Here is a 144,179-nt window from a genome sequence, read left to right as displayed (position 1 = left end):
AGGCAAAGGCATGTGCTTGAGCACAAGAAGCTCACTAATGCAAGATATAAGTATGCCATTCGCTTCATTTGTAAAAATGAGCAAGCCATGAGGGCTGATTCCATGGCTAACTCATTCAGCGCCATTCACGATGATAGTTGGGTTAACTCGCCATCGCTTGAGCGCCAATCACGAGTATAGTCGGGTTTTTTCTCTTTTAATTTTTTATTATTTTTTTTATTATCTTTTTCCTCCTTTTTTCGATTTTTCTACCATCCCAATGTTATTCGTTATGCCAATTCCCAATCCCCTTCCTGGTCATTGCACACTCTACCCCCTACCGTCGGTCCGGGAGGGCGGAGACTATCACATGCTTCCTCCGACACATGTGTACCCAGCCCACCGCTTTTTTTCACCTGGCAGCGCGGACTCTCACTGGGAGAGTGTAACGTGTGGAAGTATTACACTACCTCTCCCAGATCCTTCCCTTGCTGTGCAGGCGCCCCGACCGAACTGTAGGAGTCGCTGTTTACAACGACCAGGACCCACCATCGCTGGGTTTCCCACCCGCTAACACTGCCAATTGTGTTAGTATGGACGGTCGGCCAACCCGGAAGCACCACAGCTGGATTCGATCCCACTGTCTATGTGGTGGTAGACAGACGCTTAGTCCGCTGCGCTACCCGGCCGCCCGTATAGTCGGGTTTGAATCGTTATTTCTTTTATTAGCGATATCCATTCATTTTCATCCATCCAGCCTGATGTTATCGTTGGGAATGGGTCTGAGCTCGCAAAAGGGCAAATACCGCCGCCTACGCCTTCCAGCTGGTATTGCACTCCATTGGGAATGGGGTAACTGTACATTGGATTATCCACGAAACCTTACTTGGTCACAAGAAGAGGGTCTCGTGTATTATTGGGTTAGGACATTTACTGTACATTGGAGGGGGTTGGGTTAGGACATTTACAGGGGCCAGTTTCGAATTGCAGTCTCCCGTAGGTGCTCTTTGAGAGTGGTTTTGAAAGTGGGTAGTGATTCACATTCTTTTACAGCTGTGGGTAGGGCGTTCCACATTGATGTGGCATAATTGCTAAACGTGTTTTGTCCCTTGTTTGAGCCGAATCTGGGTTTCACATGATTTGTGGAGCTCCCTCTTGTTGTGGTCGTGGTATTCACTGACCTTTGGGAAGTAATTTGACATGTACATGGGTACCTTAGTCATGTAGTGTATCTTATGTAGACCAGGCCCATTGCAAGTTGCTGTACTCTGTCGTCTACTGTAAGCCATCCTAGGTAGTCAAAGTGGGCAGGGGTGAGGTGGGTTCTAGGAGTAAGGTCAAGCAGTAGTCTGACCAGTTTGTTTTGTGATGTTTGTAATTTTGTTTTTAGCGCCTTTGAGGTGCTTTGGTACCATGAGGTGCAAGCATAGTCATAGTACCCTTGAATGAGTGCTCCTGCCAGAGTCTTCAGGGTATTCTTGTTTACCAGAGAGGAGATCCGGTACAAGAATCTAGTTCGTTGGTTGACTTTTTTTTATTACATTGGATGCCATTTTGTCACAGGAAAGATTTGCCTCTAGGATGGAACCTAGGTATGTAATTTAATCTTTCCTTGTGACAATATTGTCACCCACTGTAACTGAGAAGCCGTCGGCCTTGCTGAGTTTGATATTTGAACCGAAGAGAATGGACTCTGTTTTACCCAGGTGTAATGATAGTTTGTTATCAGCGAGCCAGGTGCAGATTTTGCCTAGTTCCGAGCTGAGGGTTTTTTCAACCTGTAACTTGTTCTTGTCAGAGACCAGCAGGGCTTTGCGCTATATAAAATTGCTGCACTTTGTTAAAAATTACATTGATCTGTTGGTCTGTGTAGTAGCTAATACAGGATTTTGCTGCTTAAACGTATGTATAATGTATATTCATTGATTCATTCGTATACCAAAATAAATTTTTATTGAAAAATGTTGCTTTTCGTATCAAATATTGATATGCGATTAAAATGTGATTAATTTAGATTAATTAACTATAAAGTCTCAAATTAATTCGATTACAATTTTTTATCGGGTCCCACCACTAACAGAAATATATACAGATATAGACAATATTTACGGTGTATATAGTTATTGCTCATTACTACCCTACAGTGCTATATGGATAGGCTATACATTTAGTAGCCTAGTTAGGTAGTTTGAGTACAATGAAGTAGGTAGTTATGAGTACAGTGTAAAAAAAAGTATGGATTGAGTATAGGCATCAGAGTTTATACGGTATAGGTTGAGTATAGGCAACAGTTTATAGTATAAAGAGATAGATATCAAATGTATATTTGATCAATATTATTATATTATTACATGTTAGATTTAAAGCATTGCAGTTTCTTATAATATCTGCGTGTGTGTGCAGGTGCATAATTCACCTGTAGGTACATTGCATGGCCACTAGATGGAGGCAGAATCAGCAGTGTTGGGAACGCAGCTACCCTCAAGAGAAATAGGTAGAATTTGTAATGTCGTCAAACAGCGACCTCTAGACAAAACATGACAACTTGGTACTGCGCTTTATTTACATTTTAGTTTTTTTCTGATGTTTGGCTTGGTCGCTTGGATTTCAGTGGGTATAGGGGAGGGGTTGCAAGTAACGGTTGGTCACACCTCAGGCTCTACCAAGACAGGTCTGGAGTAATTCACAGTATCATAAGTACTAAACTCCAACCCATACATCAGACCAAAACAAAAAAGTAAACAAAGCGCAATAGCAAGCAGGACTATTTTGCCTAGATGTTTGATTGATTGATTGAAAACTTTATTAACAGATTGCAGAATGGGTACAGCTCAATACAAACAAACTGCTAAGAGGATGAAGACCAGAAAAATACTTTCATCTTGTTTACATAAGGGTCCTCCGTTTTCAATTCATCAAGACATTAAATGACATACAAGACATACATATATACGGTACTGTGTAAGAAAGAGAGAACATCATAGAAAAATATATATCCGAAGGGGAAGAAACTGTACATTAGAGGAGATTAGGGGAGTGGGGGGGGATTTTGACATTTACAGGGGCCAGTTTCTAATTGCAGCCACCCGTAGGTGCTCTTTGAGAGCGGTTTTGAAGGAGGGTAGGAATTCACATTCCTTTACGGCTGTGGGTAGGGCGTTCCACATAATTTTTTTGTATCTACTTTTTCTCCCATTTTCAATTTTTCTCCCATCCCAATTTCGTATCGTCCAATTCTACCCTCCCCTGTCTCGATGTGGACTAAGCCTTACATCACGTGTCCCCTCCGGTACTCAAGGAAGCAGCAGTTGCATCTTTTCACCTGCACAGCGCGATCTCTCAGCGTCGGGGGTCTGCGTTTGGAGGGCACGCCGCCCCCGTCGCTTCCTGATTCTGCTGCGCAGGCGCACCAACCGACCTGTAGGAGTTGGATCCCCACCCATCAGCTTCCCACCCCCTAATACTGCCAATTGTATGAGTATGAACGACCAGCCAAGCTGATAGCAATGCGGAGATCTGGGCTTGAACCCTGCGTCCCCTGCATTGGTGGTGAGCGCCTTGCCCATGTGCACCACCTAGCCGCCCCGGCGTTCCACATTATTGTGGCATAATTGCTAAACGTGTTTAGTCCCTTGTTTGAGCCGAATCTGAGTTGAACGTGATTTGTGGAACTCCCTCTGGTGTTGTGGTCGTGGACTTTAGGAAGTATTTCGACAGGTACATGGGTATCTTTGTGGTGTAGTGTATCTTGTGGACCAGGCCCATTGCAAGTTGTTGTACTTTGTTGTCTACTCTAAGCCATCCTAGATTGTCAAAATGAGCAGGGGTAAGGTGTGTTTTAGGAGTAAGGCCAAGCAGTAGTCTGACCAGTTTGTTTTGTGATGTTTGGAGCCTTGTTTTTAGGGCCTTTGAGGTGCTTTGGTGCAAGCATAGTCGTAGAAACCTTGAATGAGTGCTCCTGTTAGAGTCTTCAAGGTATTCTTATTTACCAGAGAGGAGATCCTGTACAAAAAGCTTGTTCGTTGTTTGACTTTTTTGATTACATTGGTTGCCATTTTGTCACAGGAAAGATTTGCCTCTAGGATGGAACCCAGGTATGTAATTTCATCTTTCCTTGTGACAATATTGTCACCCACTGTAACTGAGAAGCCGTCGGTCTTGCTGAGTTTGTTATTTGTTCCGAAGAGAATGCACTCTGTTTTACCCAGGTGTAATGATAGTTTGTTATCAGCGAGCCAGGTGCAGATTCTGCCTAGTTCTGAGCTGAGGGTTTTTTCAACCTGTAACTTGTTCTTGTCAGAGACCAGCAGGGCTGAGTCGTCCGCGAACAAGAACAAGTTGCAGTCACAAGCTGATGACATGTCATTTGCATAAATTAGGAACAGTAGCGGTCCTAGTATGCTTCCTTGTGGAACACCACTCTAGGATGGAACCCAGGTAGGTAATTTCATCTTTCCTTGTGTGACCGATCGTATGTTACTCCTTCTGTGTTGTGTTAAATGTCGATGCCCCAAGGGAGTTTCGAACCCGGGTCTCCCACGCCGTGGGCGACAACATAGACCACTGCACTAAGAGGTGAATTCACTTCTGGGTACCGTATCTATGTGTCTTTTAACCCTGTTAAGGGGAAGTGAGTTTAACTCACAGCCCGCTTACTGCCACAGTCACTTCACAACACACGCGTTTATCGTGACTGTGGATATTACACGGACCTCCGTTACACTCACCTCCCTAAACTCACGCCACCTCAGGACATCCGGGTCATACGGCACCAGTGTGACCGATCGTATGTTACTCCTTCTGCGTTGTGTTAAATGTCGATGCCCCGAGGGAGTTTTGAACCTGGGTCTCCCACGCTGCACTAAGAGGTGAATTCACTCCTGGGTACCGTATCTATGTGTCTTTTAACCCTGTTATGGGGAAGTAAGTTTAACTCGCAGCCCGCTTACTGCCACAGTCACTTCACAACACACGTGACTCTACGCAATTATCAGAATTTTTATTTCTGAACATACCTGTAATGCCTTCTGTATTGTTGTTGAATGATGTTTCGCAGTTAGCAGTCTCTATACAGCTAAAGAGACTAATTTTGTCCGGTCTTACGGCTGCTAAAAAGTTGATAGCATCACGATGGATTCAACCGGATAAAATGTGCCGGAAGGTATGGGTTCTTTTTTTTTTAAACTTCATTTTTTAGCGTTTATTGCTTTTCTGGTCAAGCATGACCGACAGATGCAGGGTGAAACGGGAGGGAGAACAGGGGAAGACATTCGGCAAATGACGGCGGGTCCGGGAATCGAACTCGGAGTCAACCAGATCCGTGACGCAGCACGGTATTCCCAGACGCTTTCACGTCGAGGTACATGGTGAGCTACTGGAGCTCCCCCGAAGGTATGGGTTCTTACCTATCTCGAATCTGTGATTTATTTAGAGAGATCTACAGCAAGAATTTTAGGTGTCAATGAAGCCAGCATTGCAATCTGGTTAGAAGTGGTGGAGAGAATAAAGGTTAGCATATGAATTGTAATTCCTGGTTAGAAACTAATAATGGATGGATTATCCAAGGGGGGTCCTGAGGGGGGGGAAGAAGAACGAGCAAGAGCATAATGTACTGTATTGTATTGTGGGGATTATGTATATATCTCGTAACCTACATTTATTGATTCAAATACAGGAATGTATATTCCTGTGATTTATTGGGATATTTACTGTTAATGTTTGTCTTGTAATTTTTTTTTTTAAATGTGTTAAAAAAAACACGTGACTGTGACTGTGGATATTACTCACGGACCTCCGTTACACTTGTGACAATATTTTCACCCACTGTAACAGAGAAGCCCCTGGCCTTGCTGAGTTTGTTATTTGATCCAAAGAGAATGGATTCCGTTTTACCCAGGTGTAATGATAGTTTGTTATCAGCGAACCAGGTGCAGATTCTACCGGGCGAGTTCAGAGCTGAGGGCTTTTTCAACCTGCAACTTGTCCCTGTCAGAGACCAGCAGGGCAGAGTCGTCCATGAACAGGAACAAGTTCAAAAATGTAACATTACTTCCATGTATGACTAAGTTGAAAACGTACACAGATGAGCCATTGGAGTTAATGGGGAAGATAATGGTCACAGTTGAGAGTGGGGAACAGAAGTTGCAGTTAAGATAAGATAAGATAAGATAAGATATTCCTTTATTAATCCCCTTGGGGAAATTCATGACACACACATACAGCTCAACGTCTCATAAATGATATTAACAACAACACAATCATTACATTTTTACAGTAACAATGGCACAGCATAAATTCAACAGACATGTACATTTGTTGACACATGTCAGCATTACAGGAGGCCTGAGACACTGTATGCGATAGTCGGCTGCATTCCACCATGTGAACACAGTGGATCGCGCCTGGTGAACTGGAGGGGGGGCGGAGTGGGGGGGGGGGGGGGGGCATTGGAAATTCGGGTAAGGAATTTGGTTGTGGAGCAGTCAAGGGGGGCCCCCACCGTCGCGCATCAGAGGCAGCCTGCACTTCATACGTATGGCGCCAGATGAGTCACAACAGCAGGTGCGGATGGGGGGGGGGGGGGGGGGGGGGGTGGGTGGGGGGGTGGGGGTAGGGGGGGCCTCATCAATCTTATCGCTTCCAGCTAGTACAGACCGTCTCCTCTTTCCCAGAATCACACATCGCCGGAGAGTCAACTCCTCCGCGTTGACCTTGGCCTCGGTCCGTTCCACAGCAGAAAGGATAAGGAGGGTGTGGGAAGGGGGAGGGGGGGGGGGGGGTGATAACATGCAGCTCGAGGCAGATATGCCGCATATAGTTAAAATCAGGTCAATTTTGTCTAATCATCGTCACCATCGTCGTATCCCCTATTACGGTACGGTGGCATTTTTATTTTCACGTCCCTAATTTCCGACGTGATGTCCAGTATGGCCTGTGACCGCGAAAGTTCCTCCGCATGGTTAGAAGCAAGTCTCTCAAGAGTTACCCTTAGTGGTAGCCAGGGGGCGGGGTCCTGCACTCATGGGTCGTAATTGGATAAGACCATTAAACCTAGACTGGTCTAAGTTCAACAGGATAGGGGATCCGGTGGAGTCCCTGTGTCAGACATATACGCAGGTATTTGGCAATGGTTTGGGTAAAGTGACAGGGGTTAAGGCTAAAATGTATGTGTCCCCACATGCAAAACCTAGGTTTTGCAAAGCCAGGTCTGTTCCTTATGCTTTGAGGGAAGCTGTAAACAAACAGCTAGATGACTTGGAGAAGCAAGGGGTTATTTCTCCAGTGCCACACAGTGAGTGGGCAGTGCCCATAGTGAATATACCAAAGAGAGGGCATGGGCAAAACAGAGTCCATTCTCTTCGATTCAAATAACAAACTCAGCAAGACCGACGGCTTCTCAGTTACAGTGGGTGACAATATTGTCACAAGGAAAGATGAAATTACCTACCTGGGTTCCATCCTAGAGGCTAATCTTTCCTGTGACAAAATGGCATCCAATGTAATAAAGAAAGTCAACCAACGGACTCGATTCTTGTACCGGATCTCCTCTCTGGCAAACAAGAATACCCTGAAGACTAAGAGGAGCACTCATTCAAGGGTACTACGACTATGCTTGCACCTCATGGTACCAAAGCACCTCAAAGGCACTAAAAACTAAATTACAAACATCTCAAAACAAACTGGTCAGACTACTGCTTGACCTGACTCCTAGAACCCACCTCACCCTTGCCCACTTTGACAACCTAGGATGGCTTAGAGTAGACGACAGAGTACAGCAACTTGCAATGGGCCTGGTCTACAAGATACACTACACGACCAAGGTACCCATGTACATGTCAAAATACTTCCCTAAGGTCAGTGAATACCACGATCACAACACCAGAGGGTTTCAAGTTTCAAGTTTCTTTAATAGTTGTCATACAGAAGTACAGAATACTTTTATACAAAATGCTTCTTACTGTTACGCTCCAGAGACTGTGCAAGACAAGATAAGTATGAAATAAAATAACATAGTATAGCATGTAAATTAGAAGTAAAAAAATGAGGTCACAGTGTTCAGTATAGACATATGTACAATGTTCGATGCAGAGTAGACGTAACTGAGTTACCATATAATATACAATACTGTGTAGTGTACAAATATACAATACTATATAGTGCAAGGCAGAAATAGGATGAGGTGCAATTTAGGTACAATTTACAGTAGGTGTACGAGTTGTAGTGCAAATCCTTTATCAATAAATATAAAGTGTGTTTGTGTGATCTAAAGTGTGGAGAGTGGGTGCTGCAGTGTGTTGTTTGTTTAAGTGAGTGTGTGCGTGTGGGTGTGTGTGCTGTGTGCATTTGATGGTTGTTGCATAGTGTTTATTGTTCGTTTAGCAGCCTGATGGCCTGGGGATAGAAGCTTTCTGTGCTTGCCTTAAGACTCCGGTATCGCTTGCCTGACCGCAGCAGTTCAAAGAGGCAGTTGTTCGGGTGGCTCGAGTCCTTAATAATTCTCTTAGCCTTCCCCTTGCACCGCTTGTTGTAAATGTTCTGGAGGGTGGGAAGCCCCCCTCCAATTGTGCGTTCGGCTGAACGTGTCACTCTTTGTAGTCTGCTACGGTCTTGTGCAGTGCTATTCCCAAACCAGGAGGTGATGTTGCCAGTCAGGATGCTCTCTATTGTACATGAGTAGAAGTTCCTAAGGATCTTCTGACTGACTTGGAACTTCCTTAGGCGCCTGAGGAAGTAGAGGCGTTGTCGTGCCTTCTTCACAACACTGTCAATGTGTGTGGTCCATGTCAAATCCTCAGATATGTGGGTTCCGAGGTACTTGAAACTGTTCATTCTCTCAACCGGTGCCCCGTCGATGCTGAGGGGGCTGTAGTCCTTGACCCCCGACCTCCTGAAGTCCACAATCATCTCTTTTGTTTTGCTGACGTTCAGGGAGAGGCAGTTCTCCTGACACCACTGTGACAGGTTCTCTACCTCTTCCAGGTAGGCCCTTTCGTCGTTGGCAGAGATCAGGCCCACCACTACTGTGTCATCAGCAAATTTGATGATGGTGTTGTTGTTCCGCTGTGCTACGCAGTCATGTGTGTACAGGGAGTAGAGGAGGGGGCTCAGAACACAGCCCTGGGGGGCCCCTATGTTGAGCGTGATGGATGAGGAGGTGCAGTTGCCTGCTCTTACCATCTGGGGTCTGCCCGTCAGGAAGTCCAAGACCCACTGGCAGAGGTCATAGTTCAAGCCCAGGTCCCTGAGCTTGGCTATGAGTTTGGAGGGGACTATGGTATTGAATGCTGAGCTGTAGTCGATGACAGCATTCTCACATAGTTCCCCTGCCTCTTGTCCAGGTGTGATGCTGCTGTGTGCAGCACATGGGCTATGGCGTCCTCCGTGGACTTGTTGGGGCGATATGCAAATTGCAGAGGGTCCAGGTTGATGGGGAGGGAGGAACAGATGTAGCCCTTCACTAGCTTCTCAAAGCACTTCATGGCTATGGAGGTGAGGGCTACAGGGCGGTAGTCGTTGAGGCAAGCGGGCGTAGATTTTTTGGGTACAGGGATGATGGTGGACTTCTTCAGACAGGTGGGGATGACAGCCTGTTCCAAGGACAGGTTGAAGATGTCAGTGAATACCGGGGCCAGTTGGTCGGCACAGACTTTTAGGACGCGGCCGGGGATGCCGTCCGGTCCTGCTGCCTTCCTGATATTCACTTTTTTAAAGATCCGTCTCACCTCATGCTCTGTTACCCTGAACACTGAGTCTCCATCAGCAGACCCCCCCCCCCCCCCATTGCCGTGGTTTGTAGGCTGGTGTTTTTATTCACAGCCTCAAACCTCGCATAGAAGGAATTGAGATAATTTGCTAAGGAGATGTCATTGTTCCGTTTGAGGGAGGTGCCTTTGTAATCTGTCATTGTTCTGAGGCCCTGCCACATGCCTCTAGAGTCAGCCTGTTCGAACTGAAGTTCAACTTTATCCCTGTAACGCCGTTTTGCCTCTTTTACTGCTCTCCTGACGTTGTATCTTGCCATCTTGTGTTCTTCCATGTTGCATGTCTCCAGCCCGGTGTTGTATGCTGATGTGCGCACTTTCAGAGCCTCACGGACGGATTTGTCTACCCAGGGCTTTTGATTTGGGTAGATTTTAATTGTGGTGGAGGGGATTGTTTCTTCTACCAGAGTACAGACATAGTCAAGCACCGTTTCAGTGTATTCGTTAATATTGGCTGTGTTATCACGGAATACACTCCAGTCTGTGCATTCAAGTGCAGCTTGGAGTGACTCCTCTGACGTCACGGCCCAACGCTTAACCTCTCGCGAGACCACCGGCGTTCGCTTGAGACTTTGTTTATACTTTGGCAAAAGGAATATGGCGGCGTGATCGGACTTACCGAATGGACTAAGAGCCTGTGACTTATACCCATTCTTAAATTGCGAGTATACATGGTCTAATATGTTCTCGCCTCTGGTGGGACAGGTCACATGCTGATAGAAATTCGGCAACACCTTTTTAAGACGCGCGCTGTTGAAATCACCCAGAACCACAATGGCAGCGTCAACGCTAGCTATCTGTTGTTTGTTTACCTCGTCGTGAAGTTTTGAAAGTGCGACCCCAGTGTTCGCGTGTGGTGGAATGTACACTCCGATGAGGATGATGGACGTTAACTCTCTTGGGAGGAAGAAGGGTCGACATTTTATCGTGATAAACTCCAGGTCTGGGGAGCAGTGGTTAGACAGTTCCTTTGCGTTGCCTAAATCGCACCACTCCTTGTTTATCATGAAGGCAATGCCGCCACCTTTCTTCTTTAGTGACTCTTCTGCCGTCCGGTCCTTGCGGAGGACGAAGAAGTGGTCTGCCGGTTCTATTGCGTGATTCGGGACATCTGGACTCAGCCAAGTTTCTGTGAAACAGAGGACGTTACAATCCCGAATGTCCCTCTGGGAGCTCCACAAATCATGTTAAACCCAGAATCGGCTCAAACAAGGGACTAAACAGGTTTCGCAATTATGCCACAGCAATGTGGAACGCCCTACCCAAAGCTGTAAAGGAATGTGAATCACTACCCACTTTCAAAAACACTCTCAAAGAACACCTACGGGAGACTGCAATTCGAAACTGGCCCCTGCAAATGTCCTAACCCAACCCCCTCCAATGTACAGTAAATGACCAAGTATGGCTTTGTCAATATTCCAATGTACAGTGTACAGTGTCCCCCACCCACCCCCTACCCAATCCCCCCCCACCCCCACCCAACCACCTCCAATGTACAGTTCCCCCCCCCACCCACTCAACCCCACCCCACCTACCCAACCTCCTCCAATGTACAGTTTCTACGTCAAAATGTATATACTCTCTTTTCTGGACTCTTTTTGTATCACAAACAGTACTGTATTTGCAAATCTGGTATGTCATAAATGTATAGATGTAGCAGTACTGTCTATCTGTATGTCGTGTGTGTCATATATGTTATGATGAATTGAAAATGGGGGACCCTGATGTAAACAAGACGAAAGTCTTTCTCTGGTCTGCATCCCCTTAACAATTGTATGTATTGAGCTGTACTGTACTGTACCTGTAACTGAGGGGTACAATTCCCTGACTGTATTGATAAGTATGGTATCATTAAACCACTACCGCTTTATGTACTTTAACTACTGGCCATACAGTACACGATATCTAAATATGATGAACACTTTCCACAATGAAATCGGTTCCAGTCAAAGGTAATAATCAAATATTTAATGGAGCAAAAGGTACATAGAATATTTATCTTACATTTATCATTTGAATGCACTTGTAAGGCAAATGAGTACTCGTAGGCAAATCAACACTGAATGTCCAATCTCTGGTTACGCAGGAAGCAAGTATACAACCTGGCTCTTAGGGAATTATATCTATGGTACACTTAATGATATAGCGGGATATTCTGGAAGGGGTCCTCCCGGTTGTAAGCCGGTAGGGGGGGTAGGAGAGCCGTCGGTAGTAGACCGTCTGGTCAACGATATCTATGGAGACTTCAAGTACAGAAGACAGTGCAATAGACTCTTGATCCGCAGATGAATACACCTTGGTTCTCTTGTAGGCTGTAGCTCCACAATGAAGAAGAAGCTAGGCGACCTCAGTCTCTCTGAGCGCCGACTCAACTTGACTCCTCTCGGGGGTAAATCCAACACTCACAGGCGTCGACGATTATCCGCTCCACAAATCACAGTACCAAAGCGAATATATATTCCAGCCGCATAGGGCTCAGCAGTCGTCGGGTAGGTAATCCAGTGTACATGTCCCTCGGTCCTCGCCTAGATCTCCTCGGATGAAAGCGCCATGTGGTCGGCCCAACCTGGATAAGACTCTAGATAACACGAGGAAGCGTTGGAGATGCTGGTCACTTTAGAACTCTAACTGCACGATGCACCATACACGATAGACTATTATTACTTGATAGAAATACGTCGCACTCGACGGTACAGTGCCAAACTCTGACAATTCAGTTATTAATTCGCACGAGGTCTCAATGCTATTCTAAGGCCAAACAGGCCATACTTCACCGCACGTCGTATCGTGGGTGAGGCTTCACGTTCTGTTACTAAGTTAGGAAGAAGGGTAAGGGACTTCTACATTTACTTGCGCCATATTTATATGCACGTGAACAAATAGTGCCACTCTCATTTCGGTAGCCGTATCCCTGAGCGGAGCCGGGGCTAGTACGGACATGTCTCGTCGGTACCTTTGAACTTGACGCCAGGGGCTGGTCCCCTGGCGCCTGGTCCTTTGTCCAATAAGAGAATGAACTATTATGGGCTATAGTAGGCTAAAGGGATATTCCGTGCATATGTACAAGGAATATACAAGGGATATCAAACGACATACAAATACTATTCAATATATATCCATAAATAAATATATATATTCGGTCTAATCTGATCCTTCGTAACAGCCGCCCCCTAATTAGTCCCACCTAATTAGCTAAGCAGAGACAGATTAACCGCACTGTCCACTACTCAATGTCCGCTGTGAGGGTCAGTCAGTTCACAAAGTCATGGGGTCATGGTCGTCATCGATAGTATCGGGGAGCCTTGGCAGTTCTATTAGCCTCGCCACGGGTCGGGTGTAGGTCCGCCCTTGGACGAGCACTTCAGCTGCTCGGACCTTTCCATCGGCACCGGTGATCACTTTGCTTACGCGGCCAGCCGGCCACATAGCTCGGGTTAGTGACTGGTCGATAATCATGACGACTGTTCCTTCTGTCAAATTGTCTCTCTCTTTCACCCATTTCTGGCGGGTCTGTAGAGACGGTAGGTAGTGGAGTAGGAAGCTGTTCCAAAACTTGTCAGCCAATACTTGACTGTACCTCCACATTCTTCGGCCGTTCGCTTCTTCAGGCCTGTACATTGTCTGTGGTAGCGCGGGGTCCAGCCGCCCCATCAAGAGTGTGTTGGGGGTGACTGGGTCGACATCTGCTACATCACTTGAGACGTAACCGAGGGGCTTTGAGTTCAATACTCCCTCGATCTCCGTGAGGACTGTCATTAAGACTTCTTCCGCCACGGTCTGGGCCCCAAGCACGGCGTACAGGGCTGTCTTTATAGAACGTACTTCTCGTTCCCAAGTTCCACCGAAGTGAGGTGCGTTCGGGGGATTAAACTGGAAGTCAATCTGGGATGGAGCGAGGTGGGTCTTAAGTTCTGGGCCCTCTCTCAGCTCTCTTTCTCCGCCTTTGAAGTTTGTCCCGTGATCAGACAATAATGTAGACGGTTTTCCTTTCCGTGATGTGAATCTTCGGAAGGCCATAAGGAATGAGTCTGTGCTCATGGTTGGAAGGAGTTCGATATGTATCGCTCTGGTGGTCATGCATTTGAATACAATACCCCACCGCTTCTCGGTTCCTCTTCCTTTCTTTATATACAGCGGGCCGAAACAGTCCATACCGGTGGAGTGAAAAGGCTTGTCGCCGAGTCGGAGGCGACAGGGAGGTAGGTCAGCCATCCGGGGTATACTGGGCTGGGCTCGCCACTTACGACAGTCTAGACAGGTTCGCTGGAAGCGCCGCACTGCTTCTCTCCCTTGCAGTATCCAATAACGACGTCTGATCTCCGCGAAGACTCTCTCTGCCCCTGCGTGGTGCACATCCTCGTCGTATTTCTTTATGATCAGCTCTGTGACCTTGTGTCGGCTGTTCAAGACTATCGGGTACTTGACGTCATCCGGTAAGTCTGGGGCTCTCCGCAGACGACCACCCACTCTGATGAGACTATGGGCGTCGCTCTCGGGGGCTAGGTGGAGCAGTCTGCTGTCTGATGGGACGGGCTTTGCTCCCTGTAGACAGTCTAGCTCATCGGGGAACGAGTCTCTCTGGGCTCGTTGTAGTAGAAGAAGTTCTGCTTCTTCGTAGTCAGCTGCTGAAATGTCAGTCGTGGGCTGAACCTCTGGGTGGTGCCACAGAAATGTCTTTAGCTGCGCACTCTGTAGGGTGAGGCAATCGTCTATGTCGGGGTCTGTGGAGACGAGTGTGTTCAATCCACAGAACATAGGTTTCTTGTTTTCGGCCTCCTCTTTACTCGCCTCCCGTGGGGTGGGTGTAGGCCACTCTTCTTCGGGGAGCTTGAGAAACTCTGGTCCGTCACTGTAGAGGTTGTGACGGGTGAGGTCATCCAGGGACATTCCCCGGGTGATGACGTCAGCTGGGTTGTGTTTGGTGTCCACATACCTCCAGCTCGCTACTTCTGTTAACTCTTGAATCTCGGTGACTCTGACTCCCACGAAGACCTTGTATCTGCACGAATCAGACCGGATCCATGTGAGTACTGTCGTGGAGTCTGACCACAAGATTGTTCTTTGCACCGGGATGGTGAGTTCACGTTGGATTAACGTGGCGAGCTGCGCTCCTGCTAGGGCTGCGCAGAGCTCTAGACGCGGGATAGATTGTTGCTTTCGTGGGGCTATTCTTGAGCGAGCCAGGATGAAAGCAGTATGTATTTCTCCTCCCTCCTCTCGGGCACGCAAGTAGGCCACCGAACCGTAGGCTACTTCGGAGGCGTCGCTGAATACGTGCAGGTCCATCTTGCATGTCTCTGGCCTCACTGTGGGTGGGAAGTAGCTGCGGCGTATGTTAACACCTGGGAGTGAACGGAGTTCCGTCTCCCACTCTCTCCATGTGGATGCAAGGTGTTCGGGTATGGGATCGTCCCAGCCCTGGTCCTTGTCCCATAGCGCTCTTACAATCATCTTTGCCCTGGTGGTGTAAGGTAGAATACATCCCAACGGGTCATATTGTCTGGCGAGTGTTCTGTATACACTCCGTCTGGTGGTCGGTATTGCCGTCGACCTTCCCTGCTCCTTGGTCAGGGGTTTGTGTCTATAATGGAGCGAGTCTGTTTTGAAGCGCCAGACTAGTCCTAGTGTCATTTCTTGGGCTTCTCCTGGGATGGTCGCCATCCAGGTCTCGCTGCTCGCTGCCTTGTCCTCGGGGGAGAGGCTGCGCAATACTTGCGGGTCGCTGCTGGCCCACTGCCTGAGATCAAAGCCGCCTTTGATCAGGGAGGCGCGGAGCTTGAGTAGAAGAGCCTCGGCTTCTTCTGGCGTCGAGACGCTTTGTAAACAGTTGTCCACGTAGAAACTATTTGTCACACTTTGTCGGACCTCTTCATCTGCTGCTGGGTCCTCTGCGACGTGTTTTTGTAGTGCAAACGTAGCACAGCATGGGCTGCATGTGGTTCCGAAAGGGAGGACTTCCCATTGATAGATGGCTGGGTGCTCATCTCCGATCCTCTCTCTCCATAGGAACCGCAGCAGGGGCTTGTCCTCCTCCACTAGTCTCACCTGCAGGAACATCCCTTTGATGTCGCCGCTGATAGCCACCTTGTCCTGGCGGAAGCGTAGTAGCACGCCTAGTAGAGAGGGGCCGAGTGTTGGGCCGGGCAAGAGCTCTTTATTCAGATTTTGTGATCCGATCTGGTAGCTGCAGTTAAACACAATACGATCCTTGCCGTTGTGGTGGACCTTGTGGTGCGGCACGTACCATGCTTCGGTCGTCTGATCGGCCTCTTTAATGTCAATTTTCTTTATGTGTCCCGCTGTGATTAGCTTGTTAATCTCAGCGCGGTACACAGTCTCTTGAGCGGGGTCTTTGGCTAGGCGCCGCTCTGTGTTCAATAGATACCGCTCCGTCGCTTCTTTTGTGGCGTGAAAGGTGGGCATTCCCTCTCGCCTCAGGAGTGGAGTTGCGTATCTCATCACTCCGTTGACTGTGACTCTCTTTGTCCCTTGCTCGAGGAGGGCTATAGCGTAAATATCTTCCTTAGAACGAATGTCTTTCTTTTCGTTCTTAAAGGGCATTGTCTCTAGTGTCCATAGCCTCTCGACATGCTGCAGGAGAGTGGTGTCTTCTTCTGTCACTCTGGAGTGGAGGCAGCTAGTGGCTGCTGTTCGGTTAAGAGACTTGGCGAGGGGGCCTTGTAATGTCCATCCTAGGCGGGTCTCGACTGCTGCAGGACAACCTCTGGGTCCTGTATGGACCCGGTCTATCGGGACTATGAGGTCTGCATGGTCGGAGCCTATCAGCAGGGTCGGGGTGGCACCGTCTATGAGCGGGATAGGTAGTTGACGCAGGTGCACATATTTATCCATCAGCTTGGCGATGGGGTAGGTGTACTGCGATAGTCCTATTTCTTGGCTGGTGAAAGCATTAGTAATCCTATACCGTCTCTCTGGCTGCCCGCTTGCTGCGATAGTGAAGGAGACATTCTCGCCCTTTATCGTCTTTAGATCTCTTCTTATTGTCCGAATCGTCATCTGGTTTTCGCTCCCCCGCAGCCCCAGCTGGGCCGCAGCGGACGCGAGGAGAAGGGTCTTCTCTGACCCGTCATCAAGGACGGCGTAAGTGTCCATGACCTTATCTTGGTAACTCAGTGTTACGCGGACCACCTTTAAGAGCACCTGGGCGCCCCCGCTGCTAGCGGGGTCAATGTACATAACACTTGCCTTTGTGCTGCTGGATGGTGCAGGCTTTCTTCTGTTACTGTCGTGTAGGACATCTAGGTGGGCTCCGTCACACCGACTACACCTCTTCTTTAGGCGGCACTCGGCTGCCATGTGACTGCGCGCACATCGGTAACAGCGCCTGTTGGACTTTATCCAGTGACTCACTTCTTCAGCTGTCATCTTCTTGAACAGGTCACATTGTGACAACCAGTGTTCCTTTTCGCAGTACGGGCACACCATCTTCCACTTCTCTTTCATCGAGGGGGTACTGTGGTTCTTGCTGCTCGGTACTGATTCTGATTGGTGCATGACAGTCACCAATCTTCGGCCATCGTTTGCTCTCCTAGGTCCCTCTCTGGAGCTTGGTGTGCTCCGCACGAACGTATCCAACCGTAGGCTGCTGACTTCTCTCGCCAGGAAGTCGGCTAGGTCTAGGAGGGATTGCTCGGGACCGTTAGGATCACGGTGGTCTCTTTGCCGCCTGAAGCGCTCCTGTCGGGCGGGCGGCAGCTTCTCTAAAATCCTCTCGACATTTGAGTTTGCGTATAGTTCGTGCATACCCTTTTCTCGTTGCGCCCCCAGCATCCCTACCAGGGATTGTACTTTGATAGAAAGGTCATCTAGTGAGCGATTGTCTGTTGCTGGGGGTAGGCGGTCAATATGCCTTATCTCTTGTATTACGTAATCCCATATACGTCCATATCTTTGGTCTAGTGCTGCTAGAGCTGCGGTGTATGGGGTCGTAGAGGTGGCATAAGCTAGCGCTATGTTGTGCGCTCTGGGCACTTTCAGGTGCTTCAATAGGATAGCATACTTGTGGCGTTCATCAGCTACATCCACCATCATTGTCTCTAAGCACATCCGTAGCTCCGTGTACTGTGCTCGGTTCTCATGGGTGAAGTCTGGAAACGTCGGTGTGCCAATGTATGACGCCGTGGATGGCTGGCACATCGGTGAGCGTTGGAAGAGAGGCCTCCTAGGCGAGTCTCCTCTTACGCCTCTCGTGGGCTGGTACCGGCAGGGTACCATGGCCCGCTGGTCCAGGTGCTATTCCTCGGGACTGGTCGTGCGTCATGCTCACCCGTGAATAGAGTCGGGGGTCTGTAGCGCAGAGCCGCGGGGGTATAGCCTGGGCTGTACTGGACCTCCTGGTCCTGTGGAGTACTGTGCTGCTGTCGGGCTTGACTCTCCTCCTCTCCCTCTTCTTCCTCTGTCAGGTCATCTAGATCCTGTAGTCGTCTATTTAGCCTCTCCGCGGTGTACGCCGTTCCTTCCTTGTAGCTGGGTCTCACTGGGACCGGTCGGGGAAGGGGTTCGGAGGGGGGTATAGACTTTGCGATCTTCTTTGAGGAAAAAGTGGAGAACATCCGCAGCTCCTTCTCCCAACCCCCACCCATTCCAAACGCTGAATCGAGAACCTCATCCTTCACTCTGTCATCTTTCTCTCCCATTACAGAAGCCGAGACCCTGACACTGGTAACGTCGAACCGTCCGACTACATGCCAGCTGGACCGGCTACCCTCCCCACTCCTCCAGACCATAGCACCGGACATCCTCCCATTCCTAACTGCAACCATCAACTCCTCACTCAACTCGGGGGTGGTCCCCACCTCCCTAAAACAAGCCAGAGTCACGCCCCTCATAAAAAAACCAACCCTGAACCCCACCGTCATAGCCAACTATCGTCCTGTCTCTCTTCTCTCCTTTCTTTCTAAAACACTTGAACGTGCTGTATCCAACCAACTTACTGCTTATCTCTTACAGAATGACCTCCTAGACCCCAATCAGTCTGGCTTCCGGACTGGCCACTCCACAGAAACGGCCCTCATTGCGGTCACAGAGGCACTTCACTTAGCAAAAGCGAAAGGCCTCTCCTCTGTCCTGATTCTCCTAGATCTATCTGCAGCCTTCGACACAGTCAACCATCAGATCCTCCTCGCGGCCCTCGCAGGAATGGGAGTGGCTGGATCTGCGCTGACATGGCTGACATCATACCTCAACGACCGCTCCTACCAAGTGTCATGGAGAGGGACTCTGTCGGCCACCCGCCCCCTCCGGACGGGTGTCCCCCAGGGCTCGGTCCTAGGACCCCTTCTCTTCTCCCTCTACACTAAATCACTGGGTAACATTATCACGTCTCATGGCTTCTCATATCATTGTTATGCCGATGATACTCAACTCTTCCTCTCCTTCCCTCCCTCAGATATCCACGTCTCTGAGCGGATCTCGGCCTGTCTGTCCGACATCTCCGCCTGGATGACGACCAACCACCTCAAACTGAACCTAAGCAAAACAGAATTGCTCCACCTGCCGGCCAAATCCTCCCCCCTGACCGACCTCTCCATCACAGTCGAGAATGCAGCTGTGACCGCGTCCCCGACCGCCAAGAACCTTGGTGTTGTCCTCGACGACCAGTTGAACTTCTCTGCTCACATCGCAGCGACAACCAGAACCTGCAGATTCCTCCTGAGCAACGTCAGAAGGATACGCCCCTTCCTGACAAAAGAAGCCACCCAACTCCTCATCCAATCAACAGTCATCTCCCGCCTCGACTACTGCAACGCACTGCTAGCTGGCCTCCCGGCCACTGCCACCAAGCCTCTTCAACTCATTCAAAACGCAGCGGCCCGCCTGATATCAAACCTACCGAAGTCGGCCCATGTCACCCCACTTCTTAGGGACCTGCACTGGCTCCCCATTGCTGCACGTATCCGCTTCAAGGCCCTCGACCTAGCATACCGTGCAGCAAAGGGAACCGCTCCCGCCTACCTCCGGTCAATGGTCTCTAACTACACACCCTCAAGACCCCTACGCTCTGCATCTTCTGGCCGCCTCAGACCTACTCCTATCCAAGCTCCCGGAGGGTCATCAAAGAGAAGCCGCCTATTCTCAGTCCTTGCCCCACAATGGTGGAATGAACTACCCATCCCAGTTAGGACAGCCGAATCCCGTCCAATCTTTCGCCGTCGACTAAAGACTCACTTCTTCAACCATTATCTGAAATGATTAAAAAAAAAAAAAAAAAAAAAAAAAAAAAAATCTAACCCTGACTAACCTTACTGTCATGCACTTGTCCTAATAAACTAACCTACACTGTAACACGCAACACTTGATGAACATTGTTACTCAGCTGATAGAGTTGTACCCTTCTTGCTGTCTTGTCGTACAGAACTTGTAAGTCGCTTTGGATAAAAGCGTCAGCTAAATGACTAAATGTAAATGTAAATGTAAATGTATAGGCTCTCTCTGGTGGTCGAGTTCAGGGTCGCTTGATCGGTTAGGGGAGGGTGCCCTTGACCCGTGTCTTGACGAGGCCCTGGAACCCCTTGTGGAGGGAGGGGGTGTTGCCCTGGCGATCAGCTGCTCCATTAGCTGCGCTTGTAGTCTGTCGCGCTCGGCTTCGCGCTTGGTGAGATCTGCTTCTCTTTGGGCACCGGCAGCGGCACGCTGGGTGTCGGCCCGGTCTCTTGCCATATTCTCTTCCGTCTGAAGGCGTCTCATCTCCAGATGTATGTGCTCTTCGTCGCTCCGTTGCTGCGCTTGAATGCGTTCTCTTTCCATGGAAGAATGTTCGCGCTCACTAAGCGTCTGTGCTTGGATCCGATCGCGCTCTGTGGAGGCTGCTAGGCTGGCGAGGAACGCCTGTGCCAGCATCTTGTCCGCCTCGCTGGGGGAAGACGCTGGTTGAGGTGATCCGCTCCTGGCAGTACTCGTTGGGGATGCGTTCTCCTGCGGGGAGTCCTGGAGCTCTATCTCCTCGGCGCTCTCCTCATCTTGTTCCGTGCAGAGTTCCATCTCTGGAGGGTTGTCTTCCTCCCGGAGCTCTCCGGGGACTACTTCTTCGGTCTTGGCGGGGGGTAAAGTCGTGTCAGTTCCCTCCTGGTCCCCACCGTGAGCTTGGTCAGTTACATTAGAACCCACTAGGGCCTCTGTGGTCGGGGTATCCTGGTTGATAGGGTCGGACATAATTTTACTTTCTACTTTTACCGCGTTTACCGTTTGTAGAAGGCTAGGTAGTATACTGGCAGCGTAATCCTCTAAGTACTGAGGTGGCTGCCGTCTACGCCGTGGGCGTTCTACTTTAGGAGGACCGTTTCGTGGAGTGTTCATCATAGGCCATTTCAATATTAATACCACTATATTAATATTACACTAATTACCCTCCGGCTCGAAGGACCAATTGTAACTGAGGGGTACAATTCCCTGACTGTATTGATAAGTATGGTATCATTAAACCACTACCGCTTTATGTACTTTAACTACTGGCCATACAGTACACGATATCTAAATATGATGAACACTTTCCACAATGAAATCGGTTCCAGTCAAAGGTAATAATCAAATATTTAATGGAGCAAAAGGTACATAGAATATTTATCTTACATTTATCATTTGAATGCACTTGTAAGGCAAATGAGTACTCGTAGGCAAATCAACACTGAATGTCCAATCTCTGGTTACGCAGGAAGCAAGTATACAACCTGGCTCTTAGGGAATTATATCTATGGTACACTTAATGATATAGCGGGATATTCTGGAAGGGGTCCTCCCGGTTGTAAGCCGGTAGGGGGGGTAGGAGAGCCGTCGGTAGTAGACCGTCTGGTCAACGATATCTATGGAGACTTCAAGTACAGAAGACAGTGCAATAGACTCTTGATCCGCAGATGAATACACCTTGGTTCTCTTGTAGGCTGTAGCTCCACAATGAAGAAGAAGCTAGGCGACCTCAGTCTCTCTGAGCGCCGACTCAACTTGACTCCTCTCGGGGGTAAATCCAACACTCACAGGCGTCAGGCGATTATCCGCTCCACAAATCACAGTACCAAAGCGAATATATATTCCAGCCGCATAGGGCTCAGCAGTCGTCGGGTAGGTAATCCAGTGTACATGTCCCTCGGTCCTCGCCTAGATCTCCTCGGATGAAAGCGCCATGTGGTCGGCCCAACCTGGATAAGACTCTAGATAACACGAGGAAGCGTTGGAGATGCTGGTCACTTTAGAACTCTAACTGCACGATGCACCATACACGATAGACTATTATTACTTGATAGAAATACGTCGCACTCGACGGTACAGTGCCAAACTCTGACAATTCAGTTATTAATTCGCACGAGGTCTCAATGCTATTCTAAGGCCAAACAGGCCATACTTCACTGCACGTCGTATCGTGGGTGAGGCTTCACGTTCTGTTACTAAGTTAGGAAGAAGGGTAAGGGACTTCTACATTTACTTGCGCCATATTTATATGCACGGTGAACAAATAGTGCCACTCTCATTTCGGTAGCCGTATCCCTGAGCGGAGCCGGGGCTAGTACGGACATGTCTCGTCAGTACCTTTGAACTTGACGTCCCCTGGCGCCTGGTCCTTTGTCCAATAAGAGAATGAACTATTATGGGCTATAGTAGGCTAAAGGGATATTCCGTGCATATGTACAAGGAATATACAAGGGATATCAAACGACATACAAATACTATTCAATATATATCCATAAATAAATATATATATTCGGTCTAATCTGATCCTTCGTAACAGTACCCATTCTGCAATCTGTTAATAAAGTTTTCAATCAATCAATCAATCAATCAAGACACCACTATGTGACCAACATATTTATTTAACCACATTTTCGTTATTTAGCAGGCTACCATCAATCTTGGTATCCAAGCTGATAGATGCACTGCATTGATGAAAAGAGCAGGAGCGAAGTCTTATCAGCCACCTTCTCCTAAGCACTACTGGGGATTTGGTGGAGTGAAGTGTTAATAATAAAATAATCCATAGGATTAGTAGATGAATACCAAGTTCTTTATTTGCATACATGCTGGTACATGTCATACAAGTAATATTCATACTGGTTTAAATAAACAAATGGATTTTCCCATCTTTGCTGAGCAAGATCTTTGTGCAAAAGGAATTAGAGGCCTGTCCCATATAGATGCCTCTCCCAAATAAAGGCAGCGTGTGTTCAGTGATTGAAGCAAATAAAAGCCTGTGCTTTTAATGGAAGTTTTACGGTATTTACCAATGTTACCATCCCAATGATCTCACCTATCGGCTAAGAGTAGAATCTCTTCAATTCTCCATGGCAACAAGCCCAATTTAATAATTCATACACGTTATTCCTATATGGTCTAAGACAACTACCAGTGTTTGTTGCGCCTCTTCGTCAGAGAGAGGGCCAACCAACCTTCTCATAAAGGACACAGTGATGAGTGTCATATCTATCATTAGTATTGAATCTGTGGGCAGAGTGAGGGATTTAAGGGTTGAGGTCGCAGCATGCCTATAAAATACATCACCATAGTCCAAGACTGATAAGAAAACTGCTTCGACAACTCTCTTCCTACTAATCAAAGGAAAGCTGTTTCTGTCACCGTCAATCGAGCAGCTACAGACTTAATCCCTGATGACACAAGCGTGACTCTTCCTTCTCTGGTTTCTGGCTTTGAGAGAGTAGCTCATGTTCATGTTCACGCGTATTGACAGTCTAACTTTCCTTGGCCATGAAAACAACATATTGGAATTCTTAATTTGGGTGGTGTTCCGCTTTAAAGAGAGGAGAGGCAGTGGTAAATGTAGTGCGTATGGTTTCCTCTGGATACTCCTGCCCCCCTACACCATAAAAGACATGTTAGATACACACTCCTGCCGTTGCTCTTGACCAAGGCACTGAACTGGAATTGGTCCCCAGATGCTGGACGGTGGCTGCCCACTGCTCCTAAATAGTTAGGGGGATGGGTAAAATGCAGATGGTTCATTCCTGGTATAAATGTTAAGCCAACTTAAGAATGTCCTTCCTCTTTCCTAGTTTAATTGTATTTACTATATTTTGTAGCTGTAAATGGATTGTTTACGTTGGTAAACACTGCAGTAGAACAGACTTATATTCCAGATCAAACTTCTCAATAATGTAGAATAGAAATCCTTAGAATTGTAGTTGTGTGAGTGTGAATATTAGCATTTAAACAAATGTACAGTCTGCTGCCGTAATCTGTGTGCATTGTATTGTGATTAGTCTGTGTTTTTTACTGTATTGATTGATTGTGAAGCACTTTGGTCAACTTTGTTGTTTTTAAACGTGCTATATAAATAAAGTTGGATTGGATTGGATTGAATATGCCTGAATATGGTAAATTAAAATTAAAACGAATCATGGATTCTGGCTTTAATGAAAATGTTGACTACAAGTTCAAGTTTCAAGTTCAAGTTTGTTTTTTAAATATCACAATAAAATACACATACTTTACGGTGAAATACTTGGTTCTGTATGAGCCCCTGAGAGTGTGCTTCATTGATTGATTGAAAACTTTATTAACAGATTGCAGAATGGGTACAATACAGTACGGCTCAATACACACAATTGTTAAGGGGATGCAGACCAGAAAGACTTTTGTCTTGTTTACATCAGGGTCCGCCATTTTCAATTCATAATGACATTTATGACATACGCAACAGATGTATATCTGTATCATGACATACAGATATACAGTTAAAAAAAAGTAAGTAAGAAAGTAAGTAAAAAAAGTAAGTAAAGAGGAATATACACATACACATATACAATATACAATCTAAAGTACAACCTAGGTACAAGGCAGAAAATGAGGTACAACACTTTGAGGTAAGGTGCATTGCAAATGAGGTATGCATGTAGTGCAAATCTCTTTAATAATAGATAAATATAACGTAGTGTGTCTAAAGTGAGTGTTAAGGTGAGTGTTTGTTTAAAAGTGAGTGTGTGTGCATGTGGATGTTTGTGCAATGAGTGTAGAGATGATGGGTTGTTGTTATGTTATGTTATGTATGACGCTATTGGCTAAAATGTCACTAATGGGGTAGTGAAGTTCCTCACATCACATGCAGGTCATCTCAGTTCACCCACTCTCTAGTGACATTTTAGCCAATAGCGTCGGGTTGCTTCACTCACAAATCACACGCCTACACCACGGAGCTGCCTGTAAGCCGCTGCCTGCAATGTTTGACAGTGGGACGTCGTCCAACTTGCCCCTCAAATTGTGTGGCTGCTAGCGGCTGCACCACTTGGGAAATATAACACCGAACGTTTAATTGTTTAGGTCCGTTCGCCGCGAAAGCCCATCATCGATCGCCACAATGGACTACTCTGCAACAGACAAGAAAAAAGTGGTGGCTGTAGTGGGTGGTGGTCTGGTAAGAAGACGAAGATGACAGTATGAATATTTGATAATTTTGTTGCTGACTTTGCATTGGCTACTTTGTTTGGTACGCATTTAACAGTGACACATTCATCCATTCCACCCCCCCTCAGGTTGGTGCACTGAATGCTTGCTTCTTTGCCAAAAGAGGGTTTGAAGTGGAGGTCTTTGAGTCGCGCGAAGGTAAACTAAATCGTGTGCAGCACTTTAATTGCTAATACCACTATTCACTATGAATTGAAAATGGGGGACCCTGATGTAAACAAGACAAACGTCTTTCTCTGGGGTGGGTGGGTGGGGGACACTGTACAAGCAAAACTACATTGGAATATTTACAAAACCATACTTGGTCATTTACTGTACATTGGAGGGGGTTGGGACTTAGGACATTTGTGGCCCAGTTTCGAATAGCTGTCTCCCGTAGGTGTTCTTTGAGAGTGGTTTTGAAAGTGGGTAGTGATTCACAGCAGACTTACCTTACATATTTTACTGTAAAATGTCAACAACATTCAACAAGACATTTTCACCTGGCTTTATTCAATGTTATTCTGATCTGTTGAGCGCATACATAATTTGATTATACACTATTTGCTCATGAAAACAAACAATAGGCAACCGAGCGCTATTGACCAATCGCAATCAAGCATTTTGGCGAATGTTAAAACGCCATGTAATAAGTGTAAGTAATGAACTCGATGGTCATATCTATTGGTTAAAAATGTAACCCTATTCACCCGTGACCCGTATGTTGTATGTTTGTATTTGGGTCATTTTCAAAACTCCTTGGGACTTTTCTTTCCTCACTCAGGACATAAATTATTGATTGAAGATACAAAATCAGTTTGCTTCTTTTGCAATTTGTTTTAGTTTGTGCTCCATTTTTGCATAAAATGCCTGGACTATATTGAATGCATTAGGCTGTGGGTGACAGACTTCCAAACGTTTTTTGTTTGCTTTTCCAATCAACTGTTAGGGGACAGGCCTAGATGTTGGGTCACAGCAAATTATGAATGAATGGATGGATTTCTTCAAACATACCACACTGGTGCAGTCTTTGATTAACTAAAATGACACCCTGTTTGTTGTCATTCAGTGTCTGTAAAGTTCTGAAACAAATGTCCAACAACCAGGAGGGTTGCAAGGCAGGGGGGGCACAGTTAGAGGTTGTGATATTAAATGTGCATGTCGAAAAAGCTTTTTGGGGTGTTTTCCTGTTCTGTCTGGCGCTTTACCTCTTGATCTTTCTCCCTGTCTCTCTCTCTCTCTGTCTCTCTCTCCCTTACTCTCCTTTGCAACTTTGCATACATTCACATAAAATACTATATCCACAATGCTAATTAATTTAGAGAACATCATTATTCCACAATATACGGACACACCGTAAGACCAGTACTTTCCTGAGCATGTGTACACATTCACCTAACATACCTGTGAACTGGTTCTCCAGGGGAGAACATTTTTAAAAGAGGCTCCCCCTCCATTTACACCAACGTGAGCCCCCACTGGGGTTGCAGGGGCGTGCATGCTTACACCAATGTGGTTGCAGGTGCGTGCATGCTTACACTAAGGCCATGGTTAGACTAGTGTTTTTGTGGCTCGTTTTTATACGTTTTTGAATACGTTTGATGTCCCTATTACACAGAAATGCGTTTTTTGGCGTTTTTTTGTGGATACGGCTGAAACGCTAAATTGTGTTTGCGTTTTGGAGAACCCCTAAAAAACGCGCCGACAACAGCCGTGTAGTCTACACGGAGCCGTTGTTGCGAAAACGCCCATGCGCAGTAGATACCATCGCGTGCCCTCCGGTGACAACAGAGTTTGTGTGTGTGGGTGTGTGTTTGGGACATAGCTCCCAGCTCCGTGTCCCTGTGTCCCAAATAGCTGCAGCTACCATGTGTTGTCAAGTTATTGTTATAAGGACCCCAGTCCAAGCTACAACAGTCTGCATTCCCTTAACAATTGTTTGTATTGAGCCGTATTGTATTTGTATTGTACCCATTATGCAATATGTTAAATAAAGTTTACATCCATTCATTCTGCTAGCATTACCGATTGCATGAGCAGCTGGCTAACATTAGCTATCAGGATTCAGACCCTGTTAGCTCAGAGCTCCTCTTTCAACTTAACAAGCATTAAACAAAATGGCCCAGTCATCTATTCACCTTTGTTTAATACACACAGCGTTGTCTCTAATGTTATCTAACTACTGATAGCTCCCGATATCATCAGTTTGGTGCTGGCTAACTAGCGTGAGCTAACGTTAGCTTCTAGCCACAATGCTATACTGTTATAATGGCATACTCCATTGACGTTAGCATGCAGCTAACAATGCTACCGATCTTTTTTTAGACTAAACTATCCGCTCTTGGTGGTCACTTGTGTTGATGTTAGTTTTGTTTCATCAACAAATGACAGGCAGAACACACAGTGAATGTATCCGTTTTGTTTATTGCACTTTTATTAGGCTTTGCTGAAAAATAATTGCTGCATTGAGTAAATAGGCAAGATGGTGGCGCCCATAGGCGCCTGCCTTGTTGACATTTTCTTTGCTGGAGCTTCCAGGAAGTGTATTGGCACATTCAAGTTATGATTGGTTGAAATTGCCTTCATGTTCGCCACCTACTGCCACCTACTGCTTTGGCAGTGTACTACATCAGTGTGCTCAGGTGACAAAAACGAAAGTGTGACTTGAGGCTGCGACGTCGCGGCGAAACGCATATGACAATGAAACGAAAATGAAACGAAAGGTGTAACCGCCGCCTAACTTGAGCCCCCACTGGGGTTGCAGGGGCGTGCATGCATACTGAAATAGCCACCAACCTGGGTTTTCAAGATTCAAGATTCAAGAGTTTTATTCATCACATACATACCAGGGCATACCCGCTTCGATTGTGCATTAAAACAGTAGTAATAGCAATAATAATAAAAGATAACTAGACATGGTAAAATAGACATGTTAATAAATCGCCTAAAGGCACTGGATCCTATGTATTTGTCTTGGTACGTTGGTTGGAAAGTAGAATTGAAAACAAGTAGTACTGCAGGTAAAATAAGGTAATAACTTAAATTTTTATAAAAATTTTCCTTTTTGTATTTTCATTATTTATTGATGTATACTTGTCTCCCACCCCCCCCCCCCCCCCCCACACACACACACACAAATTGATGGACGCAAATGTTTTTATTGATTGATCAGGGAATGTGCAAAGGTTAACAGACAGTTGTGGAGACATGTAGTGTCTATGTGGGGGGGGGGGGGGGGGCAAGGGAGTGTGTCAGGTCCCATGTTACATTGAATTAGGTTATATACACACACACACACACACACACACACACACACACACACACACACACCTGAAGCAAGAGTGTGTGTCTCAGTGGCACAGACTGTCTGATTAAATGTTTTCTTGGCTATAGTGTTGTTACAAGTGTAGCATCTGAGGGCTCACCTATAACTTTAAATACTCTCAGGTATCGGGTAGATATGTAGATATATTATTGACAGCTAGTTAAAGAGAGTCTTGTGTGTAGCTACTAGCTGGCTGGCTCTTAAAGGGGAATGGCGCAGATTTTCAACATTGAAATATGTCTTTTATATAATTTCAGGAAGTACTAGGACGATAAGCAGAAAGGTTGACTCTGTCCCAGGGCCAGGATACATACGTAGGCTGTGTCTGCTCCAGGGATGTTCATTTGGCATGCCACCTCCCCTCCCCTCCCTGAAATGCAAAGTCAATGGGAGTTTAGAATCCAAGATGTGAGCTGTGTGATTTGAGCGTAAACTGAGAGCTTATTATAGTCATTCCAACTGAATAAGCCACAGAAATCCAAATGACCTGCTTTGCAAAAGAAAATCGAGTCTGACAGAAGATCCACCTATATTGTCAGTCTTTCCAATTATTTCACTACGACTATGCTTGCACCTCATGGTACCAAAGCACCTCAAAGGCGCTAAAAACAAAATTACAAACATCTCAAAACTAACTGGTCAGACTACTGCTTGATCTTACTCCTAGAACCCACCTCACCCCTGCCCACTTTGACAACCTAGGATGGCTTAGAGTAGAGAGTACAGCAACTTGCAATGGGCCTGGTCTACAAGATACCCATGTACATGTCAAAATACTTCCCAAAGGTCAGTGAATACCACGATCACAACACCAGAGGGAGCTCCACAAATCATGTTAAACCCAGATTCGGCTGAAATAAGGGACTAAACACGTTTCGCAATTATGCCACATCAATGTGGAATGCCCTACCCAAAGCTGTAAAGGAATGTGAATCACTACCCACTTTCAAAACCACTCTCAAAGAACACCTACGGGAGACTGCAATTAGAAACTGGTCCCTGCAAATGTCCTAACCCAACCCCCTCCAATGTACAGTAAAGGAGCAAGTATGGCTTTGTCAATATTCCAATGTACAGTTTTGCTTGTACAGTGTCCCCCACCCAACCCCCCCCCCAACCCCCCCCACCCAACCACCTCCAATGTACAGTTCCCCCCCCCACCCACCAAACCCCACCCCACCTACCCAACCTCCTCCAATGTACAGTTTCTACGTCAAATGTATACTCTCTTTTCTGGACTCTTTTTGTATGACAAACAGTACTGTATTTGCAAATCTGGTGTGTCATAAGTGTATAGATGTAGCAGTACTGTCTATCTGTATGTTATGTATGTCATATATGTTATGATGAATTGAAAATGGGGGACCCTGAAGTAAACAAGACGAAAGTCTTTCTCTGGTCTGCATCCCCTTAACAATTGTATGTATTGAGCTGTACTGTACTGTACCCATTCTGCAATCTGTTAATAAAGTTTTCAATCAATAAATCACTGCTGCGACTAGACTGGGGCTGACGCATGCCCAATTGTAAGGTGGAACTGTGGAGGAAATACAGAGCTCATCTCCCCCTCCCCTCTTCAACCCCTCCCCTCCATTCGTCCGCTCTCCTGTGTTCCCCCCCCCCATTTAACCCATCTTATGGGGTTCCCCCTCCCCCTCCTGACTATAAAGGGGTCCTCCCCATGTCATTCTGGTCTTCTCATCCAGGGTCTCGTCCAGCCATTCAGTCATATTCTCTCCTTGTTGTAACACTTGATCTTCTCTGGTTAATAAAGCCATTTATTAACTGGACCCACTTGACTGAGTAAGTTATTCCTATCAATTATATCTCCTACAGAACTATATATATATGGTCCATGGAAACAAATATACACAAACAACATAGAACAAACAAGAACCAAACAGTGAAGCGATATATGATTGTATAATTAGAAATAAAAGAAACAAAAGAAGGAACGTAAAATGTAACAAATGTAATATACTAGCAAAGAAATCAAATATAATCCTAATTGCATATTTTGTCTGATTCTGATCAGATATACGTCAAGCAAAAGTTGTGAAGGGGAGAAGCATCAACCTGGCCCTGTCCCATAGGGGCCGACAAGCCCTGAAGCAGGTCGGCATGGAAGAGAAGGTATGTTGGCTTGTTTATGCTCCCTCATGCTTCCACTGTGAGAGTATCTGTGGTACACCCTTGTCTCAAGCAGTCAAGTCAAGTCAACTTTATTTTTATAGCACGTTTACAAATGACTAAAGCCAAACCAAAGTGCTTCACAGGTACATGATAAAAACATATACAATGCAGTAATAAGTAAAAAAAAAAATAAAAAATACACTAAAATAACAGAAAATGGTATTGTACAATTAGGAAAACAAGAGCAAGGTGCAATATAAAAGATACAAATCAAATCAAATTTATTTGTAAGGCCCGACAACAGACGTTAATGTCCCCAACGGCCGGACACGTCTTCTTTAAACAAGTCCAGAAGAAACATCACAATAAGTCAAGAACAAAACAAGAACACCATAAAGTCAAAAAAATATTAAATAAATAAAATAAATGCAACACTTCCAGACATACCACACGCGAAGGTAAGGAAAAACTCACTAAAACCTAGCAATAGGAAAAAATGCACCACAGGCAATGTGGAGGAGAGAAACCTTAGAAGGGCCATTCAAGGCGGGATCTAGATGTCGGTGATAGTAGTGTTGCAGTAAAACAGGCGAACAGTTGGTAAGCATGCACTCATGTGTGTAGTGAAACACAGATAAGTGCATGCGATAGCAACTGAACATTTTGAAAGATTAAAAATAGAGCTGATAGCGATAGCAACTGAACATTTTGAAAGATTAAAAATAGAGCTGATAGCGGATCTATTTGAGGCAAAGGGGCGGCGCAGAGAAATTTAACAAGAAATTTGATTAAAAAAATAAAAGTCCAGAGTAACATCAAACGTTGTGTGCAAGTGGCAGGCTAACTCTGGTCAAAGGCCAGGCTGTGCGTTTTGAGCAGGGATTTAAAAGCCTCTAGGCTCTGGGCAGATCTTATGTGGGGGAGGCTGTTCCAGAGCCGAGGGGCAGCAGCAGCGAAGGCTCTGTCTCCCCTGGTTATGAGCCTGGTTCTAGGCACCTCCAGCAGCAGCTGGTCAGCAGACCTTAGGGCTCTGGATGGGGTGTGGTGGTGCAGGAGCTCAGCCAGGTACAGTGGAGCCAGCCCGTGTAGTGCTTTAAAAACAGTCAGTAATAATTTTAAATCGATGCGGAAACGGACGGGGAGCCAGTGGAGTGAAGCCAGCCAGGACTGGTGTAATGTGGTCATGTTTCCTAGTACCAGTGAGAAGACGGGCAGCCGCATTTTGAACTAGCGACTGGTCAATGCCAACATACAGCGCATTACAGTAATCCAGCCGAGTCGAAATGAAGGCATGGATCACCCTCTCCAGATCCTTCTGAGAGAGGTATGCTTTGGTCTTTGCCAGGAGTCTGAGGTGGAAAAAACTGGTTTTAACCACCGAGCTTACCTGCTTATCGAATTTAAAAACACTGTCAAAGATTACTCCAAGGTCTCTGACAGAGGAGCGGATATTTGAGCCCAGAGGGCCTAGGGCATTGACAATAGGGTCAACCGTAGCGTTTCCAAATACAATTATTTCTGTTTTGTGCTCATTTAGGTTGAGAAAATGTGCACTCATCCATGTTTTTATGTCGGCCAGACAATCTAACAGTGGCTGTAGTGTAACCTTGCCTTTTGCTTTTAAGGGTAGATAGATCTGCACATCGTCGGCAAAGCAGTGGAAGGACATGTTGTGCTTTGCAAGGATTGAGCCTGCCTAAGGGCAACATATATAATAGAAAAAGGAAAAGCAGCACACCTGAGACTGAAATGGAAACAAGCAGATGAGGATTCATAATGAGGACCATATTCAAAGTGTACCCAAGCCCAGGGCTTTCCCCAGGACCTTCAAACAACATGGTGCTGAGTGGCAACTGGTGGTCCGGAGGTGCAACATTTGCAATAAAGAAAGGAATTTTCTGTAATTTCCTGCAACTTAAAAACATAATTTCAATAAAATACTGTAAGTTCCAAATAAGTTATTTATTTAAGTACAGTGTATACGGTATAAGCTGGCCCTAAGCTGTCATAGTGGTGCTGCGTCCCTATTCCATTGTTTAGTGAAAGCCCGGAAGCCCCCCGGGGGTCATACCCTCTTTGCTTGTAGTTCAGTCAAATCAGTCATCTCCAAAGAGTAGCTCCATGCCTGCTTCTGAGTAGCTTACAGTATCAAGCATTCTCTGAAATTCTACCTTCACATCTTCACAAGTTGGAAGGTAGAAATCAAGCTGTGTGATAGGTTGTAATTTGTAAAGTTTGCCCATTCAAAAGAATGCCCATTTTACTACCAGGAGTGCAGTGCCCTATAAAGTGTGAGTTGCGTCACTCTTTGATCTCTGCGCCACTCTTTGATCTCTGCACCACGCGATCACGCGGTTCATGTAGCTCCCAGTAGTTCCAAACAGATCTGCGCTGTTGAACTGTTTGAATGGTTTCAGCGGGAGATACAGCAGCAGTGGCTATATTTACAGACGTTTTCGGTACATGTTAATGCATAATGTGCATTGATTACTGCTGTGTAATCAATTATATGTCTGCTACTTTATTATTATTATTATTTACATGTATTTATATGACTTACTTTATATCACTAGGTGGCAATAGCCTATCCTATGTATATTTTTTTTCTCCCACCCGGCACCCGCCCACCCCCTCCTATTGTACAGTCTCCTCCCCATCATATGTATATAATCTCTGTTAGGATATATGGGTAACACAGTACTGTATATTTGCATATCGTATATGTCACAATTGTAACAGTACTATATACCTGTATGTCCCTATGCCATAAATGTCATGATGTCATGTATGTTGTGCATGTCATAAATGTCACTATGAATTGAAAATGGGGGACCCTGATGTAAACAAGAGAAACGTCTTTCTCTGGTCTGCATCCCCTTAACAATTGTGTGTATTGAGCCGTACTGTATTGTACCCATTCTGCAATCTGTTAAATAAAGTTTTCATTCATTCATTCATTCATTCATTCATTCATTCATTCATCCTAGAGCAGAGCTAGAGGTGGCTGAGTTATGTTAGCTACTGAGGACTAGTATAGAGGTGGCTATGAGTTATGCTAGCTACTGAGGACTAGTATTGTTTTACTTCAGCCTGTTGAAGTAAACAGCAGTTGTTATTCATCAGCCCACATCCCATAACGCGGGGAACAGTCACGAAAAATATGAATGCATACATACTGTAAATGTAAATATCTTTCTCATGTTTCTACGGTCATACATACTCACATCCTAATGTTATCTTATGTTAAAACATTCACATACAGTATGCACACAAAGTGAACATGGCAATGCAGTGAATGTTATCATACCTCCCAATGCCTCATTCAACAATACTCTCTTATTATTTTTCATATATTCTTGCTTACCTGTCTGTTAAGAGAACAATAAGAAAAGCCATCGCCAGGGCGGCTATGTGGCGTAGTGGGCAAGGCGCTCGCCACGAATGACTGAGACGCTGGGCTTGCCTGTTCGAGCCCAGCGCTCCACATTTGCTTTCAGTTTAGCTGGTCGTCCGCACTAATACACATTGGCCGTATTAGGGGGTGGGAAACTGATGGGTGGGGATCGGGTGTTGTGGACAGCGACTCCTACAGGTCGGTTGGTGCGCCTGCGCAGTAGAATCAGGAAGTGTCGGGGGCAGCGTGAGCCTCCCACGCATTACTCCTCGCCACTGAGAGATCGTGCTGCGCAGGTGAAAAGATGCGACTGCTGTTACCTCAAGTACCGGAGGGGACTTGTGCTATGTATGACTTAGTCCACATTGCAGCCGGCTTGTGGGAGGCAAGAAACAGCGTTCGTGACAGGGGAGGGTTGAATTGGATGATATGAAATTGGGATGAGAGAAAATATAGAAAATGGGAGAAAAAGTGGATAAAAAAAAAAGAAAAGCCATCGCCACATTCATCACGCCGTTCTTAACGTCGAAATCTGTGCGTACCCAGGAGATTTGCATGATGAATCCCACTCATTCTTAAACTCAAAAGCGCGTTCGCGCTAAAATCATTTGCATACAGACACACCCACCATCTCCTTATAAGGCGAATGAGGCGGGTGTAAAACAGCCGAGTTTCGCCATCTGATCCCTGTCTGATATATTCAACAGAAAGTGCTTTGCTATCTCAAAATGACACACACACACGTCTCACGACTTGCGACTCAGTGCATGTGTGTGTGTTCCTGTGGGTCGCTCATCGCATGTGTGTGTGTGTTAATCTGATGACAAATAAAGACTTATACTTGTACTTATACGTATACATACTGTATAGTGCGAAATAAATCGGTCAAAAGTAGGCTTTGTCAATACTGAACGACTGGCTGCATGCTTGTCAAGAACCAATCGCGGCGCGCAGTATACCGATATATATATGCCGCTGATCCATATGCTCTCTCCTTTCAGTCTGAAATGTCCGTGGAGAGATGTCATCTCTCTGAAATGTCCGTGGCTAAAACTCCGAGTGCGCTCAGATCTTTAGGTGTGGAGCAGAGTTTTGATTGATTGAACATTTTATTAACAGATTGCAGAATTGGTACAGTACAGCTCAATACACACAATTGTTAAGGAGATGCAGACCAGAGAAAGACTTTCGTCTTGTTTACATCAGGGTCCCCCATTTTCAATTCATAATGACATATATGACATACAGATAGACAGTACTGCTACATCTTCATCTATACAGAGAAGAGAAGAGAGGAGAGGTTGTAAATATGCGTTATATGCGTACGGCCTGGCAGCCAGCATACTATAACAGCAATATATAATCCATTTCAGAAGCAGAACGTACGCAATAAGTTATAATAATAATAATTATTATTGAAAAGTTCTGCATGGGTTTATAAAGTCGTATTTGGGCGTACTGTATTTGGGGGCAATTGACCAATGGTTTGCTTTCAACCCATGAACTCCTTCCTCTCTCACCATTTTATATATATATTTTTATTTTATCTACTAAAACTGTATTGTATTATATTATATTGTTTGTTTTGTAAAGTGTCTTTGAGAATTAGGAAAAGCGCTATATAAATCTTATGTATTATTATTATTATGAATGGTAGGCTTTTTTTAAATGTTTCTCATCTGGGTAAGAATTTCTTATTTCGGTAAGAGTGCTCTCGACCACTCTTATAATTTGTTCTTGCCTGAGAAAAAAGCAACAATAAGAAAACTTTGCTGAATCCCAGGTAAGAACAAAGTAAGAGGAAATGCTAGTTAAGAACAAAATCTGTTCTTATATCGCTTCATGCATGAGGCCCATTGTTAATACTCCTAGTGTTTAAATTTCACACTGTAACCATATCCATACCACTTGTTTCATGCTGTTCATTCAGTTAATAATGATCATACTGTATATATCCTAGCACATTCATACATTTACATTTTGTCATTTAGCTGACGCTTTTATCCAAAGTTCTGTAAGTCAGCAGGAAGGGTACAACTCCTTCAGCTGAGTAACAATGTTTATCAAACAGTGCTGAAACTTGGGTGCTGCAGTGTTGAGTGCATAGTAGTAAAGACATTAGTATAGTAGGAATAGTGCATGATAGTATAAGACAGTGAGAAGGTTATTATTATTTCTTTTAATATATATTTTTTATTTCAGATATTGATTGAAGAAGTGTGTTTTTAGTCGACAGCGAAAGATTGGTCAGGTTTTGGCTGTCCTTTGTGGAGCGTCCTCTTAACAATTGTATGTATTGAGCTGTACTGTACTGTACCCATTCTGCAATCTGTTAATAAACTTTTCAATCAATCAATCAATCAGCGATGAGTGTGAATAGGCGGCGTCTTTTTTTAAATGACCCTCCCGGAACTCTGATAGGAGTGGGTCTGAGGCGGCCAGAGGATGTAGAGCGGAGGGGTCTTGAGGGTGTGTAGTTAGTTAGAGACCATTGACGGGAGGTAGGCGGGAGCCGTTCCCTTCGCTGCGCGATATACCAGGTTGAGGGTCTTGAAGCGGATTCGTGCGGCGATGGGGAGCCAGTTCAGGTCCCTAAGAAGTGTGGTAACATGGGCTGACTTTGGTAGGTTGGTGATCAGATGGGCAGCTGCGTTCTGGATGAGTTGAAGAGGCTTGGTGGCGGTGGTCGGTAGACCAGCGAGCAATGCATTGCAGTAGTCGAGGCAAGACATGACTGTAAGGGCAACCTAACAAGAAAAGATGCCAGTGAGGGAATACTGGGTGAAGCTCTTTCCAACGCGTGATGCTTGTTGATAATAAAAAGATGTCTTCTCCTTGAGTACTTTTGAGAGTTTTTATTCTTACTTGCAGTGTGGATAAATATAAGCGTACTGTAAACTCTGTGTTTAAACTGGACTTTAAACACAGGATAGTTGCTACAAAGTAAACCCAAAAAGTGACTCAATATAACTGAAAACAAAACAAACGAGCACGGTAAAAAGATAGTGTGGCTTCCCTGTGATAATTACCCAATTCCCTGCCGCTGCACACCTGTGAACCCATACATATAGACTGCACCTAAGCGCACATGAGCCCCGCCTCCTGTGCCCACTGCCTGCTAATTGGTCAACACTTTCATGGTGACACGGTGCCTTCATACAATAACATAACGGCATAAAATCATTAAATTGGCTACAACAATGACTGTTGATTGGACAAGGAGTTGAGTGGCTTCTTTTGTCAGGAAGGGGCGGATCCTCCATACATTACTCAGGAGGAATCTGCAGGTTCTGGTCGTTGCGGCGATGTGAGAAGTCTATAGAAGTGGAGAAGTTCAGAGATAGTCAAGGACTACCCCAAGGTTCTTGGCGGTGGGAGACGAGGCCACGGCTACATTTTCCACTGTAATGGAAAGGTCGATCAGCGGGGAGGTAGGACAGAGGAGAGGCCCTTTGCTTTTGTTAAGTGAAGAGCCTCTGTGACCAATATGAGGGCCGTCTCTGTGGAGTGACCAGTTCTGAAGCCTGACTGATTAGGGTCTAGGACAGGGGTGGCCTGGGCAAATGTTCGACTTGCATCAAGGAACCCGGACCATCAACAAATCAATCTTAACTATATTCATAGGACATACTTTCCTATAAGACTGAACAGAATGGGTCTTAAACAAGACTCCAAATGCTCCTTATGTACAAATGGGCGCGAGGGGACATTTATGCACATGTACTGGGACTGCCCACGGTCCACCAGTTAAGATATTCTGGAAAGAAGTGACCCAGCAATTATCAAATCTCTTAATTCTGAATATACCTGTACTCTGTATTACTGCTGAATGATGTTTTTGAGTATGCAGTACCTATACAGCTAAAGAGATTGGTTTTATCTGGTATTACAGTGGCTAAAAAACTGATAGCATCATGATGGATTCAACCGGAAAAAATTTGCCGAAAGGTCTGGATTCTTACATATCTCGATGTGATTTATCTAGAAATATCTACAGCAAGAATTTTGGGTCTCAATGAATCCAAATTGACAATGTGGTTAGAAGTGGTGGAGAGAATAAAAGCTAGCATATAATGGTAGTGTCTGGTTAGGAGCGAATGATAATGGATGGATTATCCATTGGGGGGTCCAGGGTGGGGGGTGCGAGCAAGAGCATATGTGTGTAGGGGAATAGATGGCAGGTATTAGGGGCATATCTTGTATAAGACATTTATCTAAACGGTGATTTAATTTGATGTGCACTGTTAACAATGCTTGTATATCTAATCGTGTGTTGTCATGTTTGCTTATGTGTTTGTTTAAAAAATAATAATAATAAAAAAAAAAAAATAGTCACTCATTCCATAAGGACATAGAATAAACATTTAATTTTTTTTTAATGGTCCATTTGCATGTTCTTGGTATCTGAATCTAGGGACATATATGGATCAGTGTCAGAAATAGTGTGTCTGTTACTAGGCTTGAGTAAATTGTAATGAACCAAAGGAGAATATCAATTATATTTAAAAAAATATATATTATCTTTGACTGTGAATAACACCATGCTAAAATTGACCAGACCTGAACAATCTAAGCAAATGAATAAAGGGAAGATGATTAAACAGAAGGTTTTGTAGATACAGTACTGAATTCTGCCATCTTTTTTATAATGTAAATTTCTCCACCATTTTTCATCGTATTGCAACACCGTTTTTTGCAAGACGTTCACAGAAAGGTAGAGAAACTAACTGCGTTCTGTTTTAAGGAAATAACGTTCAGGTTTGTGGGAGATAATCCCAACGAAATAAGAGAAATAAAAAAGTTAATCCAGAAGATGATTGACAGGGGCTGGTGTGAGCTGGGTAGGGTAGTTTTTCTAAATTCGAAAGCCCTGAGTCTCTTCCTTCAAAAGACTACACTCACTTTTGGCTGTGCCACTTCCTCCTGTCAATATGTGCCGGTTTCCGACTCAATGCCCTGAGATTTCTATAATCTTATATTTCACTAATAACAGTTAAAATAATTGGTAAACAAACGTAATGCTGAAAATATACACATATATCTCGGGCTTAAGAGGTTAACCCTGTGAGGCCCAAATTAAAAAGACATTAGCAACTTCAGAGGCCAGAGGGTGGGACATATAAACACATTTACTATCAAATAGCATTGTGAGGCTGAACAACAGGACCAATTGACTATACATGTGCTTACATTTTTTTAAATAAACATTATTTTTTTTAAATGGCTAAAAGTGATTTTGTAATTTTGCAACCGTGGGTCTCACAGGGTACTTTTAACCCTGTGAGGCCCAAATCAAAAATACATTAGCAACTTCAGAGGCCAGAGGGTAGGACCTATAAACACATGAAGGGTGCCGTGACTGAAAAAAAAGGTTGAGAAACGCTGGTATATGGTGTGGCTCTTTGTGGTACCACAGTAATTTTTGTGGCTCTTAGTCTCTGACTGGTTGGCCACCCCTGGTCTAGGAGGTAATTCTGTAAGAGATAATCAGTAAATCGGTTGGATACAGCACGTTCAGGGCTCGGTCCTTGGAACTCCTCCTCAGTCTGGAAAGGCCTCAAAACCATCACTAACTACAAGTCAAAATCCCAACAGACGTCTGACAACCTTCTCCTTGCTAATGAGCTAAATGAATTCTACTGCAGGTTTGACAAGGAACCCCCGGCCCCCTTTCCTCACACCCCCAGACCACAATCACCCCCCCCCGGTCCCCAGTGGTAACCCTGTCTCCCCTACCACGCCCCCCCCCCCCCCACCCCCCCTTCCCCTTCCCCTCTCCCGCCACCCCTCCCCCTCTCTGTCACAGAAAGAGAGGTGAACCGCCTGTTCAAGAGTCAAAACCCCCGGAAGGCAGCCGGTCCTGACTCTATTTCACCTGCCACCTTGAAGCACTGCGCTGACCAGCTGTCCCCAGTGTTTACTAAAATGTTTAACACCTCACTGGAGCTGTGTCGGGTCCCAGTGTGTTTTAAGGCCTCGACCATCATCCCCGTCCCCAAGAAGGCCAAGGTCACAGGCCTTAATGACTACAGACCGGTCGCCCTGACGTCTGTGGTCATGAAGGTCTTTGAGCGCCTTGTCCTGGCCCACCTGAAGTCCACCACAGTCCCTCTTCTAGACCCCCTGCAGTTTGCATACAGAGCCAACCGTTCCACAGACAATGCTGTGAATATGGCTCTGCATTACGTCCTGGAACACCTGGACACTGCAGGGACCTACGCTAGGATTCGATTGGTGGACTTCAGCTCGGCCTTCAACACCATCCTCCCGCACATCAGATGTCCATGCTGCAGGTGCTGGATTACGGACTTCCTGACTTAACAGGTCACAGCGGGTGAAGTTGGGAATCAACATCTCCGATCCCAAGTCCATCGATCCTGGCTCCCCACAGGGCTGCGTTCTGTCCCCACTACTATTCTCCCTGTACACCAACAGCTGCGTCTCTCTGCACCCCTCGGTCAAACTCCTGAAGTTTGCGGGGGGATGGGATGTGTCTGCCTACAGGAGGGAGATCGAGAGGCTGCAGAGCTGGTGCAGCTGCAACAACCTGGACCTCAACACCCAGAAAACAGTGGAGATGGTAGTGGACTTCAGGCGGAAGGCAGCCCCCCCCCACCCGATCATTCTGGGAGGCACCCCGGTGGCCTCTGTGGAGTCCTGCCGCTTCCTCGGCATGACACTCTCCCGGGACCTGAAATGGGAGCTGAACACCATCGCTCTCAACAAAAAGGCCCGGAAGAGGATGTTCTTCCTACGTCAGCTGAGGAAGTTCAGGCTGCCGAGGACTATGATGGTCCAGTTTTACACCGCCATCATCCATAAACTAAAAAAAAAAGTATACAAATTATCATTATAGTGGTTGAAATGCTAAATATTCAGGTCCTGCACTTCATATCATAGAAAACAAAACAGAGATATGTATTTATTCAACCTACCAGCGAGTATGCCTTGGAAACACTGAAAATGAATGGGGTTCAGCCCTGGAACCATCAGTGTTTGGAACTATTGTTCAGCCCACGACATGCTTGACTTCCGCATTCCACGGTTACAATAGAAGTCTATGGGTCGCAACTCACTTTATAGGGTGCTGCAGGACTGCTTAGTAGGTATTCACCTAATTCCACCAACCAAATTGTCAGAGAGCACCTTCAAACTAGTCGCACAACCGGTGGCAAAATAAGTATGAATAAGCCATACTACAGTCTGCTGAAATAATTTTTTTTATTAATCATATATTAGTTATGTAAGTAGTGTGAAAGCTCGAGACAACTGTTCCTTCAGCAGAATCCATGCAATGTTTGCATAAAAAAGGAGAATATAATAAGATGTTAAAGTCAGGTTAAGACTTTTATTGTCACATCATTGAGTGTAGAGGCATGAATACATTTTGTTCTTGCCTGCTCTGCCTAGCAGCAGCAGCATCATAAATAAAGTATGACGTAAAAAAAAGCAATAAGAATGGATAAAAAATAGCAGCATAAGCAACGATAAAATAGCACAATAATCACAGTGTGAGTGTAGTGGGTGCTCAGTGGCAGTAGAATCAATGATAAAATAGCTCTAGACATAATAAAACATAACAATCACCTCAGGGGTGTAGTGTGTGCAAATCAGCATCAGAAGCAGCGATTTAAAATAGCACTAGACTACAATACCGCAGTCGCCGTTAAGTGTTATTTCATTAATGAGTCTTACCGCCTGGGGGACGAAACAAGACCGAAAGTAGCTCTCGTTAACAAAAAGGTCAGAGATTCCTGAGTCTGATGTTTTATTCTGGCATCTGTGGTCTGCAATTACTCCTGCTGTGGGCCGACAATTCATTCACAGAACATGTTATGCATGCATTGCTACTCCCTGCGTCGGATGCTTGTTTTACACTTGCATGACTTTTCAGCATGACAGAACTGGGCCTGCTTTGCTAGTCTTTCCAAATAAATCTTCAAGGGCGGCTATAATGGAGAAAATGGACCATCTCCATGACGAAGGTCATGACAGCCCTGCGTCAAACACACAGCCTTTACAGACTAGCTGTTCCTGTTGAAGTTACTGCAAACTAAAGTGTAATATTATGAACGATGAAATTACCAATATCAATTTCTAAATAATATTTTCTTTCATTTCTTCCTCAAGATTGTCAACAAAGGAATCCCCATGCTGGCCAGAATGATCCATTCTCTAAATGGGAAACAGTCCCCAATCCCCTACGGCAAGAAAGGCCAGGTAATTCTTCCATTTGCTGACTGCCACCATTCATTTAACATAAAACACATTAGAGTTCAACATATGGGTAATGCTGGTTGTGGAAGTGGACCCTGCAGCACGTCATCTACAGTAAGGCCTAACAAAAATAATGGTTGGTTTCAGGTTGCCGACCGACCCTGCCGATTTATGTGCGACCCAATATATTTTATGAGTTTAAAAAAAAAATTATATATTAAAAAAAATCTGTTTTTTTTTTTTTTTTTTTTTAGAATAAAGTTTCATAGAAATCTTAGTCAAACATTTAGTATTATGGATATTAAACATGCTGGCAGAGTACATGCATCCATGTTGTTGTGAACATTTTAACCCTTTCACTGCCACACGACAGCCGGTTAACCCTTTCACTGTGACAATACAGAAGGTTAGCCCTTTACTATCACACAACCGACGGCGATGCTCCATCATTAGCATCATTAGCTCCGCATCCGCGGAGCTAATGATGCTAATGATGGAGCATCGCCGTCGGTTGTGTGATAGTAAAGGGCTAACCTTCTGTCGTGTGGCAGTGAAAGGGTTAATTAAATAAAGAAATTCCCTATCCATAGTCGCCGTGGGAAAGAATAAAAAAAAAAAAAAAAAAAAAAAAAAAAAATTCCCTACCTACCCATGGCCAAACTGACAACCAACCTGAAACCAACTATTATTTTTGTTAGGCCTAAGTGGCTCTTTACGGGGCTCTCCGACACAGGAACACGGGCGAAAGGAGGGTGAAGACAAACCAGTTTTATTAGAGTGTGGCAAGATGTAACAAGCCATGGGGCAGATGGAACGCTGTCATGACGAAGGCTCTCCCCACGTGTGTGTATGTGTGTGTGTGTGTGTGTGTGTGTGTGTGCGTACAAATTTACTACATTTCTCATGGTAGTTTACTACATGTAATGCAGGTCGATGTCAACCAACATGCCAAGCACCCTTTTGTGGGACACCTGTGCGCAACGACTAGGGATGGGTACCTTTCACATTTTAACCGATACGGTACCGGTACCTGTGAATCGATACCGGTACCCAACGGTACCTTTTTTCTGTACTTTAGTCTCAAGAAATTTTATTTACCTACCTCAGTCGTAAAAAAAAATCCAAACTTCAAATAACTACAATTTCGACCGTTTTCGGCTTGCCATTACACACATTAGAGTTCAACATATGGGTAATGCTGGTTGTGGAAGTGGACCCTGCAGCACGTCATCTACAGTAAGGCCTAACAAAAATAATGGTTGGTTTCAGGTTGCCGACCGACCCTGCCGATTTATTTATTTATTTATTTATTTGGTCTCTGACAAGAACAAATTGCAGGTTGAAAAAACCCTCAGCACGGAACTAGGCAAAATCTGCATATGGCTCGCTGATAACAAACTATCATTACACATGGGCAAAACAGAGTCCATTCTCTTCGGTTCAAATAACAAACTCAGCAAGACCGACGGCTTCTCAGTTACAGTGGGTGACAATATTGTCACAAGGAAAGACGAAATTACCTACCTGGGTTCCATCCTAGAGGCAAATCTTTCCTGTGACAAAATGGCATCCAATGTAATAAAAAAAGTCAACCAACGAACTAGATTCTTGTACCGGATCTCCTCTCTGGTAAACAAGAATACCCTGAGGACTCTGGCAGGAGCACTCATTCAAGGGTACTATGACTATGACTATGCGTGCACCTCATGGTACCAAAGCACCTCAAAGGCGCTTAAAACAAAATTACAAACATCACAAAACAAACTGGTCAGACTACTACTTGACCTGAACCCCAGAACCCACCTCACCCCTGCCCACTTTGCCAACCTAGGATGGCTTAGAGTAGACGACAGAGTACAGCAACTTGCAATGGGCCTGGTCTACAAGATACACTATACGACCGGGGTGCCCATGTACATGTCAAAATACTTCCCAAAGGTCAGTGAATACCACAACCACTACACCAGAGGAAGCTCAACAAATCATGTTAAACCCAGATTCGGCTCAAACAAGGGACTAAACACGTTTCGCAATTATGCCACAACAATGTGGAACGCCCTACCCAAAGCTGTAAAAGAATGTGAATCCCTGCCCACATTCAAAACCGCCCTTAAAGAGCACCTACGGGAGGCTGCAATTCGAAACTGGCCACCGTAAATGCCCAAAACCCCCACCACCTCCTAATAGACAGTCTCCTCCCCACCGCATGTATATATTCCCTCCCCGCCGTATGTATATTCCCCTCCCACCCACCCACCCCCTCCTAATGTACAGTCCCCTCCCCATCATATGTATATACTCTGTCAGGATCTAGGGGTAACAGTACTGTATATTTGAATACCGCCTATGTCACAAATGTATCAGTACTAAATACCTATATGTCCCTATGCCATAAATGTCATGTATGTTATGTATGTCATAAATGTCTATATGAATTGAAAATGGGGGACCCTGATGGAAACAAGACAAACGTCTTTCTCAGGTCTGCATCCCCTTAACAATTGTATGTATTGAGCCGTACTGTATTGTACCCATTCTGCAATCTGTTAAATAAAGTTTTCATTCATTCATTCATTCAAAGACTACTTCTCTAAAATCATTACAGAAAATGCTGGAAACTCCAGAATCCTTTTTTCCCACTATTAATCTACTACTCAACACTGCCCCTACACCTCCTCAGTCATCAACGGTTAAGTGTGAATAACTTGCACTATTCTTTAACAACAAAATAACCTTGATCAGGGCCAGCATTACTCATGATGGAAATAAAGCTGATTGCAGCAAACCGTGCAATGTAACCATGAGAAGTTTCACATGCATCACATTAGATGTACTCTGCAAAACTGTCTCAGAATGTAACTCCTCCACCTCAGACATTGACCCTATACCTACAGCTTTCTTCAAACGGGTGTTTAATAGTGTTTCAAGCCCTGTGCTAGATATCATAAACACTTCCCTTAGAACTGGTATTTTCCCAGATGCCTTTAAAACAGCAGTTGTAAAGCCATTACTAAAAAAACCTAACTTGGATAGTAATGAAATGGCAAATTATCGTCCAATATCCAACCTACCTTCATTAGCAAAGTACTTGAAAAGATAGTTTCAGTTCAAATAAATTCCTTTCTTGAAGAAAACAACATCTTAGAAGAATTTCAGTCGGGATTCAGAAAATATCATAGCACTGAAACTGCCCTCACCAAAATAATCAGTGACCTCAGGCTAAACTCTGACGAGAATAAGATCTCCATCCTTGTCCTGCTAGATCTCAGTGCAGCATTTGATACAATCGATCACGATATTCTAATCGATCGTCTTGAAAACCTTGTCGTTTCTCAGAACATGTGCTAAGCTGGTTCAAAACATACATCATAGGGAGGAAATTCTATGTTAGACTAGGAGAGCACATGTCTGATATATACGACAACAACTATGGAGTTGCACAAGGGAGTTGCTTAGGTCCTTTACTCTTCTCCCTTTACATGTTACCGCTGGGTGATATCATCAGAGAACATAATGTAGATTTCCATAGCTATGCGGATGATACACAACTGTACATATCTGCTGAACCAAATGATACAGCGATTAGCTCCATTACAGACTGCTTACTGGCAATAAATAAATGGATGAGTAAGAACTTCTTGAAACTAAATGAGAACAAAACTGAAATTCTAATTATCGGCCCCAAAACTAAAAAAGAAACGTTAATAAAGAACCTAGGAGGACTAACCCCTTGGATCAAATCTGAGGTCACTAGTCTCGGGGTTATCATAGATTCAGAACTGAACTTCAATTCTCATATTAGCAAAGTAACGAAAACATCGTTCTTCCATCTCAGAAATATAGCAAAAGTACGACCATTTATTAATCAGAACGATGCTGAGAAGCTAATTCATGGATTCATATCTAGCCGGTTAGACTACTGTAATGCACTTTTCACAGGTCTCCCTAAGAAAACCACAGAGAGGCTTCAGCTAATCCAAAACTCTGCAGCCCGACTGCTAACTAGAACCAAAAGGAGAGAGCACATTAGTCCAGTCTTAGCTGCTTTACACTGGCTTCCTGTAACATTTAGAATTGACTTTAAGGTCCTTCTCCTTACATACAAAGCTCTAAATGGACAGGGACCTAGCTACATCACCAACACTCTAATAAATTACACGCCAGCAAGAACACTGCGATCATCAGCTGCTGGACTACTAGAGGCTCCCAGAAACAGTCAAAAGAGGATCGGTAATGCAGCCTTTATCAACTATGCCCCAAAACTGTGGAACAAACTACCCCAAAACATCAGGGAAGCCAACTCGCTAGACATCTTCAAAAGACAGCTTAAAACTCTTAAATCTCTTTGCTCAGGCATTTCAATGACTTACCTGCACTATTCTTACCCTGCCTACTTTTCTATGCTAATTTTATCTTATTTTACACTGCCTATCAAATTCATGTGTCGGTTATCACACTTTTTACTTCTTACTGATGACTATTTTTAAACTGAATCTGTAACCTTACTATTTACATTTTTTACTGTTGTATGTCCGTTCTATTTTATAAATTTTAGACTTTTTAAACTTAATCATTTTAAACTACTTTATTATTTGTATGTGAAACACTGTGATTTACCATACCCTGCTATGCTCACCCATGCCTGTATTTTTACTGTTGTGAAGCACTTTGAACTGCAACCTCTGTATGAAAAGTGCTATACAAATAAAGTTATTATTATAACAGTCAAATTGCAGTTAAAAGGCTGGGTGACAGTTGCCTGCAGTGTTGTAGTACTCGAGTCCAGGACTCAGACTCGACTTAGACTTGAGCACTGATTACTTGGACTTGGACTTGGACTCGAGCATTGACTGCATTCGGACTCGGAAGGTGCAGACGAGGAATCAGACTTGTTAATTGATAAATAGTTATTTTATTTTTGTAATATGCCCTAATCATTTGCCATTTATGTTTAATGTAGATCTGTTTTTATTTGTATGTCAGCTCTTTGACTGCCAGGGTTAGGGTCAGATTAGGGTAATGGGGACTTGACTCGGACTTGACTCTGGCTCTTCTTTGGTGACTCAGACTTGGACTTGGACTTGAACACTGGGGACTCGAGATTTAGTGACTCGACTACAACACTGGTTGCCTGTGATAGAGTTCAGGTCATATTGCTTCAGTTAACACTGAAGCTACATCACAAAGGCACATGTTAATCATTACTATTGTAACCTGCGGTCTTTGCCCCGGGACACTCTCTTGTTCCACTGCCTCAGGAGGGCTCATACATCTGCCTTTTTTAGAAGTGACTCAGAAGTGAAATTTCAAGAGAGTAGAGCTCCTTAAGGGAGCCCTTTCAGAATCAGAAAGGTCTTTGCCAAGTATACCCTACACCAGGGGTCAGCAACCTTTTTGACATGGAGGCAAATCACAGTGTTTCACATTAGGATCTAGCATCCTAATAGGCTCTCTATTCAGTAATACAAATAATCAGTGTTTCACATTTGGATCTAGCAAATAATAAAAATAGTTTAAAATGATTCAGTTTAAAAATAGTCATCAGTAAGAAGTAAAAAGTGCAATAACCGACACATGAATTTGATAGGCAGTGTATAAGAGTAGGCAGGGTAAGAATAGTGCAGGTAAATAGTCAAGTCAAGTCAAGTCAAGAGTTTTAATTGTCACGGCATACAGGTATACAATGAAATGCGGGTGGTCTTGCCCGCAACGATGTGCAATACAGTGGTACATATAATAGAATCAAAAGAAGGAAACAACATTGTGCAGTAGCAGGTAACATGGAGTGACATCTCGGTAACTGTACATAGTTATTTACAGAGCATGTGGGACATGCTAGTTAGCTTTGGTAGTGCAATACACTGTTCCTGTTATTCTAATTTAAAGTGTCCTTTCCTTTGGCCATAAGTGTGCGTGTGTGCGACATGAGTGTGTGCCCGCTCATGTTAAAGTGTTAAGTGGCTGCTCGTGTGTGAGCGTGCACAGTGTGCGTGTCGTGTCCTGACACAACAATACAAGTTGTGTCAGGATATCCCTGATGTTTAATGATAATCTTTACATTATTACATCATTATTGTTATTGTTATTATTAACAATATTATTATGATGGTTGTATCAACCCTAAATCTGAGTTGGGGGGGGGGGGGGGGGGAGAATGCAATGCAGACAAACAGTTTTCAGTTTTCAATCCATAATAAGTTAACAGAAAAATAAGTACACAACCACATTATTTCAACCTAATAAAACTATGTTTATTGTCATTGTTTTAAGAACACAAGTTGACTTGGTAATACTCACATTTGAGTAAAAAAAATGGCTTAACATGTGCAATGTTCAATGAAATAGAAAAATAAATAATAAAATTTGTTTATTAATCCAATTAACAATGGTGACCGTAATAATGTTTTTGTTATAAGGCTCTGCAAATGTTACTGAATGATGTAGCAATGTATTTCCAGCTAAATTGAAATAATAAACAAATAAAGGGTCTTGATTAAATATGTGGTAGTAAAAAGAACCTGTGGGAGGATTTCAACAAGATAAATGCGACAACAGTGCAAAATATTTCGCTATAATATTTCAAAGCAAACATTTTTTTTCTTCATTTTTTCTTAATGCTGCCCCCTGTGCCTATGAAAATGCCCCTGCGTGCCTATGCAGGCACGCGGGCCTAGGGTTGCCTACCCCTGCCCTACACATACAAGGAATTTGCCCTGGACGTTATTGGTGCGACATTAGCGGACAGACATCAACAGACAGACAATACAACAAAGTGGTGGGTAAAGTAATATGAGTTAAGTCAAGCACAATAGAATAATATATTTATGAAACAAAATATAGGCCAGGGCTGCATGACTGTACAAGAGGCCGAATAAAATCACATGGGATACAAACTAAGTCAAACATAGTAGTTGGGGGCCTTAGGGCTATATGAGGCTAAGTTCGTGCAAATTTGTGCAAAAGCACCAAATTTGGCCCAGATGTAGCTCATACTATGTTCTAATGATTCAGCCAGGGCGCCCGAGCCAGCCCTGGTGGCCAAATCAATATGGCCGCCCTCCGAAAAAGGTTTTGGCTAAAACTTTTGAACCAAATGAGCTTCAAATAAAAACTTGGTGTCTATATTATGTTTCTTGGCCATTAGAAACACATTGGAATGCTTATATTTATAATTGGGTGTGTCTGAACCCCTAATTTGCATATTTCCAAGATGGCGGTTCCCTGAAAATGAGTTTTACCTTAACTTTTACGTTTCTGTTTCAATATTGACCCATTTCGCATTTGTGTCTTGATTATGAACTCCACACAACAAGATTCAAGCTACAGCTCCTCAAATATCTGCCTGAATGGAGTGAACACCAGAAAGGGAGGGACACATACATCACAAACAAGGAACAAGTGGCTAAGAGAGTAGTCATGATTCCAACCAGATTGATCAGAATGAGGCGATTATGTTGATGAGGGCCGCCTTTGTATTGCACAACCAGGCCACACATTTGACGGCTCCTTCCCATCGACGCTCTCCAGGTGGCTAAGCTGGTCACCAATGCCAAGGCCTCCACCTGCTCCCTTGACCCCTTACCCACAGTCCTGGTCAAAGCTGGCCTACCTGCCGTGTGCCCTACCATCGTGGGAATAATTAATTCCTCCCTGGAATCGGGCAGGGTACCCTCTAGCTTCAAGACAGCATCAGTCACGCCCATCCTGAAGAAGCCTGGTCTGGACCCAGATGACCTTGGGAATTACCGACCGATCTCCAACCTTCCTTTCCTAAGCAAGATCCTGCAAAGAGCAGTGGCCGCCCAACTGCACCAACACCTGTCCAACCATGAGCTCTATGAACCCTTCCAATGTGGCTTCAGGAAACACCACAGCACCGAGACTGCCCTCACCAAGGCCACCAACGACCTTCTCATTGCCACCGATTCCGGTCACATCAGCCTCCTCATCCTCCTGGATCTATCTGCGGCCTTTGACATGGTCTCCCATTCCATTCTCCTTAACCACCTCACTGACCACCTGGGTGTTACTGGGACTACTCTCACCTGGTTTGAGTCCTACCTCACTGACCGAAAACAGTTCATCTCCATCTGCAACTCCACCTCCACCCCTGCCCCAGTCAACCAAGGTGTGCCGCAGGGCTCCAGTCTTGGTCTACTCCTCTTCACAATCGACATGCTCCCCCTTGGTCACATCATCCGGAAACATGGTCTCAATTTGGCTGCCTAATCCACCCTTCCCCAGAAGTTCGCAACCTGGGCGTCATACTGGACTCCACCCTCTTCTTTCATTCCCACATAAAAACAATAACTAAATCAGCTTTTTTTCATCTCAGGAACATTTCCAGACTCCGGCCATCTCTCCCCGACTCTGTAGCAGAGACTCTCATTCACGCTTTCGTCACCTCCCTTCTTGACTATGCAAACTCTGTCCTAATAGGGCTACCCAGCAATGCCCTGAACAGGTTACAATATGTGCAAAATTCTGCTGCCAGGGTTCTCACCCGCACCAAGTCCTGGCACCACATAACCCCCACCCTCATCCACCTCCACTGGCTTCCAATCAAGTCCTCCATCAATTTCAAGATCCTCCTCATCACCTACAAAGCCCTTCACTCCCTTGCCCCCTGGTACCTAGCTGACCTCCTCCATCCCGCCCCGGAGGCTGCGGTCCTCTGACTCCGGTCTCCTCTCCATCCCCACCACCAACATGCAGACTGTTGGTCCCAGAGCCTTCTCTGTGGCCGCACCCACCCTCTGGAACTCACTCCCTCCAAACATCTGTAATACTACATCCCTGCACTCCTTCAAATCCCAACTCAAAACCCACCTCTTCACCAAATTTGTAAATGACTCTGCCTGATTTCCTTTTTTTCATTTTCTTTCTTTCCTTTTGATTATTATTTTGTTGTTACATTGTTTCCTGTTCCCTCCCTTAGCTGCCCCCTCCTGTTAAGCGCCTTGGGTCTCCTGAAAGGTGCTATATCAATTTTAAGATATTATTATTATTATTAACTGTCTCACAACATCTGGTTGTGAGACGATGACAGACTACAAAGGCGCCTCCCTCAAACTGAACAATGACATCTCCTTAGCAAACGACCTCAATACCTTCTATGCGAGGTTTGATGCTGGTAATAACAACACCAGCTCACAAGCCTCGGCAATGGGGGGGGGGGGGTCGGCTGCTGATGGAGGCGCAGTGTTCAGGGTAACAGAGCATGAGGTGAGGCGGACCTTTAAAAAAGTGAATATCAGGAAGGCAGCAGGTCCGGACGGCATCCCCGGCCGCGTCCTAAAAGTCTGTGCCGACCAACTGGCCCCAGTATTCACTGACATATTTAACCTGTCCTTAGAACAGGCTGTCATCCCCACCTGCCTGAAGAAGTCCACTATTATCCCTGTACCCAAAAAATCCAAGCCTGCTTGCCTCAACGACTACCGCCCTGTAGCTCTCACCTCCATAGCCATGAAGTGCTTTGAGAAGCTAGTAAAGGGCTACATCTGCTCCTCCCTCCCCATCAACATGGACCCCCTGCAATTTGCATACCGCCCCAACAGGTCCACGGAGGACGCCATATCCCATGTGCTGCACACAGCAGCATCACACCTGGACAAGAGGCAGGGGAACTATGTGAGAATGCTATTCATCGACTACAGCTCGGCATTCAATACCATAGTCCCCTCCATACTCATAGCCAAGCTCAGGGACCTGGGCTTGGGCTATGACCTCTGCCAGTGGGTCTTGGACTTCCTGACTGGCAGACCCCAGGTGGTGAGAGCAGGCAACTGCACCTCCTCATCCATCACCCTCAACATAGGGGCCCCCCAGGGCTGTGTTCTGAGTCCCCTCCTCTACTCCCTGTACACACACGACTGTGTGGCTCAGCGGAGTAGCAATACAATCGTCAAATTTGCTGACGACACAGTGGTGGTGGGCCTGATCTCTGCCAACGACGAGAGGGCCTACCTGGAAGAGGTCAAGGTCCTGGCGGGATGGTGCCAGGAAAACAGCCTCTCCCTGAACGTCAGCAAAACAAAAGAGATGATTGTGGACTTCAGGAGGTCGGGGGTCAAGGACTACAGCCCCCTCAGCATCGACGGGGCACCGGTTGAGAGAGTCAACAGCTTCAAGTACCTCGGAGCCCACATATCCGAGGACTTGAAATGGACCATACACATTAACAGTGTGGTGAAGAAGGCACGACAACGCCTCTACTTCCTCAGGCGCCTAAGGAAGTTCCAAGTCAGCCAGAAGATCCTTAAGAACTTCTACTCATGTACAATAGAGAGCATCTTGACCGGCAACATCACCTCCTGGTTTGGGAATAGCACTGCAAAAGACCAAAGCAGACTACAAAGAGTGACACGTTCAGCCGAACGCACAATTGGAGGGGGGCTCCCCACTCTCCAGAACATTTACAACAAGCGTTGCAAGGGGAAGGCTAAGAGAATTATTAAGGACTCGAGCCACCCGAACAACTGCCTCTTTGAACTGCTGCCGTCAGGCAAGCGACACAGGAGTCTCAAGGCGAGCACAGAAAGACTCAGAAGTAGCTTCTATCCCCAGGCCATCAGGCTGCTAAACGAACAATGAATGAACACTACACAACAACAACCACCAAACACACATAGCACACACATCCACACGCACACACTCACTTTAAACAAACACACTGTAGCACCCACTACACACACTTTATAGCACACACCCACTTTAAACAAACACACTGTAGCACCCACTCCCCACACTTTATATTTATGGATGAAGGATTGCACTACAACTCGTACACCTTACTGTAAATTGTACCTAAAATTGTACCTCATCCCACTTCTGCTTTGCACTAGATAGTACTGTACATTAGTACACTGCATAGTATTGTGTATTGTATATTATATGGTAACTCAGAACATTGTACATATGTCTATACCGAACAACTGTGACCTCATTCTTCTTCTAAATTCATGCTATATTATGTTATTATGTTATTTGATACTATCTTGTCTAGCACAGTCTCTGGAGCGTAACAGTAAGAAGCATTTTGTATGAAAGTATTCTGTACTTCTGTATGACAACTATTAAAGAACTTGAACTCTGTTGCCGAACCCTTACAAGTGTTCAATGATATTGTCCTCCAGGGTCCAGCACTCCTCAAACCCTGTGTAGCTAATACAGAAGATGCCAACCTGAAACCGAGAATGAAAATAGCAAGTCTCATCACCCAATGTCAGAAGTACAAGGCATTGTTCTTCTTACTAATCTTCGTCAGGATGTCTTCACCTATGATGTTGACAATCTAGATGGGTAGAGCAAAGGGAACTACTCACAGAACGAGTTCCATGGAACTGCACTGAGTGGTACAAATCATCTCTCATGACCATCTAGGACTTGAGCGTCCTCCTATAAAAGTGAGAAGTGGCAGTGATCCTGTGCAACCATTGCATGATCTTGTGTTGGTCGTAATGATGGGAGCATTGCATATCGAAGACAAAGCTCACCTTATGGCGGGCAAGCTGCTCTGCGATTCAGGTTGGACCACCGCCCTTACCCAGGCACAGGTCTTGACTACAGGACGAGCTCAGTCTGCCCTCAATGAGCACCATATCAAACGCACACGTTATGTCCATCAAATCACACTCATGTCCCTTCATATTCTCAAGCAGAAGGCATACTCTGCTTATTGTGTTGATGTTCTGGGCCCATCTGAAACATTCAAAAGGTGGGACAAACCATCTCAAGCGGAGTTTCCACAGTTCAAGTACTGGTCTACCATCATGGAGCTAGAGTTACTGTTCTGTCGATTCGTTCGGTCACTCCGAGAAGGACACTTCAAGCTGTACATTCAAGTGTGTGATGAGCTCTGTGCTTGGTTTCACGTGATGGATCACACAAACTACGCTCGCTGGTTACCTGTCCATGTTCGAGACATGGTTGAGCTGCCTGAAAAAAATCCTGCCATTTATGAAGAGTTCATGAAGGGGAAATTCATAGTGCAGCGGTCAGAACGTAAGTTCAGCTTGATTGCAAAAGATCAATCCCATGAGCAATCAAACAAAATCCTGCAGTCCTGTGGTGGAGCAGCTGGACTCTATGAAAGCCCCTGAAGCCCTCACACTCTTCATGCTTGCAGGGCCTGACTGTGCCAGGTTGGTGCAAGAGTTTGAAGCTGTGTATAACAGCAGCACATCATCGTCAACATCTCATCACAAAGAGGCAAATAGCTTGCAGGTCATGTTCAGGAAAGATGTCAAATCCTTCAGAGGTTATGGAAACCCACAGAAATCCATTTCTACCAAATAATGACCTTGTAGCACTCGACACACAAGACATTATGGAAAGCCCTTTAGCCCTTTTACTGGAACCAGGTGACCTCTGTCCAGCAAAATATCCCAGAGTTCAGTACATGGTGGTACAGAGCTGGTACTAGGACTCCACGACCAAGACTTGGGAACCTTACTGGACTCATCTTGCAGATGCCAGTAAAGCCTGCACCATTCTCCTCCACTGCGGCTGCAAAAAGTCATATAGAGGGCGCTGCAAATGCTTTAAAACTGGAGTCCATTGCACCTCAATATGTGGCTGTGAGGGTGCCTGTACCAACAATGAGGGTCGATACTACAATGAGACGACAATAAGTAATCTGGTTGTGTGATTATGATATAAAAATCGTCACCTACAGCTTCTATCCACAATCACTCACCCTGGTAAATAAAAAGGACTGAGCACATCCATCCCCATAAACTTATATCTATAGACTGAGCACCTTGATGTGGTATGTGGATTGTCATTTTGGGCTAATGTAGGGTATGAATCTGTATTGTTTGTGTATTGTGCAGTATTTATTGTTCTGTCATGTTTTCGCCGTTGTTGTTGTTACGCCTGACAACCAATTGTTGTTTAGGTTTATTTCACATTATAAATATTGCCTGGCAATCAACGTGTCTGATTCGGATTCTGATATAATTATATGTTATATAGAATTTCACTTTTATAGACAGAAAAAAACGAAAGTTCTGGTAAAACTCACTTTCGGGTAGTCGCCATTTTGGAAATATGCAAATTAGGGGTCCAGACACACCCAATTGTAAAGATAAGCATTCCAATGTGTTTCTAATAGTCAAAAGACCTAAAATAGACACCAAGTTTGTATTTCTAGTTAATTTGGTTCAAAAGTTATAGCCAAGACCTTTTTCCGGACAGCGGCCATATTGATTTGGCCACCAGGGTGGCCCCGGGGGTCGCCGGCTCGGGCGCCCTGGCTGAATCAATTGAGCATACTCTGGGCTACATCTGGGCCAAATTTGGTGCTTTTGCACAAATTTGCACGAAAATATCCCTAAGGCCCCCAACTTATAGCCCAATAGATGGATATCGTACAATTTTAAGTAAAAATAAAGTAGGAATAGGCCAGGGCTGCGCAACTGGGCAGATGTGGCCAATCATACAATTATATACACTAATTAAAATGAGGCAACAATAGGCAAGTACATAGTTCAGTAGGGTGTGTTAATGTAACACAGTGGGGGGGTGTCAGTGAGGGTCCCGAGCCTTGTTGATGAGGCTAACTGCAGAGGGGATGAAACTGTTCTTGTGTCGTGAGGTTTTGGCCCTGATGGACCGCAGTCTCCTGCCAGAGGGGAGTGACTCAAACAGGTTGTGGTAGGGGTCGGCCACAATCTTACCTGCACGCTTCAGAGTTCTGGAGGCGTACAGGTCCTGGCGGCCTCTATGCCTTCTACAACGGCGCTCAGTTTCCGGGTTCCTCTGATTGGCCACTAAGCCCACGTGACCGTGCGCTAGCACGCCCCCCTTATCGCCCACTGCCGCGCTGTGAAGCGGAGCATAGAGGCAGCGGGGCGAGCTGGTGGTTTCTCCCCGGCTACGTGCGCCGCTGACTCGGTCCGGCTCCGTGCGCCGCTGACTCGGTCCAGCTCCAGCGGCTCCGAGGCGGCTCGTTCTTATCGCACAAACACCCGTTGGAGGAGTAGTGGGGGAGAAATGAATGAATGAATGAAAACTTTATTTAACAGATTGCAGAATGGGTACAATACAGTACGGCGCAATACACACAATTGTTAAGGGGATGCAGACCAGAGAAAGACGTTTGTCTTGTTTACATCAGGGTCGCGTCTATGCCTTCTACAACGCCGCTCGGTTTCCCATATCGACATTTATGACATACACAACATAGGAGTAGTGGGGGAGAAGAAGAGGAATATTTTTAAATAGCAAGAATTATCGACTGGCAACTCTGTGCTCGTCAGACATGTTAATGTTATGTATGTTGTGTATGTCATAAATGTCGATATGAATTGAAAATGGGGGACCCTGATGTTTTCAATTCATATCGACATTTATGACATACACAACATACATGACATTAACATGTTTGACGAGCACAGAGTTGCCAGTCGAAAATTCTTGCTATTTAAAAATATTCCTCTTCTTCTCCCCCACTACTCCTATGTTGTGTATGTCACAAATGTCAATGAATTGAAAATGGGGGACCCTGATGTAAACAAGACAAACGTCTTTCTCTGGTCTGCATCCCCTTAACAATTGTGTGTATTGCGCCGTGATGTATTGTACCCATTCTACAATCTGTTAAATAAAGTTTTCATGGGGCGCCCCAGTGGCGAACCACATAGCGCGCTCAGCCGCGTCACGGCCGACCCGGGTTCGACTCCCGAACCCGTCGTTATTTGCAGAATGTCTTCCCCCCACTCTGTCTCCCATTCCTCCTCTGTCTCTCCCTACTGGACTGCCCAGTAGAAATAAAGCGATAAAAACGCAAAAAAAAAAAAGATACATTTTCATTCATTCATTTCTCCCCCACTACTCCTCCAACGGGTGTTTGTGCGACCATGTCGACCTGAACAATGGGGGATTAATAAGAACGAGCCGCCTCGGAGCCGCTGGAGCTGGACCGATTCAGCGGCGCACGGAGCCGGGGAGAAACCATCACCGAGCCGGGGAGAAACCACCGCCTCGCCCCGCTGCCTCTATGCTCCGCTTCACAGCGCGGCAGTGGGCGATAAGGGGGGCGTGCTAGCGCGCGGTCACGTGGGCTTAGTGGCCAATCAGAGGAACCCGGAAACTGAGCGCCGTTGTAGAAGGCATAGAGGCGTCCTGCCTGGATGGCAGATTGCAGCCAATCACCTTCTCAGCAGTGGATGACACACTGCAGCCTGCCTTTGTCCTTGATGATATAGACGCTCACCGTCTAACACAGCATTAATGTAAAACTGCTGTAGGTCTACAGCTTCCTCTAACTGTCCACATGTTTTCCATTTAGACCCATAGACATTCACAACTAGCTACTTTGTGAAACACCCTTGGGTTTTAACACATCAAGTGCCGTTCAGCAGGGGGCACTGTGGGCAGTGAGTGCCAGCGCTGTGTTCAATGGGGATAAATGCCGGTTTTTGCAGTGCTAAACCTATATTAAATATTATAGCTATGGATCTAATAACGGCATCGATTGTCAGTGAGTTTCTTCTGGTCAACATGCAATACATTACATTTTCATCCATACATTTCCGTTTCATACCGTGGTGAATATGAGTATAGTTTTAGAGTGATCCTGTGTAATCCCAGGGAACTCCGGCAAACAGCCCTTTAGTGCATTTCATTATAAATCTTGCCATTTCTCGCCTGATTATTGAATCAATCTGAAATCAACGCTAGATTATCGGTATTATGTTTCATCATGCATGCACCAAAGGGTGGAGGGGGAGATAGTTTTTCTATGCTTCGAGCGCCACCAACGGCATACACTACACAGTACATATTAGGGCTAGGGGTGTAACGGTACACAGAAGTCACGGTTCGGTACGTACCTCGGTATTGGGGTCACGGGTACGAGTTCGGTACAACAGAATTTTTTTTTTTTTATAATTATTATTAAATGTATATATTATATTTATGATGATAATTATTATTATTAAATAGAATAATTTTCTATAGGCTTGCCGTGGTAGTCAGTGATACTGGTGTCATTGTGTTCAGGCATCCACTTGCCTACTGCCCCTTAACAACTTATCCTTGCTAAGTTTCACTTTCACTTCTAGAGAGAATTTAACTTCACGACGAGACTGAATACTAGAGAACAGATGACATATTACAACAATGGCAGAGGATTATTTGGATTTAAACACAGTGGAGCTCAGATGATCTGTCCGGAAAAGTATGTTTATTTTTTTTATTTTTTGATGAGCTGTGTCTGTGAGTCCGGTGGGGGAGAATGTTGATGTGTTTGTTGGCGCATGTGTGTGTGTGTCGGCGACGCGTGTGTTTCTTTCCATTGGTTTCATTTGGTTAACGTTATTGGGCGAACAAGAAAACGAAAAAACTGTAATGACCCTGCAGCTGTTCCAATGTATGTGCCTTTCTCCGTGCACTTTCGCCGCTCTGAACTGAAGTCGGGGACTCTGTGTGCCCGGCCACGCGCGCTGTTCTTGCACGGAACATCCTTGGGCCAGCCGGCATACTAACTCAATTGGCAGAGTTAGCGGGTGGAAGTCGATGGGTGGTAATCTGGACGTTGTGGACAGCGACTCCTACAGGTCGGTTGGGGACGCCTGCACAGCAGAGACGGGGCATGGCGGGGGTAGTGTGAGCCTCCCACACGTTACACCTCGCCAATGAGAGTCCGTGCTGGCAGGTGAAAAGATGTGACAGGCTGCCTGCTCGTGTATCGGAGGGGACACGTGATGCAAGGCTTCTATCCTTCCTACAACCGGCCAGTGGGGGGCATATGCGAGCAACGTTCAAGACAGGGGAGGGAAGAATTGGCACAGTGGAATTGGGATGGGAGAAACATTTTAAAAGAGAAAAAGTGGATAAAAAAAAAAAGATTGATAACATTGACAACAGAGATTACCTTGTCTCTGATGTACTGCAAAAAGAATAATCCAATTATCTGATCGCCATTCCAAATATCCACAGCGATCCTGTGTCCAACGTTATCCAGCATTGGACATGAACGGGCGGGTGGGGACAGTTGTCGATGACATCCCTATAAGCTTGTTTTGCCGGAGTGTTTAGAACCCGCCCCCACGCCGCAGCTCGGCCGAGAAAACAAACCACATTGCTTCCAATGGAGTGCAATAGCGGCCGCAAGGTGTTAGGCGGCGGTATCGGACCGTTGCGGTCTCAGACAGAGTGCCATTCAGTCCTACAGCATAGCAGGATAAATTATGAATGGAAATTGCGAATAAAAGAAATAACAACACAGAAACGTTGATCTACGTTTCCGGCACTCAACCGCTGGGCCACAGAAACGTAGATCTACGTTTTGGCAATCAAAGGGTTAATGTTAGGGATGCTCGATATTGGCTTTTTTACCGATACTGATATACCGATATTGTCCAACTCTTAATTTCCGATACCGATATCAACCGATACCGATATATGCAGGGTTTCCCCCCCCAAAAAATGGAATAATTTCAGTTAATTAACATTACATATCTCTTGTTGTGGAATTAACACAACATATTATGCATACTTTTGACAATAAATAAAATCTGAATTTGTTCTTACTTGCTTGCCTGGGTAAATAAAGGTTATATTTTCAGATATCACATTTTAATGCCGATATCGGCCAATAATATCGGTAGGCCGATAATATCGGACATCCCTAGTTAATGTAATATTATTGTTCAATATGAGGGACTGAAACGGAGAATAATAAGTCACATTGTGTAAAAAAGTGCTGACGAGTGCTGACGTCACATACATTTAATAGTAAAAAAATATAATAGCTGTAAGTGATTGGAGAGTCGACATAATGCCTCGCTTGTATTCTACTGACTAAAAGTCTCCCCTATATACATATATACGATGGTTAAGCTTGATCCTCCACTTTGCATATTCACGTCCATCCGACGGCCGTTTAGATACACCCCTCGTTCCTAAACGGAGCTCTAATAAAGCCCTCATATGGTGCTCTTTCACATCGTATTCAATCGAAGCTATTTTTGACAATCTCGCGTTTTGACAGTCACGATTGAAACGAATACAGCTGACATACACGGTTACTGATATTTGCAACGGCCTTACAATCAACTTCCTCAGAAACCGGTCCACTCCCCCTTTTCCTGACACAACTGCTTACACTGCAGGAATACAAAAAAGGGGCAGGGCCTCAGGGGGGGGGGGGGGGGGGACAAACACGGGAGAGCCAATCAGAGAATTTACAGCTATTCTTTTTTTACTATTAAATGTATGTGATGTCAGCACTCGTCAGCACTTTTTGACACAATGTGACTTATTATTCTCTCTTGAAACTGGTCCGATCAAATTACAAAAGCATTCATTCCACTCCATGTTCTCATCTTATTGACCGCTAATATACATACATACATACATACATAAGCCGTTTCGCAAACACCGCCATCTTTATTTGATCACATGGTGTGCGCAATGCATTGTGGGATTGTTTGGGAGCATCGTCCAATTCCAGCATCGCTGAAGGATTACAGAGTACAGTATTCAGAGCTGATCACGTCACAGATACATAGTGTTTTTCACTGCCGTGCCTAGGGCTGTGCCAGCGGAATGGAACAAGCATGAAAACGTGCAGTGTGCACTCACCGTGAGTGAGTGGGTGAATGGGTGAGTGGGTGGTTGGGTGGGTTGGTTGGGTGAGTGGGTGGGTAAGTGAGTGAGTGATCCCAATTTGCCACACATCGCACCCAGTGGCAACCCTGAACTCCGTGGGGAAAAACAGAGTTTTTTTTATATCCTCAGATGTAGCTTGGAAGACACACCAACTACTGCTAAAATATTACCAGAATCACTTGTATTCACCGACGTATATAGATACAAAGTATGTAGATGTTCAGACACAGTGTGACCCCCTCCATCCAGCTACTCGAGGTTGCAGACAGCACCGCGGTAATGGCCCTCATCACCAACAATGATGAGTCTATCTACAGGAGAGAGGAGGCCCAGCTGGCATCTGGGTACTCTGCCAACAACCTGGAGCTCAATGTAAAAAAGAAAATAGATTTCTGCAAGAAACAGCCTTGAGTGAATGAGTTGCTGTTATGTCCCTGACAGATACATCAAATGTTGGTGTACCATAAAACTTCAATTAATATCCCAGGCTTTTATTTCCTTCAATCACTGAACTCAACCGGCCTATATTTGGGACGGGTGTCTATACGGGACAGGCCTTTAATTCCTTTCACACAGAATTCCTGCACAGCAAAGATGGGACATAATACCAAATTGTTTATTTAAACCAGTATTTACTTGTGTAAAAATTAAGCTATTGAATAATGTATCAATTATGAATTAATCTGATAGAGAGACAGCGCTAGTGAATGTAAGAGAGTCAGGCCTTCAGCTCTGGACAGCGCCCAGCCCACACACACTCAGCAGTTCTCTCTGCAGAGAGTCAGGCTTTCCGCACTGGACAGCGCCCAGCACACACACACTCAGCAGCTCTTTCTGCAGAGAGTCAGACCTTCAGCACTGGACAGCGCTCAGCTCACACACACTCAGCAGCTCTCTCTGCAGAGAGTCAGGCCTTCAGCACTGGACAGCGCCCAGCACACACACACTCGGCAGCTCTTTCTGCAGAGAGTCAGACCTTCAGCACTGGACAGCGCTCAGCCCACACACACTCAGCAGCTCTCTCTGCAGAGAGTCAGGCCTTCAGCACTGGACAGCGCTCAGCACACACACACTCAGCAGCTCTTTCTGCAGAGAGTCAGACCTTCAGCACTGGACAGCGCTCAGCCCACACACACTCAGCAGCTCTCTCTGCAGAGAGTCAGGCCTTCAGCACTGGACAGCGCTCAGCACACACACACTCAGCAGCTCTTTCTGCAGAGAGTCAGACCTTCAGCACTGGACAGCGCCCAGCCCACACACACTCAGCAGCTCTCTCTGCAGAGAGTCAGGCCTTCAGCACTGGACAGCGCCCAGCACACACACACTCAGCAGCTCTTTCTGCAGAGAGTCAGACCTTCAGCACTGGACAGCGCCCAGCCCACACACACTCAGCAGCTCTCTCTGCAGAGAGTCAGGCCTTCAACACTGGACAGCGCCCAATCCACACACACTCAGCAGTTCTCTCTGCAGAGAGTCAGGCCTTCCGCACTGGACAGCGCCCAGCCCACACACGTGAATGCCTTCTACAACGCTGTTTCAGTTCCCGTTGCCATTTTGCGCTCTGATTGGCCGAGCGCGCGCATGAGCCGCGACGCGGCCCTCAGCCAGGCAGCAATACTACGCTCCAGTTAACCTAATTTATACAAATGGAGTATTTTCTTTTAAACAATATGTTTATTGGTATTTTCTTTTTTTTCCAGTTTTACAGCATCAGTTCAACAGTTCAACAGTTCAACAACCATACAAAAGGAAATGCTGCCAACTGCCCCTCCTCCCAGAGTTACAGAAAAATAGATACAAAATCAAAAAAAAAAAAAACTAAAAGAAAACTCTAGGCCAGACCCCCCCTCCCCTCCCCCAGACTAGGACCTCAACAAATTCATTTTTTTTCTTTTTTTTTACACATTTTGAGAATTTAGTAAACCCAGTTACACCCGTCTAACAGGTGCCCATACTTCTACACCAAACAAATAAATATCTACCGTTACATCTTTTCTCTTCAAAGAGCAACTAATAACATTTACAGTATCATTCATTGCAATATATACCCATCAGAAAGACAAAAGGGAGCTTCAATAATAGCCTACATCGTCAACCTACTATGTAATCTGTTCTAAGTATTGCCTAAACCCAGCCCAGCATTTATCAAAGAGATGTGGTTTTTTCTTAAGATTGAACATTATTTTCTCTGATGCCATGTACGAAGAGATTTCACTAAGCCACATAGACATGGGGGGGACTCAGCACTCTTCCACAGCATGGCAATACACTTGTTCCCTGCAATCATGGCCAATTTAATGATCCGCACCTTGCCTCTCTTATCTGGAGAAATGTCAGACATGTCTCCTAATAATGCTAATCTAGGTGTACATGGGATCTCAAACCCTGTGACCTCTTCGAGAATCTCCCAAATTGAGCCCCAGTAAGGTCTCAGTTTGTTACATTCCCAGAACATGTGGAGCAGGCTACCTGTTTCCGTTGAGCACCTAGGGCAAAGGTCAGAGATAGCATCATTCATCCTGTGAAGTCTTTCCGGCGTAAAATAGGTTCTATGGAGAATGTTAAATTGCATAAGTTTATGTCGAGTGTTATATGAAAAAGATAGTGCAGACTCACATAGTGATTCCCATTCATCTTCATCAAAGGTACAGTCCAGGTCCCGCTCCCATTTGTTCTTGGCGTTTAGGGGTATAATTTCTGTACTGGTCAGAATTCTATCATATGTTAATGATAGGATGCCTCTAGTGTGAATAACTCCTTTTTAGAATATCATCTATGAGGAGGTGTTTTGGAAGAGTGGAGTTTCCTCCCTGACCTGTACCTATGAAGTGTCTGACCTGTAGGTATTTGAAGAAATTAGTAGGTGGAAGGCGGCGCGTAACTGTTCAAAGGACATAAGTATGTTATTATCATATTATTATTAGGTCCCCAAAAGTTTTAATTCCCTGAGTGTACCACTTCTTGGTGATGCCATCTCTAAGTGATTCTGGCAAAGCTGGATTGTTGTGGAAGGGAGTCTTCCTGTGAAATGCAATAAAGCTACCAAGATGTGTCTGAATCTCAAACCATGTTCTTGCTGTGTGTTTAATAAATGGGTTATCTGAACTATTCTTCAGGGTGTGGTACTTCCTGATAAAAGGAATTCCGGCCAGCGGTACGTCCATCATATGGCATTGTTCTATTTGTCTCCAGGCAGGGGAATTAATCGACTCATTCTGCCAAATCCACAGAGCCCTTGTCTGTGCAGCCCAGTAATAGCGTTGGAAGTCCGGGAGTTTCAGTCCACCACACTGGGGGGAATTATATAGGATTTTAATTCTAGGGACCTTCCTTCTCCATATGAATGCAGATATTATCCTTTGTAATTTCTTGAAGAAGTTCTTATGTATAGATATAGGGAGGGTTTGAAAAAGGTAGAGAAATTTAGGTAGGATGTTCATCTTAATGCAGTTCACACTTCCGATTAGCGAAAGAGGCAGCTGCATCCATCTATCTAGGTCCTTCTCCACCTTTTTAAGTAGTGGGTCATGATTTAGTAAGAAAATTGTATCTATTTGGTTTGGGATTTTTAGACCCAAATATGTTACAAATTGTAAGTTCCACTGGAAGGGGAAATTGGACCTTGGTATTTTTTCGGCTAGTGAGTTAAAGGGGAACTCCAACATTTTGGGAAATTAGCTTATTTAACATCTTCCCTGGAGTTAGACAAGAAGATACATACCTTTTTTGTCTCGGTGCGTGCATTTTAGCTTTGGGAATAGACGCTCTGTTAGCATAGCTTAGCTTCATCACTGGAAGTGAGGCAGGACAGTAGCCTTACAGTGCCTTACAGTGTATTGCAAGGTCTGACATTGACCAAACTTGATATGCATGACCTTGGTGGGCTCTAGGTCAACTCCTGAAAAGGGGGTCAATGTCAGACTTTGCAATCAAAAGTTAGGGGGCTAATAACCCTTGCCATAATTTCAGTGCGCCCCCTAACTTTTGATTGCAAGGTCTGACATTGACCCCCTTTTCAGGAGTTGACCTAGAGCCCACCAAGGTCATGCATATCAAATTTGGTCAATGTCAGACCTTGCAATACACTGTAAGGCACTGTAAGGCTACTGTCCTGCCTCACTTCCAGTGATGAAGCTAAGCTATGCTAACGGAGCGTCTGTTCCCAAAGCTAAAATGCACGCACAGAGACAAAAAAGGTATGTATCTTCTTGTCTAACTCCAGGGAAGATGTTAAATAAGCTAATTTCCCAAAATGTTGGAGTTCCCCTTTAAGTGGCACGGCCACGCTTTTTTGTGCATTAATCTTGTAGCCTGAGATTACATTATACTTTGACAGTAGTTCCATAAGGGCAGGCATGGATGAGTCAAGATTGGTTAGAAACAGGACTATGTCGTCCGCGTATAAAGAGATGACATGGCTCTCAGGACCCACCTTGATCCCACTAATAGCTTTATGTGACCTTATTGCTATAGCCAGGGGTTCGATTACCAGCGCAAAAAGTGTCTGGGAAAGAGGGCAACCCTGCCTAGTACCGCGCCTTAGAGGGAAAGAAGGTGAAATCTCGGAGTTGGTCTGTATCCTGGCTGTAGGGTTAAGGTACAGCATATGGATCATTCTTAGCATATTTGGGCCAAAGTGCATTTTCTGTAGAACAGCGAAGAGAAAGTGCCACTACTCGGTCAAATGCCTTCTCCGCGTCCAACGAGATCGCTATAGACGTGCTACAGACGGCTCTATGTGAGGTCGATTCCATCCTCAACGATAGACCCATCACGACTGTATCAACGGATCCAAATGATCTAGAGCCCTTAACGCCAAACCACCTGCTACAGTTAAAAACCAAACCCCTCTTGCCAACTGGGCTCTTTCGTAAAGATGAACTCTATGCCAGAAGGAGATGGAAACAGGTGCAATACCTTGCAGACCTATTCTGGAGAAGGTGGACCAAAGAATATTTATCACTCATGCAACAAAGACAAAAGTGGTTCAAGACAAGAAAGAACTTCAATGTCAATGATGTAGTCGTCATAGTAGACGAAACTGCACCAAGGCATTCATGGCCCCTAGCCCGTGTGGTCAAGACCTTGCTGGACTCTAAAGGACATGTTCGGAGTGTGTTAGTTCGAACCAAGACAAACACACTCCAAAGGCCCATCGATAAGCTCTGCTTGCTGCTGGAAGCTGATGATTGAGCTGAAAATGTAAAATTTCCCCTGCCCCCTGCCCACTTTGCCCATGCCACTGCACACACACTACCCTCTCGCACTTCTTTACACCGATGAACTGTTCTATCTTACACCACATCTACTCCCATGGGACTTTGCCCTATCCAATGGCTGGCGTATCGTGGTTGTCATACCATCAAGAACACTTATGCCACTGGGACTTTGTGGGTGGTGGTTAAGTTGGGGCATGATGAAGATGGACTGGTATGGATTTTGGGACTGGGGGGGGATACATTTTGAACATTATGAAATTAGAAAAGATAATGACTGTATTGAACATTACTAATGTAATGAATTGCTTTCTGGTATTTCATGTTTATATTTTTACGTGTGCACTCTGGCTCCATTTAATGTTATTGATAACTATACTGTTTTTGCTATAGCGTCTCCAATTAGGGGCCGGTATGTTGGAGCCATATTGACCCAATTTGAGTTTAATGGGAAACATGTAACATAATATATATTTTGATTTATGGATTATATTAATAATTGATATGAAATTGTATTTACCTGTATGATTTAAATTAATCTTGAACTAGATATTACCTGGACGCTTATCTGTTGATGACTGTGGGGGCGTGGCATAGATTCACTCATAGATGCACCCCCCCCCCTTTGGGAGTCTTCAAATCAGTGAATGAACTGTCTGACAGCTGAGTTAGACAGCGGCGTTTGGTGTGTAATCGTTTTTCGACCGCATCAAGCCAGACCAATTATATCATTTACTTTGTCAAGATCCTGTTAGATATTATTTTATTTAGTTTAGCAAAGTCAACCGGAGTTTATGTTTAATAAATGTCAATCTACTTACATCCTCTCTGAGTGCTTTATGATGAATGTGCGTCGGCCAAATCTGCAACTAACTCCAGTGGCTAAATGGAAATTTATGAAGGATTAGCCACTTCAGACTGGGTCTTCTATGGATTTGGCACAGTGCGTCAAGTTAAGAAATCTTCTCACGTTGTCTATTAATGAGCGATTCTGTATGAAACCGGTCTGGTCCGTATTAATAAGTGAGGAGGTTACTCTCAAGTCGAGTGGCTATGATTTTAGTAAAAAATTTATATTCGTTGGAAAGGATCGAAATTGGTCTGTACGACTCGCATAAGGTAGGGTCCTTCCCTGGTTTTGGCAGGACTATAATAAGAGCTTGCTCAAGGGTATCCGGTAGTTGGTCATTCTCAATGGAGTAGTTGAACATTTCTAGGAGAGGGTCTATCAATTTGCTAATAAATGCCTTGTAGAAGTCTATAGAGAAGCCGTCCGGCCCTGGAGCTTTCCCTGGCGTCAGTTTTGATAAGGCATCTAGTATTTCTTGCTTAGTTATCGCCTCGTCAAGGACCCCCCTTGTACCTTTTGTTATCGTAGGTATATCTAGGTTGTCCAAGAACTCACACATCTCCTGTCTCTTCTCCCCCTGCGAGGAGTAGAGAGACTTGTAGAAGTCTGAGAAGGCCCGATTTATGAGTAGTGGGTTCCGGGTCAACTCCCCTTTGTCGCTTACCCTGATGGCCGGTATACACCTAGCGGCATCCTCCCTTCTAATTTGCCACGCTAGTAGTTTCCCTGCCTTGTCACCCTGCTCATAGTAGCGATGTTTCAACCTTGACATAGCGCTTTCTACCTCTCGCGAGGTGATAGTGTTATATTCTGCCTTTTTTGCCGTTATCTGATCCAATAAGGTCCGTGATTGTAATAGGGAGTGTTGATTTTCAAGCGCTTTTATATCAGACTCTAGTGAGCGTAATTTGGTTTGATATTGTTTCTTTTTCCAGGAAGAGTAACTAATAATGGAGCCTCTTATGTAAGCTTTAAGGGTCTCCCAACAAATGGAGTATTGATTTTGCCGTAACTAATCATTAAAAAAAATATACCGTTAACAGGAATATGTTGTTCCTTTACACATATGTTGGATTATGTAATTGGTTTTTCATGACAAACCAATAAAAAATCGCGCGACTCTGGCTGGTCCACGACCCTCCGTGCTCCGATCGCCAGCGGGGAGAATATGCTGCTGCGAGCGGCATCGCTGAGCTCTGGTGTCCGCTGGACGAAGCCAGAGACGGGCGTATTATGGGGCTTATGCCGAGAAGCAGTAACACAACATGCATCTGTCAGTCGTACTTAACTATGTGTTCACTGTTGTACGACTGACGGATGCATGTTGTGTTACTGCTTCTCGGCATGAGCCCCATAATACGCCCCATAACGGCAACGCGGAACTGGAACAGCGTTGTAGAAGGCATTCACGCAGCCCACACACACTGTCTTGAGACGGACAAGCAAACTCTGCTACTATGTTCGGACCACTCTGGAATTATTTTCACCAGACATTGTGACCCTGCAATATAGTTTACTTCAAAACGTGTAGCCACACTTGGCCAGTAAAAATATACTTTATATCGATATACTGTACACTGGAGAATAAACGTGATTCTGATTCTGACTAAATTTTGCAGTAGTTGGTGTGTCTTCCCAGCCACATTTGAGGGTATCAGGTCAGGGAGGCTTTTTATCCTACCATCAGAAACAAGCTTGGATAACCTCTGTTTTTCTGTTACAATGTTGCAGTCTTGCTGGTGCAGCCCAACGCTTAAGTGTTACAATATGAAAGTGAGAAACCTAGACTTCTTTTTGTGTATCTGTGATGAGGACATCACAATCTAATAAATACTAATACTTTCATTCAAGCCCTTCAGTCCTCAGCTCAAATTAACATTTTTAAGACTTCGTCATTGCAAGGGTCACTTTGTGCGAGGGAGCAGGGTTAGCCGTGACAGCGTCCCAGCTGTGTGCAAGCATGCAGAAGATAATGTCAACTCAATGTCACTCACTCACTCACTGTTAGCCACTCTGCCCCTAGTGGCGGCTCTCATGCATGGCACTTTGCTTCGCATCTATGACCCTTTGTGTCATTTTGTGAAATTCTACCATGATGACTATGGTTATGTAGAGTGATATGGCAGGAGTCAGTCGAGGCATAACATAACCAGGTGTTCTCGTGTTAGGCAGCTTTAGATAAACTCAATATTTATTCTGTATAAGAAGTTATTTATCACTGACAGTAATATCTCACAACTTGCGATGAACACACACATTCTGATATACCAAGAAAACAAGAAATGCTGACATAGGGTCAGTTTTCCCATTTCAGCAGTGAACCCATTTCCCATTTCATTAAGGTAGATGAGCTGATCCAAAGTCAGCCTTATGTGCAAGTCACTCCACTTCCTCTCTCTATATGCAAACCACTTCCTTGAACCTATGCCATGGCACGATTTAACCAGATAATGTGCAGATAAAGTTTTGTTTAGAATTAGGTTAGAATTACCACGTATAAACAAACAGAGGACTCCTGGCGGCGGACGTGTGGTTTTTAGAGGCATGTTTATGTAAGCTAGCAGCAGTGATGTACCTGAACACGTTCGTATTTTGGGAGAACGTGAACTGAACGGATGTTTCCCCCCCTAAATGAACGTAATTGAGAACGCGTTAATTCTCAGCGCTGTATAACGGCGTTCAAAAGTGTGTTCATTCTCAGCACTATATTATAATGGCGTTCAAAAGTGTGCCAGATTTCATATGCCTTTCAGCCGAAAACCCAGTTAAAACACACCGTAAAGCTTTAAAATAATGCTGAAAACCACACAATCTGGCAACCGCTCTGGGCGGGGCTTCGTGGAGTCTGGTAGTAGAGCAGCAGCACTCGCACTTTTAGAAGGCGCTGCACTCGCTCAGAGTCAGACTCTACGACGTCGGTGTATGAGCATTTAAAAGAGTTTTAGTTAAAGAAGTCGGTAAATGTTTTGCACTTTGAATATTGAACTTTGAGGTACAACCTTAGTTTCATACCTCAGCCTGGTTCCTACCTCTTGTTGTGTTAGTACAGAGTTATGTTGCGATTGTCGGCACATGTTTATATGTTTGCACAATGACTACTTTCACTTTTGGTACTTTAAGTATATTTAGATTATTATACTTAATAAAGACCATTCAAGCAGCAGGTTTTTCCTCATGTTTTTGAAAATATACTGTAGAGATGAAAGCTGCAGCTGCTACTAGTGTGGACTGAATGGGCGACAGCAAAGCGTTATGGAAATGCCAGTATTCTGTGGTTCTATTATGGGTTGTGGCAATACATTTGAAAAATAATAGCTTGCAGCAACGTATTGAAAAAAAGAACTATAAACTATAAATTAGTTCATTTTTGAAACCATGAACTTTAGTTCAAATTTTTTTATTTTGAACTATGAACTGAACTAGTTCATTTTAAAATTTGTGAACTGTGAACTGAACTAGTTCATGTAGAAAGTGAACTTTCCCAACACTGGCTAGCAGCAAGCTAACAGGCTAACATGATGAATTGAGGAAGATGCTTTATCATGGCCACATGCGCCTTTGAATCATTGGTTTTAAGAGTCGTCTTTTTCAAAAGATAAGAGTAACAACTGTCATAAATCATTTATCAACATTCTGTTCATCAGTGTAATATTTAGATGATCCATTGTCATTTTGGAGGTCTTTAGGATCAGTTGATCCGGATTTTACGTATGAATTTTGAGTTTCATTACTGCCTCACAAAGTAGGCTACATCATATCACATCATTTTGAAAATCATGACACAATGGAATCACAACCCCAGATTAGAAAATGGAACTGCTGGAAGTAGCATGTATAACATCATTATCGGTACAGTATGTATGTATATTCAAACCATGTCCAGACTAGTGAAAGCTGCGTTCAAATGGATCCACTACCTTCTGTAGTGAAATGGATGTTGAGGTATCCTGGTAGCTCAGAAGACCACGTTGTGGGTTTTAATCCAATTTAAGGCTTTTGTCAAATGTCCCCCCCCCCCATCCCCATCCCCCCCACCCTGTGCTGAGCATTTGGTGCTGTAGGTGCAGTGATAATGAAGAAGAAAAACTAAATAATTCCTTCACACACTATCAGTTTGCAAATTAAACATTTAGTGATGCATTTTGTGGGTCTCTCACACACACACACACACACACACACACACACACACACACACACACACACACACACACACACACACACACACACACACACACACACACACACACACACAGAGACAGAGACAGAGAGAGAGGCAGGTAACTTAAGCTTAAGTGACTGAAGGGAGCACTGAAGGATGACTGACAACATGGCAAACAGACTATTCCTCTCGTTGTGATGAATGGAGCTACTTTTAGGTCAGAGAGGAGCCTTCACCACACTAACTACTCCTCTCGTCACCAGGAGAGGGCAGAGGGGTGATGAGAGGAGCTACTTTTAGGTCAGAGCCTTCACCACACTACTCCTCGTCACCAGGAGAGGGCAGAGGGGTGATGAGAGGAGGTAGAAAAGGGATAAGGTTTGGTGCTGCCCACTCACAGTCGATTAACCGGTCGGTTTGGTCTTAGTCGAATAAGACATTTTAGCTGTTTAGTAGATTTGTTATGCTTTTTCACATGCTGAATGTGTTATTTCCTGAAAGATTTGAAGTCCTTCTGCATTATTGTACGTGGAAAACTAAAACTTTACACATTTGTCAATGAAATCAACTATTCGGAAAAAAATCTTTGACTATTAGTCGACTAAGAATGAGTACGGCCCTAGAGAAAGTGGAATAAAGGGCGGCTATGTGGTGCAGTGGGCAAGGCGCTCACCACCAATGCAGGAGACGCTGGGTTCGAGCCCAGCTCTCCGCATTGCTATCAGCTTGGCTGGTCGTTCATACTAATACAATTGGCAGTATTAGGGAAGCTGATGGTGGGGATCGGACGTTGTGGACAGCGACTCCTACAGGTCGGTTGGTGCGCCTGCACAGCAGAATCAGGAAGCGACGGTGGCGGCGTGCCCTCCAAACGCAGACCCCCGACGCTGAGAGATCGCGCTGTACAGGTGAAAAGATGCGACTGCTGCTTCCTCGAGTACCGGAGGGGACACGTGATGTAAGACTTAGTCCACATTGCAGCCGGCTTGTGGGAGGCATGGCCTAACAGCGTTCGAGACAGGGGAGGAGAATTGGACAATACGAAATTGGGATGGGAGAAAAATAGAAAATGGGAGAAAAAGTAGATTAAAAAAAAAGAGAAAGTGGAATAAAATTAATAAATAAAAAAAGTTCTGTAATAGAGTGTGGTGGATAGAGAGAGACCACATTTTAAATCCTTGAGGCGTCTCATTCCTTAATTCAGCACATATATTTAATTTCCAGAGATGTGTAGTATTTCCAGTGTTGACTGAGCCTGAGCCAACGGTTTGTTCTCATTTCAGTACATCCTCTCAGTAGACAGAGCCAACCTCAACAAGGAACTGCTAACAGGTAGGATCAGTACAAACATGACACTCTTAACACACATTTAAAGGGGAATGGAAACACTAGAAATTAATGGGATCATTTTAAATGAATTATATTTGCCAGTCAAATAATCATATCACCTTTGATAAAACAGTTTTATACAAACCAATTTTTTTTATTTTGAAGTAGCCTAATTTGCCTTTGTCATCGGTATGCAGCCTTTCTCATGGGTAGACGCAGCCTTTGTCATGGGTATGTATGACCGGTTGGAATTGACATGCCCCGAGGGAGTTTCGAACCCGGGTCGGCCGCACCACGGGCGACATCACAGACCACTATACCAAGAGGTGAATTCACTTCTTGGTAACATGTCTGTGTCTTTTAAGGGGGAGTGAGTTTAACTTGCAGTACCGCTACATGCCACAGTCACTTCACAACACTTGAAGTCCATCGATTTGTGACGGTGGATATACTCACGGACCTCTGTTACATATGCAGCCTTTGTCATAGGTATGCTGCCTTTGTCATAGGTATGCAGCCTTTGTCATAGGTATGCAGCCTTTGTCATAGGTATGCAGCCTTTGTCATAGGTATGCAGCCTTTGTCATGGGTATGCAGCCTTTGTCATGGGTATGCAGCCTTTGTCATAGGTATGCAGCCTTTGTCATGGGTATGCAGCCTTTGTCATGGGTATGCATCCTTTGTCATGGGTATGCATCCTTTGTCATGGGTATGCTGCCTTTGTCATGGGTATGCATCCTTTGTCATGGGTATGCTGCCTTTGTCATGGGTATGCTGCCTTTGTCATGGGTATGCTGCCTTTGTCATGGGTATGCTGCCTTTGTCATGGGTATGCAGCCTTTGTCATGGGTATGCAGCCTTTGTCATGGGTATGCAGCCTTTGTCATAGGTATGCAGCCTTTGTCATGGGTATGCAGCCTTTGTCATAGGTATGCAGCCTTTGTCATAGGTATGCAGCCTTTGTCATAGGTATGCAGCCTTTGTCATGGGTATGCAGCCTTTCTCATGGGTATGCAGCCTTTGTCATGGGTATGCATCCTTTGTCATGGGTATGCATCCTTTGTCATGGGTATGCTGCCTTTGTCATGGGTATGCTGCCTTTGTCATGGGTATGCAGCCTTTGTCATGGGTATGCAGCCTTTGTCATAGGTATGCAGCCTTTCTCATGGGTATGCATCCTTTGTCATGGGTATGCATCCTTTGTCATGGGTATGCATCCTTTGTCATAGGTATGCAGCCTTTCTCATGGGTATGCAGCCTTTGTCATGGGTATGCAGCCTTTGTCATAGGTATGCAGCCTTTGTCATGGGTATGCAGCCTTTGTCATGGGTATGCAGCCTTTGTCATGGGTATGCAGCCTTTGTCATGGGTATGCAGCCTTTGTCATGGGTATGCAGCCTTTGTCATGGGTATGCAGCCTTTGTCATAGGTATGCAGCCTTTGTCATAGGTATGCAGCCTTTGTCATAGGTATGCAGCCTTTGTCATAGGTATGCAGCCTTTGTCATGGGTATGCAGCCTTTGTCATGGGTATGCAGCCTTTGTCATAGGTATGCAGCCTTTGTCATGGGTATGCAGCCTTTGTCATGGGTATGCATCCTTTGTCATGGGTATGCATCCTTTGTCATGGGTATGCTGCCTTTGTCATGGGTATGCATCCTTTGTCATGGGTATGCTGCCTTTGTCATGGGTATGCTGCCTTTGTCATGGGTATGCTGCCTTTGTCATGGGTATGCTGCCTTTGTCATGGGTATGCAGCCTTTGTCATGGGTATGCAGCCTTTGTCATGGGTATGCAGCCTTTGTCATAGGTATGCAGCCTTTGTCATGGGTATGCAGCCTTTGTCATAGGTATGCAGCCTTTGTCATAGGTATGCAGCCTTTGTCATAGGTATGCAGCCTTTGTCATGGGTATGCAGCCTTTCTCATGGGTATGCAGCCTTTGTCATGGGTATGCATCCTTTGTCATGGGTATGCATCCTTTGTCATGGGTATGCTGCCTTTGTCATGGGTATGCTGCCTTTGTCATGGGTATGCAGCCTTTGTCATGGGTATGCAGCCTTTGTCATAGGTATGCAGCCTTTCTCATGGGTATGCATCCTTTGTCATGGGTATGCATCCTTTGTCATGGGTATGCATCCTTTGTCATAGGTATGCAGCCTTTCTCATGGGTATGCAGCCTTTGTCATGGGTATGCAGCCTTTGTCATAGGTATGCAGCCTTTGTCATGGGTATGCAGCCTTTGTCATGGGTATGCAGCCTTTGTCATGGGTATGCAGCCTTTGTCATGGGTATGCAGCCTTTGTCATGGGTATGCAGCCTTTGTCATGGGTATGCAGCCTTTGTCATAGGTATGCAGCCTTTGTCATGGGTATGCAGCCTTTGTCATAGGTATGCAGCCTTTCTCATGGGTATGCATCCTTTGTCATGGGTATGCATCCTTTGTCATGGGTATGCATCCTTTGTCATGGGTATGCAGCCTTTGTCATAGGTATGCAGCCTTTGTCATGGGTATGCAGCCTTTCTCATGGGTATGCAGCCTTTCTCATGGGTATGCAGTGTCACTGGTTAGGGCCATTATCATGTGTGTAGCCAGAGCCTAGACTTTTGGGGGCCTCAGGCAAAAAATCAAACAAACAACTGTTTGTTTTAAGGCAATCAAGGCACACATTATGCCCAGCAGAGTTTTAAGTCTGTTATTTGGGCGCATTACAGATAATTTATTTTCTACGATAGAGATGGATTAAACAGCGACTGAGTTTGAGAATTGTGCCACACAAGGCGTATACTAGCGTCAGTGTTACAGTATATGCCAGTTCACATCGCCCTGGTCCATTACAGCAAGTATTTACACAAAACAACATCTGCATTTAGATTCTGACAAAGTCCATAATCAAATCCTTCATTTGCAAACTATGCAGCTCAATGCAGTCGCGGGTAGTTAGATATTTCAGTGCATAACGTCAACCCACAAGGTTAATATTTCCTCTCATAGTCACTTCAGCAACAGGTAATTTCCAAACTGGGAATAGACACAAGGCAGATTCAACACGTCCACTATATAGGCCTACAAAGAGGGATGGACTTCCAGACAGGACCGGACTGAGAAAATCATTCAGGCTGGGAAATATAGCACGAAATATAGCCCCAGTCAGGCCACTTTTTAAGTGGGGGAAGAAAGGTTTTTTCTGCAGGCCATTTAGCAGACCAGGCCATCTGGGCCTGTTGAGAGGTCCGCCAACTCATCTTTGCTATCACGCCATCATAACTAGAAACATTGTAGACATGTAGGGGCATGTAGGCCACTTAGCAGGCCAGGCCACCAGGGAAATTGCACAAAGTTACCAGACTGCCCACAACTCTTTGATTTGACTTCAGACACGCCCCCTTATGAGAGCCACCTATAATTAACTAATTGTTAACTAAATTAACAACAAAGAAATTGCCTGATAACAAGTATGTGTTCCTTATGCTTTCAGCTAATGCAAAACATTATTATTATTTTAATTTTATTTAATTAGAAATAGATTTGTTTATCAAAACCATGATATGAACCAAACGGAACCCCTAGAAAGTACATTATAACGGTTAATGTGTGAGAACTTTACTCTCAAAGATATGGAGAAAGAGAGGACAGAAGAGATGTATTCTTTTCAAGGGTAAGGAGACAGGAATGCTCAGCAAATTACTAAACTGGAACAAGTTTAAAGGTTGTGTAACAAAAACATGGCAACCCCAAAATAATGTTTTCGTTTGTAAACTGTTTTATCAAATGTGACATTGTTATTCGACTTGCAAATGTAAACACATTTAGAATTATCCAATGAATGAATATTCACAATGTCAATCACAAATATTTTAATTATATTCTTAGCAATATACTGTAGGCTGATTATAATATGTGTAATACATGTTTATTCATGTAAATACTATGTGCTGCTGAGACCAATACTTTTTTGTGCTATCCTTGATAATTTTAGGATGTATGACTTGTTGTAACATGTAATGTATTTTAATAATTGTCAAATAAACTAAACTAAACCCATTTGGCGACCGCGGTTGTAAGTTTGCGGCTTGTAACACTGTCCCGCTTTCTCCCCTGCAAATTATCCAGCGTGGTTTGCATCGGCAGTGTGATTGGCCGACAAAAGTAGTATTTGAAACTAGATGTACTCCGGTGGTAACTAAATTCACATCGACAGTAAATACAAATTACTTTTGTCCTGTTGAGAGAGTCATCAGGCATGGCTTTGAAGCTGAACTTGCCATTCAAAATAGTATCATACTAGTGCTCACAGGGGCTTGTTTAATTGCGGCATCGACGTCAGTGCATTGCTTCCTGGTTTCCCAAACTACGGAGTGGCCCGAGGTTCAAACATCACAGCCCATTAATCTCACGTCCAATTAATGCCATTAATGTCACAAACAGGTGGACAAATAGGGAGTCCACACGTGATACCAAGTTAACAAAATAATTTATTTAATCCTATGTAAACAAACAATAATTGATTAAACAACAAATGTAGGTATCAGAATTGTCAAGGGATTCCCAGTTGAGTGTTGTTGATATAACCTGTCCTGGGAGATGGGAAAGCAGACATAAGGGATTAGACAGGGGAACATATATAATGGTGCTGCAGGCAGCTCTCTGCACTGCACAGGTGCTTCAAATTGGGGTAACTCTCACTTTGAGTCAGAAGAGGTAAAGTGGGGGTCGTCACATTAAAATAATTTTGCGTTAACTCATTAATAACGCAATAACTTTGACAGCCTTAATACTATTTATTACATGGCGTTTTAAAATTCGCCAAAATGCTTGATTGTGATTGGTCAATAGCGCTCTGTTGCCCCTTGATTGCCCCTAGCCCCTATTTCTCTATAATTCACTGCTGCTAGGGGCAACGCGCAATAATGACCGCTGTTAGGGGCAACGGGGAAAGATAGCCTCGCAGCCGGACTCTCGCAGCGTTATACCATGCATAGCTGCACTGCATCAGGTGCAATCAAGCCCACACACACACGCCAGAGGAGCAACAGAACCGCGTCTGCATTTGATCTCGTCTTGTCAATGGTGTAAAAGGAATTATGTATATTGTTAGTAAGCAGTGTTGCGATGCTCATATCAACACTGGTTGCACGCACGCTAATGACGCCACGTGCACGCACGCTCCCAGGCGCATGCGCGCGCTCCCGTGCATGCGCATAAATGTTCCCTCGCATAAGGACAGACTAAAAACAGTGCCTAATTGCCTCTACGAATGGAATGTAACACCTGACGACCGGCGCTATTGATATGCAAAGTAGCCAGGTGGGTACTGCGAGTTGGCGCATCAGTCGAGTGCAGCGCATTCCTGTGTGCACGCGCGTGCACATCCGTGCGTGTGCGTGCACGCGCGTTCTGCTCACAAAACTTTGTTTGCACGGAGTGCAACCTCGTCCCATGAGCAACGCATCACTGTTAGTAAGTTAGCCCTGTAATAAGCGGGATCATGTATAGCTATACTCGGTCATTGACCTCGTAGCTATACATTATCCCTTAGCTACATTACTTCACATAATAATTAATTCAGCTCTAAGTTTACTGAAATAACTTTGTAATAGGCAAGTCCACACTACTTTGCACATTGTACAGTTAGCATTAATCTGCCTCTTTTGAATGATAAATATGGTTTGCATTGTTTTTTTTCTAACTTGTATCTACCATTTCAGTTTAGTAGCTGCACTTTCATTGTAACCTGGTTTATATATTTATTACCCAAACTAACTAGAGCTTAATAAAGGCTACATGGCACAATCATGACATGGCATTAAGTTTAGTCAGCTTTTATAAGATAAGACTTAGGTAATGTCTGTATCACGTGGTGTCTGTCTTGATGTGACATGAAGGCCTTACATGTCTACATTTACATTTACTCATTTAGCTGACGCTTTTATCCAAAGTGACTTACAAGTTCTGTACGACAAGTCATCAGGAAGGGCACAAATCTTATCAGCTAAGTAACAATGTCTAGATGTTACATGAAGACCTTACACGTCTAGATGTTACATGAAGTACTGAGTACATGAACTGCATGAACTCTACAGTTTGAAGTTGAAGCATAAGGTTGAAGTGGAGACATGCCAGTAAACCTATTCATTTCCACATGGTTTAGCAGACGACATTTCCCTCCTGAAATCGAATGCAAATGTCCCCAGTGTTCTACAGAACTTTCCGTGCAAGTCTTTTAAAGTGTGTGACACATTAGCTGAAGTGGGAGTCTTTCTGGACTTAAAAATATTTGGTCTAATATTTAATGAAGCTCTACATGAAGACCTCACATGTCTAGATGTTACATGAAGACCTCACATGTCTAGATGTTACATAAAGACCTCACATGTCTAGATGTTACATGAAGACCTTACATGTCTAGATGTTACATGAAGACCTTACATGTCTAGATGTTACATGAAGACCTCACATGTCTAGATGTTACATGAAGACCTCACATGTCTAGATGTTACATGAAGACCTCACATGTCTAGATGTTACATGAAGACCTCACATGTCTAGATGTTACATGAAGACCTTACTGTCTAGATGTTACATGAAGACCTCACATGTCTAGATGTTACATGAAGACCTCACATGTCTAGATGTTACATGAAGACCTCATATGTCTAGATGTTACATGAAGACCTCACATGTCTAGATGTTACATGAAGACCTTACTGTCTAGATGTTACATGAAGACCTTACGGTCTAGATGTTACATGAAGACCTCACATGTCTAGATGTTACATGAAGACCTCACATGTCTAGATGTTACATGAAGACCTCACATGTCTAGATGTTACATGAAGACCTCACATGTCTAGATGTTACATGAAGACCCCACACATCTAGATGTTACATGAAGACCATACATGTCTAGATGTTACATGAAGACCTCACATGTCTAGATGTTACATGAAGACCTCACATGTCTAGATGTTACATGAAGACCTTACTTTCTAGATGTTACATGAAGACCTCACATGTCTAGATGTTACATGAAGACCTCACATGTCTAGATGTTACATGAAGACCTCACATGTCTAGATGTTACATAAAGACCTCACATGTCTAGATGTTACATGAAGACCTCACATGTCTAGATGTTACATGAAGACCTCACATGTCTAGATGTTACATGAAGACCTCACATGTCTAGATGTTACATGAAAACCTCACATGTCTAGATGTTACATGAAGACCTCACATGTCTAGATGTTACATGAAGACCTTACATGTCTAGATGAAGACATTACATGTCTAGATGAAGACCTTACATGTCTAGATGTTACATGAAGACCTTACATGTCTAGATGAAGACCTTACATGTCTAGATGTTACATGAAGACCTTACATGTCTAGATGAAGACCTTACATGTCTAGATGAAGACCTTGCATGTCTAGATGAAGACCGTACATGTCTAGATGAAGACCTTACATGTCTAGATGAAGACCTTACATGTCTAGATGTTACATGAAGACCTTACATGTCTAGATGTTACATGAAGACCTTACTGTCTAGATGTTACATGAAGACCTTACATGTCTAGATGAAGACCTTACATGTCTAGATGTTACATGAAGACCTTACTGTCTAGATGTTACATGAAGACCTTACATGTCTAGATGTTACATGAAGACCTTACATGTCTAGATGAAGACCTTACATGTCTAGATGTTACATGAAGACCTTACATGTCTAGATGAAGACCTTACATGTCTAGATGTTACATGAAGACCTTACATGTCTAGATGAAGACCTTACATGTCTAGATGTTACATGAAGACCTTACATGTCTAGATGTTACATGAAGACCTTACTGTCTAGATGTTACATGAAGACCTTACATGTCTAGATGAAGACCTTACATGTCTAGATGTTACATGAAGACCTCACATGTCTAGATGAAGACCTTACATGTCTAGATGTTACATGAAGACCTCACATGTCTAGATGAAGACCTTACATGTCTAGATGTTACATGAAGACCTCACATGTCTAGATGAAGACCTTACATGTCTAGATGTTACATGAAGACCTTACATGTCTAGATGAAGACCTTACATGTCTAGATGTTACATGAAGACCTCACATGTCTAGATGTTACATGAAGACCTTACATGTCTACAAACCGTCTCACTCAGACGCAACCTGCCCTCCCTATCCCCCTCCACCCTCTCCTCTGACATAATATCCGCTCTACCTTTGAGTGACACCTTCTCTGCTCTCCCCACAGAGATGGCAGCCTCCACCCTCCTCTCAGCCCTTGCAACCTCCTTCGACAAGCTCTGTCCCCTCGTTGAGAAACCTGCCCGCCGTTCCCCACCCAGTCCATGGCTGACGGATGCAGTGAGAGAACAAAGACAGGTCCTGAGAGCGGCTGAGAGGAAGTATAGAAAGTCACGCCTCACTGCTGACATTGACACATATCACAACCTCTTGTTAACATTCTCCAAAACCATTACTAATGCCAAAGCTTCTTTCTTTCACCATAGGATCGAGGCCTCTGCCAAGAATCTTCGCAAACTGCATGCTACCATGTCCTCCCTCCTCACTCCCCCCCCCACCTCCTCCTCCCTCATCTTTTTCTGCCGAAGACTTTGCGATCTTCTTTGAGGAAAAAGTGGAGAACATCCGCAGCTCCTTCTCCCAACCCCCACCCATTCCAAACGCTGAATCGAGAACCTCATCCTTCACTCTGTCATCTTTCTCTCCCATTACAGAAGCCGAGACCCTGACACTGGTAACGTCGAACCGTCCGACTACATGCCAGCTGGACCAGCTACCCTCCCCACTCCTCCAGACCATAGCACCGGACATCCTCCCATTCCTAACTGCAACCATCAATTCCTCACTCAACTCGGGGGTGGTCCCCACCTCCCTAAAACAAGCCAGAGTCACGCCCCTCATAAAAAAACCAACCCTGAACCCCACCGTCATAGCCAACTATCGTCCTGTCTCTCTTCTCTCCTTCCTTTCTAAAACACTTGAACGTGCTGTATCCAACCAACTTACTGCTTATCTCTTACAGAATGACCTCCTAGACCCTAATCAGTCTGGCTTCCGGACAGGCCACTCCACAGAAACGGCCCTCATTGCGGTCACAGAGGCACTTCACTTAGCAAAAGCGAAAGGCCTCTCCTCTGTCCTGATTCTCCTAGATCTATCTGCAGCCTTCGACACAGTCAACCATCAGATCCTCCTCGCGGCCCTCGCAGGAATGGGAGTGGCTGGATCTGCGCTGACATGGCTGACATCATACCTCAATGACCGCTCCTACCAAGTGTCATGGAGAGGGACTCTGTCGGCCACCCGCCCCCTCCGGACGGGTGTCCCCCAGGGCTCGGTCCTAGGACCCCTTCTCTTCTCCCTCTACACTAAATCACTGGGTAACATTATCACGTCTCATGGCTTCTCATATCATTGTTATGCCGATGATACTCAACTCTTCCTCTCCTTCCCTCCCTCAGATATCCACGTCTCTGAGCGGATCTCTGCCTGTCTGTCCGACATCTCCGCCTGGATGACGACCAACCACCTCAAACTGAACCTAAGCAAAACAGAATTGCTCCACCTGCCGGCCAAATCCTCCCCCCTGACCGACCTCTCCATCACAGTCGAGAATGCAGCTGTGACCGCGTCGCCGACCGCCAAGAACCTTGGTGTTGTCCTCGACGACCAGTTGAACTTCTCTGCTCACATCGCAGCGACAACCAGAACCTGCAGATTCCTCCTGAGCAACGTCAGAAGGATACGCCCCTTCCTGACAAAAGAAGCCACCCAACTCCTCGTCCAATCAACAGTCATCTCCCGCCTCGACTACTGCAACGCACTGCTAGCTGGCCTCCCGGCCACTGCCACCAAGCCTCTTCAACTCATTCAAAACGCAGCGGCCCGCCTGATCTCAAACCTACCGAAGTCGGCCCATGTCACCCCACTTCTTAGGGACCTGCACTGGCTCCCCATTGCTGCACGTATCCGCTTCAAGGCCCTCGACCTAGCATACCGTGCGGCAAAGGGAACCGCTCCCGCCTACCTCCGGTCAATGGTCTCTAACTACACACCCTCAAGACCCCTACGCTCTGCATCTTCTGGCCGCCTCAGATCTACTCCTATCCAAGCTCCCGGAGGGTCATCAAAGAGAAGCCGCCTATTCTCAGTCCTTGCCCCACAATGGTGGAATGAACTACCCATCCCAGTTAGGACAGCCGAATCCCGTCCAATCTTTCGCCGTCGACTAAAGACTCACTTCTTCAACCATTATCTGAAATGATAAAAAAAAAAAAAAAAAAATCTAACCCCGACTAACCTTACTGTCATGCACTTGTCCTAATAAACTAACCTACACTGTAACACGCAACACTTTGATGAACATTGTTACTCAGCTGATAGAGTTATACCCTTCTTGCTGTCTTGTCGCACAGAACTTGTAAGTCGCTTTGGATAAAAGCGTCAGCTAAATGACTAAATGTAAATGTAAAATGTAAATGTCTAGATGTTACATGAAGACCTCACATGTCTAGATGAAGACCTTACATGTCTAGATGTTACATGAAGACCTCACATGTCTAGATGTTACATGAAGACCTCACATGTCTAGATGTTACATGAAGACCTCACATGTCTAGATGTTACATGAAGACCTCACATGTCTAGATGTTACATGAAGACCTCACATGTCTAGATGTTACATGAAGACCTCACACATCTAGTTGTTACATGAAGACCTTACATGTCTAGATGTTACATGAAGGTCTAATTAAAGCAGAGTTGATTAACCAGGTTTCAAGTGAAGTGTTTCCATTGGTTCTCCCCTTAAAAGTACTGAGTACATGAACTGCATGAACTCTGCAGTTTGAAGTTGAAGCTTAAGGTTGAAGTGAAGACATGCCGTAGTACCTGACAGCCAATAAACCTCTTAATTTCCACATGGTTTAGCAGACGACATTTCCCTCCTGAAATCCAATGTAAATGTCCCCAGTGTTCTACAGAACTTTCCGTGTGAGCCTTTTAAAGTGTGTGACGCGTTAGCTGAAGTGGGAGTCTGTCTGGACTTAAAAATATTATTTTTAATATTTAATGAAGCTCTGCAGCCTCGGGTTACAGATAATGGCTGAGAGCCAGGTTCCGTCTTGACCCACAGGGCTCTACTTAGTGTTAACATTAACATCAATATTCACAGAACTACATGCAGTCATTGGTGTGTTGTGTTTTTCCATTATCTTAAATTTTTTGTATATATATATATTTTTTTAAAGGAACACGCCAACACTTTTGGGAAATTAGCTCTCCAGAGAGAGACAAGAAGATAGATACCAGTTTCCTCTCTGTGCGTTCAGTATAAAGCTATCTGGCTGCATGTTAGCCTAGCTTAGCACAATGAATGGAAGCTGACATGTACGGCTAGCCTTCGGGAGAGGTGTTAGTTGGACAATGCGTAGGCTACCCGTATATGTCCGCTTCCATTCATTGTTCTAAGATAAGATAAGATAAGATATTCCTTTATTGATCCCCTTGGGGAAATTCAGGCATCATAGCAGCATGGGAGAGGGGGAGGTACAGTACAGTACAGGTAGTAAAAACAAGCAGTGTAAACAATATATAAGCTAGGCTAACATGCAGCCAGATAGCTTTCTACTGAACGCACAGAGAGGAAACTGGTATCTATCTTCTTGTCTTGTTGTATCACTGTTTTGTCCTGTTTTGTACTTTATCTGTGAAAAAAGTCTATGCACTGTATATTGTGATATTGCCAAAAAATATCGCGATATCCTTTAGAGGCCATATCCAACCCTAATTCCTATGTGTTTTTTTTGTAAACAAAATGGCGATTAAAAGTAATCTGAATCCTGAATCTCTCTCTGGAGAAGACCGTAAGCTAATTTCCCAAAATGTTGGCATGTTTCTTTAAGTCAGTCAGGGCTTAATGTGTTTTTCTTCCAGAGACAATTACATGTGATGATTATGACCATAGTCGGTGTTGCCAAATATCAATGGGTCTCATTCACCAACGGACTTAGGACAAAAGGTCTGACACATTTTTGTCTTAGCGCCACTTAAGACATTTTCGGGCCGATTTTGGGATTCACCAAAGGTCCCTTCTCCTGGATTTGGTCCTAACTAAGAGCAGGATTTAGGAGCGCGTAAGTCGACAGACTGGTGTGCGCCGTGGGATTTATTTTGGAGGAATCATGGTGATTTCGTTCACGTCAACTCTACAGGCCTCCTTGGAATTAATTAATCATAATTTAAATAAATATGACAATATTTGTATGCTAAAAAAATTACGTTTTACATTTACAGTCATGCCTCAACGACTCATGTGATGTCCAAAAATAAATAATAGCACTACACCAACACTGCAAATGACAGTGGATAAGAACTAAAGCTAATCACGTGGATATATCTATATAGTGGAATAGACTGTATTAATATTACATATTTATACCGTCTTGTGCGCTCCGGGCCACCTGTTCAGCACACACACACGCACACTGTATAGCCTACGTGTCTAATGAATGAACAGTAGGCTTATATTATTCGAATTACTTGTTTCATTAGGATTTAGTAGATACTATAATGCTCTGCCCTATACGTACAGTAAGTACAGTACACATCTTAAGGCCGCCACAGAGTCGGGGCGTACTGTGAGTGGACCGGACTCTGTGGAGATGTAACGCTAAGATGTGTACTGTACTGTAGTTGAACTGTGATGTAGTAGAAATTACTACTATGGCAGCGCAGTATGTGATCTCCTAATGAAACAAGTCATTAGAATAATATAAGGCTACTGTTCATTCATTAGACACGTAGGCAGGGGTGCAGTGCTCATGCCACGTGGTACCACGCCCAAGGCCAGATTAAGACTTCAGAGGCCCCTGGGCCAGATTCTTGTGGAGCCCCCCCCCCCACACACGTGCACGCACGCACAGTGGCGTTTTTATATGTCACTTTAAAAAATATATAGAATACCGTAATTCCTCTAATAGTAACCCCGGCTTGTATTTGTTTCAACTGTAGTGGATACCAGGCTTGTATTAGGAGGAGGCATGTATAAGAGAGAGAGACCTATATTTCTAATTTTTAAACGGATCATAATGAATAAATAAATAATTTGCAATACAAAAAATTTAATAAAAATAGATAGAGAAGAGATGACTGAGATGATACTAGTAGTCACTATAGATGCTGTGAAAGTAAATGCTGGATGAGGATCTGATTATATATATTTTTTTTTCGTATCTTTATTTTTTTTACTGAATGAATGAATGAATGAAAACTTTATTTAACAGATTGCAGAATGGGTACAATACAGTACGGCTCAATACACACAATTGTTAAGGGGATGCAGACCTGAGAAAGACGTTTGTCTTGTTTACATCAGGGTCCCCCATTTTCAATTCATATAGACATTTATGACATACACAACATACATGACATTTATGGCATAGGGACATATAGGTATTTAGTAGTAATACTAGTGTGGAGGCCCCTAGTCACATTATTTCTAAACCTAGCCGCATTTCTGGCAAAACGCCTGTTTCTACACTGGTTAAGCTTAGGCACTCTTTCGAAGTTGGTTAAGGTTAGAGTTTGTCTTAGAGCGTGACGGGCTGACGGCAAGTTCTTTCGACGGTTAAGCTTAGGCACTCTTTCGAAGTTGGTTAAGGTTAGAGTTTGTCTTAGAGCAGTGGTCACCAACCTTTTTAAGCCCAAGATCACCTTTTTTTTTTTGGTGAAGGCAAGATCTACCTATTGAAGCGTTGAGAGAAAAAGACAGCCAAGATTGTACTTTAAACTAAATTACTTTTATTTGCCTGTATTCTAATTACATGCAATGCTTTGGTCCAACATTAAAACGTCAAAGTAGAACTATTATGTACTTTCTCAGTCAGTGCTAAGTGCAGTCATCTTATGCAGCATCACTTTTCACATCAAAACAAAAGTAGAACTGTAATGTGGACTTTCTCATATTATTAACATTGACAAACATATTTACAATTAGCATTTTATAAAGTAGAACTGTAATGTGTACTTTCTCAGTCAGTGCTAAGTGCAGTCAGTGCTAAGTGCAGCATCACTTTTCACATCAGAACAAAAGTAGAACTGTAATGTGGACTCTCATATTATTAACATTGACAAATTTACAATTAGCATTTTATAAAGTAGAACTGTAATGTGTACTTTCTCAGTCAGTGCTAAGTGCAGCATCACTTTTCACATCAAAACAAAAGTAGAACTGTAATGTGTACTTTCTCAGTCAGTGCTAAGTGCAGTCAGTGCTAAGTGCAGTCAGTGCTAAGTGCAGTATCATTTTCACATCAAAACAAAAGTAGAACTGTATGTGTACTTTCTCAGTCAGTGCTAAGTGCAGCATCACTTTTCACATCAAAACAAAGGTAGAACTGTAATGTGGACTCTCAGGGTAAGATCCAAAAAAAAAAAAAAAACACGTTTTTTTTTTTTTTTTAATTTTCATGGAAAGATCTACAGGGACAGTCTCAAAGATCGACCAGTCGATCAAGATCAAGATCCACTGTCTTAGAGCATGGCGATAGAACGGCAGGTAGTTTGCAGGCTGTTTGACGAGGAAATGGGCAAAGACACAGCTCGTCACGCGATTGGGCAAACATGTCAGTGGCCAATCAGAGAGCGTCAGTCAGTGCCAATCAGAGAGCGTCTGCCAGAAATGCGGCTAGGTAATAACGCCCCCTAGGGCCCTAGTCACTAGGGGGAGCTCGATGATATCCGCTATCAGCACTCTAGTGACGAGGGGCCTCCAAAAGGCCTTGTGATCAGGGGCCTCCAAAAGGCCTCTAGTGACGAGTGGCCTCAAAAAATAAAAAATGTAAGTTTAAAAAAAAATGTAAAAAAATGTTGGGGCCTCTAGTGACGAGGGGCCTCAATTTTTTTTTTTCTTTTTTTTTTTTTTAGGCCCCTCATCACTCGAGGCCCACGGGCCGCGGCCCAGTCGGCCCGGTCGTTAATCCGGCCCTGACCACGCCGTTCCACCTCCTTTCTGAGCAGAAGCACGCACGTGCACACAAAAATGCGTTCACAACTTTCACTCGACTCATCGTGTCATGCACCAAGTACCGGTACTCACCTGGCTACTTGTATTTGCATAACAATAGCATAACAAAGAACGAGAAGAGCAAAACCAAAATACAAGCCCTGTACCAATTGGTGGGGGGTTGCTTGAGCTGCGGAACCTCTCACTATGTGACAAATGGTCCCGACTGGAAGGATGAGACATTTCTTAAGTTGTGCTTCAGAAGGAAACTGTCCTTCTGTAAACTGTAAGTTACATTGTTAATTTAGTTTGTATTTACTTAATTCAATTAAAGAAATTGTAACTACAATGTATCTACAATTACATTTAAAACATTGTTTGTTTTTCAACCATATCTGTTGACAATATAATTTCTTTATATATTGAATGCTACATCTGGCTACCTTTTTCAGCTTCTCTATTTCAAGGCAATATTTACAAAAACTAAACTAAAACTAGTTATTTCCTATACAAACATGTTTCCTACTATTTATTTATGCATAATAATCATTCTAATCATAAAGCTGTTCTGTGCGCACGCGTGCACGTGACGTCATTAAAACACAGTGCAACCACTTATGAAATCACCACTGCACCACTGCACGTAGGCTATACAGTGTGTGTGTCTGTGTGTGTGTGTGCATGCTGAATAGGTGGCCAGGAGCGTGCAACAAGATGGTATAAATATGGAATATTAATACAGTCTATTCCACTATAGATGTATCCACGCAATTAGCTTTAGTTTATCCACTGTCATTTGCAGTGTTGGTGTAGTGCTATTATTTATTTCCGGACATCAAATGCGTCGTTGAGGCATGACTTTAAATATAAAACATAATTGTTTATCATACAAATATTTTCATATTTATTTTAATTATGATTAATTAATTCCAAGGAGGCCTGTAGAGTTGACATGAATGAAATCACTATGATTCCTCCCAAATAAAGCCCTTAAGAACACGGTGCACACCAGTCTGTCAACTTACGACTGCTATTCAGCGATCCTAAATCCTGCTCTTAGTTAGGACAGAATCCAGGAGAAGGGACCGTTCGTGAATCCCAAAAATCGTCCCGAAAATGTCTTAAGTGGCACTAAGACCAAAATTTGTCAGATATTTTGTCCTAAGTCCATTGGTGAATGAGACCCAATACAATGGGTCTCATTCTCCAACGGACTTAAGACAAGAAATTTGCTCTTAGGGCCATTTAAGACATCTTAGGGCCGATTTTGGGATTCCCCAACCGTCCCTACTATACACAACAGTAAATATAAGGTTTAAATAAATATAACACATTGTCATATTTATTTAAATTATGATTAATTAATTCCAAGGAGGCCTGTATGAATTGACATGACGGAATCACTATGATTCCTCCCAAATAAAGCCCTTAACACATCTAGCGCCAAAAACGCTGTCCAGCATTATTGCTCGCCATGCGTTGACTGCCAACATCGCTGTACAGTGTTTTTGAGATCAATATTTCATTTTTTCGCCATGGCATTCATAATTCATCCACCCAACCTCCGGACTCCAGCGGGACCCTAAATGGGACTGCAATGCCTCAATAGTCAATACCGCCGCCTGGTGGATGGTCGGGCGAGTTACACACTCAAAAACCGGAAAGTGTCATCGGTTCGTCGAGGAAATTCCTCCGGCAGTCACATCTCGCTACGGGACTACAGACAAACACTATAGTGCATATGGGTCGCTGCCATAACGCAATAATCTATATGATTTCGGCGTTTATTGCGCCATACAAACCGGAAATGGATCTAGGTGATCGGCGTCGAATAATTGGGATCTTTCTCCGCCAGTCTCATCGGCGCACGGTAAGAGGGCAGTAACGTTATTTTCAACCCGATTGTGCATTTCCTTGTTTGCAAACAGTCTGATCAATATATCAACCCATAGTAAATAAAGCTGTTACTGACGATCAAGGAATTATAAACGACCCCCCTTTCCTCCACGCATGATGTAGCATAATGTATACCGATCATATACATTTGAATTTTTTAATATAGCGTGTATGGGAAAGAAACGCCAATCGATAATCTATTATGCTTCAGGGCCTATAACTACTGTTTTTGGAATTACAGCAGAAAAGATTAAAAACATACTTATATTCTCAAAGGTATTAACACAACAATGTATGAATGAAAAAATATAACGTTCCCACATCCTGAACGATAGATAATCGATGTTGAATGGGCCATAGTAATGTCAATATAACAATACAATTTAAAGAAGGTAAACATCTCCATAGGCTTTCAACGGTGGCAGAGAGTGGTATAAGATGGGCACAACCCCCGGCGCCCAATGTGTTAAGAACACGGAGCACAACAGTCTGTCAAGTTAAAGGATAACTCCACTATTTTGGGAAATTAGCTTATTTAACATCTTCCCTGGAGTTAGACAAGAAGATGCATACCTTTTTTGTCTCTGTGCGTGCATTTTAGCTTTGGGAATAGATGCTCCGTTAGCATAGCTTAGCTTCATCACTGGAAGTGAGGCAGGACAGTAGCCTTACAGTGCCTTACAGTGTATTGCAAGGTCTGACATTGACCAAACTTGATATGCATGACCTTGGTGGGCTCTAGGTCAACTCCTGAAAAGGGGGTCAATGTCAGACTTTGCAATCAAAAGTTAGGGGGCTAATAACCCTTGCCATAATTTCAGTGCGCCCCTAACTTTTGATTGCAAGGTCTGACATTGACCCCCTTTTCAGGAGTTGACCTAGAGCCCACCAAGGTCATGCATATCAAGTTTGGTCAATGTCAGACCTTGCAATACACTGTAAGGCACTGTAAGGCTACTGTCCTGCCTCACTTCCAGTGATGAAGCTAAGCTATGCTAACGGAGCATCTATTCCCAAAGCTAAAATGCACGCACAGAGACAAAAAAGGTATGCATCTTCTTGTCTAACTCCAGGGAAGCTGTTAAATAAGCTAATTTCCCAAAATAGTGGAGTTATCCTTTAAGACTGCTCCTAAATCCTGCTCTTAGTCAGGGCCGAATCCAAGCTTAGGGACGGTTGGGGAATCCCAAAATCGGCCCTAAGATGTCTTAAATGGCCCTAAGAGCAAATTTTTTTGTCTTAAGTCCGTTGGAGAATGAGACCCAATGTCCATAGTCACTGTTCCAGATTCATAGAGTTAGGATTTTCCCTGTTTTAACAGTATTCTTTTTATTTCTTATTGCATGTCACAAGGTGCGTTGTTATGTCACAAGGTGCGTTGTTATGTCACAAGGTGCGTTGTTATGTCATGCTTGTCATGAGGTGCTTTTGTAACCCCTTCTCTCTGTAACTACAGAGGCTGAGACGTATTCCAACACAAAGCTGAACTTTAACCACAAACTCCATGACTGGAGCACTGAAACGGGGGCGATGACCTTTGTCAGGTAAATAGTACCTGACACACACACACATACACACACACACACACACATCGTTCTTTCTCCTGTGTTATCATACAAAATTGTGCAAGAAGGACGTTATAAACTTCCAGCCCTTTGGGATCCTTTCTCTTAAATCTCTTATCTTTCTCTGTATTGATTATGCCAGGTCTCTGTGTTCCTGCATGTAATTGCATGCGGCCCTGTGTGAATGTGTTTACTAGCGTGAGTCAGGGAGCAGCGTTAAACATGTAGCCTTTAAGCCTCCGTGCATGACTTTTTACCACATCTATAATTGGTTGTCCTTGAGGTAAATGTGACACATGATTTACGGTCAAATTAGCAGGGACCCCTGCCGTTGTTGTTTATGCTCTGGGAATTAGCATAGCCACACAGTGAATCATTAACACTGTTTGCTAAAGGAGAAGGTCTGTTTAATTATATTAACCTCTAATGAGTTGCGCACACCTTTTGTGTTGGCTGGTCAAATTTGACCAATGTTTTATTTCGGCATAAAACGCTCAGAAAACAATGATTATCATCCAATATTGTTTTTGCAATACAGGCTACCACCAGAAAAAAACGAAGAAAAAAGTCTAACTTCACTCATTATATTTCCTATAGTGAAGACAAGGGGTAATTATGTTATCTGACTATAATAGACTAATATTAGAACACACTTTTCTAGAATTGATTTCTTTTTATATTATTAACCCTTTCACTGCCACATGACAGAAGGTTAACGCTTTACTATCACACAACCGACGGTCGCCGTTGGTATAAGTAATTTCCTCCCCTAAAACCAAACTTTATTTTGTTCAAAATAACAGATTCAAACAACTCGAGGGGTAATAGACTTTATGTCTTTGACATCTAGTGGCCCTGGGGTCATTCTCATCATGTTCTCAGTTTGTGTTCTTGCCTTGGGTTTCATAAGGGGTCGAGGACCATGATATAGCATATTTCTGACATGTGAAGACCTCTCATTGAGCTTCTGTCTCATTAGGGCCCACCTCCTTATCAGATGTGTCTTAATCATGATCAGGATCATACTCCACATCATCCTCATCCTCAAGACACTTCAGTTTCAGCTGTTCTCTCCTTCATATCATTGTCATGATCAGAGATTTGATCAATAGCCTCACAGACAAAGTGCATCTTTTGTTCATGTTTGAATAGACAGATGCTGCTGCAGAATGAAATTGACAACAACTCAAACAAACCTTATTTATAGAAAACCAATGTTGAGAAATCTGTGTAATAATAATAATAATAATAATACATCAGTGTGTGTGTGTGTGTGTGTGTGTGTGTGTGTCTTAATGTCCATATTCTGCGAGAAATGTTTAGTTCCCATGGGGGATGGAGGCCAGAGGGATTGAGAGTTCATACTGTGAGAAGATAATTGTTCCCAGGAGGAAGGGGAGGTGTGGGGTGTCTAGACTCGGATATCAATCTTATTTGAGTCAAATTTGATCCACAGAACTACCCACAACCTTTCAATGTTGCATCATACCATACTATCAACAGCCAATATTCTCTGCCGCATCAAATTTGACCCATAAGACCACAGTAAAAACATTTTTAGAGACCTTCAGAATTGAATAAAATGGTGACCATTGGTTTTATTGTGTTTATATAGCTGTTTTTTGAGGATATCATAAAGCCTTGTTCCAATAAAAAAAAGAAAATAGCTATTTATTACATATCTTAACTTGAAAACAGGTAGAATTTGACCCTATTTTGACCCTATGCCAGACTGAGGCATCGAACATGGCATCTTGATCTTTACTGTTTTTTGCTTTATTGTCAGATTTTGTGTTAAATCTTTTTTGCCCTGTTAAGCACTTTGAGCTGCATTCTATGTGTGAAAGGTGCTATATAAATAAAAATTATTATTATTATTATTATTATTATTATTATTATTATTATTATTATTATTATTATTATTATTATTATTATTATTATTATTATTATTATTATTATTATTATCAGTTTAAACATGCAAAAGGATGATGTAGCCTACCACCCAGAATGAGTATTTTATTTATCAGTTATACACAGTGATTTATAAATAGCCTATATAGACTTTAATAATGTAACCTACATGTCCTACAGTATGAATCTGGATTTCTACATCAAACAACGAGGCAGTTCTCTTTTTTATTTTTCGATTCAGAAACAAATGGTACCACCAACAGCCTATTCTGTGTAGCACAGCTTATGGTGAATCATATTATCCATAAAATAAATTAGCCTAAGTGATAATGTCATGCACACTTCAGAGATTGCTTTGAGCAATTACGCTGTCACACACGCTGTCCTGTCCACATTATTATTTATAAGAATCAATTACATGCAAGAGTAGGCCATAGGTGAGTACGTTTTTCTATAACTCAAGTTCAGACCTACTTAGTTACTCTATTTCATTAGCACTAAAAGTGAATTATCTTTATTGTATCAGAAAATTCAGAATGTCATCTTTCAAAAGAGATCAGGTTTGCAAAAAAAGTATGCAGTCCTCAAGTTCAAGTAAAAAAAATTCCACTTTTAGGGGCGCCTGTTAAGAGGTTAATAAATCCCAAGGTTTGCTCAGGAGTGGCATACGCATAATTTTGTGCATACCCAAGCTTTATAAATGAGACCCCTGGTAAGAAGATCTCATTACGATGTGGTGTGTGCAGGTAGAACCCAAAATGCAGGACGGTAGAGGCAGGAGAAATTTCTAAAGGAGTTTAATTAAAGAAGCAAAAATGTCAAAACACATAAAATGTCCACTCAATTAACTGGAGAGACGTTTCTGATGTCCAAGGTTATATAAAAAAAAAAAGATAATAATAAATACCTAAGTAATAGCCTACACTACAGTATAGCACTGGTGAGCTTAAACATGAGAAAAACAAACACTAGCTTCCGTGGCTAACAAAAGCTAAGAACAAGCTATGAACATACATGAGACATCTAACAGCAGACATCTAACAAGAGACACTGAACATAGACGTCTAACATGAGACGATGGACCAGCACAGAGGTGAAGGGGAGGGGGAACTCAAATACATGAGGAGAAAATGGGAACATGAGAAACACTTCTGATTACAAATTGAGACACCTGGGAGGGAAACAGACTAGCAAAGAACTACAGGAAACAAGACAAGGAACTACAACTAAGGCAACAATACAGGGGAATACATAGAGACAAGAGAAAGACGATACAAAGAAATACTAAGCACTAAACAAACAGGGGAACATGAATAGACAAGAAAATACCATGACTAAACAACTAGACTAGGATGAAAGAGAGAGAGAGCGGAGACACGGAGAGAAAAAGAGAGAGATACAGACAAGTAGAGAGAAGAGGGACAGAGAAAACAATGTCCATAGCACAGACGAGGGTGAACTCAGAGCAAGAGAGAACAGTCCATGGCCTGGCAGGAGGGGCAGAACATTACAGACCTGACCAGTACCCAAACCACACTTGTGATATGTATTGTCAAAGCTAGGGCTGACCTTCAAAGCTTTTTTTGGCAATCGAAGCTTCGGGGCCGAGCTTCGATTTTAATTCGAAGCTTAAAAAAATAATAATAAAAAGAAATATTAATTATAATATATATATATATTTTTTTTTATCTTATGTTGTGGGACTTGTACAGCACTTTGGTAAACGTTGTTGTTTTTAAATGTGCTCTATAAATAAAGTGGATTGGATTAATTAAGTAGCCCCTTTTGTGACTGTGACGCAGCCAACAAGGTTTCACTCTGCTGCGCTGCCTGGGTGCTCTCATAGTAGGGCTGCAACTAATGACTATTTTGGTAGTCGACTAATCTGTCGAATATTTTTTCGATTAGTCGACTAATCGAAAAACAATTATATTTAAAAAAACGACCTATCTTTGTGAAAGTGGCTTCTCAGCTCTGGTCCAGCTGAAGACAGAGCAGAGGAACAGATTGGACATTGAGCATGACCTCAGAGTTGCTTTGAGACTCTTGTCAGGTCCAAACAACATCCCCAGTTATCCCATTAGTTCCCCCAAACTTACTGTCGGTCTGTTATGTTAAGCTAAGAAGTCTTCAGCTGGCTGGACCAGAGCTGAGAAGCCACTTTCACAAAGATAGGTAGTGAAAAAAAATAAAATAAAAAATTATAATTTTTTTTAATGACTAATCGACGCAACAATATCTCGTCGACGATTTTTCATAATCGACGACGATCATTGCAGCCCTATCTCACAGCCAACGACATGACATTACATAATTATGTTGCAACCTTCGTCTATCAAGCAAACAATTATATTATATTTAATTTATAATATCAGACAATGCACCTACAAAATCTGATGATTACAATTAAATTAGCCAACTTGGTAACACATTAGTCATAGCAGCATAGGCAAGATGCCTATCCAGCTACCTTATTATCCTTGATCAGAGCTTCAGGCAACTGCGTCTCTTGAGTATATCGGAAACCAAATAGCACCAAGTACCAGGGGAGTACATCCTCTTTTTCTTTTCATTTCAGCACTCTCAACCTTGACATATTTTATCGTAGCGGCGTGTGAGCAGTATCTATTTGTGAAGAAGATTATTATTTACATTTAGTCATTTAGCTGACACTTTTATCGAAAACAGCAACAGCTAGAGGGGTCAACAACAAGTCACCAGGAGGGGTACATCTCTGGCAGCTAAGGGTCAGTGGTCATTGTTCGTCAAATAGTATCGAGCTTGAGTGTTACACTCTTGAGTGCATAGTAGTGTATACATAATTAGCATGATAAGTAGTAGTATAAGTATAGTAGTAGGTGAAAGATAATGGCTGGTTTTAGTTGATTATGACAGAATAAGTACTATATAACTATAGTATAGTGCTATAAAAACTATTTTTTATATATATATATAAACATCCTTCTGATGAAATGAAATGACGACTCAACTTACGTTCTTTTCCGGATGCAACGGGGGAGAAGAGATGGTGTTTTAGCCAATCAGCGCGTGGGAGTGAGAATTCCACCAAACGATTTCCGCCATGAACCACAAACAATACACAACGCAGAGATGGCCCGGAGATGCTGATAACAATCAACAACAGGCTGAAAACACCGTAATCTAACATAGGGTACATAGTAGTAAAAAGACGGTTAGTTATTTTATTATATATATATATTATATATTTTTTGTATTACAGATATTGTTTGATATTGTTTTATCATTTTCTGGTGTGTTTCTCAGGGATGATGGGACCATGGAGGAGATCCAGGCCGACCTGATCGTGGGCTGTGACGGAGCCTTCTCTGCCACCCGCAAGCAGTTCCTCCGCCGCAGCCGCTTCAACTTCAGCCAGACCTACATCCCCCACGGCTACCTGGAGCTCACCATGCCCCCTAGAGACGGAGAGGTCAGTTTTCTATAGGTGCCTGTGACCTCGCCTCAGGGCCCTGATGGCTCGGGAAGAAATACATATATAACAATATCGGGATATGGAAAATCACATGTCAGATGGTTATCAAATCGGACTGCAGGGTCATGGGAGGTGTCATACAGTGTCAAACCGAAACTGTACTTTTCAGCGGACATTCTCAAATATAATTTTGTGAAAAATGTCACTTGATATTTGCAGAAATTCCCATTGTACAATAACACGGATGGACAATTAACACTAGTACTGAAAGCCTGTACCGCCGTTCCCTAAAACCACCGGGAACCATTCATTCATGCTAATCATGACACGCTGCTGGTGCTTTAACACCGGTTGTTTCATCCTGTCCCAGTTTGCCATGAAGCCTAATTACCTGCACATCTGGCCGCGGAACACCTTCATGATGATCGCTCTGCCAAACCAGGTGAGTGTGAAACTTCTCCTGTCCATCACAGCATCAACAGCCATTTAAAAACAGTTAATAAAAACAGTTAATAAAAACAGTTAATACATAACATACAATTAGTTAGTACGTGTTAAAAACAGAGATGGACAAATACGTAGGGCTAAAAAGAGAGCTAAAAGTGGTGAATGAAGAAGAGTCACAGTCCACAACCCAGCTCCTCCAGTCCACGGCAGTTAGCCCATCCTGGCCCTGCCTGGTTGTGGAGCCTGATTGCCACTGGCACAAAGGACTGCCCGAAGCACTTTGTGGTATGTCGGGGGGGGGGGGGGGGGAGAGATAAGTCTGTGGCTAAACGTGGACAGCACTTCTCACTTTCCTTCTTCTGTCACTGCTGACATGACATGTAATAACGTAAACACTTAATTAATAGGCTTTTATTTGCTTCAATCACTGAATTCACTCCACCTTTATTTGAGACAGGCCTCTAATTCCTTTTGCACAAAATGTCTTGCTCGGTAAAGATGGTGAAATATCAAATTGTTTATTTAAACCAGTATGCATATTACTTGTATAACATGTACTGTACCAGCATGTACACATCAAAATGAAACAAATACAAAACTTGGTTTTCATCTGCTAATCCGATGGATTATTTAATTATTAACACTTCACTGCACCAGATCCCCAGTGGTGCGTAGGAAAAGTTGGCTGATAACACGTTCCATTAATGCAGTGATTCTATTTGCTTACCAAGATTGATGGTAACCTGCTAAATGACCAACATGTGATTAAATAAAGATGTTGGTGACGTAGTGGTGACTCCGAAGGTGAAGCATCTACTGCTTAATATCCATAGGCTTTCTCCTCTTAGGGCCCGCGTCCACCTAGCGCATATTTAGGACCGCACGCGTCTGTTTTCAATGTATTACAATGGGGAGGGAGCGCATGCGGCCCCATGCGGCCGCCTCTAGGAAGTGCGCTGCCGTCGGCTTCTTTTTTCAGCGCCTTTATGCGGCCGCAGCACAAGCCAGAGAGTTGAAACTGGCTGAACTTTTCTAGAGCGGTGCGCCGAGCGCATATTCAAACAACCAATCACAGCCAGTCATCTACCACTCTGCTTGTAACCTGACACCGGACTCCACACAGACCATTGAGATTCGCGACAAAACTAATAATAATAACTACACGAATACACTACTAAAAAGCTAATAAAAAGCAAAGGGCGAACTGTGGTGTCAGGCAATAACTATATATATAATTAATATACAATAAAGTTATTCAAATATGCTATAATATGTGCAAAACCGCGGCATGGCTGTAGATTTCTTTCTGTCATCTACAAGATGCGCGTCAAGCCAGCTCTGCCGGCGCACTCCCAGCATGTTTCACGGAGAAATATGCGCTAGGTGGACGCGGGCCCTTAGTCAATTAGTAAATTTTATATCCATGGGCTTTCTCTTCTTAGTCAATTGACCTATCACGCCCATATAAAGCCACATAACAAAGTATCATAAAAAAAATACTTTATTTGTTAAAATGCGTTCATGCTCTGCCTGTATAAAAGCCTCACAGCATGGGCTGAATCTCTCATAAGGACTATTTGTCTATTTGGGATGTTTGTTTTATATTACTTGGAGTACCAGAAGGGTGGGGTTTGCCACATAGGACAATACAGTACCTAGAAAAGGTTTAGTTAATTTTAGTAATACTTTTTCCAACTTACCTGAATCTCATAGGTCCTGGCGCGGTGAACCCCACCCGCCTGAGACACAAAACAGGTTAAAACAAACGCCAAGAATGAGCAGATACCGGTATTATTGGGCCGTGGTCTGATAATCAAGCCAGGTAGATCTCAGGGGGTGAATGAATGACAGCGGGCGATATTTCTCCCTCATCCGCAATAAAACCAGTCACTGGACTGTGGCTTTAGTACTTCACTTCAAAGAACTACCTGAAGCCATCAGAGGCTTGACTCATCAGAATCCTCAGCTCCCACAGGTCCAGCCCTACTTTTCACACATCGCCGTCATTAACCGGTATTTACAACTGTTTGGGGAAAATGGGATTTTAATCACACTGTGCTCTCTCTGTTTCACTCTCTGTCTCATTCTCTATCTCACTCTCTGTCTCACTACAGTATGTCTCTCTGTCTCCATCTGTCTCTCTCCCTCTCTCTCTCTTGTCTCACTCTGTCTCTCTCTCTGTCTCACTCTTGTCTTTCTGTCAGTCTTATCTCACGCTCATCTGTTTCCATAGCTCACTCTCTTTCACTCTCTCACTCCCCTTCTCTCTTAGCCTTAATGGATTACAGTAGATTTCTTTTAAATTAGAGTTTTCACTGAACTAAAACTAATGTTTTGAGTTTAAGTCATGCACAATAAATCTTGTTAAACTCAAACCCCCCCCCCCTCTCTCTCTCTCTCTCTCTCTCTCTCTCTCTCTCTCTCTCTCTCTCTCTCTCTCTCTCTCTCTCTCTCTCTCTCTCTCTCTCTCCTCTCTCTCTCTCTCTCTCTGTCTCTCTGTCTCTCTGTGCGCATGCGTGTGGATGGTGGGAGCGTGTGGTGCGAGAGTCTGAGGAAGTGCGCGTGAGTCTTTCTAAACTTTTTCTATCTTTATGTTGTTTGTCAAATTGTGAATTAGACTGTGGTTTGTTTGACTGGTTGTGTGTTGATGGTGGGCTGGTAGCGTTGTCAGTGTTCGCTTGGGCAGCTGTCTGCTGTCGCGGTGGCATGGACTTTGCGAGGTTGACCAGGAGACATGGTTTTTAAAGTCGCGCCGGCATTTCCGTGTTCAGTGGAGGACTGTAGTCTCGCTGTTGCGAGAGTAGTAGGCGCTCCGGCCGTTAAGTCTGCGGCAAGGATGAACGGGGGAGTCGTTTTCTTTGTGGATGATTTGATTAAAGTAAATCAACTGATAACGGACGGTTTGGTCATAAATGATACTTTTGTGTCTGTGATGCCGCTCACAACACCGGCAAAAAAGGTGACGTTGGCAAATGTCCCCCCGTTGGTGGGCGACGATCTTATATTGAGGGAACTCGCCAGGTTTGGGAAAATTGTATCTCCCTTAAAAAAGATGTCTTTGGGGTTTAAAGCACCTGAATTACAGCATGTGGTTTCTCACAGAAGGCAGACGTTCATTATAATGAACAAACGTGATGACGAGTTGGATCTTAATTTTAAAGTAATAATAGACAGGTTTGGTTTGAGTTTATTATTTATGCGACGACACAAAACATGCAATGTTTTGGTTGTGGAAGGGAGGGGCATCAAAGACTAGCGTGCCCTGAGGAGGGGCAAAGCAGGGGGGCAAATGATGGGAAGGGTGCAATGAAGAAAGGAAGAGCAGCTTGGGGTGTGACTCAAGGGGTTGAGGGGGGGGGGGGCCAGGGGAAGAGGGGTGGTGGGGAGACTGCTGAGAAGGTAATGGTACCAGATAGAAGTGATAAGGAGAGGGAAGAGTAGGTACGGCTGGATATGCAGTACAAGGAAAGGATGGTGGGGATGGAAATGTGGGGGGGGGGGGGGGGGGGGGGGGGGGGGGGTGGTAGAAGGAGCTTGTGTCAGCCAGGACGCGTTAAATAGCCAGGTGAAGAGTGGAACTGTTGAAATACAAGGGACAGTTGGTGGGGATGAAAATGTGTGGGGGGGGGGGGGGGGGGAAGGATTACAGAGGTGGCAAGTGGACCTGTTGAAATACAAGGGACAGCTGTTGGGGATGAAAATGAGGGGGGGGGGGGGTCGTGGTGGGAAGGATTACAGAGGTGGCAAGTGGACCTGTTGAAATACAAGGGACAGATGTTGGGGATGAAAATGAGGGGGGGGGGGTCGTGGTGGTGGGAAGTAGAGGATATTGACATGGAAGAGGGGGACGACGGGATGAAGGTTGTTAGGCAGAAGAGGAAGATTGAAGTAGTTGGGTTGTCAAGCTCTCAAGCTAAGAAGACAGGTGTGACGGAAGAACTCAGCAGTACACAGAGTACACAAGACAGTTCATGGGCGGGGATGTGTATTGATGATGATGAGGAATATGAGAGTGATGCTTCTGCAACTTCAGAAAATGAGGGCTATTCATTGAGGTCAATGAAAATGTTTTTACAGATGACAAAAAACAGGAAAGGGGTGGAGATAACTAATTTCTTTCCAGATAAGGAGTTGTTTATTTTGGCAGCAAGGAAACATATGAGGTTTCAAGGAGATGGTCGTTTTGTTGACACAGAGATATACAGGATGAGAAAGATTGTGCAGAAGGTACTGCGGGACCTCAGTAAGGTGGAGGACGGAGTGGAATCGGTGTAGTTTTTTGTTTTTTTGTTTTACCTTTTTATTTCTAAATGAGAGTTTTTTTTTATTGACGGGACTGGTGTGTTGTCACTTAGGGCTGGACATTTCAAGGTGTCCTGCTACCGGGGCCAGGAGGCTGAGACGTTTTTTGATCATCTCATGTACTCTTATACATTTGTGGAACTTTGTAAAGACTGGGATTATGGAGGATTCAGAGACAGGAGCGGAGCGTATCGTTTTAATGCCCGATGGGAAGGCCACGCCATACTCCTTCAGCAAACATTTCATCAGAGTCGTCATGGGGGATGTTGTCTCTGCCGTCTTTTTATGTTACCGGCACCGTTACCTTGATAAAGGGTTGGAAGGTATGACTGTGGGGCTCGACACGTTCTACGCCGGAATAAACGGTTTCCAGATTCAGCCTCGGAGGATGATGGTAAAGCGGACTTTGCTGGTTAATTTGTACCCTATGTTCGGAATGGGTTTCATCAGGGCTTGGAGCTCTCGAATCAGTCTGCTCGATGGGAAGTCACTGGGGGCTGCTAGTCTCCGCACGGGGGAGTGGGAGGTGATGTTGGAGCGGCATCTGAACCAGGAAGGTAAAGGCGGCCTCGGACGGGGTGGCGAGGGTAACAAACTGTCTAATGAGGATGTCGGTCCAGAGTGCATCTCGGTCCCCCTGCTCTGTTTTCGGCCCCTGACATCATCGATGCCATGTGATATACAACTGGTGGACGGTAGGAGCATACATGATAAGGCTGAAGGAGGAAGGTCAGCTGACGAGGCGGCCCTGTTTATCCACGGGATAGGCTTTGACTGGAGTCTGTCGGACACGCACAAAGGCCTGTTGTGTTGTACCACACGGGGAAAGGTGAAGCTAGATACGCTCTTCTCAGGACTACGGTTTCTACAGTGCCTCTCCGGTGTCTCGCTCTCTGATGCACCCAGAACTTTAGATCATTTAGAGTATTTTTTTTTCCCATGGGGGAAATTTTCAAATGACAATTTGGTTCGTTTTCAGCATCGTTGTCCCTAATTTGGTTTTTTTTGGTTTGTTTTTGTGTTTTGTTTTTGTTTTGTGTTTTTTGTTGTTTGTTTTTGTTTTGTTTTTTGTTGAGTTGTAGAGTATTTAAATTTTTGAACGGTTTGTTGTATCAATTGTGTTTTTAGTAAAACATTTAGTTTTTTATAAAATCTCTCTCTCTCTCTCTCTCTCTCTCTCTCTCTCTCTCTCAGGGATATTTCATTTTAGTAGAACATGTCAAAAATCTGTAGTCTTACCTTATCTAAAGTAATCTAAGTAAGCTAGTGACCAGTACTGCCATGGTCAGTGGCTTTGACCTGGCTTCACCACAGACCACTGTGAGAGATGTGTTGTTGTTGTTAAGCTGAGTCAGCCAGCTAGAAATATCAGTGTGGTGTTAAAGGGATATTTCACTTAGAACATGTCAAAAATCAGCAGTCTTACCCCCATCTAAAGTCATTTACAAATAAACTAGTGACCACTAGTTGTTCGCTGTCAACACCACCATTCCTCCCAGGTGTCAGGATCCTCATTCACTTCCATTCACTTTGAGGAGCAAGTGAATAATACTACTATAACATTCCATGCAAGGCAAAGATACACAGCACACTTCTCAAAGATCATAAATCTGTAAAGACACATCCAATGCCACAACAAAAATGTACCTGTTGACAGATGTTGGCTATGGGGCGACAATAACTTATCATGACGACAAGGTCCTCTCACTTCAGCCTTTAATCGGCATAGTTTATTATCACATTGGTACACAGTACATGAGACCTTCTCTCTGTGGGAGGTAGGTGGGAAGAGACAGAGAGGGAGGGAACAATCCCTTAAATACCCTCTTAACTGGCGCCAGCGTCAATAGCTCCGCCTATAGCGCCCTCTTGTGGAAACAGTTAGACAGTTACATGCAATCGTATACATCACATAACTTTAACACTCCCACTTATGGCTGTCTTGTATACTGTACAACTTTTTCAAAAACAATCTTCAAAGAAATAGTACAGCTCAGAGCATCAAAAAGAATATGGCAGTCAACACTACAGATACAGCACTCAAAACTCAAACCTCTCATGCCTCTCTACCACTCTCTACCACTCCTCTATTGTTCTTGACCGGGCCAGATTTCACACCTCCACTTCCTCCCACAGGCTGGGCAGATTTTCATCTTAAATTTTTATTCGTCCCAAATGTCCCAGCCCCATCAGATTTCTTAGCTTTTTTCACTGTTTACTTATCATGCATTGCAACACTAATATATGGTCAGTACCCCAAGTCAGACTGCCCATATAAAAATTATTTTGGGGGTCTGAGGGCAGTAGCCCCCGACCCCCTCCCTGGGGAAGCACTTAAGTTAACTACCCTCCCTTTGTTCCCCCAGCCAACACCCCCGGAAAATTAACACCTGAGTAGACTTAAGTGGCACACAAGCAGCAACAAGCAGCAGACAAGCAGCAGAATTGGTTTGATTTTTGAGCGCTGCGTCTGTACATAACAGGCAATATTTACACACCAAACATGACCTCTGCAAATCTTCTCAATTTCAGTTTGGAAACAGGCTTCGTCATAGCGTCTGCTACCATGTCGTCTGTCGGACAATAATAGTGTCATCCTTTCTTCCCTGATGACAGATCTGATGAAATTATATTTTATATCCACATGTTTACACCTCTGTCGGCACACAGGGTTTCTAGCAATTGCAATGGTTCCCTGGTTGTCTTCATAAACAACAGTTTTCTTATATACATAGGTATCCATTCCTTCGAGCAGTTCTAGATAAATACATTCATGTATTGTCATAGCTAGAGCCATGTATTCGGCTTCACAAGTTGATAGTGCCACTGTGGGATGCTTCTTTGTTTTCCACCAAACCAGTGAGCTGTTTGTGTTCAAACTCACACAATACCCTGTGGTACTTCTTCTGTCTGTGGTGTCTGCCGCCCAATCTGCATCACTGTAGGCTTTAAGCCCTAAGCCCTTGCTGCTCTTTCTGAAACAAAGCTGTTTATCTGCTGTACCTTTGAGATAACGAAAAACATGTTTTGCTGTAATCCAGTGCTCCTCTGTGGGGTCAGCAAAATGCTGTGACAATTTACTCACTACAAAACATAGGTCAGGGCGAGTACATGTTGTCAAATAGATGATGCTACCTACAGCTTCTCTGTACATTTTTACATCTGTCAATTTCTGAGCATCCTCTTGGTAGTCTAGCTTTTGATCACATGGTGTTTCCCTTGTCCTACATTCTTGCATGTCAAAACGTTTCAGGATCTTTTCCACATATCTCTTCTGGGATATTTTTACACAACTGGCAGACTGTTCGAAGTCCATGCCTAGAAAATGCTTTAACCTGCCTAGGTCTTTCATTTTGAATCTGGTGGAGAGCATACTTTTCACCTGCTCTAGGTTTCTAGTGTTGTCCGCTGCGATGATCAAATCATCCACTTCTGTATTTAAACATAGAATCCACTTCTGCATTTAAACATGGAGTACCCTCCTTCTGTATTTAAACATGTAGCTACCCTCCTTCTGTATTTAAACATGGAGTACCCTCCTTCTGTATTTAAACATTTAGCTACAAACCTGGCTTTGTACTTTGTCGTGGCCTTCAATACCCTCCTTGATTGAGTACACCTATTTTCCTCCCACTTTCTGTCTGCCCTCTGGTAACTTGGTTAGAGTAAAGGTGTGGTTGTCCTCTAGGGACCTCATCTCCTCATCCATTGCTCTCTCCCATTTCCTTGATTCAGGGGACACCATCGCCTCTTTAAAGGTCTGAGGTACTCCACTCACTACTCTGTAGCAGTAATCAATGCTGGTAAGTGTACTGTCATCCTCGTCACTTTCTCTCCGGGCATAGTCTTTCAGATACTTTGGGGGTTTGTGTTCCCGTGAGGGATACCTCCCACTGCATGAGGCACGTGACGTCACCCTCGGGTGCTCCTCGTCATCATCCTCTGGGGGTTGCTGACTGTCTGTCTGCACGACTGTGCTGAGTACACTAGGTTGAGGTGTCTTTGTTTCTTCACACCTTACTCTGGAGTCCAGCTCTGGCTCCTCTGTCTGTGTCTCGTTCTCACATGTTGTCTTTGTGACAAATTTGACTAGCCTGTGTTTTTGCACTTTCCCTTTACCGGGATAATAGACTAGGAAAGCGGGGCTTCCTTTGTCGTGCCCTACAAAGAGTCCGTTTTCACATCTGGACTCGAGCTTTCCTCTGTCCTGCTGGTAAGCATAACACACTGATCCAAATTCGTGCATTCTAGCTAGATTACATTTTTTTCCCGTCAGTGCTGTATACGGGGTGGTGCCAGTGTGCTTATTAAAACATCTGTTTCTGGTGTAAGCGGCTTCTTGTACCGCATAATGCCATAGGCTCTTAGGTAAGTTACCAGCTATTAGCTTACACCTAGCCATTTCGAAAAGAGTACGTCCTTCCCTCTCTGCCACCCCGTTCTGGTGTGGGGAGTCTTTGTGCAGTTATCTTTCCGATGCCCTTTTTCTCCGCATCGCCAACACACCAGCTCCGTCGTGGGCCTGGTTTTCTCTCTCGGTTCCGCCCGGGCTTTCAGCACCCTCTCTCCCGCCTCCGCGGCGACTGGGTGTGTGTCTTCTGAGGCCTCAAAGTTCCGCAACTTGGCCTTGAACTCTCCCAGCGACATGTCCGCTGAACCGTGTGTCACCAGTAGTGTGAACGGTTTGTACAGCTCCGGTAGTCCTCTCATAACCATCGCCATCATTAGTCCATCGCTTGGTGCTTCTCCTGCACTTTTCCCCCCTCCTTTTTCCGATTTTTCTCCCATCCCACTGTTAGTCGTTATGCCAATTCCCAACCCCCTTCCTGGTTGTCGCGCACCCCCCACTACTGTTGGTCCGGGAGGCCCGGAGACTGTCACATGCTTTCCTCCGACACATGTGCAGCCAGCCGGCAGCCAGCCTGGCAGCGCAGATTCTCACCGGGAGAGTGTAACGTGTGGAAGGTCACACTACCTTTCTCCAGATCCTACCCTCGCTGTGCAGGCGCCCCGACCGAACTGTAGGGGTCGCTGTCCACAACGCCCAGGACCCACCCACGGCTTCCCTCCCCCTAACTCAGCCAAACGAGTTAGTATAGCGATCAGCCCAAGCCAAGGCAATGCTGACTCTCCGGGAGTCTATTCTCCTGCACTCTTAAGCGCCGTAATCATCTGCTCAGCTCTGATGACGTATTCGGTCACAGTCTCGGTGTGCGCCTTCTTCAGCGCGGTTAGTGTTATGTAGAGGGATACGATTTGGGGTCTTCCCCGTCCGATATAATGTTCTCTCAACACTTTCAGGCTCTCTCTGCCTTTGTCCTTAGTGTCGCGGAATATCAGCCCCAAGCTTGTGTCGTCTAGCAGTGGTGCTAACTCACAGTATGCGTCTGCATTTTTCTTGGTGTCCAAGGCTTGCGCGGCCGCCGTTACTTCTCCCGTGGGGGCCGTCAAGATCGTTATCTTCAGTCCCACACTGTGCATGCAGCACAACATTCGCTCTTCCCAGAGCTCATAGTCCTCTGCTCTTCCATTGAACGAGGGCCATTTGCTCTTTCTTTTGGTCGCCATCCCTTTTTGATGGTAGGTGTAGCTTTAGCTCCCGTTAGCTTAGCTTTAGCCATGCGGTGCTCCCGGTGCTAAACTAGCCTATACTTTAGCTAAACTTGTTAACCTTATTATTTCGCCCCTGCGTGATCTGGGCCCATAACCTGTTGACAGATGTTGGCTATGGGGCGACAATAACTTATCATGACGACAAGGTCCTCTCACTTCAGCCTTTAATCGGCGTAGTTTATTATCACATTGGTACACAGTACATGAGACCTTCTCTCTGTGGGAGGTAGGTGGGAAGAGACAGAGGGAGGGAACAATCCCTTAAATACCCTCTTACCTGGCGCCAGCGTCAATAGCTCCGCCTATAGCGCCCTCTTGTGGAAACAGTTAGACAGTTACATGCAATCGTATACATCACATAACTTTAACAGTACCCTTGACTCAGAATTCAAGTCAAGTCAAGTCAAGAGTTTTATTTGTCACGGCATACAAGTATACAATGAAATGCGGGTGGTCTTGCCCGCAACGATGTGCAATACAGTAGTACAACATATAATAGAATCCAATAGACAACATTGTGCAATAAACAGGTAACATAGTGGGACATCACGGTATTTGTACATAGTTATTTACAGAGCATGAAGGACATGCTAGGTCCCTAGGTAGGATGGGTACCTTTCACATTTGAACCGGTACCGGTACCCGTGAATCGATACCGGTACCCAACGGTACCTTTTTTCGGTACTTTAGTCTCAAGAAATTAAATTTACCTACCTCAGTCGTAAAAAAAACTTCAAATAACTACAATTTCGACAGTTTTCGGCTTGTCATTGCTCCGACTGCTTTGTTGTTGAATCAAGTCAAATCCTAGGTAAGCATATATTGTGCGTGTGAACGTTGACATGAATTTTTTTTTTTTTTTTTTTCGGTTTCTCACTTGATTCGATACTCGGTAGTACCGACGTGTTTCGGTTCGGTACCTCAAAAGTACCGAATTACCCATCCCTACTAGGTAGTGCAATACACTGTTACTATACTATTTTTAAAGTGACCTTTCTTTGTGTCCATAAGTGTGGGCGTGTGCAGCATGAGTGAGTGCTTTCTCATGTTAAAGTGGCTGCTAGTGTGCGAGTGTGCACAGCGTGTGTGTCGTGTGTGTGCTAATGTGTGCTTGTGTGTGTAGGGTTCAGTGTTCTGTGACCCTCAGTGTTTATTGTTCAAGGCTCTGATGGCCTGGGGGAAGAAGCTGAGCCAAAGCCTCTCTGTCCTAGTAGCTGTAGAATTGTCTGCTTTATTGAAATATCTACAGCAGTAGTTTGTTTAAATGGTAAGCGGTGCATTTATATATCGCTTTTATCTAAAGCGCTTTACAATTCACACGCTGACGGCGGAGGCAACCATGCAAGGTGCCAACCTGCTCATCGGGAGCAGTTAGGGGTTAAGTGTCTTGCTCAAGGACACTTCGAAGCGCTGCCCGGGAGGAGCGAGAATCGAACCGGGAACCTTCGACTGCTATACCTCCCAAGCCACATCACTGTTTATACTTCACATGTTCTGATATTTCTGGCTGGCTGAGTCAACATAACAACAACAACACCAAATCTTTCACAGTGGTCTGTGGTGAGGCCAGGTCAAAGCCGCTGACCATGGCAGTACATCGGTCACCGCCACACTGACCAAGGGTGCATTAAGGGAAAAAGAAATACCCCTGTTGCTACGGAGATGCCATGGTAACGGTGAGACTCCCTAAATGGTTCTCAGAGAGCACTTCCTGGTGGTGATGGATAACACCAGCTGACTGGGCAGATAATGGGATGCCCACACCACTCTTCTTCTCTCATCCATCACCTGGCACTGGAGAGCTCAGGTTGTGATATGTCCAGATGAATCTCGCCCCATTTGTCACCACCGGATAAGAGGACACAGTATGCCCTCTTTCTCTTAACTTAAATCAACCTACAGTACATGGAGAAAGCCTGAATGCATTATGAATATTTGCATGCATACTGCATGATACTGTGCTCACGTTTTTTTTTATTCCCCGTTGTCAGTCCAGATGTGAATTGATATTCGGGACTGAATTAGCATTTGACACTTTTGAAATAAGAGGATATCTGTTGATGGATTACTGAGTTCTGTGTGTGTGTGTGTGTGTGTGTGTGTGTGTGTGTGTGTGTGTGTGTGTGTGTGTGTGTGTGTGTGTGTGTGTGTGTGTGTGTGTGTGTGTGTGTGTGTGTGTGTGTGTGTGTGTGTGTGTGTGTGTGTGTGTGTGTGTGTGTGTGTGTGTGTGTGTGTGTGTGTGTGTGTGTGTGTGTGTGTGTGTGTGTGTGTGTGTGTGTGTGCGCGCTCTTTCCTGTCCAGGATAAGACATTCACATGCACCCTCTTCATGCCCTTTGAGGAATTTGAGAAGGTCACCACGGGAGATGAGGTCATCGAATTCTTCGAAACATACTTCCCAGATGCCATCCCGCTAATAGGAGTGTAGGTGACATTCTTGGCGTCTGTCTGTCTGTCTGTCTGTCTGTCACACACACACACTCCATCCTTTCATCTCTCTGCTCATTCCTGCTTCATCTTCCCCTTTTCCCTGTAGCCCCACTTACCTCTGCCTAACCGCCTGGCCCGGCCCCTCCTCTCTTCACCTCATCTCCTCTTCTTCCTCCTCCTCCCTCCTCTCTGCCAGTCTACCTTCCAATCCACACGCATATAATTTCCCCATACTGTGGAGTGGCTCCAGACAACATCCATAGCTGTGGTCTGTGAAGTGTGAAATTACAGACCTGCAGTTACATGGTTTGTGGCGACGGGATGGTTTTTTAATTTCAGGTGGCCAGTGTGTCGCAGGTGACGGTGGAGATAGGAGGAGGGATGTTGTGTATGGGGCGATGAGCTGTGTAATTCATTTACTTCCTCCCAGAGGGTTCAGTTCATTTGGAATGCTCGGGTAAAAAAAAAAGAAGCTGAGCGAACGGTTGTTTACTTTCAAAAGGCTGTCTAGGTTCTTCAGTTCATATGCGCCCGGGTCATTTATAAAAGCCAGACATGTTCCGATTCTGATCTTTCCCTGTTGCGCAAATACCAATTGGTGAATTTTTTTTTCTTTCTCCCATTTTCAATTTTTCTCCCATCCCAATTTTCATATCGTCCAATTCAACCCTCCCCTGTCTTTTGAACGTTGTTTCTTGCCTCCCACAAGCCGGCTGCAATGTGGACTAAGTCATACATAGCACGAGTCCCCTCCGATACTCGAGGTAACAGCCATCGCATCTTTTCACCTGCGCGGCTCGATCTTTCAGCGTCGGGGGTCTGGGCTTTGGAGGGGCCCTGCCCCCGTCGCTTCTTGATTCTACTGCGCAGGCGCACCAACCGACCTGTAGGAGTCGCTGTCCACAACGCCCGATCCCCACCCTTCAGTTTCCCTCCCCGTAATACGGCCAATGTGTATTACTGTGGACGACCAGCTAAACTGAAAGCAACGTGGAGAGCGGGGCTCGAACCAATTGGTGAATTGTTGACAATATCACATACTTTAGTTACTTTAGTTATAAACAATATTCCTCTTGCTTATTCTGTGTGTCCCGTCAGCACGTCCCACCCACTTATCCTTTGTGTTTCTGTGATTTGAAGTGATTCTCTCAAGAGGGACTATTTCCGCCTCCCTGCCCAGGCCATGGTGTCCGTGAAGTGCTCCCCTTACCACATCGGTGACAAGTGTGTCCTCATGGGCGACGCAGCCCACGCTGTGGTGCCTTTCTACGGGCAGGGCATGAACGCGGTGAGTCTCAGAAACGTATGACTTATATCACGCCAGTTAGGGTACCTTGTGTATACTGCACCTGTGTATGCTGTTACTGTTACTCTTATCACTATTCTAATTTATTCATATTTGTATATAGGGGTGCACGATATTGATATTTTTTTTGATCAACTTTTTTTCTCCCATTTTCTATTTTTCTCTCATCCCAATTTCGTATCGTCCAATTCTACCCTCCCCTGTCTGGAACGCTGTTAGGCCATGCCTCCCACAAGCCGGCTGCAATGTGGACGAAGCCTTGCATCACGTGTCCCCTCCGGTACTCGAGGAAGCAGCCGTCGCATCTTTTCACCTGCACAGCGCGATCTCTCAGCGGCGGGGGTCTGCGTGGGAGGGACACGCCGCCCCCGTCGCTTCCTGATTCTGCTGCGCAGGCGCACCAACCGACCTGTAGGAGTCGCTGTCCACAACGTCCGATCCCCACCCATCAGCTTTCCCACCCCTAACACTGCCAATTGTGTTAGTATGAACGAACAGCCAAGCTGATAGCAATGCGGAGAGCTGGGCTCGAACCCAGCGTCTCCTGCATTGGTGGCGAGCGCCTTGCCCACTACACCACCTAGCCGCCCACGATATTGATTTTTTTTGCCCCCGATACCGATAACTTTCTGCTCCTCATGGTCGATACCGATACGATAACCGATAATATATATATATTTATTGTATTATATATATATATTGTTTATGTATATTCCTGTAGTTTTGACCTAATCAGATTTATCATGACATGAGCGTTACTACTATGAACAAAACAAAGCCAAGAGAACAGTTTTGACTCTTCAAATAAAGTGACTATATTTATTTTTCCAAATAAATATAATTTGAGTCAATCACAAAATTCACAATCCGACAATGTCATTAACAATGTGTTTCCCTGAACAATGAGTGAACTAAAAACCAACAGGTATTGTGCTTTATAAACATTTGACGCTATAGGAGAGGAGACTGTTGTGGTCTTGGTCCATGAAACAACTATTACTTGGCATTTATAGGACAGCACGGCTCAAAAAGAATTAAATAAACCAAACAAATCATCTCTGTCAAACGTCTTTAATTTTGCAAACGCCTCGTCAAACGTATCTTAGCCTTTAGCTGCTCGTCGTCGGATTTTAATACACCATCGTAGCGGTGGTGATGTTTCAGGTGACTTATTATGTTGGATGTGTTATAGCTTGTTGCCCCTTTCCCTCCTCGTGGAACTTCTGCATTTGTTACAAATAGCAAGCGAACTGTTTTCCTCTGAAACTTTGAAAAAGTCAGACGACGCCATCTTTGTTTACTATCCGCACTGCTTCTGAATGTTACTTGACTGTCACAGCCAGGCATGAGAAAGGGAGCACTGGATTTGTGAAAAACTCCCTCTTCCAAGGGGATCAAAAAAGGAATATCTTATCTTATCTTCTATATGAGGCGAGGAACAAAAGGGACAAGGAGATAAACAATTGCGCTCATCTCTTATCTCTGTCCTGCAGGGGTTTGAGGACTGCCTCGTCTTCAATGAAATAATGGAACAGTTCAACGAGGACTTCAGTGAGTCGCACACGATACTCGGCCAAGTGTACAAAACATAAGCAACACCCACTCTTTTCATGACAAAAGCAAAAAGGCTTCTGACCGTAGGAGAATTTGGAATACTGGTTATTCTGCCCTTCCTTACAATGTAAACTATGCCTTCGTAGACTGGCATTACACAAGTAACTTTTACATACTGTATAACTTGAGTACATCTTAATTGCATATAACACATCATGCAACTACCAAGAAATCTATCTGCAACTAAACTGCATGCGGTTGTGTCTGCTATGTAAGGAACCCATATTAGATATTACGTTCGTATTGTAGGACCTAGGTTCATTCAATATTGCAAACACATTACAATTTTGGGTCCCAACTCACAGTTTAACTTTTTCACTACCACACCACAAAGGGTTAACGCGTTCACTACCACACTACAAAGGGTTAACACTTTCACTACCACACTACAGAAGGTTAACCATTTCACTACCACACTACAAAGGGTTAACTTTGGTAGTGTAATGGTTAACCTATAGTGTGGTAGTGAAAGGGTTAAGAGACCAGGATGCAAAGGATTTCACGCCAGGTTTAAAGTGTGTATATGAATATTTGCAGTTTTTTATGAAATACACTGAACAAAAACAACAATCCTTCTTTATTGATTTGACCCATTAAAGCCACTTCAAGTGTGAAGGGGAAATGTACGTAGATGACTAAGAGGAAACAAGTTAAAAGATAGATTCTTTGAGCCTTGAGACATGGAAAAGGTCTGTGGAAAAGAGGTTGTGACCCAATACCCAAGGAATACGTTCCTAACATCTGCACTCTGAGTATGAGCACGTCACAGAGAGGTCGGTACAGGAAATGGACTTGGGACAAGTCAAGAGAAACAAGGTGTCACAAATCCATTCCATGTGGCATAAGAAAAAAAAGTGCTTTGGCAAATTGGTTTATGTGTTAAATGGAGCCATTTCTCTCGCCGCCCACTCACAGGCGCCGTGTTGCCTGAATACACCAGAGTGCGGGTTCCAGACGACCACGCCATCGCAGACCTGGCCATGTACAACTATGTCGAAGTAACGCACATCTATTACTTATCAGCACTTTGTGAAATGTGTTAAATTTCACCTTGTTCTGCATTCCTGGATTTGAGTGCTACTGCGTCTGCAATGGGAGCTATTCTATATACTGTACATAAATCCTGGGCCCCATAATCCTGAACTTTCAGAGGCAGTGACATTGAATAAGTAATGGTTGAGGTCTGTGATGAGCAATCTTTTTTTATTTTTTATATATATATATTTTTTACAACAGTCCACATTCCGCTGTGTTTTACTTTGTGATTTACTTTGCGTTTTACTTTCATCAACCTTTATTTATTCTCGAAATTACAATTGAGGTCACACTCATTTTCAATGTAGTCGAGATTTTACAGACATTTCAATGCACACATTTCTACACTATAACAATAATAAATATTAATAGCTATCTACATAGTACTCTCAGTCCAGAGTGCACCACAGCAATTAGTATAATTTTTTTTAAAGAAAATAAAAATGTACATGGGCATAAAATCAGCACACAAATTGACAAAATAAAAAATTGCATAAACTTCAGACATAAGAATAGGTATAAAAGACAATAAAAGTAGTGTAATGTAGACGTGCAGATTTAAGAATAGGCATAAAATAAGTACAATAGTATAATGTCGCTCGAAGGCATGTGAACCCCCCCGGAACAGTCAGTCCCCCAAACACCTCACACATCAATCCCTACCATATCCCCATCCAAGACACACCCCCGATAAAGCACGCCATGACCGAAGGAAAACACAAACAGCCCGCGCGCCACTCACACCGCCATGCACGGCGATGGGAATGCCAACCCCACGGGCCGCACCATCTACCCCACTTTGTGCCAGTCAGTCCCAATCAGTCAACTTAATGATTAATTAACAGTGAATGCACTAAGACACTAAGAACATAGTGTGAATGTACTAAAGGCATAGTCATTTCAAAGGGAACAAGATGCAAAAAAAAAAATGCAGACATCACAAAGCTGCACTTGACGTCATCTTCTGCAAGACCTGTCAGTAATCATTAGCTCATTAACACACGGGAGCATTTATTATTCAAACAGCTTTTAGTCCTCTGTCTACAAGAGCCATATTACTGTATATATATTTATAGAGGCTCTACAGTCTACACACAAACCGATGGGGGACCAAACATAGATGCAGGGTATAGCTGGTATGGGATGGATCGTGGGGAACATGCCAGCCTGTGCTCTCCATCTCCATCACTACGGCGACAGGCGGACATGCTCCCCATTCATCTGTCCATTAAACACATCTACACTAGAAAAGCGGCCGTGTTTGATCTCACCCCACCGACTGTTGATGCTAGCAATGGCAGAAGAAAAAGCAAGTGTCACATCTGCTGCTTATACTAACTCATTGTTAGATGAGGTCAAGTGTTTAAATAATGCAGTGTTTATAAGGAAGGAATGTTTTAAAGGAACACGCCAACATTATAGGAAATTATCTTGAAATACTCTTCTCCAGAGTCAGACAAGAAGATGGATACTAATTTCCTCTCTGTGCATTCAATAGAAAGCTATTTGGCTGTACGCTAGCCCAGTTTAGCACAATGAATAGAAACAGCCTGTACTGGTAGCCTAGCTTAAACTCCGGGAGAGGTGTTAGTTGGCCAATCCCTAGGTTAACCAGTACTGTCCGCTTCCATTCATTGTGGTAAACTGGGTTAACATGCTGCCGGATAGCTTTCTACTGAAGACTGAGAGGAAACTGGTATCTATCTAAGACAGTAAGCAAGTTTCCCATAATGTTGTTGTGCTCCTTTAATTACTTGGAATTGTTCTGTCTATACTATACTATACTGTAGATGTTTTATGACATATATTCCATTATTTTCTATACTGTATATAGATGTTTTATATACTGTACATACATACGTATGTATGTATACATATATTCTAGGGGTGTAACAGTACACAAAAACCACGGTTTGGTACGTACCTCGGTTTTGAAGTCACGGTTCAGTACGGGTTTTTCAGTACAGTGGGGGAAAGTTTGGTTTTCCATGTTCCACTCAGGAGTGATCTAGTGTGCAGTTACTGTTAACTCATTCTGCGCCAAACCCGAACTTTCTTGGGTTTCAAATCCAAGCGTTGAGCGTCAAACCCGAGATAGTTTGGGTTTAGATCCTTTTTTCTTTTTTCCGATTTCCCCACTGTTTTCCCAACACCCTGGCACCGCTGCCTACATTATAATTGCAATGACGATCGAATCCCGACAGGTGGCAGTATCACTTCCTTTTAAACTGGGTCTCTCAGTTGTCTTTCAGTGCCTCAGTACCTCCGGCTGCAGGAATCCCCTCCCCCTCAAAGTGAATCAGAACACAGCCATCTGCCGCAGATTTGCTCGCCTGAAACCTATTGTTTCCCGTATTATAGCCAGGCCCAATGCACACAAGTAATGACGATTGCGATGGAACTACTGGGATTATTCATTTTGGAGTACCTTTAAGGTAAGGTCTATTTTAGGTCTATTTTACCGAACCTAAAACATGCTTTTGTATTGATCACAGCGTCGTATTTTACCGAACCTAAAACATGCTTTTGGTAACGATCGCAGCTTTGTAAAACGACCCCCCCCCCCCCCCTTGATGACTTTGTGATGGGAAACATCTATATGGTATATACCTTTGATTTGGAAGTAATATAGGTTTCAGGCGAGCAACCCGAACGATTTGCGCATATGCATATAACACGTCATATCTCACAATCTAGAAAACAAGACTGGATTATTTTGAAATGGGGCGATGTTTAGCATGGAATAGCGCACAAACAAAAGTATGTAGAAATTAACTGGTTTGTCCCTGTTGGACTATAAATAGTGCCTGTCAAATGAGCCATACTATTGTCTCCATAGCTATAATATAGAATATACAATGGGTCCGCAAACATTGTGAAAATTGGCAATAACGCTGGCCCCAGGGAGTAAAGATGGAAAAACAGCGTGGCAGTCAATGAGTTAAGTAGGGCTGTCAACGAATATTCTATATTCAAATTAATAATCGACTTGTAAAGAAATATATATATATATATATTAGATTGTAAAGAAAACTGCCTCCAGTGGGCGTGGGCCTGAATGCGCTGCATGAAGGATAGGAGACACGCAACGTCACTTTCATTGAATGTGTAGTAACAAATAGACAACAACAGCAACATCGCGAAGACAGTGATTTGCACTCCGAGCAATCTCAAGCCCTGGTTGGAAATACTTCGGATTTTGTAGAACCTCGAGACAAAGTTGTATGCAAGCTATGTAAACTACAGCTGGCCTACCTTCTTTTTTATGCAAATGCTATTTGGGAAGTTCTAGTGTCAAGAATGTAAGTAGGGCGGCTGGGTGGCGCAGCGGACTAAGCGCTCGTCACCAACGCAAGAGACACTGGTATCGAATCCGGCTGTCAGCGTTGCCTCCGGCTTGGCCGGCCGTCATACTGGCTCGATTGGCATAGTCAGCGGGAGGGAAGCCGGTGGGTGGGTCCGGGTCGTTGTAAACAGCGACTCCTACAGTTCGGTTGGGGCGCCTGCACAGCGAGCGAAGGATCTGGAGGGAGGTAGTGTGACCTTCCACACGTTACACTCTCCCAGTGAGAGTCCATTGGTGGGCTGGGTACACATGTGTCGGAGGAAGCATGTGATAGTCTCCACCCTCCCAGACCGACGGTAGGGGGTAGAGTGCGCAACGACCAGGAAGGGGATTGGGAATTGGCATAACGACTAACATTGGGAGGGGAGAAAAACGGAAAAAGAAGGGGTGGGGGAAAGATAATAAAAAAAAATTTAAGTAGCCTACTTTTCAGTTTTTAGCACTTTATTGTAAATCATCCCTCAGGTCTAGCTCTGGCTTGTTGTTTTGCATTCGCCATACTATGAGGCTATGCTAAATTACAGGTAATCTCTCATTGGTGTGCGTGGGCTGAACCAACAACATCTGGCCCTTTGCACAAGTTATATTTTGGGGGTGAACTTGGAGTTTTGAATGAAGTTCCGCACATGCATTTCGTTAGTGGTTAAAGTAACGTTGTATTTGTTTGGTACACAGCGTGTACTGAACCGAAGGTCCCTTACTGAAACGGTTCGAATATGTGTACCGTTACACCCCTAATATACTCCATATATATGTTCTATGCCTTACACCACCACCCATTTCATGTATGCTTCCAACAACATATGACATGCCTTGAAAGGATTCACCATTCAAAACCAGGCTTGTGATATATGATTTACAGTTATCATATTATAATGCATACAAGAATACTACTGGAATGGATTTCTTCTAAAACCTTTCTGAATGAGACATCAGGGATACATAGTTCACTCACATATGTACTCTTTTCATGTTTGTTTAGATGCGAGCACATGTCAACTCCAAATGGTTCATTTTCCGGAAAAAGGTTGATAACATCCTCCACCTCATCCTGCCAAGAACGATAATTCCCTTGTACACAATGGCAAGTTTCTCCTAATGAATATTTGAAAGGTTATGTGGTTATGGTAAGAGAGCTACACAATCATAACACCAGAGCTAGAATTATGTCTTGCAGTGTTCCTAAGGTTAAGAGTAAGATAGCAAGAAGCTCCTTTTTTACACAGGAATTAACTACTTCTGCCTACCAAGCAAAGTCAAACCAAAAGCATTTTTAAAACAAAGGTAAAGGCTAAATTATGGGAAGAGCAACTGGCTCAGCAGCCATGATAGGGCAGAAAATCAGATTCCAGGGCTAGAGTAGAGTAGGCTATAGGTGCTCTGTTTTTCTGTTTTTAATTTTGTATTGTACTCTTCCATCGAGGACCACCTTGGAAATAAGTGTTTTAATTCATTTAATTAATGCTTTTAGGTGATATTCTCAGGAATACAAATTGGTCATGATCATTTGTTTTTATGATGCGTTTGTAATTTCCAAATAAAAATCAATCAATCAATTTCAATACTCATTTCATATTGTCTCAAATTACAGCATATTCTCAAGTCGGTCTGATATTCACTGTCCCACAGGTCACTTTCACCCGTACAAGGTATCACGAAGCAGTGAAACACTGGCACTGGCAAGACAAGGTAAGACACTCATTTTCAAATTTGTTTTAGTTTTTTCTTATAATTAAACTTTATTCATACCTCGGAACTCCTGGAATGACCTTTGACCGCCACCGTCCTATTGTTGTAATCCCTCCACACCTTCGAAGCCGCAGTATTAATATCAGCCCCTGAGCCCTCCCAGAGAGTGCGTTCTCTCTGTCAGGGAACACTGTTACTTAACCACACCGCCACCCCATAACTCCATGGGGTGAGAAGAGTGAGAGGGAGAGAGAGAGAAATTGAGAGAATTCTACACATCTGACAATATCATATGTTTTTTTAATATTATATCCATAATCATTTATACATTGTGTTTCATGCCTTTTTCACGCATTTAGTTGATTTTGCATTTGCTTAATCTCTGAGGTATCTTAATTTGTAAACAGTCTCCTCCCGCAGGAAGGTTAAAAGGTCTGAGTTTCCCATCCAATATAATTGCCAGGCTGTCACGTGTGGTATGAATTGAAAATGGGGGACCCTGATGTGAACAAGACAAACGTCTTTCTCTGGTCTGCATCCCCTTAACACATTGATCGCCAAAATCGCTTTCCAGCGTTATTGGCCGCCATGTGTTGTCTGCCAAGATCGCTGTCCAGCGTTATTGAGATCAATATTTAATTTTTTCGCCATGGCATTCATAATTCATATATACACCCGCGGTGCTGCAGCTGGACCCTATAGGTGACTGCAACGACGGCTCAATACCGCTGCCTGGTGGATGGTCGGGCGAGTTACACTCGCCAACAGGATGTGCCCATCAGTGCATCGATGAAACTCATCCGGCAGTCACATCTCGTTGCGGGACTCCCGACAGACACTATGTACATAATGGATCGCTTTCTAAACTTAATAATCTATATGATTTCGGCGTTTATTGCGACATACAAACCGGAAATGGACCGATCGGCGTCGTATACTTGGGATCTTTCACCGCCAGTCTCATTGACCCACGGTAAGAGGAATATAACATTATTTTCAACCCGATTGTGCGTTTCCTTGTTTGCAAACCATCTGATCAATATATCCAACCAACCTACATAAAGCATTTACTGATGATCGGGGAATCCCTTTCCTCCGTGCATGATGAGGCATAATGTATACCGATCATATACATTTGAGTTTTTTGGTGTAGCGTGTATTGGGGGGAAACAGCAATCGATAATCTATATAATGCGTTTGGGCCTATAACTAGCGTTTTTGGAATTACAGCAGAAAAGATTAAAAACACTTATATTCTAGAAGGTATTAACACAACAATGTATGAATGAAAAAGTATAATGTTCCCACATCCTGAACAATAGATAATCGATGTTGAATGGGCCATAGTAATGTCAATATAGCAATCAAATTAAAAAAGTTATAGCCCTGCAAAGAAGGTAAACATATCCATAGACTTACAGCGCTGGCAGAGAGGGTACTTTGATGGGTACAATGGCTGGCACAGAAAGTGTTAACAATTGTGTGTATTGAGCCGTACTGTATTGTACCCATTCTGCAATCTGTTAAATAAAATGTTAATTCATTCATTCATTCATTCATTCATTCATTCATTCATTCATTCATTCATTCATTCATTCATTCATGCATGCATGCATGCATGCATTCATTCATTCATTGAGAGCAGGACCCAAATGCAGACAAGGGCTTTAAGTCCAAGGGGTATTTAATTACAAAACAAGGAATAAAACAACACAAAACCTCTCAGTCAAAACTGGAAGAGGGGGAAAATGTAACACAAAACACTAACTCTAAACTAACACGGGGAACACTTACTAAACACGAGGAATCTGGAGACATGGAACGACAGTGTGGTACAAACAGGAAAAGACTGAACCCACACAGAGAACAGACAAGGAACTTACATACACATGAACAAATGACAAACGAGACACACCTGGGCTGATTATAACAGGAGACACCTGGGAGGGGAAACAGACTGACAAAGAACTACAAGGAACTACAACTATGGATGACAAGACAAACACCATACACTGGGACAAAACAAGCAGACTACCAAGACTAAGACTAAACAGATAACATAATACAAGACAAGAGTAACACTAAACTAACAGGGGAACATTAAGGGCAAGAGAGAGAGAGCATGAGAGAGAGAAGGGGGAGAACACTAAGGAACAGGGACACCAGGAACAAACATACAGGGACGGGGAGAGGTAGAGCAGGGGAGAATATTCCAGTAACAGGTGGGGCATGACAGTACCTCCCCCTCAAGGGACAGATTCCAGATGTTCCATATGACCGCCCGGGGATGAGCAGGGTGGGTGGGTGTGATCCAGAGTGGGTGGGTGGGAACTGAGGCAACCCACCAGGGAGGAGGGGACTAGAGCAAAACTGGGGAAAGAGGCCAGGTAGAAGGGGATAAGGGGCAGAAGGCTGTGGAAAGGGGCCAGGAAACTGAAACAGGGGGAGATGGGTCCTGTTGGGGAGATGCGCCTGGAGTAGGGATCTCCTGGGCAGGGACCTCTTCGGGCCAGAAGCAGGGAGCTCCACAGGGAGAGGAGCTGTAGAGGCTTTGCTAGCTGAAGAGGCAGTCCTAGCAGTCGAGACCATTCTAGCATTTGAGGCAGTCCTAGCAGTAGGGGCCATGCTAGCCGAAGAGGCGGTCATAGCAGCAGAGACCATGCTAGCATTTGAGGCTGTGCTAGCAGTCGAGACCATGCTATCTGAAGAGGCAGTCCTAGCAGTAGGGGCCATGCTAGCCAAAGAGGCGGTCCTAGCAGTAGGGACCATGCTAGCTGAAGGGGCGGTCCTAGCAGTAGGGGCTATGCTAGCAGTAGAGGCTTTGCTAGCTGCAGGAACTGTGCTAGCAGTAGAGGCTATGCTAGCTGTAGGGGCTGTGCTAGCTGTAGGGGCTGCTCTAGCTGTAGGGCCTGTGCTAGCAGTAGAGGCTTTGCTAGCTGTAGGGGCTATGCTAGCAGTAGAGACAATGCTAGCTGAAGAGGCAGTCCTAGAAGCAGGGACCATGCTAGCTGAAGGGGCGGTCCTAGCAGTAGGGGCTATGCTAGCAGTAGAGGCTTTGCTAGCTGCAGGGACTGTGCTAGCAGAAGAGGCTGTGCTAGCTGTAGAGGCTTTGCTAACAGCCGAGGCCGTGCTAGCAGTAGAGGCTTGGGAGGGGACTGGAGGTCAGAGATCCTGGAACAGCGCCTTGATCATGGCCCTGCCAAGCTCCTCCATCTGTGGGGCCAGCTCGGGGATCCACTCCATTACAGAGTAGAACAACCGCAGGACGGTTCACCCTTCAAAAAGTCATTTATGACTTGCAATGCCTCACCCGTCCTGTCTGCTGGGTCCTGGGTTGGTGGGTTCATACTGTCACGTGTGGTGGTGAGAGCAGGACCCAAATGCAGACAAGGGGATGTGGCTTTAAGTCCAAGGGGTATTTAATCACAAAACAAGGAATAAAACAGAACACAAAACAAAACCTCTCAGTCAAAACTGGAAGAGGGGGAAAACATAACACAAACTCTAAACTAACACGGGGAACACTTACTAAACACGAGGAACCTGGACACATGGAACGACAGCGTGGTACAAACAGGAAAAGACTATGAACCCACACGGAAACAAGTTCATACACATGAACAAATTACAAACGAGACACACCTGGGCTGATTATAACAGGAGACACCTGGGAGGGAAAACAGACTTGACAAAGATCTACAAGGAACTACAACTATGGATGACAAGACAAACACCATACACTGGGACAAAACGAGCAGACTACCAAGACTAAGACTAAACAGATAACATAATACAAGACAAGAGTAACAATAAACTAACAGGGGAACATTAACTTAGGAGTCTGAGCTCTTGAGCTCCTCCTCAGAATTTTCCCTTTTTTTTTTTTTTTTTTGAAAGGATTCAAGTGAATTCAGCTATCTGATGAAAAAACTACACTCCCAGAATTCAATGTGATCAATGGGTCTCATTCCCCAAAATTTTCCAAAGAGTTCTCTTGGAAGACTTATCTTGGAACCGACTGAGACAGAATCAATGACAAGTTCACTCTGAGTCCCCAACGTGCTGGTAATATGTCTTAAGTGGCTCAAACGGTCGCACCTGTGATATGATCTGATATCTGCTTGGGGAATGGCATGTCTCAAACGCGAAAGCGCGTCCCCGTTCAGGTAATTTGCATACAAAACAACGCCTCCAGAGCTCCTTTATAAGGCAAAGTAATGACTCAGCTGTGTGGAAATGGATGCGGAAGTGCCTTGCGAGTCTTGCGCGACCCATCGAAATGAGATTAGATTAATGTATTGTCATCATATATAGTACAGCTCGTGGTACACCTGCCGCAGTGTGTGCGCGCGCACACACACGCGCAGTATAGTGTAGCGTAATGAATGAACGCAGTATAGGCTTATTATTCCATTAATGCCTACAGCGTAATGAATGAATGCAGTATAGGCTTATTATTCCATTAATGACTTGTTGCATTAGGATTTAGTAGATACTATATGCTCTGCCCTACGTACAGTATAGGTACAGTCTGTACTTATACTGTACGTAGGGCAGAGGCAGAGCATATATATAGTATCTACTAAATCCTAATGAAACAAGTAACTAGAATATATTAAGCCTATACTGTTCATTAGACACATAGGCCATACTGGCGCACACAAGACTTGTTATGGAATATTAATGCAGTCTATTTCCAATGCGATTAGCTTTAGTTCTTATTTATTTATTTATCCACTGTCATTTCAGTGTTGGTGTATGCTATATAGTTTATTTCAATATACGTTTAATTGATTAATGATATATTCGAAGGAATGCAGGTTTATAGCTCAAACAAAGGTCTGTCCCATTGTATACCAATCAATGGGACATATTGCATGTTGACCTGCATTCTTTCAAATGTATATAATTAATCATTAAAACAGATGTGTAACAAATAAGAAATACAAATTCCACAGAAGGCATTAAATAATAATTATTTTCAATCATTTCACAATAATTGCATAATTGTGTTTGAATATCTGAGTAATTAAAGTAATTATACATTTGTCCAAAATAGCTGGTTCAGATATGGTTAATCCAGCTGCCCTGTGATCATATTATTTATTTTTCCGACATCAAATGTGTAATTTCTTATCGTACAAATATTGTCATATTTATTTTAATTATGATTAAGTAATTAATTCCAAGGAGGCCTGTAGCGTTAACATGAAGGAATCACTATGAGACCACAGTCTGTCAAGTTAATAACATTTTCAATTAGTCAATCAATCATAAGTGTGCTCTTCAGCACTCTTAAATCTGCTCTCAGCCATGCTCAAATCTGATCTCAGGAAAATTTGGGGAATCGCGCTACCAGCCCTAATATGTCTTAGGCCATGGTTAGACTAGTGTATTCCTGGCGTTTTTTTTATACGTTTTTGACGACGTTTGATGTCCCTATTACACAGAAATGCGTTTTTTGGCGTTTTTTTGTGGATACGGCTGAAACGCAAAATTATGTTTGCGTTTGGAGATACGCAAAAAAAACGAATCGACAACAGCGTGTAGTCAGCACGCTAGCCGTTGTTGCGAAAACGCCCATGCGCAGTAGATACCATCGCGTGCCCTTCCGGTGACAACAGTGTGTGTGTTTGGGACATAGCTTCGTGTCACAAATAGCTTCAGCTACCATGTGTTGTCAAGTTATTGTTATAAGGACCCCAGTCCAAGCTACAACAGTCTGCATTCCCTTAACAATTGTTTGTATTGAGCCGTATTGTATTGTACCCATATGCAATATGTTAAATAAAGTTTACATCCATTCATTCTGCTAGCATTACCGATTGCATGAGCAGCTGGCTAACGTGAGCTATCAGGATTCAGACCATGTTAGCTCAGAGCTCCCCTTTCAACTTAACAAGCATTAAACAAAATGGCCCAGTCATCTATTCACCTTTGTTTAATACACACAGCGTTGTCTCTAATGTTATCTAACTACTGATAGCTCGCGATATCATCAGTTTTGGTGCTGGCTAAGTAGCGTGAGCTAACGTTAGCTTCTAGCCACAATGCTATATTGTTATAATGGCATACTCCATTGACGTTAGCATGCAGCTAACAATGCTACCGATCGTTTTTTAGATTAAACTATCCGCTCTTGGTGGTCACTTGTGTTGATGTTAGTTTTGTTTCATCAACAAATGACAGGCAGAACACACAGTGAATGTATCCGTTTTGTTTATTGCACTTTTATTAGGCTTTGCTGAAAAAGAATTGCTGCATTGAGTAAATAGGCAAGATGGTGGCGCGGCATAGGCGCCTGCCTTATTGACATTTTCTTTGCTGGAGCTTCCAGGAAGTGTATTGGCACATTCGTTCTGATTGGTTGAAATTGCCTTCATGTTTGCCACCTACTGCCACCTACTGCTTTGGCAGTGTACTACATCAGTGTGCTCGGGTGACAAAAACGAAAAAAAAAACGAAAGTGTGACTCGAGGCGCACGACGTCGCGGCGATACGCATATGAAAACAATACGAAGATGATATGAAAGGTGTAACCGCCGCCTTAAATGGGCAGAAATCTGCCTAAAAGGAGATTTTGTCGTAAATCCGTTCGGGAATGAGACCCATTGTCATTAGACCAATTCACACCTGGAACAAAGGCAGAGTTTCTAGTCTGTCATTCCTTTGTTATTCCAATGACTGGACCCAGCAGGAGGCCTAGAGTGACACACAAGCTAGATAGCATATTATATGACCATGCCTAAAACCTAGGTAGAGGGTCATAAGACTTTACCAAGTCTTCTCCATATGGGCTGCTTTTGTATGTTGTAGTGTTGTCACAATACCAACAGTGTGTGTGTGTTTTGTGTGAAATGCTCCTTTTAACACTTTATGCGCCAAAAACGAGTATACTCGTTATTGCCCGCCATGCGTTGTGCGCCAGAAACGAGTTAACTCGTTTTTGGGATCAATATTTCATTTTTTTGCCATGGCATTCATAATTCATCCAGCCTCCCTCCGGGACGCAGCTGGACCCTGTTCTGATATTGCAACGCCTCAATACCGCCGCCTGGTGGATTTCGGGCGAGTTACACTCCACGCCAAACCGGAAGTGGCGCTCTGTGCATCTGGGAGAATCCTCCGGTAGTAATATCTTGTAACGTGGATCAAGAGACGCAATCGAGTGCATTGGGATCGCTTTCGAAATGCACTAATCAATATGATTTCGGCGTTTATTGCGTCATACAAACGGGAAAATTGATCTAGCAGATCAACGTCAAATAATTGGAATATTTTTCATCCACTCTCATTGGCGAACGGTAAGAGGAATCTAACATTATTTTCAGCCCCGATTGTTTATTTATTTCACTAAAATCCATCTGATCGGACTTCCGGTATGAGAGCAGATGGGTAACACGTGCGGTGGAGCTCCTGGTCAAAAGAGCGAAAAACAGATAAATAAAGACCCGAAAAGAGTTTAAAAATGAAGATGCAAACGAGAAGTAAGGAAGAAATAACAATTGTGAAAGAAAGAAAAATGGAGGACTCACGAGAAGAGGAGAGTTTGATGGAACAGAATCCCCGAAACGAGGCCGAAGAAAAGCAGGCGGAAGAGGGGGGAGGACCGGCCGAGGCAGATACGGAAATGCCAGGATGGGCCGTAGCCATGCAGGCAGGAATATTGGCGACCATACAAATGAACGCGGACACGATGCAGGCCGGAATATTGACGACCATACAATCGAACACGGACACGATAAGGAGGGATATTGAGAAACTACGGGAGGAATTGAGGAAGGAACAGGAAGATTTCAGAGGCGAAATAAATAAAGAACTCAAAATGGTGGACGATAAGATGGCGGAACAGGGTAGGGGAGTAGCCGAGCTACAGACAAGAGTGGCGCAAACTGAAGAATGGAGCACAGAGATACACAAGGTATTAACAAAAGCGATTCAACAACAAGAAAAGATGGAGACAAAGATGTCGGACATGGAGGTGAGGTCACGGAGAAATAACATCAGACTATGGGGATTGAAAGGGGTCGAAGGGGAATTGATGACCCTATATGTGGAGAAGCTTATCAAAGAAGAATTGAAGGAGACGGGACTGGAAAAAATGGAGATACAGAGGGCCCACAGGGCGCTGGCTCCGAGACCACAACCGGACAGACCCCCGAGGGTGGTGATTATTAACTTTCTGAGATTCGAGGTTAAGGAATTGATACTTAGAACCGCGTGGACCAAGAAGATAGAAATCGAGGGGAAGAGGCTGTCGTTTGACCATGATTACTCGACAGCGGTGGCAATAACACGCAGGTCTTACGCGGGACTGAAGAGAATTCTGAAGGAAAACGGAATGAAATTCCAATCACCCATGACCTCGCTACGGATCCACTGGAAGGAAGGGACGGTGACATACCCAATGGCGCGGGAGGCGGCGAAGGAGATGAGGCGACAGGGGATGCAGACGGCGGAGGACGGAGACGGAAGGAGACGGGAGGAACAGACGCTGAACCTGCAGCAGAGACTGGAGAAAGCACGCGGGTGGACCAGAGTAGGAGACCGGAGCCCGGGAGAGGAGAGAGGAGAGAGAAGAGGGCAGAGGTGAGACGTGACGGACCGAAGGCGGAGACAGACGAGGAGGCCAGAGACGGAGAAGGAGAGGAGAGGAGGCGAGAGGAGACTAACGGGATGAGTACACGCACAAGAGATAGAATAAACGACCCAAATAGTGACAAAATATAGGAACTGACGTAACATATACATGAACACGCATTCCCAGGTAGAGACAAGGTATAGGAACAGACGTAACATATGTATGGACACACAGTACAAACGCTGATGGAGGAAATAAATGGGAATATAATTAGACGAGGACATGTGAAATGAAGGTAAACAGACATTGGCCAGTGGAGGGAGCCGTCATTCCAGCGAAGGCCTGGGGGGGATATCACAGCAGAATCACACACTCGCAGTGGGAAACAACAGGGTCGAACAGACATATCCAGAATAATAGACGGAACACAAAGCATATTGAAACAAATACATAGGCACACGCTGCGAGTAACACAGATGGAAGTAATTAAGGGGATAAATAAGCATCACATAGAAAATAGAGGGGGGGGGGGGAAGAAAGAAAGAGATAGGCAGAGGGGTACACAGAGGACACCACACGCTTGTTTGGGAGGAAGGAGGGACATTGGAACATGTGAACCACATTGAGAGAGACCTAGGAAATGGGGATCTTTGGACAGAAAGAAGGACACACGGAGCGCTTTTGACCAGGAGCTCGACAACACTAAAAACAGCAAGAATGCTGGGCGATTATGACGAGCGGTTGGGGGCAAGGGTTTCAGACCCCCATGCCGTCAGGAGGAGGCCTCTCACTAGGAGAGCAGTTACTCCTCACCCACCAGCAGGGGACAGGGGGGGACACAGGGACCCCCCGAACGCCTTGGGAGCACTTTATGTAGAGTTTATGTTTTTTATTTATGTTAATCATTATATGTATTCGGTGAAGAGAGCGGAGGCTACGACCGGAGGTAAAAATATGTATGACATGGGGGGGACTGACAGACGAACAAAGAAGAAAGATGACAAAGGTTAAAGGTATAAAAATGATGTCGTTAAACGTTAATGGAATGAATAATCCGATAAAGAGGGGCAAAGTGATGTTGAAATGTAGAAAAAGTGAGATGCAAGTGATTTTTTTGCAGGAGACACATTTGATAGCACAGGAACATGAGAAACTGAAAAGATTTGGATATGAGAATGCATACTATAGTTCCTTTAAACGGACCCTGAGGAGAGGAGTAGCCACGTTAATCAAGAACACAGTAAAATTTGAATTGACCAAAGAAGTAAGAGACAAGGAGGGGAGATTTGTTCTGGTGAAGGGGAAAATGGAGGGTCAAATGGTTACGTTAGTGAATGTTTATGCACCCCCAGAGAGTGAGAGGTATCTATATGAGACCATTTTTGATATGATAGCGATGGAACTAGAAGGGATATTGATATGCGAAGGAGATTTTAATGTGGTATTGAATCACGACTTAGACACCACGAGTACTAGAAAAGGGAGGCCGCAAATCAGCAGGTATATGAATATACAAATGACGGAAATGGGAATTACAGATGTTTGGAGGGGGATGCACGCCATGGACAGGGAATACACACATTACTCACACCCACACGTGACATATGCGAGAATAGACAATTTTTTGATGACGACGGGGGACAGTTACAGGGTGCGGGAGAGCAGAATAGGAGTAGCGGACATATCGGATCACAGTGCCATATATCTGACAGTAGATCTGGAGGGGAGACGGAGGAACACGATCTGGAGACTGAATGTGGGAATATTAAATAACAAGGGGGTGGTGAGTCAGATTAAGGAAGAGATAGCCAGGTATAAGGAGGAAAATGACAACGGGGAGGTCGACCCGAACATTCTATGGGACACACTGAATATGGTGATAAGGGGGAAATTGATGGAGAAAACAGCACTGCTGAAGAAGGCCAGAACGGAGACATATCACAATCTGATAGGGAAGCTGAAGGATCTAGAGGGGAGACACCAGATATCGAAAGAACAGGAAACGCTTGGAGAAATCAAAGAAGTAAGGGCCAAGATAAATAGGGAATTATTGACGAAAATAGAAAAGAAAGCGAGGTTTATGAAACAGACGTACTATGAAGGGGGACCAAAGGCGACCAGACTGTTGGCTAGGAGAATCAGGACGCAACAGAAGTTAAACACGATACACACAATAAGGGATACAAAGACTAATGAAATATTGAGGGACCCAGCTGAAATAGAGAGGACATTTAGAGAATACTATGAGAAACTATACACACAGCCAAAGGCAGCGGGAGAAGAGGAAATATAATCTTTTCTGGAGAAGCTGGAGTTACCATCGATAGGGAGAGAACAGAATGAAGAATTAAATAAAATAGTTACGGAACGGGAACTGGAAGAGGCAATTAGTAGAGCTAAAAACAACAAATCACCGGGGAGCGACGGATTCCCATCTGAATTCTATAAGACATTTAGAACAGAATTAGCGCCCATGTTAGGCGCGGCATTCAGGCACACGATGGAAGAGGGCAAAATGCCCCCCTTGTGGAAGGAAGCCGTAATCACCACGATACCGAAGGAAGGGAAGGATAGAGAATTATGTAGTAGTTTCAGACCTGTGTCCATACTCAACGTGGATTATAAGATGTATACATCAATAATATCAAAGAGATTTGAGACGTTTATGCCAGACATTATAGATGAAGATCAAACTGGATTCATTAAAGGGAGACAGACACAGGACAACGTAAGAAAGACATTACACATAGTGGAGGAGATACAAAAACAAGGTGGTAGTGTGGTACTGATTAGCCTAGATGCAGAAAAGGCATTCGACAGTGTGAGTTGGTCGTTTTTATATAAGGCATTGGTGAAATTCGGGCTAAACGGGAGGGCAATGAAGATGATCAAGGCACTATATCAGGAACCGACAGCGAGAATTAAGGTGAATGGCAGCCTGACGGATAGAATCAGATTAGAGAGGGTGTAGAACCATTACCTATAAGCCTACTGCGAGGGGCAAGTGGGCTGGCTTGAGTTAGACGCGTGCTTGAAGAATTCAATGTCCAGAGAGCTCGTATCATTTTCGATATGCCAATCCTTTTATTGACCATTATCAACCAAAAAATATATACAAAAACTCTTTTTACTAATAACACTGAACGCCGACCTATACGGCACATCAACACGAACACGGTCAAAAACTGTTTGGCTATCCCCTTGCACACCTGCCGCTCGTCACCCACTGATCAGTATAAATGGGTAACCAACCCCTGTGGTGGTTGCCATGGTGACTAAAAATGCCACACCTCTGCACCGTGAGTACAAATAAAATGAAATAAACAGAAAGGCTTTTTGGCTCCAACAGAGGGCTACCATGTTGTCTCTCACCAACGCTCTTCGCCGTTTTCATAGAACCACTGGCACAACTGATCAGACAGACCGAGGACATCAAGGGAGTAAGGATAAAGGGAGCGGAATATAAACTAGGCTTATTTGCGGACGACGTGATAGTATACATGAGGCAACCAGACAAGAGCTTCCCGGCACTGATGGATCTACTGAAGGAATACGGCCACTACTCAGGATACAAACTAAACGTGACAAAGACAGACATTAGCATGGAACTTTACCCCAACGACGGAAATTAGGGAGGAGTACGGGATAAGGTGGGACATGGACAAGATTAAATACCTAGGGGTGAACATCACGAGAGGAGTGGGGAAACTGTTTGAGGCGAACTATACACAGATAAATCAGAACATCAAGAGAGACTTAGAGAGATGGACAGTAATGCCCTTGGACTTCAATTCAAGAATAGAGGTCATTAAGATGAACATACTATCAAGGTTACTATACCTGTTTCAGTCACTACCGATACAAATACCACAGAATCAATTCAGGGAGTGGGACAGACTGATATCGAGGTTCATATGGGCGGGGAGAAGACCACGGGTCAGATATAAAACACTACAACTACCAAAGGAAAAGGGAGGGATGGCAGTACCCAGCCTACAAGACTATTATTATGCAGCACAACTGAGAGCAGTGACGTGCTGGTGTAACGACAGATATGAGGCAAGATGGAAAGACATTGAAAAAGAAGGGGTGGGATACAAGGTACAAGCTCTGGTGGGGGATAGGGAACTATTCAAAGAAAAAGAGGGACTGTTAGATCCAATCACCAAGTGCACCTTGACCATATGGAACAGAGTAGTAAAAACACACAAATTGGAGAAGCAGTCAGGGGTTCTGAGATGGGTAGCACATGACAAGAGATTCAAGCCAGGGAGGTTGGACCATGGATTCAGAAGGTCGGAGAGGGGGGGGGGGGGGGCAACAGCGATATGCAAAATGATAGAGAAGGGGGAAATGCAAACCCTACAAAAATTAAAGGAGAAATTTGGACTAGAAAACAGGGACCACTTCAGATATCTACAGGTTAGAGATTACTACAACAAAGAAATAAGAGGAGACGAGGACGAAAAACAGAATGGAATAATCGAGATGATAGTGTGGGCATACGAAGGGGGGAAAGGAAGGGTAATTTCGGCACTGTACCAGGCTATAATGAACAGCAAGGGACACACGACCGATTATATAAGGGAGAAATGGGAGAGAGAATTAGAGATAGAAATAACAGAGAAGGAATGGGGTAGCATATGCAAGGTACAGCACTCAACGACAGGATCAAGGGTATGGAAAGAATTTGGATGGAAAAACATAATCAGATTCTTTATAACCCCAGAGTTGAAGGGAAAATATGCACCAACACAAAGGACATGCTATGCTGGAGGATGTGTGGGAAGGAGGGGGCAAATCACACACACATATTCTGGGGATGTCAGAAGCTGAAGGGGTATTGGGAGGAGATAGGGGAGGCAATGATCAGAATATTAGGATACGGGTTACCACAAACGGGACTGGTGCTTTACTTAGGGGACCTGACACACAAGGGAATACAAGGGGGGGACAAGTATTTAATAATGATAATGTTGATATCGGCCAGAAAAGCAATAACGAGACTGTGGTACAAAGAAGACTCACGACAATAGCACAATGGGTAGGAATAGTAGAGGAGATACAGGATATGGAGAGGATAACGCACATGCTGAGGCTACAGGAAAAGAAATTTGGGGAAAGATGGGGAAAGTGGGAGGATTATAAAGGGAACGAAAACGACATCACAGAGGAAGAAACAAATGCAACACAAGAGGGCGAAGGGTAAAGGAGGAAAGAGGTTCAAGGAGGGTCTCTGAACCCATGTCGCACATTTTTACTTTAGTTAGTATTTTACATCTCTATTATTTAGGTATGACAATTGTTTTATGTTTTTTCAATTTATTATTTATGTCAGTGGGACTTTTGCTTAAGTCGGTATTTTTCATTTCTGTTATTGGGTATTAAAATCTTTTCTTTATTGTCTATATCTGTTTAAAGGTGTTGTACATTATGTCTATGTATTATGTACCTGGAAGACTGACTGATATGAAAATGATATTCAAAGATGATGTTGTTTGTATGCTTGTAATCCAAAAATGCAAATAAAAATTGAGTTTAAAAAAAATCCATCTGATCAACGTATCAACCCATAGTAAAAAAAGACGCTACTGACAATCAAGGAATTATAAACGACCCCCCCCCCCCCCCCCTTTCCTTCACGCATGATGAAGTGTAATGTATACCGATCATATACATTTGAATTTTTTTATATAGCGTGTATAGGAAAGAAACGCCATCGATAATCTATCATATGCGTCAGGGCCTATAACTTGCGTTTTAGGAATTACTGCAGAAAACCTTAAAAACATACGTATATTCACGACGGTATTAACACGACAATGTATGAATGAAAAAATATAACGTTCCCACATCCGGAACGATAGATACCCGATGTTGAATGGGCCATAGTAATGTCGATATATCTATAATATTTAAAAAGTTATAGCCCTGCAAAGAAGGTAAACATCTCCATAGGGTTACAGCACTGGCAGACTGGGCCCAAGGATGGGTACAATGCATGGCGGACAATGTGTTAAGAGTTGTTAGTTATTTTCAACATAGGTAATTATTTCCATAAATGTTAATTATACTGATTGATTCTGAGCAGAGTCCCATCAGGTGGACCACTATTGAGTGAATTGTGTGTTTCTGGGCGTTAGGGTTGGCTGCCGCTCTCCATTCAATTCAGTTGAAGAAATTACGCATAAAAACACAACTCACTCATATGTTATTCGATTGATCGGTTTTTGCTCCGAATCAATCAGTATAAAGTATGAAAAAATAACCTATAGGTTGAGAATAACTACAATAATCTTTAAAGGGGCAGTTCACCCAAAACAAAAACAACAAAATATTATTTTCCCCCTTACCTGGAGTGCTAGGTCAGCGGTTTTCAAGCTATGTGTCGCGACCCACAGTGGGGTCGCGCATTGGCAACAAAAAAAAAACTTGGATAGAGTTTTCCACCCGGCAGCTTATTGCTTATATGGCGGTATTTGCCGGGCCCGGGGGTCTGGTCTTTTATGTGTAACCTGGACTTGCAATGGATAGGTTTGTTGTCAGAAGCGGTGCCGGTTGGTCATGATGAAATGGGCTCTGCGCATAACCAGCTGCTACTGTATACCACACTGAAGTGAGGTGGCTATCTCGAGGCAGAGTATTAACTCTTTCAATGCCATGCCTGGTTTTCCGTTTTACCGCTTGAATGCCACCATCCGCGCCAATGTTAACGTTAATATCGCCTAATCTATGTTTTAAATTATGGCTATGTGTCTAATCTGCCCATCGCATTATCAAATACTATTTTCCAGTCAGTGCTGTGAAGGCAGATTCTTTTTTTATCGCGTCGTTTCCGTTTCAGAGCAGTTAGAAAAGCCCCCGTTTTGATATAAAAAACAGCTCATTCTGGAGCATTCTATGAAAATCGTCTTTTAGTGGAATATTCCACAACGTTGATATTCGTCGGCCTTTTTATGAATCGTTTTCAAATAAACGCTAGATGATCAATATTATACGTGCACGCACGCACATTACGGCCGCGCACTGATAATCGCCCCGTTGATTTCCTCTCGGACTTTTACAATGAAACCGAAAGAAGACATTTCACAAAACAGCTTATAACTTCATCAAACTTACTCCGATTATCCTACCACTGATAACACAGAGTCCTTACCTGACATCAGATGGTATCCAACTGGTATATTCCAATTCCTGATCACCATTCGAAAAAATCGATAAGTGTATGGATCCAACGCGACACAGTAGATCTCTATGATCCGCGGGGATCTGAGGCTCCAGAATTAACTGTGGTAACCCCGGCTGGATCAGTGAACTGGAAAATGTGGAGTACCGGATTTTTTTCCCCATTCATTTTCATTGAGTCCATTCCAAAATCACTTATGTCATCTGGGAGACGACAGGGGGCGCTTTTTTCCACAGTGATCGTCGGCGCCCCTCGGCTATACTCGGGTAGGCTCGGGTGATGCAATAATTTTTCAGATCGCAAAAAAAAAAAAAAAAAAAAAATCCGAGAAATCTCGTGAGTGGCTAGCAACCACCTATAAAAAAAACACGAGAAATCTCGTGAGTGGCACTGAAAGAGTTAAATTGCTTTTTTTAACTCGAGAAGAAGCGTGGATTTTCCTTGCAGACAAAAACAACCCATTGGCAGAGAAATGTGCTGATAATTAGCTGGATTAGGAAACTCCGTTAGTGACACTCCAGGATAATCAGCGGAGATTTTGGGGTATTTACTCTGCTTGATGGCTTTTTGTAGGAACAATGTTGCACTTCTTTTTTTTAAGCGCATCGTCTGTAGCCACTAGAAGGGCTCATTGAACAATTTCGGAGAGAGCACGGACAATTTGGATCAAAGATCCGTTCGTTGCGCATGACGCAGCAGGCCTCCCACTGTCTGAGCAGGAAGTGCTCAATGGGCCTCATTCACCAATACTCTGTTATTATTTTTCTTATATTCTTTCTTACCCATCTGTTGAGAGAGAAAAATAAGAAAAGCCACCGCCACATTCATCAAGCCGTTCTTAAAGTACAAATCCGTTCTTACCCAGGTGTGTTGAATGATGAATCCCACCTGTTCTTAAATTGAAATGCGTGTTCGTGCTCAATTCATTTGCATACAGACACGCCTCGCCTGCTCCTTATATAAGGTGAATGAGGCATCTGCAAAACAGCTTGAGAGGGTCAGCATTGCATGCTGATCCATTCAACAGGATAAATAAACGGCTTAGCGAGGCAGCCTTAGCGCAAGTCCGAGCACGCACACACATGTCTCACGACTCATGACTCAGTGCATGTGTGTGTGTGTGTTCCTGTGGGTCGCTGTGTGTGTGTGTGTTAATCTGATGACAAATAAAGACTTATACTTGTACTTATACGTATACATACTGTATAGTGCGAAATAAATCGTTCCAGCAAGGTAGGCTTTGTCGATACTGAACGACTGCGCGCTTGTCAAGAACCAATCACGCAGTAGGTTGGGAAATACCGGATCTGTCACCTGTCATCTCTCTCTGAAAGGTCCCTGTGGCTAAAACCCTGAGTGCGCTCAGAACTTGTAGGTGTGGAGCAGAGAAGAGGAGAGAGGAGAGGGGGGAGGAGAGGAGAGGTTGTAAATATGCATTCTATGCATACGGCCAGAGCATCTAACTGTTCTAACAGCAATATATAATCCATTTCAGAAGCAGAACGCACACAATAAGTTATAATAATAATAATAATTATTGAAAAGCTCTGGGTTTATAAAGTCGTATTTGGGGGCAATTGACCAATGGTTTGCTTTCAACCCATGAACTCTTCCGCTCACCTTTTTATATATTATTTTATTATTATTATTATTATTTCTCTACTAAAACTGTATTGTATTGTTTGTTTTGTAAAGTGTCTTTGAGCATTAGGAAAAGCACTATATATTCATAATATTATGAATTGTAGGCTTTTTTAAATGTTTCTCATCTGGGTAAGAGTTTCTTATCTGGGTAAGAGTGCTCTCGACCACTCTTAGAATTTGGTCTTGCCTAAGAGAAAAGCAAAAATAAGAAAACATTGCTGAATCCCAGGTAAGAACAAAATAAGAAGAAATGCTAGTTAAGAACAAAATCTGTTCTTATATCGCTTCATAAATTAAGCCCATTGATCTTTCGTGTGACGAGCTACTGAAAGTCAAGTTCACTGGACAGGCCCTCTCAAAGTTCTGGATATCAGTCCGGAACGAGTACCCAGTGTTGTGTAATGCTGCGCTGAGAAGGCTTGTCCCCTTCACATCAACATACCTATGTGAGGCCGGATTTTCAGACACCTATGTGATTTTTCGCATTTTTAGAGGCGGATCTCCGCCAAAGCGCACCTGAGCGCATTTTCTTTTCATGTTCTGGCAACATATTTTGGCTAAATATGCCTTGTTTTATAAATGTGCATACTGAAACAATTCCGGTGCTTTTGTTGATAATATTCATTAATTTCATTGATAACATAGTGCTGTCATTTCATTTTCTAATAAATATGCATGATCAAGTTCAACAATGTGTGCTTTTATTTTGATATTCCTTATTTCCATGTTGAAATTACGTGATACATTAAGTGTGGGGTTGCCAAAAAAAATCCTAAATAAAATGGGGTTGTGGTATAAAAAAGATTGGGAACCCCTGATTTAGGTAGTTCTCGTATGATTTACAGAGGTTTGGAGATATCGGCTGTAGAGATGTCTGTGGTCACTCACAATAATCCACAGAACTATAGTGAACAGTTTCATTGAGAACTATTTTCTACCAAAGGACAACCGCCAAAATAGTTCTTAATGAAACTGTTCACAACGAGGTCTGTGGATTATCTTGAGTAACCTTGTCATGATTTCAAGAAAGAGACGTTCGTCCCATTGAGCTCCATTGTATTAGGCAGACGTCTCTATGGCCGATATCTCCAACCCTCTGCAAATCACACCGAAACTATCTGGATGGAGAGATGGGTAGAACTATGGGTAAGGGGAAGAAGTGTGTTTTGCACTATTTTACTCTTTCTATTTTATGCTAATCTATGTAAATTATAGGTATTTTATTGCACTTTCATTCCGTCTTTTTCTGTCTCTTGCGTTGGTGACGAGCGCTTAGTCCGCTGCGCCACCCAGCCACCCCTGTCTACACTTTTTGCTGTCTACTTTTATACTCTTTTTATATTATATGTCTACACTTTATGCATTGCTTTTATTTAGTCAGAAACCTGCTAATCGTCTTTTACTGTCAGAAATCATCAATCCTAATCGACAAGCAATTAATAGATTTTAATGACATAAATATATATATATTTTTTTTATCTACTTTTTCTCCCATTTTCTATTTCTCCCATCCCAATTTCGTATTGTCCAATTCTACCCTCCCCTGTCTCGAACGTTGTTAGGCCATGCCTCCCACAGGCCCGCTGCAATGTGGACGAAGCCTTGCATCACGTGTCCCCTCCGGTACACCAGGAGGCAGGCGTCGCATCTTTTCACCTGCACAGCACGATCTCTCATCGGCAAGGGTCTGCGTGGTAGGGTCACGCCGCCCCCGTTGCTTCCTGATTCTGCTGTGCAGGCGCACCAACCGACCTGTAGGAGTCGCTGTCCACAACGTCCGATCCCCACCCCACCAGCTTCCCACCCCCTAATACTGCCAATGTGTATTAGTACGGACGACCAGCTAAACTGAAAGCAATGTGGAGCGCTGGGCTCGAACAGGTGAACCCAGCGTCTCCAGTATTCGTGGTGAGCGCCTTGCCCACTGCACCACGTAGCCGCCCAAGGTTTATTATTATTAAAGGATTTCCAGCTCAGAAGTGAAATAGATGTTTTAAAAGTTTTTACAAGTTAATCCATACAATTGATTTTCCTTCAGGTGATCAACAATGGCTTGGTGTTCTGTGCCACGGTGACTGTTCTGGGAGGCTCCTACCTGCTTGTTAAAAACCCTCCCAATGTCTCCAACATCCCCATCGAGAAAATGTGGAACAGGCTGCTAGCTCTCAAGACCTTCTAAACATGTGCAGATTGTACCACCTCTGATCCAAAGGAAGACAGCAGGGACAAGAGCCTTTGACAGCAGATATGAAACTGATGAGGAACGGCAACGACCTGATTGTTAATTTGTTTGATTAAGTCCTTTTGATTCACAGTAATTAAAGACCCCATGGGCCAGACTGTGTTAATGTACTGTAATAATGATTGTCCAAACTCAACGCCAGTCACAATGATTAAGTTTAATTTGATGAGGTGTTGATTTCGCAGTAGTCCCTCTCAGACCGGGTTGACGTGCTGCAAATTATCATCTATTTTTAGGTGGTTCGCTTTTCAACAGTGTCATGGTTTCTTGTCATGTCCAGTTAGTTACAACTCAACCACATTACATGTGAATTCAATCACTTTGTTACTGACAAAGATGGTCAAAATTGTCAAAGTTACATTATAAAGGCTGCCAAAGAAATGCACACAAATAATATATTAGAATTGTCTTGATACTGTTTGTCTGATTTTCATGTGTAAATGTAGGGTACGAATCTAATGGAATATAAAGTAACCTCAAGATGAAGAAGAATGTTTCCTCGACTCCTTTGTTCGTAATCAAACTGAAAACATCTTCACAACTGATTCCAGTAATTGCATTTCTTGATGAAGGACACTTTCAGCATTGTGAGTGCTGGTGAAGAGCTTTCCCCATCCTCCCAAGATCCACACACATACACACACATTATGTGTGAGGACACACATTATGTGTGAGCACACATGTGTGGGGACGCACCCGTTATGCATGGGCACCTCAATTCTGTGTGGGCACACATGTGTGGGGACACACCCGTTATGCATGGGCACCTCAATTCTGTGTGGGCACACATGTGTGGGGACACGCACGTTATGCATGGGCACCTCAATTCTGTCCCACTCTAGACCTTTTCATGTCACCAGATATTGAGAGCAGAATTTAGCAATTCTAAAACATAAAGGAATATTTTGTATTTGTCTCTGTGATTAAATGGTAAATCGTGCATTTATATAGCGCTTTTATCCAAAGCACTTTTTGTTCCACACATTCACCCATTCGCTCACACACCGATGGCGGAGGCAACCATGCAAGGTGCCAACCTGCTCATCGGGAGAAATTAGGGGTTAGGTGTCTTGCTCAAGGACACATCGACACGCTGCCCGGGAGGAGCAGGAATCTAACTGGGAACCTTCCGACTACCAGACGACCACTCTACCTCCTGAGCCACTGTCGCCCCTGATTAACTCTTTCTGCGCCATACCCGAGATTTCTCGTGTTTCTAATCCAACCGTTGAGCGCCAACACCCTGTGTCTCCCTGGCACCGCTGCCTACGTTATAATTGCAATGACGATCGAATCCCGACAGGTGGCAGTATTGCCTACCTTTTGAACTGCTCTAAGGTCTCTTTCAGTACTGAGGTACCTCCGGCTGCAGAAATCCCTTCCTCCTCAAAGTGAGCAGCACACAGCCATCTGTCGGAGTTCTGCTCGCCTGAACCCTATTGTTTCCCGTATTATAGCCAGACTCAATGCACACGAGTAATGGCGATTGCGATGCAACTACACATATTATTCATTTTGGAGTACCTTCTGACTAAGGTAAGGTCTATTTTAGGTATATTTTACCTAATCTGTTGTATTGATCACAGCGTTGTATTTTACCGAACCTAAAACATGCTTTTGGTAACGATTGCAGTTTCGTGTAACGACCCCCCCCCTCCCTTGATGATTTTGTGAAGAAACATCTATATATGGTATATACCTTTGATTTGGAAATAATATAGGTTTCAGGCGAGCAACCCGAACGATTTGCGCATATGCATATAACACGCCATATCTCACTAGCTAGAAAACGAGACTGGATTATTTCTAAACGGGCCGATGTTTAGCGTGGAATAGCGCACAAATTTAAGTACTGTATGTAGAAACTGGTTTGTCAATGTTGGACTATAAACAGTGCCTGTCAAATGAGCCATACTATTGTCTCCATAGCTATAATAAATACAGAAAACACGATGGGTCCGCAAACATCGTGGCGAAGATTATCAATAACGCATGGTGCCAGGGATTAAAGATGGGAAAACAGCGTGGCAGTCAATGAGTTATGGTTAGGGTAAACTATTAAACTACAATGTTAAAACTATGGAAGAAAATAATTTGACTGTATAAACTTTTATTTGATTAACCGCCAACCATAGGCCGGTATAGACCAGTATGACACGGACCAATCACTCACTCAGTCATTCACATTGAACAAGGTTATTTTCAGCTTTGGAAATCCATTCATCATGTCTATTCATAGCTGGAGTACAGTACTCACGAGGTTATGAAAGGTCTCACTTATCAGTGCTGCAGCTTTAGGACCACCAGCTTCATCTCCTCCTGGCTAATTACACTCCTCCCTCATAAAAGGTAATTCCACCAAATGTAATTTCACACTGATTGCTCGTGTCACATCAGTGACTAAGCCAAAATGAGACGATAAGGAAGGCACACAGTTGTTATTAATAAAATAAGATATCTTTATTGAATCTGGATACAACAAGAGGTTGTTTAGTGAGATATGTACTATGTAAAAAAAAAAAAAGCCTTTCCATTCATACTGCAGGTGGGGCTGCGGCACCACATGGCCTTGGAAATGGAGGCCCACAGAGGTCACACATACAGATAACAAGATGTGCTGTTGTGATAACTGGATTTGTAGAAAGAAACAGGGTTGGGAAGGCCACTTTTCAATGTGTAATCCGACTACCAATTCCAGATTACCCGTTTATAATTGCTGTTCTAAACCAATCCACTGGAGTACTAAAAGTCAGTGATTTAATGATTACTTTCGGTTGACTTTGTTAAACAAGCAACCCCTTCCAATTTAGAGATGAATAATCTGCTCTGTCAATGGATAATCTCAATCGATCAATTCAAGATCTACAAAATTATCTTTATCTGTGAGCTCACAATCTAAATGTTAATTTCCCTTCTAACATGTTTTTAATCTCTTGATGAAGATATGGTAGCATCGAAACTTAAGCTTTGTCTGTGTTATGCGCCAGAAATAAAAATAAATTAAATGTTGATATTTTTTTTACTGTATCTCTAATGTATTATGTTACCATTTATTTTGTGTGTAATGAGATTACTGTAATCCCATACTATATGTAATGTGTTACTCCCCAACCCTGCTGAGAGGAAACACATCACAACTTGCTAGCTAGCTACATTACACCGTATGCCAACACAAGCTAGGTGGTAGATGTCGCCGTCACACCGATCATATGAGATCAAAACATTGTCAGGAGGTACACGTAGGTCTGGTCAAAATCTGCTCCACTGCTCACAGTGGTATATGTTCAATACAATTACCTGAAACAAGTCTGGAACCGTAGGTCCATCGAAACGGTACGAGGCAAAAAGAAAGCCGCTAAGTGTGTTAGGTCATAGGAAAGGTCAAAGGTCATGTCATAAGGTTACAGGAAAGGTTATTTTGGCTTGGAGTTCCACGAGAGGGTCCTAAGGCATACACCGAGACGGGGCGAGGTATTTGGGTCGGGGGGGGGGGGGGCGTGCCGCCGATCACAGTGGCCGCACCTGGATGATGTTGATCGCCGAGGGGATCTCCGTCTTGGAGGTCATATCCAGCTGGTGGATGTCATTGCTGGCGATGATGAAAACAATGGAGGAGGAGCTGAAGGTGACCCTCTTTTTGGGCCGGTCCCTGCCCTGGCGAGCCTGATGGGACACAACGATCGGACGGATGGGACGCTCCACAGGGGCCAAAGGGCAGTCCTTCATACTGTGCTGCTGCCACGAGAGGCGAGAACACAGCAACTGGAGCAGGCATCGTCGGAACTGTCGGAGGAGGGAGAAGATTGGTATGATGAAGCACACACTGTCCTCTCTCTCTTATCACCATCAAACACATGATATACAGTAGCAGATGCTCAGGATGTCAGCACGCTTGCTCCTTATTAGATACCAAATAAGTAATAATTCCTCTCCCACACATACAGTACTAGTACTCAGCAAAGGAGCGCCTTGACAGATTTATTTGCAAAGCACCTCATGCAGCCACAATGTCACTCACTGACTCACTCAGCCACTGTGCCCCTAGTGGCAGTTCACAGGCAAGGCACTTTGACTTGTGTTCAGAGAGTCAGCTCATAATGCTTTACATCTATGACACTGTTATCTCAACAAGAGTCACCTTTGAACTCCTTGAATTCCATTTGCACAAAAGCACAAAAAAGGTGCCAGAGATGATCTCACCTTCCTGCTCATGAAGATATAGATGAGGGGGTTGTAGGCCGTGCTGGACTTGGCGAAGAACGAGGGGATGATGGCCATGGCAGGGGAGACCACGCTCCTCTTACCAAAGGCCTCGAGCATGGACACCACAGCGTAAGGTGTCCAGCATACCAGGAAGCAGGAGATCATCAGCAGGAACATGGCCGCCACTTTCTTCTCATAGCGCAGTATCTTGATGATCTGCACCGTCTGGAGGTCCTGGATGGCGCGTAGCTACGATGATGACAATGTGGGTGAGGAGGAGAGGGTGTTAATGTTGAGAAAAAACGTTGTCATCATGAAGACTCCCTCACTCCTTGGTCTGTTGCTGCAGAACAAGTGCGATTCTTAGGTTTATTGGTGTGTTTGCTCAATGGCTTCCTCATCCAAAGAGTAACGCTGGTTAGGTGTGGGATATTGTAGGCCCCAAGCCAGAATGGACTTCATTGGGAGGATTTTATTATGCCATTAAGGGAGACTGACGTGCTTTATGAATATGGCTTATTTTTACACACAAGAGTCCCGTCTATAACAAGAGGCTAACGGGCTCTGACCCTGGTTAGCAGTCTTTCAGGCAACTAAAACAGTATCTTGCCGTGATTGGAAAAGCAAAACAATTTTACTTGACTTTCTTTGACTCTTTGTTATTTTAATTGGAATCCAGCATGGTCAAATATTTAAGTCAAATATTTGATTGATTTAACTGCCTTCTCAAGATGCTGGCCCTGTTACTAGAAAAAAAGGAAATACATGATGTCTTCAACCAGCACTTTTATTTCAGAAGGCTTTTTCTTTTTGTGAGAGCGACTAACTTTTATGGTTGAGCTAAATCAGGCATGACGACCACAAAATATCGATCGACTGTCCAGTGAGGGAGAGATATCCTTGATTTTCCTTTCAGGTCTCTGAAAAGGAGGCTTCAGATGCTCTGTTGGCTATTGGTCCCCAGGGGTCCTGTGGAGCAGGTATTTTGGATCCAGCATATCTCCTGTACATTGCTGTACATTATTAACTTCTATTATTATTTTTTACATCTTTCAATATGATCGTTAGTATCAAGTATCAAGTGACGCCTGTGCTGCCTTACCACGAGTAGATTGACGTGATCTGAATAACCAGTGGCCACTAGAGTAGATTGAAGCGATCTAAATAACCAGTGCCCATTAGCAAACCTCGTGAGTTGAGTTAAACCGGTACGACATCTCATAAAACATTAGTTATGTTCTATGTTATTCTAAAATGCCGTTCTGAATCAGAATCAGTTTTTTTCTTTTTAATACATTAAACATTTATACATGCATCGTGTCTACTGGGAGAAGGAAGTAGTATAATAGCGCTTCTAGTATGTCTACCGCCTCAGTGGTAGTTAATGATGTAATATGGTCTTTAGATAAAAAAATTAAAAAGACAAAGTAACGCTGCCTTATTTATTGATTTCTCAAAGGCTCTTGACACTGTAAAAAGACCTTCATCATTAGCACTAGAAGAATATGTCGATGGTTTCAAAACCATCACAAAGGAGGAAACATGATGTGTAGGAGTGGGTATATAACTATAAGCGATCCATCACTGGGTCTGCTTTTATCCACAACCACACATTAGTCACAAAGCCATCTAAATAAAACATTCCAAGGTAGGTGATTATTCCTCGTTATTCTCCGTTAGCCGGGCATTCGTGGATTTACAGTCATATTTCCGTGCCTTTGTAAAAGCTGCCAAATTGTTTCTATTTGAATGATGAATTGCAAATGGGGGATCTATTTGAAGGTTGTCTCAGTTGAGTAACCTTTCCATAGTCTTATTCTGAGGGGGTTCTCTGTAGTGGTGGTACACAGTGGTGCGTTATTGAAATCATCTGGGGTTGCATGCACCTAATGCGCCACTCCCGGCACGTGCGGCGCTCCCGCGAATGCGCATTTAATGTCCCCTCGCTTGAGCACAGACTAAAGACAGTGCCTAATTGCCTCTATGAATGGAATGTAACACATGTCATTCACAACAAGTTAGGTGTGAATGTATCTGAGAACGTATTTAACACACCTGATGACCGGCGCTATTGATATGCAAATAGCGAGTACTTATCTGGGGTTGCACGGAGTGCAACCCCATCCCATGAAGAACGCATGCCTGGTGGTACACATAGGGCGGGATCCACAAAGAATGGATTGCACGGTGCTAATTGCACCCTTACTTACAATACATTATTCATTGAAAATGGGGGACCCTGATGTAAACAATACGAAAGTCTTTCTCTGGTCTGCATTCCCTTAAC

The 144,179-nt window shown here is 44.0% G+C and overlaps 2 protein-coding genes across 2 annotated transcripts in view; one reads left to right on the top strand and one right to left on the bottom strand.

The window, feature by feature from the left end:
• Positions 1–24,966: 24,966 nt before the first annotated feature.
• On the top strand, positions 24,967–138,109 carry kmo (kynurenine 3-monooxygenase). The gene is made up of 15 exons (XM_084322188.1): positions 24,967–25,113; positions 25,232–25,301; positions 30,503–30,600; positions 42,125–42,214; positions 72,341–72,389; positions 90,782–90,869; positions 96,087–96,252; positions 96,626–96,697; positions 108,919–109,040; positions 110,187–110,334; positions 111,846–111,903; positions 112,882–112,964; positions 117,330–117,431; positions 117,977–118,036; positions 137,486–138,109. The coding sequence occupies exons 1-15, from the start codon at positions 25,057–25,059 to the stop codon at positions 137,624–137,626; spliced, it is 1,404 nt and encodes a 467-aa protein (XP_084178314.1). The 5' UTR covers positions 24,967–25,056; the 3' UTR covers positions 137,627–138,109.
• A 3,087-nt stretch (positions 138,110–141,196) lies between these two features.
• Positions 141,197–144,179, bottom strand: part of opn3 (opsin 3) — a gene marked incomplete at both ends in the record, with an annotated part of 9,588 nt that continues 6,605 nt past the window's right edge. Inside the window, 2 exons of the mRNA XM_084322186.1 lie at positions 141,197–141,472; positions 141,890–142,141. Coding sequence (XP_084178312.1) covers positions 141,197–141,472; positions 141,890–142,141 — 528 coding nt within the window. The remainder of the gene's footprint in view (positions 141,473–141,889; positions 142,142–144,179) is intronic.

This window comes from Notolepis coatsorum (genome assembly GCF_963971535.1).
Source record: "Notolepis coatsorum genome assembly, chromosome: 9".
In the NCBI taxonomy this organism is placed as follows: Eukaryota; Metazoa; Chordata; class Actinopteri; order Aulopiformes; family Paralepididae; genus Notolepis; species Notolepis coatsorum.
This window is presented reverse-complemented; position numbering and strand designations above follow the sequence as displayed.

Bases quoted from the DNA above. Each gene is read 5' to 3' on its own strand.
- kmo (XM_084322188.1), top strand. From the start codon at position 25,057: ATGGACTACTCTGCAACAGACAAGAAAAAAGTGGTGGCTGTAGTGGGT. The intron at 90,870-96,086 runs GTAAATAGTACC...TGTGTTTCTCAG, and splicing joins GGGGCGATGACCTTTGTCAG to GGATGATGGGACCATGGAGG. The intron at 112,965-117,329 runs GTAACGCACATC...ATGTTTGTTTAG, and splicing joins CCATGTACAACTATGTCGAA to ATGCGAGCACATGTCAACTC.